The following is a 144,179-nucleotide window of genomic DNA, read 5'->3' on the forward strand; positions in this document are numbered from 1 at the left end:
GAGAGAGAAAAGCATGTCATAACACACATTTGTTAAAGTTATACCTCTCTGTGTCATAATTGGTCGAAAGTTTTGGCCTATCTTGTTGATTTTTACTAAACGCAAATTCAAGTAATTTTGACAATGCTGCCAAAAATTCCATTTGAGTTCGCAAAGAATCCTATATCAATTCCTCTAATCAGCACTTTGCAGTGAGAACAAGCCTAACACGAGCTTGGTGATAGCTTAATAAACCAGACAGTTTTTGGTGGTAAATTTCATTTCACCAAATTGATTACGCCTGCATATCAATAAAAGTAGAAAGGGAGAATTAAAATATATTGATTCTATTGTTCAAAAAAATCAAAAGCAGTCTGAAAAGTGAATCACGTTTTAGCATCAACATTATTTGAAGCACGTGTCCAAGTTTAAATGTCATTCAGATTTACAGCAAAAAGATTTTAATTTCCGGTAAATATAATTTCATATTTTATTTCATAAGGACTATTTTAGAATGATATAATGCAGTGCTTTAGGGTTACATGAGTCTACTCTACCTGCGTTTGAAACGGGTTTTGCGGCGGTATATTTTCGTGATTTCCAATTGCCCTGACAATACACGAAATTAAATCGCGGGAAAAATAAGTTGTACAGTATATACAATTAATATCAAGCAGGTTTAGGTGCTGAAAGCGCCAAATGGAACACGAAATTCCACTGGCACTAACCGGCTCATATGGCAAGCCCGCTTGAGTGTTTCAAGTTGAAACCAATACGGCTTGAAAAAGAGTTTCGAATTCCAATATATATTCCATATTCGAACTGAAAACTAAAACGACCCGGGCACAATCATGTTGATATCTGCCATTTTGGATGATGCACGCTTAAAATCTGATTGGTTCGCAATCTTTTTTTTTTCAATTTAGTGATCTCGTCGTTCGCATAACCAAGAACGTCCCGTAATATGAAATTTCCAAATAAACAAACACTGACTTATCCCATGCAGCGTTTCACGGGGAGACCTCATGAATTTCTCTAATCATGTAGCTTTTAATTAGACAATTAAAATGAAAATTCTATATATTAGATAATTAATTGCAATTAATTCATGTTCAGAGAAAGTCGTTGGGCCATGCGATGATATTTCTTCTGATTTGGGACATCGTACAAGTATGGCCTTCTGTGGAGTGATACATCTAAAATTGTCTTCCTGAAATGAGTTATCTTCTCAAGGTCGATGACAATATATCTTCCACTTCACATCTAAAAAGAACATACCTACGCTTGGTTTTTTTAGATAACACCTTATAAACAGCCAGGGTCATGAAAGGGTGTGCCAGGATTGATGGTGGATGGAAACCAGAGAACCTGAAGAAAATAGCCACCCACCAGCAATCAGTTCCTTCGCAACTGCCCCACATGGGTTTCGAACTCGCGACCCAGAGGTGGAGGGCTTGTGGTAATATATATTGGGAGATCTTAACCACTCAGCCACCGCGGCCCCTATATACCTACATTATGCCAAAAATATAGCGAAACAGTGGACCGTTAAAAATATTGCAACGTTTCTTGATTAAACAGAATCAAACCTGCGAGAGGTGATGGATTGATTTAGCATATGCTTGGTTTAAACATGATGTAAAAAACAAATAACATCAACATCGCACCAGTAATCAAATGAGCAAAATCGATTAACTGCCGAAAAAGATCTTAATGACGAGAAAAAATGTCTGCTGTGTAAATAAATGCCACATCGTCAGGGCACACACGGATAGCCAGTAGAACACAAATAAGTCTGACATCCTATAAAAACCCATTTTACCTCGATTTTATTATGTTGACCTTGAACAACTTCACTATTTTCATTCGCCTTCGTTTCTAAAAATCTTGATTTTTTTTCTTTTGAAGTTGGGGTTGCTGAATATTGATTCACGTAGAAGAAAATCAATAGAATTTCTCAAATTTCCTCCAGAGTTATTTTATCAGTATGTAATGAGGCGGAAGCAAGTGCCTTATTAAAATAGAAGCGTGAGATAAGAATTCGACAATCTTTACAAGTAACAATGCTCCTTTTGCTTCAATTGTTTAATAAGTTGAAGATTTAATTTCGCGTTATCATTATTGGTAACTTTTTTTCGCAGCGATTGAATTTCTAACTAATTAGCAAACGTAGTTTAATTACACGTTTGCTTGACATATTGTCTTTCATATAAACTGTAGTCACCATAAACAGGTCAAAGGTCATGACACATATATTGTGACGTACCATTTCTTGTGATCCACGTCACTCTGTTCTGCTTGCCTGTGAAATATGCGAAAGCACGAACACCTGATGCTGTATCAAAGGATAAAGTCATTTGTTATCGAATAGCTGTAAATCATCTGATTTTCTCGGCCAATTTATTTCGCTTTTTCATATATTTTTTAAAACTGAACACATAATTAACTTTAACATGAGAGCGCAAAATAATTTTGCGCTATCGTGTTTTAGCATCACTTAATGATATAATGTTTTGAATTGTTGGAGATCATTATTGCAGAAAACAATTTCAGAAGCATGTGTAAAACATTGAAAATACAATTAGATAGAAGACAAACATAGCATAATCCATGGAATGAAAAAAATAATTTTAAGCAAATCAAGTACCATTCTACATTCTCCTATAGAGAAAGGTGAAAAAAAATCATCAAATTGTGCCTTTATTGAACGAGCCTGTCAAATTTATTGTAGGTGACATAATAGATAATGCAAAAAGTCATTAAATTTGAAATTATCTAAAGGTTTTTCATTTCACTTTTGTGTCGTCTGCAAAAAAAAAAAAAAAAAAATGTTTAACGATTTTTCAAAATTATCTACATTCTACCATAGTTGACTTCAACCAGACAAAAAACGTTCCTTAACCAGAATGGTGATCAAATGACTCACATTAACCTCATAGAATGCGGTAAGAGAAAGGTGGGGTTTGTAAATTCCGCCCACGCTTGGATTTCTTTCAAATTTTGCAGTTTTAAAGGTCTAGATACATTAGTACTTTATGTGTGCTTTTCCAATCTCTTTTTGTCTCTTTTAAAAAGCCATAAAGGGTCTGAATGATGTTTTCTAACACTTATCTTGGTATATGGCAAGGATACCCCCTTGAGTCCATTTTTCGAACATAATGTTGATTGTTGTCAATGAAAAAATCTTCATTCTTTATTTCATATTCATTTATAATGGTATTCACTAATTGGTTTGACTTCAAATTGATTTTTCAAGCGAAGAAATTCTAATTTGTGGCATGCTAAAAGTTTTGATTTTTAGTTTCATCCAAGTATTTTCCATGGTATCGATATGTCAACAATTTAAGATCAATTTAAAAGCATGCTATTGGTATAATCTTGAAACTTTTTCGAGAAAAAAAAACAACATAACTTAAAAGTTACTTCCTTTTGTTCCATCCCGTCAGTACTGATTTAAGTAACGCCTTTTGCCAGAATGATCTCGCCAGTCGTAACATACAGACAACAAAAAACTACAGTTTCGGCAGAGGGGTTCAATTTCAAGCTTCTTTTCTATAGTATCATTTCCTTCAATACATTTAAAGTAACGGTATATCTATTAGATACTTGTTTTTTCTGAATAACTTATAACTTGGCTTATTGCCCTCGTGTCTTTGGTGTTTCATTCATTTGCTAATGAATACTTCATTATGAGGAAAAAATTGAATACATTTAGTTTGGTAGAGCCAGTTCTTCTTTCCTTTTCACAGTATATTGCACGTGCAAATGTAGAAGTTTAATGACGGTGAGAAATATACATGTATTGCCTAATGAAAAGTTTTAATACATAAATATTTCATTAATTAATATAAATGGTCGATGAAAAATATTTCATAATTAGAATTTACCTTTGCGACAAAGCCATCATAAGGAGCTTGTTGTTGGTCTAGGTATACTTATTTATTCCTTTCCCGGTTAAGGTAATTGTTCCGACTTAATACAACAAGCCGTCCACTTCTGAGCCGCGTGTTCGAATTCCGTGTGGGAAAGTTGATATATGCGAACCGCTGGTCGGTGGTTTTTCTCAAGTTACTCCGACTTCCCTCCAACTCTATACCTGGCACGTCTTTAAATGACGATGGCCGTTAATAGGACGTTAAACTAATCAAAGCAAACCACTTGTAAGGGAAGTAACTCTGACATATCAGATCAGTTGATAAAGACTAGGGAAAGCAATCGGATTCAAGTTCACGATCTTATAGATCGATAGTCAGCTTGCATTTGCAATATGACGTGCGGCTTCCTAATTTATTTTTTTTCTGTAATGTTTTCTCTGTTTTAATCCCGAATCTCATTTATGATTATAAAAATGTCTCAATGTTGTCTAATTAGCAAAATGTTAAGTAAGAGACGTCTCCCCTTTCCACACCCGTCTCTCTGTTACGCATATCCGGAACGGCGCCGTCTTTATTATTTGTTGTCATGGTAACGAGTGTTGTTAGAGTCATTAATAGTTCAAGTGTTATGGACCTTACTTCGCTTTTGTTATATCAACCATTCAAAACATGTTTGTGTAAAGAAACATTCTTTTTTATGTAAACAGTGCATGTTTACTGTACTAAAACGTATTTACGTACCTGAACCACATAAATTTTGTCATCAATATCAGTTTATCATTTCAAAAAAAATAAAAATTACGTCAAACTACTTAGATACATTTATATGTCTAATCTTTACCAAATATACAACCAACGACATGACATAGACAACACATATAATCATCAATTATCCACCATAGCACTACATCAAATAAAACTCAAAATGGTAAATACAACGACCCATTTACGATAGTCGTGAACTGTCGCAAACTGTCAATGTCGTTATTTGTAACTACATATATGTTTCCCTTGATCTTCAGCGGTTACTATCACTATCGTTCTCCCCAGGCATGAACTTTAAAGCTTTATATGCGATAACTTGAATAAAGGACGATAGAGGATAATCTGAGGATAAACTAGTTCGAATTGTTAGTATGACGTTGCAAAATTGGCAACGCTTGAATGACAAAATCAAATTTGAATTTAAAAGACATCATTTTGTAGCGTATGAGGTTAATAAATAAAAATATGACCGAAGGATTGAAGACATACTGTTACTTTATTGAGCATTGCAATATTGACATAAATTCCGAATTGTGTCATCACTCTCGACCTCGATTAAGCCTTGTTTCGTCATGATTAAATACAAAAAATCCCTTTGATAACATTTTTATTATATCACGCAGATCCATAATTGGACCTTTATTGTAGCGTGTAGCACTGAATACTGGTTCGTTTGATTTGATTGTTTACACATGTCGCAATACCCGTAAAACGATAAAAATGCAGATCTTATGAATGATGTATTTAGTGAAATCGTTCGTGAAGCAACATGAATCATATTAAACACAAATAAATCTTAATAGGAAAGATAGAAACTCATTTGATTTTTTCATCAATGTCGTGGAGAGTACATGCTTGATTTATTTTGACAAGATACGCGGTTCTATGACACAGAAAACTGTGATCTTTGTATATTGATTTGTTGTCCACATTTACATAAACTGTATCTAATGTCACGCTCTCAATCAAAGTATCGTTGTTAGATGGATAAGATATATATCTGTTATAAAACAGTTGGTCATAACATGTATCGGTCGATTTTCGATTTTATTTAAAAAATAAATCAAAATTATAGTCTATTAGTATACTATGTTTGCGTTTTAACGAACTATATCAGTATGATATCGAAATAATATTCTGAAACAACAGAAAAAAACGTAGTTGTTATGATATCGGTAATACAATCTACATTCTATCTCAATATACATGTACCTCACGCAAAAAAAGTTGTCCGTATATTTAATCCTCTCTCTTACCAGGGCAAATCCTGGATCTGCAGTACATATTCGCGTGCTTAACCGGAAGTTGTAAAACTTCATATGCAAATAAACATTTATTTAAGGAGTTCAATTGAAAATCCATGTCACCTTTGATCTCGAGCTCGTGCTGAACTTAGACCTAATGATCAGCGCAATCGGAAGTCCACATGCCTTCACATTTTTCGTTGGTGGTTACCCGGTTAAAAGACTATTTCTAAATCATTTTGATACAATTTGTGTTAACATGTCTTTGACTTTGAATATTTCAAAATGAATTAGATTTTTTTTATCACAGTGCAACGAGTTAACAAAATTTGTGACAAAGTAAAATAAAAAAAATCTCCAATTTGATAGAGTTAGTAAATAAATATTTCTCTTCTATTTTTTGAAATCGAGTAGACTATTAGTAGTTTCAACATTTATTATCGTTTTGGTTGGGATTACAGGGACAGAAAAAGTTAAGGGAAAATCCTTTTATTCTCGACTATGCCCCTATATATTATAAAAGCCAGGATAGCTCAAACTGTATTCAGAACTCCCGAATATTACATGACGGATGTATTGTGTTATATTTTTGCCATCGTGTTATTTTAGGTCGAGTTATGCAACGCAACTTTGTCGAGAAATATTATGTCGACATGTCGAGTTATAACATGACTTGTTGAGATATTTATGTCGAAAAGTCGACTTACATCATGGAAATTCGACTTATATCCTGGAAAATTAACTTACCTTATAACGACGAGATCCATAATAGTCAGACGCGATAGTGTATCTCGACTTTCCGATATGATTATGTTGATATGTGATGTTAAAATTTAACTGGTCGTCATAATTATTTGAACAAGTCATGTTATAACTCGACTGGTCGTTATAACTATCTCAACAAGTCATGTTATAACTCGACTGGTCGTTATAACTATCTCAACACGTCATGTTATAACTCGACTGGTCGTCATAACTATCTCAACACGTCATGTTATAACTCGACTGGTCGTCATAACTATCTCAACACGTCATGTTATAACTCGACTGGTCGTCAATACTATCTCAACAGTCAGTTATAACTCGACTGGTCGTCAAACTATCTCAACACGTCATGTTATAACTCGACTGGTCGTCATAACTATCTCAACACGTCATGTTATAACTCGACTGGTCGTCATAACTATCTCAACACGTCATGTTATAACTCGACTGGTCGTCAATACTATCTCAACACGTCATGTTATAACTCGACTGGTCGTCATAACTATCTCAACACGTCATGTTATAACTCGACTGGTCGTCAATACTATCTCAACACGTCATGTTATAACTCGACTGGTCGTCATAACTATCTCAACACGTCATGTTATAACTCGACTGGTCGTCATAACTATCTCAACACGTCATGTTATAACTCGACTGGTCGTCATAACTATCTCAACACGTCATGTTATAACTCGACTGGTCGTCAATACTATCTCAACACGTCATGTTATAACTCGACTGGTCGTCATAACTATCTCAACACGTCATGTTATAACTCGACTGGTCGTCATAACTATCTCAACACGTCATGTTATAACTCGACTGGTCGTCATAACTATCTCAACACGTCATGTTATAACTCGACTGGTCGTCATAACTATCTCAACACGTCATGTTATAACTCGACTGGTCGTCATAACTATCTCAACAAGTCATGTTATAACTCGACTGGTCGTCATAACTATCTCAACAAGTCACGTTATAACTCGACTTGTCGTCATAACTATCTGGTGAAAGTCAAATTCTTAAATAACTCGATGGCAGAGATATGCCACCATAGTAATAAGATCAACAGTCAACAACATAAACGCTTATTGATATATACGGGCAGCATACACCAAAGGTAGCACATCTTGGCCAATCTAATTAATTAAGGACAGTGACGTTTGATATGTCTGAAAGATTTTTGAAAAAAACATATTTGTTGTACTTTTTCATCGAGGCATCATATTAGGAAAGAAATGAAAAATTTCATCAAAAAACAGGGTATAGTTACCAGTCAGAGGAATATTGTTGTTTTCCCCTATTTTCCTTGACCTCTGACTTCAAAGAATTATTCCCAGACAACAATACCTGATAAACATCAATCGACATATTTTGGTTCTTATCCTATACATAATTATATCTTCGATTGGCAAATGCGTAATTCTAATCTCTTTTCCTCTATTATCTTTTTGTTTTGTGTCGCTGTTTCAAAAACAAATGGGATTATATAGAATTCTAAGGATTCCAATCTGGACGAGTGGGTCTAAGAATGTAAATATTCGTCTGGTTCATTTCGTTCTCTATTTTTTTTTTTTTTGAAAATACTTTCCCCATTATTTGATAGTCACGTTCATGTTCACATTAAATCCTCATCATACGATTTCAAAATTGAAGTCTCGAGCTGTAAAACTTAAGGTTTAAAGCGATTGCAATTTTCACACATTACGCTCTGTAATCAGGATACCAATTTCACATTCTGAAGCTTATTTCCAATCACGTTAAAATGTTTGCACTCTTTACCTTTTATTTAAATCAATATAAGTACAGATGTATAGCATGGATAAGAAAATTGTCAAAATAAAATAGTTTTTCTTTTTTCTTAAGATAGACTTCTTTAAATAACAACGTCATCACAGCAGTTCATCTATTTATTGATATTTGTTTTGTTGTTTCATTTTGAATGACTTTAACTTCGCCCAAAAATAAAAAAAATAAGATAATGATTGGGTTTTTTACAGCTAAATTTGTTGATGAAATTTGTTAGTTCGTATCCCGTTCAAAGTTGAACTAATAAAAAAACTGAACAAATAATAATAACTATGAAATTATGCTATATGTATAACTATAATACTATGCAGTAGAGTTACACAATCACAATGAGACACAAAACTGTATCGCAGACCACACACACATGCATAACATACTGGAAAGCCGTCAATAAATGTCTTTGTTTATTGATATAATCTCAGAAAAGTAAAACTCAAACAAAAAAACAAAAAAAACTAGATATTTTGCGTAAACTCCTAATTTCAAGATATGAAGAGTGCTTAACAGCTAAACATGATATTGTAAACGAGAATGAGTTATTTTGTGAATGGAAAAGTCAGCAAATTGCTTAAATATAAACACAACTCCAGGCAAAATAATATTAGAGTTCCTTATTTCGTTGGGGTTAAATAGCACCTGGTGCCGATGTAATTCACCGCACACTCGTAAATAGGATTACTCCAGCACTAAATAACAGAGGAATACATCTGATTAGAGGAGGATGCCACTGAGTCTGTGTCAGTCAGGGTCGTAATTGAATGACTATCTATCACACAGAGGTCAAAGGTGATTGGAGAAAAGACCAAAGGCTTACTCCCGACCTTCTGGTCGACATAGTCAGTTTAGATCACATAGTGAAGGATTTCAAGCGAGATATGTAGTTCCACTGTTATTCTCACAATTTCATTAGATATATCACCGATCCGGATATTACCTAGATTTGTTAGGAATTATAAAAGGCACGGTTAATCTTTCGAACCATCTGGTTCCAATTATCGTCCTGTTGTTCTCTTGAATTTGGCGTATAAACCTATCTTTTATTAACATTTACAAAATTGATATCATTTCCATTAGTCCCCCGTTGACGAAATCGCATGGGACCTTATTGTATTTTTACGTCTGTCCATCTCTCCGGAAGTAGGTCTCCAGATCAAGCCGAATGTCAAAAGTGCTTTAATAGTACGCCTGTATATAATCCGGATATTATTGACAAGTTCGACTTCAAGGTATTCACGTCAATGTCAAGGTCCCTGTTGTTATTCTACGAAAAACATTGTCAACATTTCTTTATTGGCTTTTCGCCATATGACACTTAAAGATGCTTCGCCGCCGACAGTTCATAAACAGTACTTATCAACAAAGAGCTAATGTTTAATTATATTTATATGTCTAATTAACACAAAAATAATATGAAATAATTTATTTTGCCTTTGGTGCATGTGTAATCAGTACTTCATTCCGTATATGACATAGTACAGGGATTTTTTTTGGGACTCAATTAATTATTCTTAATATTTTTTATATATTGAGGTAACATTAGAAGCTCAAACTTTCCAATGGTGGTAATGGTGTTAATAAGATACTTTTGTTATTGAATAAAAATACTAATTCGTCTGCTCCAGTTTTTATTTTTTTTCAAGTGACTATCACGTGAATTTCGTGTAGAACAAAACTCCACGTGAACTCATATTGCCTGTGTAAATTAAAAATTCTAAAATTACAAGTATAAATAACAAGTTCGAAATTTTACAGTTTTCACTATAAGGTTACTAGGCCTAAATTTAATTTTCCCCATTTGTAGAAATCTTGTCAGTCCTGTTGCAGATTATGTCTTCATGTATTTAAATAAAAAAATAATAATTGTGCAAAAAAACAGCATCACAATAACTGTATTATTTATACAGAAACACAATTGACGCTTATCATATTTAGCGGAACAATGTTAGTGCGAAAAGGCGCTACATTGCCATGAAAATATGTACGTAAACATTATGTATAATAAATACTCACTGATCAAGCAACATTTAATATAAGTAAAAGGGGAAAACGAAACTCACTTAATTATTCTAAGACTTTATTTAGAAAAAAAATGTTTCATTATAACCCAAATTGAGACGAGTCGCAATTTGTGTAAACAACAGGGCTCTTGATAAGTTGATCCATACCTAAATTTCGACTCGTCCCAGCTTTCTTTATTATGAAACTTTTTTTCTCTAAATACATTCTTAGAATAATCAAGAGACTCTAAGTGTCTTTATACCCTTTTACTTACATTTAATATTAACAACAGGGGTATTGGAATGTTGATTACTACCTAATTTCTATTTTATCAAATGTTTGCAGCTTTTTAAGTGCAATTTATTCAGTATGTGCAATATGATCAGAAAATGCGTTTAGAACGTGAATCAGGATACTCTACCGTTAGACATTGACGACTGGTGAACATTTCTCCCCTCAAATTAGTAACATCTATCAGGATGCAATGAGAGAGAGAGGACAAGGTATGTATATGGCATACTATTTTATATCACTCTACAACATCGATGATATGCCACATGTTCTTGTCAAACGTATACGATGTGGTTTTTACTGTATACCAGATGACCCAAGACACAGCATCCGAGGAAAAAGAAGGGGGCTTTTGTATGACTATATCTGAGCGTTACAACACTAACATTTGGCATTAGACTTAAAACATCATATATTAACACATCAATGGTAATGTCACTATATATATATATATGAGGCAATTTAGTCACCTCCATTGTCAAATTTAAATCATTTTAATGTAACTATTTGTTTGATTTTTACGTCCTGTTCACAACCATGGTCATAGTATCATTTAAGGATGTGCCATGATGGGGAGGTTGAGAAAAGACAGAGGACCAGGATAAAAAACGTCGACCTACGGTAAGCACCTACCAACTGCTACACGTGGGATTTAAACTCCCAACCCCAGAGGTAAATGACTAGTAATTATAAGTCGAAGTCGAACACATTTACCACTTGACTACAGCCTTACTAGAAATTACGAATTGATATACCTTTTTGCAATAGATGGCCTATTTATCCATTATTTCATTCATAGTGGGTTTTTTTCTCTAACCTTACTAATAACGTTGTCATCATTTATGATTGCTTTAATTTCCAAACGTTTCTTTTATAAAGATTTGTGTTATGATGAAAAAACAATCAGAAGAAACACATAATTTTGTTAATAATTGACCTGGCCGAAATAATCGCCCAAACTTTCGACATTTTCTGTATAATAAATGTAGCAGAAAATTTATTTGTTACCTTTCGCCTACATATTTATGGTCATAATATGTGATTATTATACTTTGGAGAAAATAATACAATTTGACGACATAAAACCTGATTTGATACCGTTTTGGAACAGAAAGGGAAAACTGTCATACACCTCTACTGGGCAACTTTAATTTGGCCATTATTCAGGCCCCTGGAACCTTTTGGTAGTTTTAACGTATTTCAAGGGATTGCATTAAGGTTACTGCTACATGTAACATTTAATTTTAATAAAATTTTATCGTGGGCAAATAATTCCATTGTTTGCGAAACAGGTCCTTTCAAATGTTTCTAAAACAATGAAGGTGTTCTGAGAGATAATGTGTGCTGACAGTAGAGTATTATAAATGAGGAATGTAATTAAGTGGCTCATACAGAGCGCGTTCATCATAATTACTTGCCTCAACACTTAATCATCTTTACAGAAATGCATTTGGATTGTACTTTTAAGTGAAATCAAATTATAAAGGAGATGTATGGATAATTTTCTTAAGAAGCGCCTCGTAGTAAAATAAATATATTGCATCGAATTGTCGATTTAGATCTTACTAGCTAAACACATCTAGATGATTAGATAGTTTAAGATCTAGCTAGAATAATATCAGTTTCATCATAAATTTTAGACTGGTAATTTTCAAGTGTAGCAAACACAGGTAGAGTGTCACGATTTGTTTGTTTTGTCCACTGTAAATGTGAGTATGAACGATTTCGTCTCAATATCAATAGACCAGGAAAAGGAAAAGGTCACAGATATAAATTGAGTGAAATATATCGATCAAAACCGTATCCAGTAACTTTAAATAAAAGAAATCAAATGGATCATCTTGCATTCCAAAATTTGACACAGTTTATACCTTTGATAAATCCTAACCCTGTGCTTTTGAATTTTAATATATGATCACTATGGCGATCGATTGAAAATATATTAAATATTAAATATTATAAAATCAAAAGCATTTTTCTTTCCCCAACTTAACAATAACCTATTCAATTGTAAAAATATGTTTTCAAAATAAGAAATGTTGTAAGGACCTATCAAATAAGACTAACACAAATTATACCATTTGATAGGCTATATTAATTTTATTTAAAAATGTCCCTAAGATGTTTCGGGGTTTATTAGTTTAACGTCCTATTAACAGACAGGGTCATGTAAGGACGTGCTAGGTTTGATGGTGGAGGAAAACCGGAGGATCCGGTGAAAAAACATCGATCACCGGTCAATACCTGGCAACTGCCTCACATGGGATTCGAACTCGCGACCCAGATGTGGAGGGCTTGTGGCAATATGTCGAGACATTAACCTCTCGGCCACCGCGGCCTCAACGAGAAAAAATAAAACAACCATTGTTTTATCAAAAGCATTGTTGACTCGGTGATATTAAGTATATTACGTATCAATACAATAGAAATAAACACTCTTTCAATTAGTGTAACGAATGAGGTATAGAATATGCCATTCCAAATACAGTTTAAATCATAATACCACTAATGGAAATTAAGAGTCAGGCTTAAAAGCATTGCTGCTGCACACACCCTTGATATGATGCATATTGCGTTTTAATATGATACCCAATATCATAAGCTCTTTCAATTATTGTAAACGCTCTTTGAATAATCCTATTCCTAGTACAGTATTACATGATTACGTCTGTACTTGAAACCCTGTGTCAGCCTCAGAACCATTGCTATATACATGTGCAATATTAAACATATTAAGCATCAATATCGAATTAAAAGATAAACATGATATCAGAAGTATATTAAACTCCACCTACCTATCTAAGTCCATCTTGCATCGTCTGTTACTGTATGCAGCCTGTCTAAGTCTAACTCGATAGATCTTAGAAGCAATGGAGAGTCTGGGACGCCGGGGACCACTATATACTACCACGCAATCTGGTGAAGCACGTGTTGGATGCACATATGTAACTGTCAATGGAAGCGTCTAAACAGGACACGCTACCAATTTGACTGCTGACCATCGGAACGACTATATTTCTGCACGTCTATAACGTAAACTACCCTAGGGGTTACACAACGTATGATTGTTGGATATTGAATCTATTTCATATTATTGAATTATTTTTTGTAAAGGTCCAAAGACATGAAATGTTTAATGTGTGGGTTGGGCTATACATGTAGATGTAAAATATGTAAAGAAATTTTAAAATTCTGTCAAGAGTGTGTCTGACGGGGGGAGGTAATCAATAGCGGTCATGACTTTACTTTTGGTGGGAACAAATAAATGACTCGGTTCCAATCAGCTGTTCAATCAAATTCGTTGACGATGACGGGAGAGTTAAAATATGGGTATTTTAATAAAAAAATACGTGAAAAACTGTTATTATAAGGAAAAAAATACGTGAAAAACTGTTATTATAAGGAATACATTTTTTTTGTTTTGTTGAGGTTATGAGGGTATAATGAAAATGGAGCCCGTGTAAATTTTATTTAACCCGGCTCCGCCGGGGTTATATAATTTACACGTGCTCCATTGTCATTATACCTTCATAACCATAACAAAATAAAAATCCATTTCTTAAATAGAATCAATAAAACCCGACATAGGTGCCATAAATCTTTACCAAATCATCTTCGTATGACAAGACAATACTTATCAATATCACAATCATAAATATGAGTCGTTAATTTATACTACGGGTGGCAAATCGTGAAGGATTCCGACACTGCCACACATCCAGTTTCAACAGCAAGCCGTACACGTACTTCAATCAGCGGTCTGATAACAGCAGTACGACGTCATTCTATTATTGATGGATTAAACAATTTGAGATGCGGCACTCCGATAAAAATAAAATAGTTCAGGGCGAAGTTTTATAAAATTTCGATCACTCAAACGACCGAAAGGTTATATTTCTCTAGTGGAATATCAATTTATTTATCTGACAGTCAGCACATTTATACAATGAACTTAAAGTGGAGTAATATGACGTATAGTGGTAGAATTCCAATTTTGTTTTCCAGTTTCCGTCATCTACAAATGAAGTTTTTTTTCTAAAGATTGTTTTAGTGACAAATCAGGTACCGTTGCACATCATCTTTGTAACAAAAATATTTGAATTATAAATTAGGGCGTAGACCAATTGGAAAATTTCTATTTTATTTGATTTTAAATTCACTAAGATAGTTGGTTGGTCGGTTGGACGGTTCAAAAGTAAATGCACGTCCTATTAACAGTTAGAGTCAATTAACGACGGCGTCCCATATATGCATTGGTTGCTTTGTGAAGTGTGTACGTGTTTTGGGAGACTGCAGTATGTTCGTGTTATGACTCTTTGCAATGGTTGAACTCTTGCGAATTAATAGCGTTATCTTCCTGGATCATTACAGCAGAGACACGAAACAAGCATACCAACTAGGTCCTATTTTACTGACAACAAGCAAATCAGTCGTTCCACTTCCATTGCTGTTGAATTAATATATTTGCTGAAACAGAACTGATCAATTTCATTGACAAAAAGCTAGCTGACCCAATAATGGAGTATAGTCTGTCCTACATATATCTGTTTGCTTTGTAGTATAATTGTGTTAATATCTTTTTATCATTTTTTTTATAATCTATTTAAATAGTTCGATTCATGCAAGATTTAACAATTTGATTACATCACGTGATAGCGAAATCTCGCTGTTCGCATTATCTGCACAAATAAACTTGTCATACAATGCTTAAAGATGCTCCACCTCCGACAGAGCATAAATGACACTGATCATTTGAACAATAATTGGTGTTTAATTGTGTATGTATATGTGTAATTAAAACAAAATATAATATATAATTATTCATTTTGCTTTAAGTGCATGCGCAATCAGTATTTCATTCCATATAGGACATAGTGCCAATGGGATTTTTTCGGGATGCAATCAATTATTTTTAATATTTTTATCTTGACGTAAAATTAGAAGCTCAAACATCTCAGTGGTAATAATGGTGTAAAGTAAGTAGCTTTTTATAACAGAAGAAAATTACTCAATCGTCTGCTGCTGTTTTTGATAGAGGAACAATACCATACGTCAACGGTGGGGCATCTTTAATCTTTGAAACCCTCGGGAAAAAAATCCAAAAAATCACTACTCTCTATATAACGTTATATGGTTGTTTTATGACTTTGTATGTTCATTTCTTTGTATACTAAATATGTCATCATGAGTGCATTAATACAAATATTAAGATCTTGAACGATTGAAACTCTATTAATCGGCAACGAATTGATGTAGCAGTCAAAATTCATTATTGCTATATATGCTTTCTGATCGATCCAAAACAAAGATTTGCACATCTAGGGAACAAGAGGAATGTACATACATGTATGGTATATATGTGATGTTATTAAAATTAAAGAGAACTCGACATTTTCTTTTAACGTTTTCACCGTGTCTCGACGTCTGTAAAGAGCATTTTAGATTTATTATCATTATAATATTAATATTATATACATGTATATGCATGTGTATTTGGTGTGGATGAAGAAAGACACCAGTAGCTGGACATCCACCATCGACGCGCAGTGACTGATCATGACTGTGGACCCCCATCCTGAGAGTGAAAGGGGTTGAAACACACGATGAGGAATGGCCCCACCTCAGGACATCGGCGGTTCTGCATCATAACACCACAGCTGTGTTTATATAGGTAAAATATATGTACAACAAAATTGCGTCAGGTCAGTTCTTGTGACCGACATTAAATCCCAATTATGAAATTGAGAATCCTTAATATATTTATACACCCCATGAACCGTCTGTATTGTGGGTGGAAATTCGAGCATTTGATAACCCGCCGCCTGTAAGTGTATCATATACTCATATTAACAGACATTAGTGAGAAAAACGACCGATTTCATGAAACATAGACAAAGATACCGAAGCTGCTACATTTATAATTTCTTTCCGTTCGCACATTGCCTGACTTATTAGAAAACCTCGTCCGTATCGCACTGGAAACCTCGGCTATATATAGCGGATGACCCACTTACCAGGATGGCAATACAAAATGGCCGACTTTCCACTCAAGCTGATTGGTGACGAAGATTGGTGTCACTGAATAAGAATCATAAAAACGTTTAGGATCATGAAAATAATTGCTCCAGCAAATGAACAAATTTGAATAATAAAAAAGAATCGATTGCAACGGAAGCCATCACTAGGAACATTAACAAGACTGAAAAAGGAGTTCTGTTTAGATATCATTAGAAACTGTTTTCGAAAGAGCATGGGTTTAACCTAACGTGTTCTTTTATAGTTTCACTGTCAAAACACTTTCTAAAAATGTCAGTAGATGAACGTTTTTTTTACCATAACTGTCCAATTGAGTCTGGAGACCATGTTCTTGTGCGTGAAGTAGTAAATAGTGTTTTGGTGTGTGCTCTCCGTTTGTGTGTTTCTGGTTATTTGCTTCATGTGGAAACAGAATTGATCCGTTTTACTGAATAACTATCTAGCGGACTGAATAATAAGGTTATAGCACGTGTATCAGTATTTACATTGGCTTTGTGATATAACTGCATATTTATGTAAATATCCTTTCGCCAGGTTTCTAAAATCTATTCAAATAGTTCGATGCTCGCAAGGTTCTACAATTGGATTAAATTATGTGGTAAAGAAATCTTGTTGTACAAATTATTTGCACAAATACAATATTCCTACACTGCATAACATAGGGGTATTTTGACTGTGTTGAAAAATACAGGAAATATAAGAGCGAGCTGTGAACCCAACATTTAACTTGATATCACTATATCATGCAACAACTCATCTCTTCGCTCTTCTTTATGAATCGGCAACATCTTCAGCTGAAAAATTTCAATGTATTACTTGTAGACTGTAGAACAAAAAGATCGAAATCAAATAACCCAGACACATATACCGAAGCTACGTGTCATCTTATTTTGCTTACGCCGTTTATGCAGTACTTGTACCTGAGTTAAAGAGAATCTCAATCACATCGCACATGTGAACACCGCTATATATAGCAGATGACACACATAACAGCTATACAAAATGGCCGAATTTCTGGCCAAAGTACAGCCGAATGATGACGTAGTATTGTACCCCTAGATATAAAGGAAGACAAATGAAATCGTTTAGGATTACAATAAAAATAAAAATATAAATATAATAACAAGACTGACATCTCTAAAGGAATTCAGATTAAAACATCATTAGACTTTTTTCAAATGCGTGGGTTTAGCCAACCTGTGTCATTTTGCAGCTTCCCCATCAAAACACTTTAAAAATCGGTCAATGCATTAACGTTGTCGCTTACCATTAAAGTCAAAATCAAAATGAATCTAAAGGCCATGGCATGCATGCGCAGTTCGAAATGCAGTTTTGGTGTTTACGTTCCACTTGTGTGTTTCTGCGTATTTGTTTTTTATTTCTATTTTGTTTTGTTGCTTTCTGAGTAATATACTTCTCTTTTTTGTGGTATAATAGCCACGTTTATGTAAGCATCTTTTTCATCATTTATCAATATTATGCTCTTCTGTGTTATGTTTCAGTTCTGTTTTTTTATTTATTCATTTCTATTTTTATTTTTCCGTTCCTTCAAAGCTTTTGTTCCAGCTTATGATGGAAATGCATTTCCTGAAACATATTTTATTTATCAATTTTACAGAGTAAAGATCTATATGACTGCATAGAAGGTTCTGATTATGTAAATATTTTTTATGAATGTTTAAAATTTCAAAATTCGATAGCTACACGATTTGGCATGGAATTAAATTCTTCTAACTGGAAAAGAAACCTTGTTGCACGTATTCTTTTCACAAATAAAATATTTCTGCAATTCTAGGGATATTTTGACTGTTTTATATTTGAAAAAAATCTCTTAAGTGATATCTAAAGAAACAACATTGTTGTCAATATCACATCAATGTCATGAAACTGACAACCCCTCATTAACTACGATGACGTAATAGATTGGCATTTACGTCATCAATCGTCTGTTTGTGGTTGAGAAATACGTTATTTTATATTGCATCGCCGTTACAAGTACCATGTAAATTATCTTTAGCGGACATAAGTGTGACAGAAAGATCGAGTACATGAAACCCAGACAAATATCGCGAAGCTACATATCATCTTAACCGTTTATGCAATACCTGATTTAGTAAAGAATCTCATTCATATCACACAGGTGAACACAGCTATATATAACGGCTGGCACACTTATAAGGGAGAGGATAAAAAATGGCCGGCTTTCTTTCCAAACCACCGCCGATTGATAACGTAGTTTGGTGCCCCTGGGTATGAACGTAGAATCATAAAGCCGCTTAAGATCATACAAATACGTTATCCAGAATAAGATGAACAAATTAAAATAATGGGCAAGTATCAGCTTCATAAATGAAAGACATTACAAGGTGTATTAACAAAGAATGACATCTGAACAGTAATTCAGTTTCATTATTATTGAAACTGTTTTCCAAAATGCGTAGATTTAAGCCCATGCATGTCTTTTTGTCGCTTCCCTGTCAAAACACTTTCTACATCGGTCACTGCATTAACACTGCGGCTTACCATTACTGTTGAATTGAGTCTGAATGTCAGTTTCATGCACATGCACTTTTATCAACTATACAGCGTTGTGGTGTTTGATTTCAACGTGTTTTCTGCGTATTTGTCTAGGATTTTTCCGTTTACATGCAAGCATGTATTCCGGTTTAGGTTGGATTTGTAACATATCTGATTACGTTTACAATAGTGATATCTAACTGACTTTCCGCATGTGTGTTTATGTTTTTCTCCGACCCTTGTAAGCAAGTATATCGGTTTATGTCGGAAATACATTTGCTAGAACAGAACTTATCAGTTTTACTGAATAAATATCTAACTGACGCAATAATAAGGTTAAAATATTTTTGTTGATTTTGAGGTATAACTGCCATGTTTATGTAAAAGACGCTTTTCACCAATGTTCTAAAATCTTTTCAAATAGTTCGATGCTCGCAAGATTTGACAATTTAAATTAAAATTAAACTTTGTGGTTTTGCAATTCCGTTTTTCACATTATCTGCATAAATAAAATGTTTTGACTGTTTTCGTTCATTTTTATGATACTTTTGATTCTATAGAATCTTTAAGGTTTTAAAACCTTGAATTGGAGAGATCTCATATCGACAAATTATAATATCAAATGAAAAAGTATCTTGTTTTTTCAAATCCCTTTAAATCGGCAAGAATTTCAACAGTCAAAATTCAATATTTTCACTAGTAAGCGTTGATGCTTTCCGATCGATTATAAAAAATGAATACGCACATCTATGAATCAAAAGAAACATACACACGTGTATAGAAAAATCACATATGTACTAAGTGAATATAGAATTCGTGTTACCACTATAACATCAAAATTATAAATTAAAAAAACTAATTTGATTAGGTTAGGTACAAATTTACGTAACCAATCGTCTTTACTTTGAATGAAAAATCAGCCATTTTATATCGCATTGCCGGTACGAGTGCTACATTTATCATCTTTAGTGATCTTTAGTTTGATAAAGATCGAGATCACGGAACCCAGATTAATATACTGAAGCTAAGTATCATCTTATTTCGTTAACGCGATCCGTATGTATTCATCAAAGCAATATATATATATATATAGGATGACACCTACCAATGAAGCTATACCAAACGGTCGACTTCTGTGAAAATACTGCCAATTGATTACGTAGGCTGGTATCCCTGGTATGCCCACATGTTTCAATTACAACAATGAAAGACGTCAAAAGGTACATTAACAAAACTGACATCTTTATACGGAATTCAGATTAGAATTGAATAGAAACAGTTTTTAAAAGTGCGTGTGTTTAAGCCAACGTGTATCCCTTTGGAGCTTCACTGCCAAACCTGTAAAAACACTTACAATAACTGTCAATATTCTGGATTATAACATGAAAGCTTTTATAAAATAAATTCCATATCCAACAGCCACTCATTGTGTAACCTCTATAGATTTGCAACAAAACATTTTAGTGAAGTTATTAAGGTTTGTTGATACCAATATTACAGCAAAATCATGACCGAAGCTGGAAATTCTTAACGAAATTTAGATGCGCACAAAAAAATTAGGATCATGAAAATAAGAGCTCCAGGGAAAGAAATAAAAAACAGGAATCAGTAACAGCAATGAAAGCATCACAAGCAACATTAACAAGACTGACATCTGAAAAAATAAAAATAGTTCAGTTTAGAAATTATTAAAAACTGATTTCAAAAATGCGTTGGTTTTTGTCAATTATGTCCTTTGTTGCTTCCCTGTCAAAACACTTTCAAAATCTGTCAATAAATGAACTTTGTTGTCATTATTACTCTCATAAATGGTCATGTTCCTGCAAGTTCGATTCTAAATGTTATTTGATGTTTACTTTCCGATTTGTAAGTTTCTGGGTATTAGCTGGTTTATTTGTTTTATTTTTTTATTTACATTTTACAACCCAGACACCTATGTGTTTCGATTTATGTTAATGCATTTGTGTTTATGAGTATTGTGAGTAAAGCCGGTGTGTCCGGAGAAAAACCATCGACCTACATGGGGAGCTAGTGGTAGATGAGTTAGACGCTTTCAACACTCTTTCTTTACGGTTTCAACACTTAGTCACAATGGTATGGTTGGCTAAAGATGGATTTTATTGACTCAGTTATCGGTGCTTATGTAAGAACATTTTCCAACCAAACAACACAAAAAAGAGATTTCACCAATTCAATTTAGATCATGTATTTCTGCCATGGAGATCCATGGCTATATGGTATATATTATTACTAACGTAATGGTGAGAATCAATTGTATAGAATTGTCAGAGAAAAGAAAGATTTTTTGTCATGGAAAAATGATCCGTGGTCATATGGTATAGAATTGTTGGAGAGAAGAAAGATTTTTTTGTCATGGAAAAATGATCAGTTGTCGTATGGTAGATACATTTTTGTATTACTACTTACTTCATGTAGAGAATCTATTGTATAGAATTGTCAGAGAGACGAAAGAAATTCTGTCATGGAAAAATGATTTGCCGTTATATGGTAGATATTACTACTAATTTCATATAAAGAATCTATTGTATAGAATTGTCTGAGATGAGAAAGATGTTTTTTGTAATGGAAAAATGATCCGTCGTCATATTATTGCTACTAACTTCATGTGGAGAATATATTGTATAGAATCGTCAGAGAGAGAAGAAAGAAAACAAAGTTATATATTCTATATAAAGAAGCACACAATATCAACGGTCGCCCAGTGATTCACTGTTTGTAAACAACATGTTATTGCTGTGAAAACAATCGTAAACTATTGATTTACTTTTAAACCTTCGTCCTATAGTTTATTGGGAAAACTGATTTAGGTGGATGCTTTATCCTAGCCTAATAGGAATTACTGTGTACTTTTTTTTATTTGCGATGGATTGAGTTTCATTATTTTCGCGGTCAATTTAATTGCAGCGAAACAAAAATACCCAAAAATGAAATAGAAAGAATGATATTAAGTTAAAAAAAAAACTTGAATAGCTTGTTTCTGTTTGAAAAAAGCATTTCTTTCCGCCATTTAGTATAAATGATTATATCGCGAATTTTTCTCCTCCCAAAAATAAACAACTATACAGTATACAAACGTCGGTCTGTATCGCTAGCTACGAAATATAAAAATTTGTATAAATCCTCCAACCCATGATAGATTGATAACCCAAGAAATATCTAACCTATCAGGGCTTAAAAGTTGTTACAATATATTTCTATCAATCAAAGCAATTAAATTTTTATCATTTTCAGAAATGGAAAAAAATAGACAAAAAATTAAACATATAAAAGTATTGAATAAATACAAAGCTATTAATTGCTGCAAAATAACATGGTTATAGGTTTACATAGGTGTCTGACACTTGTTCCTATTTCTAATTGATTTTATATTCGTTGTATAATGTATGCATATATCGAAATAAACTTATAAATACTAATAAATACTTTGAATATTATTTTCATATGTTGCCTTCACGGTGACGAATAGTTAACGAATAGTTAACTGTTGTTGTCGTTTTTTGTTGTTGTTGTTGTGTTGTTGTTGTTGTTGCTGTTGTTGTTGTTGTGACTGTTGTGGGGTTGTTGTTTTCGTCGTTGGTGTTGTTGTTGTTGGTGTTGTTGTTGTTGTTGTTGGTGTTGTTACTGTTGTTGTTGTTGTTGTTGTTGTTGTTGTTGTTGTTGTTGTTGTTGTTGTTGTTGTTGTTGTTGTTGTTGTTGTTGTTGTTGTTGTTGTTGTTGTTGTTGTTGTTGTTGTTGTTGTTGTTGTTGTTGTTGTTGTTGTTGTTGTTGTTGTTGTTGTTGTTACTGTTGTTGTTGTTGTTGTTGTTGTTGTTGTTGTTGTTGTTGTTGTTGTTGTTACTGTTGTTGTTGTTGTTGTTGTTGTTGTTGTTGTTGTTGTTACTGTTTGTTGTTGTTGTTGTTGTTGTTGTTGTTACTGTTGTTGTTGTTGTTGTTGTTGTTGTTGTTGTTGTTGTTGTTGTTGTTGTTACTGTTGTTGTTGTTGTTGTTGTTGTTGTTGTTGTTGTTGTTGTTATTGTTGTCGTTGTTGTTGTTGTTTTTGTTGTTGTTGTTGTTGTTGTTGTTGTTGTTGTTAGTGCTGCTGCCGCCGTTTCTGGTGGTGGTAGTGCTACTAAGGAAACGTTGTAGTATCTTCCAAGGTAGATACGAAAGTTAGGTTGGAAATTAAGGCTAAAATAGGTACCGACTGAATGATACAAAATGTGGATATGAAGTTCTATTCAGCATCTGGAAATTGCAAATTATTACAATGTAGCAAGGACATCGAAAACTTCAAATATGAATAAGTACCTACGTTGCGGTTGTCGTTTGAGCGGAGATCCTTTGAAACATACCTTGAACCATTTTGTCCGAATGGCTCTCCGATCTCGAGCTAAATCAATCGTCATCTGTGAAGATGACATCGCCTGTTACACTCAATGTCAGAATATATAAGCAATATCATTCAATGGAATGGGTGTTACGTTCAGTACAAAACCACGGGGAATAGGTAAATGGAAACGAAACATTCTGCGGCAACTGGCGAGGGGCAGCAAAGAAATTTAACGATGTTCCAAGTTTAGAAGGTGGAGGAAAGCCGGAGTATCCGGACAAAAACACCGACCTACGGTCAGTACCTGCAACTGCCTCACATGGAATTCGACCTGGAAAACCAAAGTTCTTGTGGTAATAAGTCGGGACATGTTAACTACTCGACAAGTAAGGAGGGTGGAGATATTGTGTGTTACACGATGCGTAAATGCGATGTGTAAATACATTCAATTGTGCATTTACTGTAATTTTACGTATTCTTCTGTCTGATTACACAAGAGCAAAACTGATAAAGTAAAAAATAAAAAGAATGTATGGAGAATTATAGAATATAAGACACTCGTCAAACAACACTCTAAGTTATTGACTGGGTTTGGGATTAAGATTGACACTGTGTTATGTTGAATCAAGGAAAGGGATATTTCATATAGTTTGACTTTCCAAAACGCAATAGCAATATGGTACGGTCATGTTATTTATTCAAGATATGATTAAAACGCGCGTCATTTAAAATATCTGTCCAACAAATGCAGTTAACACACAAGTAAACAACAAAAAATCAAAATCATTCCTTATATTTACATTTCAACCGACTTTATTTTAAACTTAATGATCCGATAAAACAAAACTTCGTTTATTCAACGTTATATGATTGATGTAACAGCCGGTCAATTGATGGAATAACGGAACAGCTGGCTCCAGTTTGGCAGGAAACGTTGTCGAGCTCAGAAAGTACACAAAATATAGTTCCACAATAACATTATCTTTTTCATTCTATTGATGCAATATTTCGGAAACATTTTCGTTTCTGAAGTAAAATATTTTTATTGAAGAATTAAAAAATACAGAAACAATAGGCCAAATCTGATGCGCATTCACACTACTTGTGTAAGTTAGTGATACGGTGTATGTATTCTTGCGTGACAACCGACTGCATTTACGCAAGTGAAAACGATTTCCCACTTGAAAGGTTAAATAACAAAGAAGAAACGGCAATGTAAATATATACAAATAAATTTGTCATTTGGTGTAAAAAAATTATAAACTCTTGACAATTTCCACAGTGATCATGTCAGTGTAGCGAACTGAAAATCACTTCGTCATAGAAACGTCATTTTTGGGACGTGAATGTGGCGCAGTGGTAGAAGGCGCCGGTATGTTTGGCTAGGCGATTGGGTGCCGTATATCGTGAGTTCGAGGCCTGGATAGGGCACGAGTCAATAAATTGTCATGCTTTGTTAAATTGTGTTTCCTTGAAATTTATATCTATAAATACAAATACATGTATATTTGCTAGCATCACCTCATTACAATTCATCATTTGATAAGGCGTATTAATTTTCAACATTAATATTCTGAAAAAATTGGCACGCAGTTGTAAATTTATATCATGAAGTATAACAGGTTTCCCATCGAAAAATTTCACCGTGCTTATTGATTGAGTTCGTGATGAACGCGGTCACGGTTTACAAATCAACATCGCTACGTTCATGCTAACAGAAACAAATATTTGTAATGGCGTATTTTCAAATCTAAATGAACTTTCTACACGTAGACTAACACTAGTATGGCATCATGACAAAATACACGTAAAACTTTTGTTCTTTGATGATGTAGAAACTTGAGTCTTGGACGTCGTCGTCTGTTCTTTGTTTGTCTTCCGTTCGTCACTGGCGTCAGTCACGATTTGAACGGTGGAGTGATTGGCATTGTTTCCATTAATTGGGGCTTCATCATCAGGTGTTCTTACTAATGGCAGTTGTGTGTATTCGTCCTTCGGTTCAATCATTAAATTGTCATGCGTTCCAAGCAAGAAAAATGTGTTCATTGGTCCCTTGCCCTTCACCTCTATATGACCCCTGTCACGAAACTGGTAACGACTTCCTTCTAAAAATCTGAAATATCAAACAGTAAAAATTGTAGCATTATATTATGATGGGTCACTATGGAAACAAGAAACGAAGTTTGTATGATGAACGAATGCAAATCGGAATACAAAATATGCATGATCTATTTGTACCTTGAAAAACAATATTTGGACAAAGTTATATGTTCCATAACTAAATCTTTATATATTTTATTTTCTTCAGTATTGCAAACCATAAGATTGTTACATTAAGTTGTGAAATCATTCACAGGCTTCGACAAATATGTATGATGCCTTATAAACATTAATACATAATTTTTAACCGTAAAAGTTTTATGCATGTTTAGATGAAAACATATTTGCATTTACAACTACACTGTGGAGATGTGAAATGAAATTGAAGACCACAGTTTTGCTTTATATCCACGCATTACACAGCATTGTAGACTTATTTTGAGCTTTTATTTGTCTGTGTAAAATAAAAACCTATGTATTTGAAGTATTGTTATTCTAAAATATGTGTATCTTAAGGTGCTGAATAACATATTAAAAGCTCTTCTGAGTCCGTCAGTATGAAATTAATGTTTGCATGATGCACGATCAGGATGAGGATAATAGACATTTAGTGTGCAGTAATTCTTCGACCATGGTAAACATCCATGGTTCAAACATATTAATCGTGTACAATAATTTAATAGTTTAAGAGTTTTTGTTATTAAACATCACCGTCAACTTTAAAAAAAATCTATATGAGCACATACACGTTTCATAAATCTTTATCTGTTTCTTCAAATTCCATAGGAGAACTGTCTTTGATAAATTCCCAAATGACACCATCTGACATTTACTTGAACGCCTGGTGTGCGTCTTGGTCACGGAATCGATAGACCAAAGTGCTTTTAGATATTTTGTCGCGGGCCGTAAATGCTCTTAGATGTGTATTTCATTTCTGATATCACAGCACGGATACTTGCAGGAGATGACCAAATGTTGTAGTGCTATTAGTGTCACAGCAATTAAAGGTTATACAAATGTACTTAATCGTCACATGGACATCACAAACCATTTTCAGCTTTCTTATCCGCCAATGGGGATATTGTTGAACAGGAGCGAAGAAAAATATTGAGATGCTAATTCGATTTGCTTTTGTTTAACAAAAAAAGTTTATCTTCGAAGAATTGTTCAAACCACCAAATATGTTTGTACAAATGTTTGTGATTGGGATTCTTGCAATAGGAAGGCCTCTCCATGTGAATATTCTTGTTCCCATGCCATAAGATAAGTGTAAACGCATGGAAATAATTCTATGTCTATTGCATTCTGCAATGTGTCTCGTTGCGATAGAAATGTCTCCCGATACTTGTCTGTTTTACATGCCATAAATCAGGTTGGTTCGGGTGTCTGTATTACATGTCTGTGTTTGGTCTCTTTGTGATAGCGAAATTGCCTTTTACTTAAAGTGTACAATCAAAACAGTGATCAATAAAGCCGAATGTTCGTTTATTCTTTAAAAAATAGTGAATCAACATTCTTACTGTTTTACATCAGCAAACAAAACAATACCAATGTGAAAACTATATATTACCAAGAAATACAACATATTGGATCATAAAACTTCTTTTTCCATATACCAATGGCAAAAATGAAGAAAATAATGTTACAATAAAAAATCAAAGTCGCGGGATTATTTGTCTATTAGAGAACATACAAATTTAAAGAGAAAAAAAGGTTTTATCGCTGATCTCATTTTTTAAATCAATGTTCGTCTATTTTTTGTTGTTGTCTTTTGTGTTAATTTTGTGTGACGCTACAACCGCTGATAGCCCACATATGTAATTACCATAGCACCATTGTTAGTGACAGACGTAACCGTTTCTCCTAAAACAGACAATTATCATTCTGTTCCGGCTTTTCTGTTTTGAGATATGTCCTTGTTTGTCAATGCGTGTTGACATACTTCAGAAAGATATCGACTTAAGGCAAGTGCATGTCTAGACATATATAGTTCATTCCGATGCACCCTGCTGTGCCTCGCATTTCCTTGATGGCAAATGACAGGCTAAATATGCCGGGTTTTTCCTGACCATGCCAGAACTCTCACTTATCAAGAAGTAAGTGGGCTGTTCTCTTGCAAGAAAAGAAGGTCTGAAAAGACATTGATGTTCGATAGATAGAAGAAAGCTTATCAAAAGTGACATCGCCATGGAGATGTTGCTAAGGGACATCTTGATAAACTATAAGAAGCTTCGTTAAGGAATACCAGGAAATACTTCAAGAGACCTATAAGTTCATATTGACATCTAACAACCCCTGAAAACCAGTATTTGGCATTTGATGGAGCAATTGACATTCTGTTCTATTTTAACATGTAACAAGTGTTGAGAATAGTGATTGGACACAATTTTTTTTCAACTTAATGACGCCTCTATCACATTCAAAAGGATCTATATTATATGGGATATTTATTATGTTATAGACAAAATTTGCAATTGTCAGCTCACGTTTTGGTGACATACCAATCACTTGATTAAGAAGGTGGCATTTATGTGCCTATGAAACTCTGAGAGGGAAAGTACAGCAGCTTTATTTGATAAAAATACATGCTGCATATACAACTCAAATATATTTATATCTTTAAATTTCCTGCAAACGCTAACAATAAGAAGTACAAATCGCTGCAATATATTTGTCTCGCCCATACAGTTATTGCCAATATCTCATTCTGAATGCAGTCTTCTTGCGATAGCCTAATAAAATCCGGTAGTGGCAAACAAACTAATGTGTAATAACGGTGTTACTTTCTCATTGATTGTAGCAACTGAAATTTCTAAATGCATCAAACACAGATTAGTTGAGGCCATAATTGCTATCTTTCGGCTAAGATAAAAGTTTGCTGCATATAAATCTGATCATTTTTTTTATCTTTAGTCCCTTTTCTCAGAAACTATTGGTTCAAACTTATCTAATCGTGGAACATAGTTCGAGGACATCATCAGGGATTCAACAAACAAATCTTTTCGCATTTAAAAAAAACTCTTTATAGTTCTGATTTCCAAAGTTTCTTAGCCTCGCGCAGTTCATAGATGTGTTAAAAGTGCTGATGATGTCCTCCAACTATATTCTAAGATAGAGTTAGATAGGTTCAATATCTTTTACAAGACCGATCTTACACCATGAAACTTTAAAATGAAAATTAATGTTGACGACATCGGTGCCAAAGGAAAGGTAATACCAAACTCTCATTCTTTTGTCGCGGGCCAGACAAAATAAATCATGGTTACCTAAGATAACATCCCCTTTCCTGTTTAAAGATTTGATTTTCTTTTGAAATTACTTTCACAAATTCTGTATCAATGTGCTGATTGCACGACTGGTCGTATTTCGGTTACAGGTTTTTATTATGTATCAGGCCAAGATTTCGCGAAACAAAAGTGCTCACATTTAAGTCAAAATTTATAGATTCTTACCTTATGTTACATGGCTTAAGTCAGTTTTGACTGAAGTCCGTTTCGAGAAAGCGGTGCTAGTTAAGTCTGCACTTTTGTTTCGAGAAATCGGGGCCTGAACTCGTCTAATTAAATTGTAATATCGATCCAGTAGTTTAGGAATTATTGTTTGGACATTTTTTTCTTCTGACAGATTGACAGGCAGACCAACTTGTTTCAGTGTAAACGGACAACATACCTTCTAACTTCATTGCGGGATATATAGATATAGAACAGTCGGTGACTTACTTGTACGTAGTTGGGCTAACATGAACTCGTCCTGGGATACCATGACTTTCCATCCGTGACGCTGTATTGACTGTGTCCCCGAATAAACAATACCTCGGCATCTTCAAGCCCACAACCCCTGCCACTACAGGCCCTGAATGGATTCCAACTCTGATCTGTAAGAACAATATATCAAAAGAATGAAAACGATTAAAATCGAGAGATTCCTTATGGATATTTTCATCCACTCTTTGAATGAAATTGATTAAGGATTGAATCTTGGTTTGGTCGATTTCATGGGGTGATGAATTGAGTTGCTCTTGAAACAAATTGAATGAACTGCGAAGCAGTTCATGTTGAATTTGTTTCAAGAGCAACTCAATCTATCACCCCATGAAATCGACCAAACCAAGATTCAATCCTTATATTTCAATTCAATCGTATTAGTCTATAGATTTTTTTTAAATTGCGAGTTTCTGGGCTTGTACAAGTTTAAGTGTACAACGAGAGTCGTAAGAAAATAGTACGTCATTAGAATACAGCTAATTATGAAAAAATAGCGCAAACATTACACTTTGTCATACATTTAATTAGAAACAACTTTATTATCAATGTAATCCAGATGAAACATTAAACATTTCCAATAGATTTAGATTTGATTGCAAAAATGGTCCGCCGAAGTTGCGGAAGAATAATGTCTAGACTCGTGATACGGTTGTCTCCCGCTTCGATTCAAAATGGAGTCACCGTAACGTGATGGCAACGGAAAGGTTCTAGTGGTTTATGTAGACTTTAGCCTTGATACAAGTTACTGATTAATACTTGATACTGATTAAAGGTAAAGCAACTCTCATTGACTTTTATATAGTATTTCTTATCGCCGTTTAGGCTTCATCATGTGTTTGTAACTGAGACTTTCTAACGTAGTTTCGACACACGTCACACAGGGACATGGCACATTTTATTTTTCTTCGGTAGGCAATGTTGCTGACTCGAACGATACACAAGAGACAGTAAAACGAGAGTTCAAAAAATACTTTTAAAAATGCAGAAATCTGTCCGTAATATTTGCACTTAAAAAAATCCCGCTTTCTAGATATATGCCTAGGCCTAGTAGGAAGCTATATGTATGCCTTCTTAGGCAAACGTAGGTCTAGATAAAATATTTTCTTGCGCGAAAACCGATGTTGAGATACCCAAGTTCATGAGCAAATGAAACCGGATTTTTTAAGTAGTTTCATTGAGTCCAACTTCAGTGAAAATTGAAATATATGACGTTGAATCTTTTCCACCCTCTATTCTAATTTGTGTACAAACTTATTACGGCTTGGAAACTACACATAGAATTATAACCAACTTTCCAATATTGTTGATGAACTATTAAAAGTAAGGTTAGTTGGTTGGTGTCTTGAGTTTAAAGTTCTATGAACAGTTAAGGTAATTTAAGGAAAACCTCCCCTGTTTGCAATATGTCACGTGTGTGAAAGTTATTATTTTGGGAAGCTGCGGTATATTCGTGCTATATCTCTTTGTTACTTTGTTAATAGAGGACAATTTGAAAGGACCCAGATAATGTTCATATACGGTGTTAGGGAGACCCTACATTATTACTTTTTTTAATTTTCAACAATCAATTCACAATGCGCTAGCGAGCATTATGAAGAGTGTCCGAAAAGTTCTGACCACAGATTCCACAAGATAGTTAAATGCTCAAATAGTGGTACATGTATTTAAAAGATTTCACATAATAACAAATATACGTTACTTGATATTGAAATTTGGTGTGGCAATATTGTTTTGTTATTAATCCATGCAAATTATAAAAAATTATATATATTTTCATTTTCAGTTTTAACCCGAAGAAGACATTATGTGTTCATGGCAACGTGTTTTTGCTTTGTTTTCAAGTCTGAACATTCTTTTTCATGATAATTATATTTTGCGATTTACAATCGTATAAAACATGTTCCTATCGGATGCGAAATACATGAAGCATAATGAAGAGAAAAAGTTCATTTATAGGATTACAGGTATTCTGACATTTCTGGCGATTTTGGTTAGGAATCTTAATTAGGCAGCTGTAATCGTGTTCAGACATAGTATATGTTTACTTGATGTATCTTACAGGTTCACTACCTTTCCAAAATGGCTTTTAATTCTTAAAAAATGGGTATGTAAAACGAGATAGATAACTTTTAGAGCCGCAACAGTTATTACATCATGCACCTTACCATTAATACTATATTTATCATCACATTTTGAAAAATTCACTTAAAATGAATAAAATATTAATTCTTATAACGCGGGTCGTCTTACGTTTTTCGCCTTCCTCCTAATTACCACCGCTTTAGTTGACAACCACTACGCCATACGGCAAAACAACGAAATGAATCTTGTATTTGTTTGGTATTGTAACCTCATCTTAGGCCATCGATATCAATGTTCTTTTGTTGTTATTGTTTTTAATGTTTTCATATTAATAATTAAAACGTACTGAAGAGGTCATCGCCCTATCTTAATAGCTATTACGGGTTTTTCAGAAAGTCATGTGAGTAAAGCGTATACTATACTTAACGAAAAGTGCTGTCATAAGCACGTTAATATGTTGTATTTCTCGCAATCATTTCTAGGCTTAAAGATCATTAGCGTTGAATACGCCTCGAAATGTCTTGTATTCGCTTTGGGAAAAATATTCAGACAGATTTAGACGCCATAGAATATATGTGACTAGTGGTTCAGGTTATATATTGGGATTGGAATTAACACTGAAGACACTTTAAACGACAGTTGAGTAACGTCATTTCTGTGTCAACTATACAGATAAATTTGAAAATTACCTCAGGCTAAAACGATATAGCGTACGCGAAATTAAACTAAATATCCACGTGGCCTCATCTTAAAATACAAGGATCTATATAGATTTTTACTCACTTGTTAATTGTAAGATTTCTGATTTAGATAGTGTATTAAGTGTAGTTATTGCAAGATGGTTTTTTAATTATCGCTTAAAGGATGACTAAAAATGGAGGTCGTACTGAAGCCAAATTCTATCTTAAGCAGTACTGATAGACAGATATATAAATGCTTTGTTGATAAACGTTTGATCATGCCGCTTCATACAAAAAAAAAATGATTTGTTACGTAATTCGTAATATGAAACATCTTCTATTTAGTCAGATAAAGAGATAAATATATAGGCAAAGACAAAAAAAATAGAAAATTGTATCATTGCATTTGAGTCAATGCGGGTTTGTTGGTAGTGAAATCACATAAGGATTACACATTACCGATGTCGAACTTCATTATGACAGATTATTACCTTAATTATAATACAATCCCAACATCTTGCTTTCATAGACAAAATATCAAATAAAATGAAGCCTTAAAACGGGAGCGGAAATATCAAGACTTATAAGGTCGTCGTCTCATCCATTAGAACAATGATAGGCGAGACACAATTGATTTAGACCAACTGATTAACCTAATACGACTGACAACAGTCGTTATATCTATTCTGTAGAGCGGTCAGTTCTCAAGTTAGGTCATCTATTAGAAGCGATAGATCCCACTTTTACAGCTGCCGGCTGTAGGCAAAAATGGCAAGGTTCACAATAGCAGAACGGAAGACGAAAAATGCACTAATACGGGAATTTCGAAATCCCAAAACGACGTGGGTTTTCCGTGATTATGACGTCACAAATATCACGCCAAATGATGACGTCATAATCTCGAAACCCCCGTATTAAACTCTGTGTTTTGTGTGACGTCTTATTAATGGCCATGATCATTTAGGGACAATTTAGGTTAATGAGGTAAATGAAAGCCGGAATACATTGAGAACAAACACCGACCAGCGATCAATACATGGCAACCGCCTAATTTGGGATTCGAACTCACGATCCAGAGGTGGGTTGAGGACTTCACTAAGGTGATGTATCGGGACTTGTTAACAACTTGGAAAACGTGGCCCCTTTGTAATAAATAGCGGTTTCAAAGTAGTTAGTAGGGCCTTCGTAAAAGTAGTCTTCCTAATACCCGAAATTGTTTTTCAAACTATAAGTAATTAATATGCATCGTGTTGGTAATAATTCTTCTGTTACTCTGTCAGAATTCTGATCAATTGATAAAAAAAATTGACATCACTTTTTTAAAGATGCTCTATCGCCGACAGAGCATAAATGATACTCATCGTTCGAACAATAATTGCTGTTTAATCGTGTATACATATGAAATAATAAAAAAATAATTTATTTTGCTTTTGGTGTAAGCGCAATCAGTACTTTAATATATATAGGACATAGTGCGACGGATTTTTTCGGGATGCAATTAATTGTCTTTAATATTTTTATCTTGAAGTAAAATTAGAACCTCAAACTTTTTAATGATGGTAATGGTATAAAGTAAGTAACTATAGTAACTGAAGAAAAATACTAAATTGTCTGCTCCTGCTTTTGACAACACTTTCAGAATAATGTGGAATTGCATGAACAGTGACATTGTCAATTAACTGCTTTAGGGTTGACGAGGTTAACATTTCGTACGAACGGTTAAACTTAGCCTCGGGTATAGGTACAGGTACCTTCAGCGCTCTTCGTACAAAGTGATACTTTGTAAATAACGACTTTGTCGATTAAAGAAATAAAGTACGTATTATTATAGAAAACGAGGTGAGAGATTTTGAAGATTTCTTTCAAAATGAATTCGTTCGTATATCGTTGAGACTCTGTGAAATGCGCCATTCACTTTATCTAATTCTCATATCACTATAACCGTTCAATTGCTCAAGTCAGAACTCTACGACGATGTAAACCTAGACCTATATCACGAAATATAAAAACAGCATTTTCCCCCATGCAAAACAAATTATGCATTTTCTTGAAGCTGGCCTGATAATTGGTAGTTGCATGTATTTCCTAATTTGAGTTTCAAAGCATGCATGTTCATTTTAATTGATTTCCCTTGATTCAATTCCATACATCAGAATACACTATCAGTGGGTGATCCGATACATCAACGGATGACACTGCTTCATTAAACATTATTCTCAATATCTTATGGGTTTATGAAGTGACATACAAAAAATGGAAGGCCATTCTTGAAAAAGAATGCCCGTCAGTTTTTTGTCTATGACATTATAAACCAAAAGATATTGAGGATCATGATTATAATTTAATTTAGAGGTAATAAATAGGCATATTATAATTTTATGAATAAATAGGCATATTCATGATTTTACTTATTTTTACAATCAGACAAATTGAGTCGAGGCGCATTGATATTTTATCCAAAAATTTAGTTTGGCCAATGACTGTGCCGCTTTTTAACTGTCCGTCGAAAAGATCTAACCAATAGAAATAAGTGTAACTTACTAACATATGAAATTAAATTATTTAAATATACACATATTCCATCGAGATTCCAATGGTTGTTTTCTTTCTTTACAATGACGATTTAATAGAGCCCATGATGTAATTAGTTGAATTTCAATGATTTCTCAAGGGATCGAACTCGGGACTTCTGGCTTATTATTCACAACCTATCGAGCTAAATAGAAGAAATATATGTATCTAGTGGAGAGGTTCTGTAAACATTAACATTTTCACAAGGGGGGATTTCCCCTACGCGTTATATTTTGTACATGGATGAACTTTGTTGCTAAAAGTCTATAAGTGTATCTATCGCGAAAATAACAACACCGCGAAAGTTGTTTACATGAAAATCGTGAAATTAAGCACTCGCGAAAATATTAACGTTTATAGTATTATTGCGAGTTGTACTCCTCAGGGCTACACTATTATTGGACAAAATACTCTAAATTTTTTATTACAATATAAGCAAGTTCTGGCGAACAGGGGTTACTATATATATACAAACACATTTTCGCGTGCGGTTAAATATAAAATCGCAAAAATATGTCACCGTGAAAAACGTATAAACAAAGGTATACTGTTTAGTTGCTAATATTCGTGGGGTTTTTAATTTCGTTAAATTCACGGATCCATCCTAATTTTTGAATTTCGGTACCTCGCGAAATTGATCAAATCATAGTTTACATATTATAGACTGTCGTATAAATGAGGGACTATTCCGTATTTGCATATTACAAAGCTTTCTGTCTTTGCGGGTAGGTATTGATTGTGACGTCATGTGTTTGCGAACGTAACGTTATACTTTTCGGATAAAAAGGCGTGAATTGCGCTCACAAAATAATGACGTAACAATCGATACCTACCCGTAAGGGAGCTAACTCTGTAATATGCAAAGACGGAATAGAGATGATTCCCGAAATTAAACCCCGGGGATAAGTTCCAGAGAGTGAATCGCGAAATTTTACAGCCGCTTAATTTAACAACTACACAGAATTATTAGACTTAGTACCCAGATTTAACTGTAGGTAAATATTGATAAATCTAAACAAATTTAGAATTTTATTGTCTCCCCCTAAACCACATTCATGATATAACCAGTTAACTCATAGTCTAAGTGACATACATAACAATGAATGCAGGCGAAAACATTATCCCACAAGCTCCGATATCTATTCCGCGCACTCAAACTTCATTCCCAGGACTCAGTGATTGGATTGGTCAATAAAGAAGGCTTGTAGAAAATGGTTCTTAAGAACCTCTTGACGAAATGACGATAGCCAATGTAACATATTTTACACGGCCCAGCCGAACTCTTGTCCAATAATGTAGAGTTGCTTTTGTCTACATTTCGCTATTTTCGCGGTTAAATGAATTTCGTAACAGTAGAAACCTGGAAATATAACGGAACGAAAATGGAGAGAAACCTAACCTGTGTTGCTTCTTACTGTGTGAATTTGATTATGCACGAAGATTTCTCCCCGTATGAAGCAGTAGACTTAGTAAAGAAAAGAATGTGAGAAAAAATGAGAAATTGTCTGCAGGCGAAACTTAAAAACTGAAGTACTATTTTTCTATTTCTTTTCTAAGTTTCTTTGTAATAACTTCACACATGTTGCAATGATTGGAATTTTATAAAAAAAAATCTTTTCGTCGTACTTAAAGTGACATGACGTGAAATTTTGAAAAGAGCATAGGTTATTCTGGCGCTTGTGATGCATCGATAATAATTTTAATATTTTTTATGGAGTGAAACTGGAACTTTATATTCTTCACATGATTGATCACGTGACCAACAAAAAGCATACCCCGTCAGTCTTTGTGATACATTTGATAAATTGCCAGAGGAGTGTGGTACTCAAGTGTAATCAACACGTTTGTTAATCCCGTTAGGTTTGTCTCGCTTCTAGTGAAAATCATCGATTAAATGTGACAGCTGATCATTAAAAGGAGAGACAATCGAAACATAAATGACATTTGCCGTTTTTGCAAGTTGCCTTTCATGGCCTGAAACTTTGCAATGTTCGGCTTTTATGTTTCTACGAATGAGGAACAGACAAAAAACTTGTAGTGCACTGTAGAGAATAACTTTACCCTCAAAATAGATTAACACTGGTTAACTGGTATATTGCGTCTGGGATTTGTTTGAGTTTTTTTCACAAAAAGGATGTTAAGGAAACCTCTATGAATTTATCTTCGGTTTAATTTGTTTTTTTTTCTCTTTTTCTTTCTTTTTCTAAGCTACCCCCACCAGCAGATTCTATCGACTTTTACTATCGTGATTACCCTTCTTATCATCCTCGAAATCCAAGGGGTTACTAACACTGTCGAAACATCCATCTCTGGAATACGTATGAAGGCTCTGTGTACGTCAGTAGATGAGACAGGTAGTTTAATTGTTTGATGTACATCAACGGAATCGAATAAATTCACTGTGGTTGGCTTGGAAGTTGGGCAGCGCTTTCTTCAAAATCTTCAAATCAACTCCGTTGGCCTATGATTTGTCAGGTTTTTCTCCTGAAATGCTTTCATTTTTGCTATGACATATTCCAGGGCCGGATATTACGATAGTGATAGTAACCATATCGAGGGTGTTTATACAAGAGTATAGCCATTCATCATAGAAATGATTCAATATTTAAGAGTGCACTGTGAAACCACTCGATGACCAATACATAAACTACACACAAATATCTATCCTGATAGCCATTTCATTTTTGCGGCGACTTGTTTGTTTTCGTGTTTTCGTACTTACGGGCATTTCACGGCTATACTGTACATCGTCGCAATTTATAGTTCGCAAAGGTCTAACTTGTAATTGAGACGTTTTCTTTGTGATTAATTTCTGCGGATATTAATCACACGCGGAAATTAGTCGGTTTAAATGTCTCATAAGATTGATGTAACCATGACAATACATAAAGTTTAAGTCACAATATACGTAACTAGTTCCAAACAGCTACAATCTTTTCCAGATATTGATACCATTTTTAGATGTTGTTAAAATTCAGTTATATAAAGAATGTTCTATCGCGACCTTTAGTAATATCTTTTGATAGGACGCCAAACAATTACCAACCATAACACTAGTGTGATAATGATTATTCTTTCATACCCAATGGTGTAATACTGGCTGGTCCAAGGCAATGCACTCATGTCGCCTGCGGCCGTATTGCATTGCTACCCATACAATAAAGCCTCGTGACGTCACGGCGTCAACAAAATCTCTTTTTTCTTCGGTAAAATTTTCACATTTTTTGTCACAAATAAGACTGGTTTTACTATAAAAGATGAAAATAACGGAATTTGTGTTGAAAATTGTAGTTGTAAAATTGCATTAAAACGTCGAGCTATGAAAGTAAAATACTCTTTCAAAAGTAGATATGACGGATAAGGATATTCTACCCTCGGGATCACAAATTGTTGCCAAAACCTCGGCGAGCCTCGGGTTTTACTACATTTTGTGACCCTGGGGTAGAATATCCCTATCCTTCATATCCACTTATGAAATAGTCTAATCTTATTTTCCCCCTACAGTGCTATTATACCCAATCTCTTGAATTACATTGTAGAGCATGAACATTTAAGAAATGTTTTGTTGAAATCTATATTCTAACCACGAATAAACAATCAAAACAAAGTCGAAAGAGACAACAGATGATGTAATGCATTTCAGTAATGATTTTATTTAAATCTATGATTTGATTGGTATATTAAATATAGAAACTGTGACTTGCAATACAGAAACAATTAGTTTGTAGTATAAAAAGAACGATCTTGCTATCGTAACCAGTAATAAGATCGGAGTATTTTTTTCCTTTAAATCTTGGTGATTTCAACTGGTAACTGCAATCTGAATGTACGAAAAACATTTTAAAAGACCCTGAAGCGCCATATAAGGACGTGCAACGATATGACAGAACCACTAGTCAACTGAAAATCATCAGTATCCAATAATTTCCCTAGAAAGCCGTAAACGCGTGGCTCAGCAGTTTCAGTAGTAAAATGAGCGACCTTTTAACTACTCGGTAATCCTAGTGTTATAAAACTGTCAAAACTGACAGATTAAAAAAGTAGTAAGAAAACCCAGAACTTGAGTGTAGGTGTACGTCATCGAAATGTAGTCAAATGAGCGGAGATGTTCAAGCATTTTACGAGCCGGAAGAATCTCAGAACGATAGTTTTGCTGACATATAAGTAAGCGGCTTATCAAGTGATATATACACCATTACCTGAAGAGGGTTATTGTTGACGGGTGAATGTACATTCGAGGCCTCTCGGATCATATCCATGGAGAAATGGGCTACTTCTCTCGCGTGGTTCTCATTTTCCTCCGGAACTCCACTTACGATCATATATGCATCTCCTATCGTTTCTACCTGCCAAAAATCAATGGAAAAATGGAAATAAATGGGTGCTAGAAATGTGTAACGAGGTCATCTGGATTTGCGCTCTTCTCAGAGGATCTTCCAAATTATAGACGGAAGAGCTCCAAGAAGTAGAAAAGCGCTATAAATCGGGTGATAATAAGTTCTAATTTAAAAGATGGCAAATCCACTAAGGCTTTATGATATGAAAATTTCAGCGTCCAATATAAAGATTATGAAACTCGAAGGAACCCTTACATTAAACCTCAATGAAAAGTTATTATACGGCTTTCGGGAATAACTAGTGCATGAAGGTTATATAAATATATAAAGTAATTTAATAATATATCAAATAATGCATTTAAAATGAAAGATGTTGTACGATGTGTTATAAAGACGTAAACTATACTAGAAATGTACGCTAAGGACTAACTAATACTCTCGCTATCCCTTATCGGAGACCATGGCAACCACATGTTCCTCCTTTACGTTTCCTTGATAACCGGTTTTGAAGCATGTGATGTTTCAAATTTTAGGCATCTGTATGTTATAATAATTGATTAAGATTAAAAAATATCCAAAACAAATGAATTATTGACCATGTTTATAGTGGCCTGGTTACCATGACAACCAAATATTCAAAAAATATAAAACATGCATGCACATCAACACATGGTTGCCATGTTTTATTGAAATTGACGAAAAAGTTGAGGAAGAGTTTTCCTGCAATTTTTAACGGACAGACAAACAACCGGACATAAAAGTTGATTTCACTATACCCCGCTATTTTCGTTTTGTGCTGACTATCACCAACGATAACAAAATTGTTTTTTCATTATTATGTGTTTTTCTATTTGACTATTGTTCCCATAGCAACTGTTAGTTATGTATATCACCAGCGGTATGTGAGTTTGGTCATCTGAGATAATGAGGTTTGATTTATCTTCTAGTGTATTTATGTCACATAATATTTTGGTAACATAATCAAAAGATATCGATTGATGTCATACTGCCTTATAAATAGAAAAGTAGATATGCTACAAGCCAAACAAAATCTAACCTTTGTATACCGGATATTACATCTTTATAGAATATTGAATATCGATCATCTCCTGGTTGGAATTCACAAAAACATCATGGTTGGATCAAGTAATTTATGGGGTTTTATCTTCATTTCATTTCTTATTGGGAAAACACCCGTGTCGCTTGGTACATTTGAGGGCGATGTATCATGTTCTTTGTATTTTTCATATGCTGGAACTGAAGTTGTTTTTGTCTAACATCTTGTTCTTTAAAGGTCTCTATTGAGTTGAAATAATATTACGAGTTTACTATTACCTAGTATGATCTTATATTTCATAGTACAGTAGTTTTAAATCTACTCTGTAGTTTTATTGGCACTTCGAAGCCTATTATACTCAGGCAACTCCGATTATAAATGATTGTGATAATGTACAGCGGAGAACTGCTAAAGTCTTACCATGGTTCAAAGAATTTTCATATCATAAGAAATTACAAAAACTGAATCTCCCCAGGTTTCAATGCTACAGAAAGAAGCCCCTCCTAGGCGGGAGAGGTCAAATATATGAATTCAGAAGACATTTGAAGTTTTAGCCTATTTGACCCCTTTTGGCCCCTTCCCTAAGGCCCCTGGGGGTCAGTCGTGAAAAACTTCTGGCTACAGATAATATTACGCTATTTACCTTATAGACGTCGTGCTTGTTAGTGCATTGGTCAAACCGTTGATAAAGGTTGTTCAGCATGCTCACAATTTGTAGAGGAGTACTTGCGGCAGCGATGTTGGTAAACGTTACAATATCACTGAACAAGATCGTCACAGAGGAAAACTTTTCTATAAATACGAGAGAGTTTTAGGCACACAAATATATTACTCTCCTTTAAGTAATTATTAGGTTCAACATTTTTTAATTTTACATTTTACCATCAAATCTGGGCAGATTAAAGAATAATTTCTCGAAATATCTACTCAGGTTGTCAGTGTTCTTTCTTCAATTTTTACAAGTAAATATCATTTCTTCAATTGTTTCTGTTAAATTTTATAGGGAATACTTATACCTAATCATCACATTTAATAATAAAATATATATATTGATTTATATGAGATACATAACAAAATTGAGTCCATTTCTTTAGATACATACATATAAATAATAAAATTTCCTCAATTATTAATATGATCAGTATTCATCGTACATCAAATAAAATATTAAATTGCTTTAGTATTTTTAAGATTCAGTGCTTCCATGGAACCGTAAAAATAATATGTACGAGAAAATGGTCAAAGTTGAATGACATTTTCATATTAATTACACATTTCTCTTCTTTTGTAGTACCTGCTTCAACCGTCTTTCCGTTCTTCAGCTCATTAGCCACTTTTTGTGGAAGCATCTGGTAAAGTAACGTTTCGGTTTTTTTCTTCTCGTACTGTAAAGCTTCAGATGTTTTTTTCAACTCGGCGGTTGTTTCGTCCAGCTTCTTCCTGTCATGAGTTATTTATCAATTTAATGATTACAGCATTAAGGGGAGATACAGAACTCACTCGTTAGAGCTAACCATTCAAACGGGTGCCAATTCCGAGCGCAATGAGTTCCCTATCACACTGACTACTAGTTTCATTCATCAACAAAGAAATTTAAAACACATATATTTATTACTTCTTTCCAAAAAGGATAAAAAGCAAAATTTAGTAAAACTCTGGTTGCATAGAGAAACGTAAATGTTGTAGATCTCTCTTAATAACATTAACTTGGGTATCAGACCCCTGCCAGTGACACCGAAGGGGACTATAGTGTCTGTCTGTCTGTTTAGTGCCTGTCTGTGTCTGTCTTTACTGTTACTAAAATAGATTATTGATGAACTAAAGAAAATCATTATCAGAACTACTGCATCATTTCTTCATTGTGTTCCATCATATCGCGCATAGTTTCATAATAAATCAAATATTTTAATGAATTTCATTTTTTGTTTTGTTTTTAATTTGTTTTTTTTTTGGTGTTTTTTTAATTACTCAATGGACTCTTTGGCTTCCAATGATGACTAATTTTTCACGGCACAGCTTGTACTCGCAATCTGAATGTTTAGAGGTTAGTTGTTGGTTTGTTATTGTCGAGTAAAGGTTAAGGCCAGTGAAACAGCTTACGTGGATCACCAGGGGATTATTGATTCAATAATACTCAGAATACTTGTTTTCGAGGCGAATTTCCTTCACCTTTTCACGTGAAATTATTCCACGTAATACATTGAAGTCACGTATCTGGTTACTGATGAGATATAGTAAATATATATAAAATTTAAGATCTGTCAATGAAATTAATTAAGAGCGAGAGAGGGAGGTGAAGAGGGAAGAGGGATATGTACCTCCCGTATGAGAGAGAGAGAGAGAGAGAGAGAGAGGGGGATATGGGTCTCCGGAGAGAGAAAGGGAGAGAGCGGGAGGGACGTGAAGAGTGAGGGGGATATGTGCCTCGCGAGAGAGAGGGGGAGGTGAAGAGAACGTTTTGGGGACATAATAAAACTAGTTGTAATCTTAAACGCAAATAGCGAATTTCAATTCAACAATCGTACGCGTTACGGAAGAATATAAATTTGGAAAGTATGAAACAATACATTGGTGTAATATCATCGCCAGTATAAACACAAACCTGTAATTTTGCTGAAAATTAATGAAACGATATACACATTACGGAAACTTCGAGAGAAAAACTTAAATAAGAGTCGAATGATAACTGGACCAACTGAACATGTTAATGAGCATACAGCGGCACAAGCCGGAAATCCGGTCGGGAAAAGATCAATATAGTCCCCCAAACGCATCCCCAATTGCAACAAATCAAAAATGCAGTTGCATAGTGTATATGAACATCTTGAGAGAATTTTTATGTACTTTTATATAGGAATTCAGGTTCTCCTAAAATGTACATAACTACATAAGTCGGTGATCATGACCCAGGACCTGGCCATGCCTTGTACCTGCGTATATTGCGCACCCCAACTTTTCACTTGATAATTTATGAAAAAAAGTGCGCACTATACGCGCAAAAATACGGTAATACAAGGCTATTTTCAGAGGAATTGATTTGGCAGTTATCATGACTGTATGGCATCCCTTAAAATTTTAAGTTAAAATCCCCGTTTACCAATTTTCAATGAATTGCTTACAAAAAATTGAAAACAGGAAGTTGGCCTAGCGACAATCTTTTAAATTTTAAAATCATATTGATCAGTATCCCTTAATACAGTGTACCCCTATATTCTAATTTTTATTGAAATCAGACCAAAATAAAAACACGAAGTTAGCCAAGCGGCCATCTTGGAATATCGAAAATATTTACGAAAATGTTTTTATGTTGATCGCCATCCCTTAAAACCCCTGTAGACCAATTTTCATTAGGATCGGAGATCGAAACCTGATGAACAGGAAATGAGCCAGCGGCCATTTTGGAATAGTAAAATCTTTATCAAAATGTTTGCATTGTGTTCGCCATCCCTAAATAATCTTATAGACCAATTTTCATTGAGATCGGAGATCGAAACCTGATGAACAGGAAATGAGCCAGCGGCCATTTTGGAATAGTAAAATCTTTATCAAAACGTTTGCATGTTGTTCGCCATACCTAAATAATCCTATAGACCAATTTTCATTGAGATCGGGGACCGAAACCTGAAAACAGGAAGTGGGCCAGCGGCCATGTTGGAATAGTAAAATCTTTATCAAAACGTTTGCATGTTGTTCGCCATACCTAAATAATCCTATAGACCAATTTTCATTGAGATCGGGGACCGAAACCTGAAAACAGGAAGTGGGCCAGCGGCCATGTTGGAATACCAAAATTTTTACAAAAATGTTTGCATGTTGTTCGCCATCCCTTAAAACCCTTATAAACCAATTTTCATTGAGATAGAAGACCGAAACCTGAAAAAGGAAGTGGGTCAGCGGCCATCTTAAACTACTGAAATCTTTACGAAAATATTTGCATGTTGTTCACCATCCCTTAAAACCCCTACATACCAATATACTTTGAGATCAGAGTCCGAAACCTGAAAACAGGAAGTGGGCCAGCAGCCATCTTGGAATACCAAAAATCTTAACAAAAATGTTTGCATGTTGTTCGCCATCCCTTTAAACCCCTACATACCAATTTTCTTTGAGATCAGAGACCGAAACATTGTAACATCTAACATTTCATCGACAATTTGATCCAGATATATCTGTCTTCGACAGTTATATTTAGAATTATGAATATGTTGAAGGAACGCGTGTACAAGATAAAAACAACCCATCTCTCTATTCCTGGACCGTGAAATGTAATATTGGTCACCTCAGCCCAAGCACAGAGGCACGCAAGTTATACGTCTTGTCCATATGACCGAAAATTGCGAAAAATTAATTATATATTAAGTAAATATCGGTTAGCTTGTAATAATAATAATAATAAGAAACGGAGCAATAACAATATGTCCCCCCACTTCGTTTGGGGGACATGATAACCACTTTAAAAAGATTTTCTGGGTTCAACCGCGGACAAAACTGGAATATGAACATCATACTAGATTAATGCTTTATTCGGCTTGTTAGGAGTTTTGTTATTCTAATAATACGGATGCGGGCATGTTATCTAATTAATGCAAAAAATACAACAGTGATGGTATGGATTAGAACGCATCAAAATCGCCCACTCATTAAGCTCAACGCCGTTATACAATTTTGAATAGCTTTTAAAATTGTATATCACTTTACTCTCTTCATACAGTGAGACTTTTTGTGACACCAAATGGTTGAGCATTTTTGCAACACATAATTACTTCTACAGTATCTTCGATATTGAAAGTGGAACCATTATACTTCCCCGCTAATGTCGATCCCGAGGGCGCTTGGTTCGCGTCTCATGTCGTTGAAATTATGTAACCACCGTCTTTAGCGATATAAACTATTTCGACTGACATTTTCGAGTGTAGAGTTAAGCTAATTGGACGTGTATGTCGTTGACATTTGCCAGGAATGAGAATTAAAAGGAAAAACATTTTTTAAAAAAGTAAAAGTAACATTTTCATCTAGAAAACGGAAATGTATATGTTGTACTTACGCCACGTCAATTTCCGCAATACGTTGTTGATTCAGCAAGACGAGTTCTCTTGTGACGTCATAAATTGGAATGTCAGACATAAAGACATTCATCTCTACTAGTTCAGTAAGGCTAGTTAGCCGGGGAGAGCATAAGAAGATCATGTGTGACACATCGTCCAACCATAGCATTTGTCCTGTGGAGAAATTCAGAAAATCCAGTTTCAAGAACATTCCATTACTTTAGTTTACTTAACATTTCTGTTACATAGATTAAAGTTATGTTTGTTATACCTTGTCAAACATGTATTTTGTCTTCAGTTAGCTAGCTATTGAAATGGTTCTTAAACATTTCTGTAATAAAACGCTTAATGAAGTTATATTTGTAATAACTTATTGAAAATGTTTACCTGTTATTTTGTCTTCAGTAAGTTAGCTATTGAAACTCATATATTTCTATCTTACACTTCTGTAGTAAAACGCTAAACACACCAAAGTTCTATTTGAAATAACTTGTTGAATTTTTTACCAGTTATTTTTTCTTCAGTTAGCTAGCTTTTGAAACCCACATATTTTGAATCTTAAACATTTCTATAATAAAACGCTAAATAAAGTTCTATTTTGGTAATAACTTGAGAATTTCGACCAGTTATTTTTTTCTTCAGACATCAATTAAAACACATTTTTGAGTTGTTAGCATTCCTGTAGGAAAACGCTAAATGAATAAAAATTGTATTTGTCATATTTTGTTGGATTTTTTTAGTTAGCTGTTGAATACGCTATTGAAAACAAGTTTTGATTCTGAAATAAGCTGAAGAAATAATGAAAAACCACGGACAGATATTTAAGATGCTTTATAAATATATGTAATAATACAGATGTGGTAAAATTTTGTTTCTGATGATCGATGCACGCGAATATGGAAACATGCTAGAAGAAATTAAAAATAATAATGTAAAAAAATATATAATAAAGCTGAAGGCCACCGTTTGGAGTTTTCGTTTGTACTTTTTGACCTTTTGTACGCATTTCACTGCACAACAGCTATAAAAATCACGTTTTATAAACAATATTACGATCTTTTTTGTCTTTGTAAAATTCAAACCCTTGCATTACAAAACATGCAATTCTCAAAATGGTGATATATTTTGGTTCCCAGTAATATATTATATATTCTTTCTGCAATGTAAGTATGATATTTTCGACACAATGAAGTTTAAGTAAGGCTCTACTTATTTCTAAACTATTTAGTTTATTAATGTCCTTGAAACTGGAATCTGATTTAAACATCCCTGAGCTGTGTATTTCTAACCGGCAAAAATCCTCCACTCCTAATTTCCTTTTTTCCAGTAAAATTTATTTGCTATTTTTTTCATCAATCCATATATGTGTACCTTTTATCTAAGTATATTCCTCGATATATCATACTAAGTATTTTCCCATGCATTAACGCGTCAACTAATTTATGTAAAATTTCTGATCGCTTATTTCTTAAGGTAATTCAAACTATAATAAAAGTCCCTTAAGTTAATGTCTTTTCGGATTATCTATTTTAGATAGTATACTTTAACTCTAGATAACATATTTTTCTTACGCTCACGCTTGTCGGTGGTTTTTCTCCGGGTACTCCTGCTTTCCCCACTAACAAATCTGGCATGTATATACATGACCCTGGCTGTTAATAGGATGTTAAACTAATAAAACACAAATCCCTTACATTTTTTTTGTTTGTGAAGTAAACAGAACTGAAAGACCCCACCATCTCCGTACCCCCGAATCCAATCCTCAATATCCCACCACCGCCACCACTATATCCGGTAGTTCATTCTGTCTAAACTGTCATGAAAGATAGCTATTGGACTCCGTAGCGATATCCAGGACCGTCGCGGTAGCGTGAGCATACGCAGATAAACCAAAATCTTCGTGTCTATATCTTAGTTAGTGATTGCTATGTTTTACCAGCTGTGTACTTGTAACATCATAAGATGAAGACAAATCCTAGATAATTCAATTTTCTATCGCTATATATCAACGCCACCGGATCTAATAAGATTATTGGTAAAGTATTATGTTGTCTAGATTGCTATAACCTAGACCGCTTTGTTATTATGTAGACAATACATGATAATAAAATATATACCCTTTAAAACAAGTTTGCAATTTCCTCTCGCTGCCTTTCTTACTTCAAGCATGAACACTGCGTTGATAAACATCCGTATATTGTCAATGCTAAAGTTCATATGTGGATGAATGACATCAAAGATGGCGCTGACTTTGGTTCCAGGTTTGATTCTATTTTCTACGAATCTTTGTATCATTGTCCCACATTGCATTATTTGGAGGTTTTTATCAAATATAATATGATACGGCAGAGCTGCACAAAATTGGTTTGCACTGATCTGTAACAGACCGGAAGTACATGGTTTTTGTTTGTTATTTTCCACTCGCATTACTACAGATGTACGTTTATTGGCCGCTAATGTCACTTTGAATATCACGTGTTCTTGAGGTTTTCCTTCTCCCACTTTTTCTGTGGATTTCTTGTACATTTCTACATTTGCATGTTGTTGATAGAGATCCCTGGCTACTGCTCGGACCAAACCTGAAACGAATGTAAAACTTGTTAGAGCATTATTGTCAAATTTCGCGTAACTCGTAATTTTTCAATTAGTTTTGTTCAATTTAGTTAATTTTCAAATGAAATTTTGAAAAAACACGAGCTTTAGAGAGTGTCATTTAAAAATTTGAAAATTAACTAACGAGAGTTTAGATAAACATGATAAACAACAGTCACGCGTTGGGGAACTTGTTTATCTCATAACTTTAACTCCATATTTATACCGTGGTGACCATTTTCTCGTCTTCATTTGGGGAAACTTACAACCATACAGTGTGTAGTGATATTTTTCCGCCATAAAATATAGTGCCTTGATAGAGAGCCAATATTCTATTTTTTAATACTTTGAATAAGCAACTACCTGTTAAACAGTTAATACAATGCTATTTAAAAGAAAACGCTCGATGAAAAGTAGCCCGAAGTTGAGAGCCAATCGGAATCAAGAGATCTTGGAGTTGACCAATCAGAGTCAGCGTAGGTGTTTACACACTGGAGTGTGTAAACGTACACACTGGAGTGTGTAAACATAAATGATAACCAACTGCCATGGAATTTATCACATGGGTTTTCCATCATAAAACATCCATAGTTATGGGATAAACAAGTTCCCCAACGCGTGACTGATGATTATCATGTTTATCTAAACTCTCGTTAGTTAATTTTCAAATTTAACAGACACTCGCTTAAGCTAGTGTCTTTTCAAAATTTGAAAAAAAACTAACTCGAGTTTGAAAAACATGTATACAACAGTCACTTGTAGGGGAACCTCTATTTTAATGATTTCCACTTGAACAAATGGTCAATTTTTTCATGAATGTTTTGACGTGGCTGTTTACATCATTATTTTAATGTTAACATTCCGAAACAATTTGATATATATTATATTGTCTAATTAAAACCAAATTAAAAAAAAAAAAACAAAAAAAAACAACAACAACAGAAAAACAGACTATCATCTTCGCTAGCCTATGGCTACGTTCCGCCTACTCTTCAAGTGTAGGCGGAAAGTACGAATCATAACCCTTGGCGAGCAACATGATCATGTCACGGGCCCAAAGACTTCATACGACATTACGGAAGACATTATAAATCTACATAACATAGCTTCCATTATGAGATTATGTTAATCACTCCATCCGAACCCACGTACCTATAACAATAGGATAAAGGCCCGGTCTAATAGTGTAATAGTGTAACCATAGCTGACCATTCTCGTCCGTTTCACATCTGAAACAAACAAACTATTTTTATCAAACAACCGTGGGCCTGACATTTTGAAAAGCAATAATGAAAAACACTAAATCAATGAAATGGCCTATCATTTTCCAGAAAACGTGGTCATAAAGAAACAAGAATCACATTAACAACGGTTACTGGCGTGGTATGACTTGCTGTTTTTCTATTTCTTCAACAGAGACGTTTTCTAAATTTAGGTGTAGTAATATTCGGCAAGAACAAATACCACGGGCATAAATATGATGTACACTAATGAGTAAGCTAGAAATTATTGATTTCATTAAGGCACCAGAAAACACCATTTTTACTAAAGATATGATGAATCTAAAGCGTCTTAATCAGTACTTTCAACTCAAAATAACTGTTAATACTGGTGATTTTCTTGCTGCGTATTGCCATTGAATGCTTTGAAAGGCTTATTTTATCTTAAAACGAGGGAGTGTTTTGTATATATAGAATCAAAGTGCAAATAGGTCAAACTTATAAATGAATCGATATAAATAGCAGTGAACTTTATTAAAAGGTTTATTATAGACATTTTAATAATATTAACCTTGAAGTTTAATGTCTGTAATTGTAATTGATATATTTGTGCAAAGGTAGGAAATCAATAAAATGGCAATAACTGCTGTAGGCGATTTGTCTGTAGACGACAAAGCTTTGAACTGCTTCAATAAAGAGCCCCTTCTAATGTGTGTGAAAATCTGGAGCCACGCTAGAAGGGGATAAATATATGGGATCGTTGCCATAGCTGACGGTAAGACATTAATTTTCTCTGGAAACTTCCAACATCAAGTAAAATCTGGTGACGGCAAACGTAAAAAAAAATGTTTAAATGTCTCAAATTGAAGCTACAGTGAAATAGTTGTGTGGGTGTTAGAACTATTTAAAAAATGAAATTAGTTACCTTCTGGTTTAAGCACGATCATTACAGACTTAAATAGATCAGTCTGTCCTACAGGTAGGGCGTTAGACTTGTACCTGCTGTTCACATTGCATGATAGTAAAAGGCTACTAAATTTGGGATCTTTTCTCTTTTTGAAATTCTTCCAAATTGACTTTCTTTTCATTAACCTCAACCCTAATACTTTTACTATCCTTATTTTGGCATGGAATTGAGCCCTTTCTCCTGTGAAGAAGACACTGGACTAGGAACACCTCGCCTTTCTATGTTTGTTATTGATGAAAAGAAATATTGTTACTTAGATAGAATCTGATCTGACAAATATGTTATTCTACCATCCATTGAAATAAATATATTTTATTATACATACCGACTAGATTCGCGATTTCAAAAATAAACCTAGAGATATTGATTTAAGAAAAAAAGGTAACAATGTTTGCTGGTTTTGGATGATCAGGCAAAATAATAGGTTTGCACAAGAACTATTACTAGCCAACAGCACTATCATGGTCCTATGGGGGTACATATGCTATTATGATCTTCAGTCTTCAGCTGTCGTTCGAAGATATTTCAAATCATTTCGGTAAGATAACGTTTATTGCAATTACAAAGTGGCCAATTAGTGAGCGATACTTGCGAGTTTTTTGGTCATTTTTTTCTGGTGGGTGATTTTTCCATTTTCGAAGGCACTGTACACAAGTTATATCTCACTGTAGCATTCTATTGAAAGCGATGATTCAAATACTCGGCCAAATGTCAAATGATGCAGATAGTATAGTGCTATCTCTCTGAAGCAAACTGCGAAAGGCAGCTTGATACAACAGCCAGGCACCTTGAGAGTATAAACGGTTAAATATTGTCGCGGGATTGATGATACTTGCTATGATCGCAAAAAATAATCGGATGAATTATACATACCAGTACAGTCAAGTTCTGAAATTTTAAATCCGATAAAATGACCGTTTTCAATACAAGCCGCTAAAAGTTTGTCCCTCAAAAATAGTCCGTTTTACGTAACGTACAGTACCTGAATGAGGGCGCTGCGATCTGTTTATAACTCATGGCCAGCAGCGCGTGCAGTGAGTCCAAATTCTGGATAAATGACTCAAAATCACTTCCCAGTGTCCGTAACATTTTGTCGTATCCATGGCGAAGGCAGTAGGTAAGAAAATACTCTCCGAACACTTCAAGTACAGCAGGTAGAGCCAAACCTAAACAAACAAAAAATACAGGTATATGTATATTTATCTCATTAGAGAAGGTCATTATATAACTGTTCACTCTTCCCTAAAACATCCGGTACGTGAACTTTCATTTTCATTTTTTATTTATTTATCTTTCTTTTTTTAATTTTTTTTTTTTGTGGGTACCTAATTTTCTCTTCAATGCCAAAGTTATTTCCCGCAAACTACAATACTTACGAGTGGGAAGAAGATATTCTGTATTGTATATTACTGTTAGAAAATGACAAAGCATGATGAATATTAACATATCACAAACTAAATTTAGAAAGACTATCGGGAAATTTACTCTCCGCGAATAGATAGATATATCATAGTTATGCTTTGTTATTTATTACTTCCAAAAAACGTGAATAATGAGTCTAAATAAAGATCCTGTTTGAAAGAAATGAAATAAAATATTTATTTCATCGATAAATTACGACAGCAAATGAAGGATTGGTTGATAAACTGTTGACATGCATAGGCGTGTAATAGTGAATAAAGAGAATCTTTTTGAAAAAAAAAGAAGATTAAATAATATGTCTATTTCATTGATAAATAACCAGTGGAAGTAACAGATTGGTCGATAAACTGTTGACATGCAGGGGGTGTTATATACCTTCATAGTAGTTCGAATTGTTTATCTATCTTTTAATGTTACTGTAGATCAAAAAAATGAGCAAGCACTACTTGACAATCATGATGCATAGGATGTCTTGATAAACAGTTATTAATAACTAACTCAACTGATTCAGACATGACCTTGGTGATGTAGTATCGTTGCATTACATAACAAACATGTAAACATAATAACCATACTAATATATTTATTAATATTTAATCATTTTCACAGCAGTCCCATACAAGCATAGCTGATAGTTATCAGACAATAACAACCCGCTAGGTGCAGTTATATAGTGTAATTTCTGAGTAAATGTAAATATATCACAATATTTATGTTTTCACGGCAGTCTGGTTGTTTCCCACAGTTGATAATTATAAAAACATGACAACCCAGTGTTTAGTATACGGTTATGAAATATAATCACTAAGGAGCCATAATCGTCACGCTGGCGATCGCGGAATATTGCACTCAAAATGGCGGCCTCGTCCTTAACGTAAATAACATGTTTCTCACATAATGCATCACAATCCCTTGAGATATTCGGGATAAATCGTTATCGAATGTTAATGAATATATTAAAATGCTATCAGATAGCATTTAAGAGATAATCAATGGTAATGGGAATAATTAACGTACCACGTGATACCTGATAACGTTTGTGTTTTACTAGTATCAACGTCACTCTGTTATCTTCTCGCTGAAACAACGATAGCGCGGGACGTCTTCGTACAACGTTATTCCATCACAAATAGATATAATAGCCTCGCATAAACGTTATCGAGTATTGCATGAGGACACAAATACGCTTTTTGAAGCCTACATACAGTACAGAAGTAATAGATTCAAAGTTTTAAAAAGTCAACACTCTCAAGCATCTGAAACCCTTGAAAAATTCTAAAAAATATATATATATCGTTTTTATAGGTTCCAAAATTCAAAATATTACAATTATTATTAAGAAATCTACTTTTTAAATTAGGTTTTTTAGTTTAAAGGTATCATTGTGTTATTCTCAAATGAATAGCTATCCGCATATATGCGTACAAACAATATTTTCTGTAAAGTCGGAGACGCGCAATACATCATACATTATCAGTTCTAACGACATGTATTAATTGCAGTGATACGAATTATACAACTAAACATCAGCAAGTGATTCCACTTTGACAAAATAACAAAGACATTGCTTTCAAATCCAGCTCTTCATCACTATTAGGCCATTGATGAATTCTTGCTACCTTTAATCGCCCTCGTTAAATTTTATCGAGTGTAGCAAAAACATTACAAATTACTGAAATGTATGAATGATATTTTCAAGACGATATCTTAAAAAACCCTCTAGATTGTTATCTACTTGTTTTTTAACCCTTGTCCGTATAAGGATTGAAGAGCTTCTTCCACTCTTACGTCACTTCCGGTTGTAAAACGAATTGTCGTTTCATGGTTCTGACAACGACTTATTATTCGAACTTTTTGTAACGTCTGCTCCTCCCGAATGGCGGGAATCGATCGTCATCTCATCAACGACATCTGCAGTTATCTAATTAGCTTATCATTTCCGCCATCCTGTGGTCAGTGGGCGAAACTTGACCTGTCGAAGAACCGTGATGGACCGTCCAATTGTGATATTATCAATATCACTGACATCTTTATCCATTTTGTTCATCATTTCTCCACTTGCGATAATTGCGAGAGTTTTGGTCCTGACGTATGACTGTGCTAGACCAATCCGTTGAGTTTCCATTTATGCCACAAATTTTTATCTATTTCGGCCATCACCTATGCCATCGATTGGTCATTGAACGAGGTTTGACCCTGCCGTAATGGAGCAATGAATCGCCGCATTAGCTATAAAACGTCAGCTACCTGATCAAAATTCTATGTCATCACTTGTTTTTGTCATGAAAATACGACAGCTACCAAACCTTAAAACAAACCCAGATTTTTCACCAAAATGATAAGGTTTATTAGATTTTCTATGCGAATAAGCAAACAGAACGAAAAATTAAAAGTTGCCTAATCCGTTCCGAATAGAATAAAAGACGTCAATTTCAACAAAAAATGGCGAGAGTTAAGGAATTTTTTTTACGTGCATCACGGTCGCCTTTTCGAGTTCGAGTTTTCGTACACGAGAAATAAGATTTAGTAAAATAAGCCCTTTTCGGGGGCGGAAATATGAAATAATGATATGTCACCGATCAGCCATCTTATAATGTGCGGAAAGAATGTTATCCGATGAATTGAACTGTAGGCACTCGTTCTTACTTCTCTTAATCAATACTGTTATTTAGGTCCTATAAATGGAATGATAATCTTGTGTATGACGGTGCGATTATCGATTATTTTTAGACATGTCATGTGCACATTTCCGTCCGATTGTAAGTTTCACAAATGACTGCATCATTCGGATAAGTAATCAACTTTCGTTTATGTAACAAAAGACACTTGGGGCTTTAAGAACGACTTGAACTTTAATCGAAGGATATCAGTTAAAATGAGTAGGCGTCTTCACGATTGATTAAAACATGTTAAGTTGAATTAACACTCCATGCAGGAGACGTGATAATGTCACATTGTTGTCACTTTGTAAGTCATTATCAAGTTGATTTCTTTTTAATTCTGTTTTATATGTCGATTAACATTTTTCTTAATTTAATTCTTGACCTTTGACATTTGCTCTTGTATCATAATTCTGGATACTCCAAAGGTTGTCGTCATATCCTTAATACTCTAGGGGTAACTATTACACTGTCTTTATATTCTTGATAGTATATGGGTTACTATCACTGTCGTTATATCCTTGATACTCTAGGGGTTACTATCACTGTCGTTATATCCTTGATACTCTAGGGGTTACTATCACTGTCGTTATATCCTTGATACTCTAGGGGTTACTATCACTGTCGTTATATCCTCTATACTCCAGGGGTTACTATCACTGTCGTTATATCCTTGATACTCTAGGGGTTACTATCACACTGTCGTTATATCCTTAATACTCCAGGGGTTACTATCACTGTCGTTATATCCTTGATACTCTAGAGGTTACTATCACTGTCGTTATATCCCTATACTCCAGGGGTTACTATCACTGCCGTTATATCCTTGATACTCTAGGGTGTTACTCTCACTGTCGTTATATCCTCTATACTCCAGGGGTTACTTACACTGCCGTTATATCCTTGATACTCTAGGGGTTACTATCACTGTCGTTATATCTATACTCAGGTTACTATCCTGATACTCTAGGGGTTACTATCACTGTCGTTATATCCTTGATACTCTAGGGGTTACTATCACTGTCGTTATATCCTTGATACTCTAGGGGTTACTATCACTGTCGTTATATCCTTGATACTCTAGGGGTTACTATCACTGTCGTTATATCCTTGATACTCTAGGGGTTACTATCACTGTCGTTATATCCTTGATACTCTAGGGGTTACTATCACTGTCGTTATATCCTTGATACTCTAGGGGTTACTATCACTGTCGTTATATCCTTGATATTCTAGGGGTTACTATCACTGTCGTTATATCCTTGATACTCTAGGGGTTACTATCACTGTCGTTATATCTTCTATACTCTAGGGGTTACTATCTCTGTCGTTATATCCTTGATATTCTAGGGGTTACTATCACTGCCGTGATATCTTCCTTTTCCCTATTTATATGAAAACTATTTTCTGTGTGAAACAACACATATATGAGATGAGACGGTGTACTTGGTCATTTGATATGCTCAACATAGCATAAAATGTCGAAATGATAAGGGGCGTTAAATAGGCACTACTTACATTTGACCGATCGCCAGGTGTAATATAGCCACGCCTCGTGCTCGCAAACGAACGTGTACCTATTCAATGTCAGAGCATCATAGCAGCATACACAACACAAAATGCAAAGTTACGTGCAGTTTGATTGACAGCTGGCGATCTGTCAATACCGATGCATGGGCTGTATTCTTTCCATTTCTGTAATTTACACTTTATAGATGATCAGGCAATCTTTGTGAAGTCGTTTTTTATTGTCTTTTAGCACGCGTTATTCAATTTGTCTGCAGCTCTCTTTCGTGCTATAGGATCGCAACAAAATTGTTTTAAATCCATAAATAGGCATACCTGATACTTCACACACGGCCCCTATAAGGACAAACGTCTTCTCGTCAAGGTATTTGTGGAACACCATAAAATCCACCCTTTCGTCGAATCCACTTTTCTCTCTGAAACAATGGAGTATTAGTAAAACAATAACAACACAAGATCACACTGTGTTAATCAATAAATTTCACCTGTCAACATGAAAGGCATGTTCTCTCTTTTTTTCATCAAAATTACGCAAATGTATGCTTTATTATTCAGAAATTATGCATTTTTCTACAGCACTAATTACAGTTCAAAATTTTCTCAAGCCGAAAAATATTTTAATTAAAATGTAAAATATTTACACATATGGATAAGTCAATTATTATTACACCCTAAGCATGTATATATCAATATCTCTTAGGCTAAAAAAAATCAAAACTGAAACAATGTGATGGACAAAATGTGATAATATGATGTATTTTGTAACTAGTCTTTTTACAAATAATGCATTAAATTTTACAGTCAAACCTCGATGTATCGAAGTTCAAGGGACCGTCAGAAAAACTTCGATACATCGAGACTTCGAATTATTCGTGGTTGAAATTAGACCGATGTTTTTTTTTTACCATGACCAACTGTGGTAGTTGTGTACATGTCGTCTCCGTTCCGTAAACTTTATAATCATTGTACCACAAGCAAAACAAAATAAAAACGAAGTATGCAATTAATCACGTGTATTGCTATCGTTAGCAATACATACGTATATTATAAACAAGACTTACGTGTACTAGGCCTAACCCATGTACAAGTGTTCGTTTGGTGACTATTTAAGCGATGGTTAATATTACGGAATGAATATAAAAACGAAAACATGTTGTAAAAACGAAACTAAAAAGGAGGAACCGAAAGCGCTACAACACCTACAAAATACTTCGATTTAGAATGATCGATTTGCTCCAGTATTTATGCCAAAGTTGTGCAATGTAACAGTTTTGAGTATGAGTTACTAATAATGTGGCTCGCTATTTACCGTTCCGTAAATTCTACAAACCGCTATCAATGGCGGCGGCGAACATCAAAAACGACTAACTGGATCTTTGCCGCGCTAATGATTTAATAACGCAGCTTGTAAAAACAAAGCACCGGGTATCGGCCTGATTAGTGATATTAATCATCTTGATGATATCAAGCTAGCAACACAAGCTGTCATATGTCCGGCGAAGGGCCGTCGCGAGACAGCTAGGTGTGACGGCATGCCGCGGGGTATCGGCGAACACCTGATTTGTACAGGTAAATTTTTATTCGAATCATCGAGTGTCAGTTACCTATGATTCTATAACAAATGGTCCATGAAAAAAGTTCGACACATCGAGAACTTCGATTCATAAAACTTCGATTCATACATGGGTTAGTTAGTAATGTTATATAGTGAAGAAATTCGGGACCAGACAAAAAGTTCGATACAGCGAGAAATTCGATTCATCGAAGTTCGAATCATCGAGGTTTTACAAATAATGCATTAAATTTTGCCTGTCATGCCTTATACTTAAATTCTATATGTATGACCTTTTTTATACACAATGTGTAATAAAAGAAGTGAATTGACAAATGTAACTCAATTTGCTTCAATTTGAAAACATCATTTAAATTGACATTTTCATTATCTTCCTTTGTTGCCAATTTAAGAGCAAATGGGGAGCTAATTTGCATACGATCAGGAAAATTACGGACTTTAATCAAATGCAAGTATCTCATTATATCATCAGATTGTTCATTATACCGCATCACACTGCAGAAGGTAATGGGGTGTAATAACAGTGTCGATTTTAATTGGATTGCTAAAAATTGGAATAGGTCGGTCGAACAAGATTGCATAGGCTAAAACATGTAGTGGATTTTACGGAGCGTTACAATTTTTTTACAGAAACACCAACACGGCTTCAGGTCAGGAACTCATGTACAACAAATACTTTTGATAGAGGTATAGGCCAAAGCTATTGATAAGAATGAAACAGTTGATACTATCTATCTAGATTTCAGTAAAGCATTCGAAAACGACAAATTAGACGCGATGAGATATGGACCGCAACTATTGTGATAAAGGATAAAACTGTCTATCTCTATCTAGATTTCACTAAAACCTTTGACAAAATACCAACAATCGCGTGTTTGGAATCACTGGAGTACTGGAGTGGACTTTCTAGCAGACTTAAGCAATGTGTAGTCATACAGGGTGACAAATCCCACCTGGTTATATGGAACTAGTGGCGTATTTCAAGGTACCGTTCTGGGTCCTTTTCTATTCTTTATAAAATGTATATATTAAAGTTGTATGGTCTATCACTTTCGCTTTTTTTATCATAGTGAAAACTGTTTAAGTGTTATACACATTTTTCCCCGTCTGTCCGAGGTTTAAACTTTCTACTTTTACCACTTTTTATAAAGTTGCAGCACTGGAAGTATTTTTAATTATAAAAGTGAAAAATCTTTTTAACGTGTACACGTCAAAAATAAACTCGAAAGATGCCGAATCATTCCGAACTCTTCCGAACATCGTCGCGACAATCTCGAAGTAAAACGAGAGTTGTGAAACCAAATGTCAACAAATTTTTTCATAAACAAAACATGCGGTCGACCTCAGCAGACTGGATCTACAAAGAAAATAATGCTTGCACATTACAATATTTGAAACACACAATATTGAATTACGGCAATGTGTGAATTAGATGTTTCAAATACTCGCTCTGTGGACATATACCAGCACGATTTGCTCATATTAGCCAGAAGGAAAACGTAAACAAACACATGTGCGCTTACGCTAGTTACCTGGATCACCACGTGCAGGACGTGTAGATATAAGTCACGTGGTACGATTCGGAATGCCGACAAAAGCCGAAGGTACTGAACATGGCGGTGATTGAAGGCGCTGTATTCAAAACCAGGAATATATGATCCCTAGATTTCGGCGCTCTTATAGGCCGACATATTCTTTTGGGGAGCTTAATCAAGAAGTTACACGTGCATGTTCAAATATAAAATGTTTAAGTAATATATCGTTACAGTGAAAATTACCAGAAATACAACTTTAAACATGCCAATCTTAGTGTTATGAAAGATTTTCTTTTACTTTTGGCTGTTAACTACATGTATTCTGAAAATAACAATGAATTGTCTAAATTTCAGTATGATATTCATCATATAGTCGAAAAAACTGTATACTGGAAAATGTCACGGAACGTCAAAACATTTATCAATATTGGCAATTAACCCCAAATTGCACTAATCATTTTCTGTCAGATGAACAAATATAATACTAAGTTAGTACATGTAACAGCATTAAAAAATAGGTTTGAAACTTGATAAATATTTATTTAGTCGGCATGTAAGCCAATCTGTCGAAGCGCATTATCATCCCAGAAGGACTTTCAGTACATCTCTACACAATCATCTAGATAAATCAAATAGCTAATGAAAATGTTCAGAGAAGACCTATTAAAAGAGTACATACTATACACGATATACTATACCACCGAAGACTTAAAGGCCCATTACCTTTCCGAAACGGCTTTTGATTTTTAAAATGGGAATGTAAAATTTTGTAAAGCCGCAAACATTATTAACTTACCGTTAATACTGCACTTATCAAATACCTTCTGAACAATTCAATTGAAATAAAATAAATGAAATGTACGCGGATTTTTTTATGTCTCCCGCCGTGGTACTAATTACCGCGCGTTAGTTGCGCCAGACGGCAAAACAGAGATATGAATCTATACCGTTAACATAGACTACGAAGACAATTTTTCATTTGTTTGGTGCTGAAACTTCATCTACTGCTTTTGATGTATATTATCTTACAAATGTATGTTATTGTTAAGTTAAGAGTTTTGTGTGTGTGTGTTTCGGGAAGGTAGTGGACCTTTAAAAGCTTTACTTCGCGGGTTCATCCAAACTCTCGAAATTTAATACCTCGCGAAATTTATCAAAATCATTGTTTCACGTATTACAGCCTGTCATAAGAATATTCGCAAAAAAAAACCCGTGCAGATAAGTCCAAAATAATAAATCGCGAAAGTTTTCACCACGAAATATAACAAAACTATACAGAAGGACGTTGTGGAGGTCTATAAAATGATATGACAAAACTAGATATACTATCTACACATACAGTCACTAGGAGTAGATGAAACACTCGGAAATTACCCGAGCAGGGCAAATATCACATGGGAGATTTAGTTGGATAGTTGTGGATATTGCTTCCTTATTCAGTAGTCGAAGCCCCAACTTTTAATATCTTTTAAAAATCGTTTAAAAATCATTGCCGTTAAGGTTTAACCCTCTTTTATGCTGCGCAATCGGATAACAGGGAGTTATGAACACCAAACGAGCTAGAATTAGCTGATCGGCTAATTATAGACATTTAAGAAGGGATACCAGGTGCATTAGTGTGCGCATGACGGGAAATAATCGAATTCAATCTGCAGTGAAAAATCATTGGATTGAAACCAACTATCCTGATTCAGCAAGAATAGAAAAATTGAGCTAGGGAAACCTTGGTTTCTGCTGAGAATAGCAGTAAAAGGTGATTAAGATCGATGTCATCAGGTGAAATCGGAAGCTACATAAGCTGACTTTGTGTCAACAGGAGAAAGAGGCTGACTAGGTATGTTTTGGGGGAGTTTTGCAGTATTTTACATTCCCGAAGTGGCTTAAACAGTCATTGATACTGATTAATACATACTTATTCTCCACTAAAAAAAACCTACAGCCACTTCAAACTGAATACTTACAGAACACTGACCTTCAACCAAAAGTTGAAACAGAACGATATTTTCTTTTTCATCTTGTTCTACTTTGGGACTATGGCAAGGGCAGCACAAAAGAGAAGGTATTCATGGAAAACTGCATTTTTCGACATATTTGGCGGCAATTGAAAATAAAACATTATGAAATATTATGATATTGCTTGCACAATCCACATATGAATGAGTATTTTTCTCTAATACCCCGACGTTTTATTGTAATTTTACAACTATGATATTTCGCTATTTGGAATATATATATATAAAAACCGCAAATGCAAGTCGATTCTACATACATGACAAATACGTGATATTTTCAACGCAAATCTCGTCCTTTGGTTCTATTTAAACAAAACAAGACTATTTTCTTTAAAAAATGTTAAAACTGTACCAAGAAAGTAGTAACTTCGTTGACGCTGTGGCATTAAGAGGCTGTATTGCATAGGTAGACATTTAATAAGCCTCTGGCGACATGAGTGTATTGGCTTGCCCAAGACCAGCCAGAGACGACATGGATGTATTGCCTGAGACCAGTCAGAGGCGACATGAGTGTATTGCCAGAGACCAGCCAGAGACGACATGATTGTATTCCCCGACACCAGCCAGAGACGACATGGGTGTATTGCCCGAGACTAGCCAGAGACGACATGGGTGTATTTCCCGAGACCAGTCAGAAACGACATGGGTGAATTGCCCGAGACCAACCAGAGACGACATGGGTGTATTGCCCGAGACTAGCCAGAGACGACATGGGTGTATTGCCAGAGACCAGCCAGAGACGACATGATTGTATTCCCCGACACCAGCCAGAGACGACATTGGTGTATTGCCCGAGACCAGTCAGAGGCGACATGGGTGAATTGCCCGAGACCAGTCAGAGGCGACATGAGTGTATTGCCCGAGACCAGTCAGAGACGACATGAGTGTATTGCCCGAGACCAGTCAGAGGCGACATGGGTGAATTGCCCGAGACCAGTCAGAGACGACATGGGTGTATTGCCCGAGACCAGTCAGAGGCGACATGGGTGTATTGCCCGAGACCAGTCAGAGACGACATGGGTGTATTGCCCGAGACCAGTCAGAGGCGACATGAGTGTATTGCCCGAGACCAGCCAGAGACGACATGGGTGTATTGCCCGAGACCAGCCAGAGACGACATGGGTGTATTGCAGGAGACCGGCCAGAGGCGACATGGGTGAATTGCCCGAGACCAGTCAGAGACGACATTGGTGTATTGCCCGAGACCAGTCAGAGGCGACATGGGTGTATTTCCCGAGACCAGTCAGAAACGACATGGGTGTATTGCAGGAGACCGGCCAGAGGCGACATGGGTGAATTGCCCGAGACCAGTCAGAGACGACATGGGTGTATTGCCCGAGACCAGTCAGAGGCGACATGGGTGAATTGCCCGAGACCAGTCAGAGACGACATGGGTGAATTGCCCGAGACCAACCAAAGGCGACATGAGTGTATTGCCAGTCAGTATTAGACCTGTGGGTATGAGAGAATATAAATATCTATAATCCGGGGTATCATCATTATCCTTATCACTCTTGATGTCAATGTACATGTAACACCAATGACATTCCAAGAGGGAACAAACTGACCTATCACACGCCTCCACAGATTTCATTGGAAAATGCAAAGAAGCGGCGCTTTACTTCCAAAAGACAGTACAGAGTATCGTTATTCGATAAACCGTTTCCAAAGCACAATAATTACGCTTTGTCATCACATAATGACAGTTGATGCCATAAAAACGTTCTCTGGTTGACAATAATCGTAGCTTTGGAAGTCTTGAGACATGTCTTCTCATCGTGTGTTGAGAAATAGTACCAAATAAGCTTCCGTGGTTTAAAAAGTGATGGTACTTGTCGGCCATATTTTTTATGAACTAAGGCAACACCAATTAGGATATATAGAAAAATTCAGAAAAGTTGTTTCGGGAAAATTTGTTAGGTCTTTAATGAAATCCAGAGAAATAATGATTGCGACATGTTTACGGAAAAAGTAACGGAACATTATAGTCGGAAAACGAACTTAAGTAAACAAAAAAAATCTGTTGATGGATCAATAAGTCTCTCTTAAAAACAAAGCTCTATTATCCCATTTAATCTAGATAACTTGTGTCAAATTTTGATTTATTTTCTTAGTCATGTAACTGATGGCTGAAAGGAATATATGGCACACTGCTAGAAAGTGTTATCGACATTTTTCTAACACAGTTGTCAATAACCCATTCTAATTTTTTTAATGATTTATTTCATTTTGTGAAGAACACTAAATGCTAAACTGTCGAAAAACATTATATTACCTGCTACAAACCTTAAAGGGACAATTCACTTACACTAATTCTTTTACATAACCAAAAAAGCAAACTATGGCATAAATGTATTGTTCTACATTTCTTATGAAACATATAACACAAAATATTGACAAATTCCACGGCATTGTTAAGTATTATAATTAATACCGTTGTTATTATAAATCGTTGATCAATACGCTTAAGCAGGTACAATATGTACGCTGTACCTATATCCGAGCCAAAGTCATACACTTTAAACGAATGAACTACATAACCACAGTGAAGGTGATAAAATGATTTTTTAGACAATACAATTCACCTAATAAGGTAAACACACTACTGTCAGAGCGATTTGATCTATTCTAGACAAAAGTAGCATTACTCTACGAGCAAGAGACAGGGTTCGACATACAAGATGTTTGACCACAATATGTAATGGCGGACAGCGAGCGTGTTTGAACATTTCATACGCATTTCACCACCATGGGTTTTTTGGCATATCACAGTAAAACCGACTGATTTAATTTCCATTAGAACTGGATTTTTTTCTGATATATGTACAAATTTTAATGTTTTCTTGGAGTGAATTGTCCCCTTAAATAGCGTTCATAAAAGTCACATTCAAGTTCAAAAATACAATCAGTCTTAAATCATCTCTAAAACATGGAGTAAATCGGTCAATGGATGACAATGCGTATTAAAGTGGAAACTTTTAATTTCCGGAACGGCGACATTTGTTTTTATCAAAAACAATCCTATTTCAATTTTTACTCTAATGTTTTGCTCGTGCTAACAATTAAAATTCTAAAACGGCCGTTGTTTTAACACAAAAGACAATTTTATTGTGTTCCCTACTATAATTTCTCTGTTTGCCCTTTTATGTTCATCTCTTCGTACTAGTTAATTGCTGTCTCTATGGTGTAATAGGAACATTTATTCTAAAAACGGAAGCTACTATAAAATACCTCACAGTACATGTCGACAGGTAGCGATGTTGTTGTTGCCAAGCTATGACATTACTGACGGACCCTTTTATAACTGAACCATCCGTCAATATCACTCCTGGCAATGATGTTAAGGTGCTATTGACGAGTTCACGTAGTGTGTTTGCCTGGCTTGGTTTTATAGGTTTATTGTTCCGGGAAAGGCTATTCCGACAACTTCCGGCGTCTTGTGTTGCCGTAATGAAGTCCATGAGCTCTGAGACAGAACTAGCAATGTCACCGATAGTCTACGTACACTATTACTAAATGACATCCACATGCATATCTTGACATCTCGTAACATTAATAATTTATCATAGTTAAAACGTCAATTTTCAAATCCTGATTACTTAGTTACTACACCCTTTTCATGCTCCGATTTCTGGAAGCAAATGTAAGCAAAAACTGTCTAAAGTCAAATTTGTTTCGCACAAAAATTTAGGTTTTGACGTAAATAAGTTTCCACATTTGTTTTGAATAATCAGAACCAGATTAACTTGCCAAAATTTTACTTACATAACTCTCTTTTACATAGACTTGGTTTTAGCAAGAACATAAATAAAAGTAAAGCGTCATCAAGGCAGCCAATCAATTAATTTTACCTGAACAGGTGTAGCAAAGAGCTAAGGGCCTTTTCACTAAGCAAGTGATTAAGCTAATTATACAAACAATTGAGCCCAGGTCCCAGGATCATGAAACAATCTTAGACTGAAGTCTTGCTTAGCCAATCAAAAATGACGTAACTTTTTGTAATGTCATTTGTGATTGCCTAAATCTAAAATTAAGACTATTTTAAATTGTTTCAGAATCTTGGGGTCAGTACTTCTTATAAGCTTACATTTCAAAATAATTGAAATAATAATTGCTTTCATTGATTTTTTTTTAAATTCTAATGACATCAACTGATTTCAATTATATTCGAACCGGTTTGTAAAAATACTCGAATCTGTATAACTTGAAATCCCTATCTAATTATTGTATTGGTCATGTCCCCGATTTCTTGAAACAAAAAATACAGATTTAAGTCAAAACTTCAGTTAAAATAGAAGCGGCATAAATTCATTTTTGATTTATTCTTGTTTCAATAAACCCGGTCTTGTCCTTTCTCACGGTTTAAATGTATCAAAAGAATGTCATTTCGGATATTGAAATAAGTCGAACTATTTTCATGGTATTTTCTACTTCGATTAATGAATATTTTGGAATTAATGAATTGCTGGACCGTATATACTGGCGAATTGTAAGAGTTGCATAGAATGGACATTTACTTAATGTTGGTGAGGTTCTTAGGGACGTTTCCCAGTCACCGGTCGATACTCCTAATGAGCCTTAGGTTCTCTGTACTCTGTCACATGACAAAACATCGTCGCGTGTTTACATACCAGACGTAAATACATTTGTGGATTGGAGTGTCAGCACGTTGATAAAGAATTAGTTGGATGGTTTTTTTTTGGTCCCCAAAGGTTGTTATCATGTACTACGACGTTTACTATAAGTTCCATGAATCTTTAAAATTCTTGTGGGATACTTAAAGATGCTGCACCGTTAACGAATGGTATTTTTTCGCTATCAAAAACAGGGGCAGACGAATTTGTACTACTCTTCCGTTACAAACGTTCCTTACTTTACAACATTACCACCATTAAAAAGTTTGAGCTTGAAAATTTTTAATTCAAGATAAAAATATGAAAAATAATTCATTGTGTCCCGCGAAATTCCCATGATACTATTCCATGTATTTTTGTGTTTGCTATACACACGTTTAGTTTATGCTCTTTCGGCGGTAGTCCATTAAATATATTTGTAGACTAGAGTGTCAGAATGTTGATAAAGAAATCGCTTTGTTGGTCCCCAAAGGTTTGTTATAATGTACCATAATGTTTACTTTTACTTTTATGACTCAAATTCTTGTGAGAATTTTAAGATCCATCAAATATAGAACTTGTGCATTTCGTTTTGTTTTATTAGTTTAACGTCCTACTAAAAGCCAGGGTCATGTAAGGACGTGCTAGGTTTGCTGGTGGAAAAAAAGTCCGGAATACCCGGAGAAAAAAAATCACCGAACAGCGGTCAGTACCTGGCAACTGTCCCACATCGGATTGGACTTGTGACCCGGGGTGGAGGTCTGGTGGTAATATGACACCTTAACCATTCGGCCCCAGAAAATTTGAATTTGTGTAAACTGTATGGTCAATACATCCACGATTTCCAGGGTAAACGGTCACTTACAATCTCGTAAGTAACATTAACCCTTGGAAATCGAGGATATGGTCTTGAAGTAAAATAAGAAGCTCAAACTTTTCAATGGTGGTAACGGCGTAGTGTAAGTAATTTCTGTATCTGAAGTAAAATACTAATTCGTCTGCTCCTGGTTTTGATAGAGGAAACATACTATTAGTCGGCGATGGGGAATCTTTAACTATAATGAATACATGTATATCTTGCAAAAGAGTATGAAAACTGATATAAAAGCTACTAAAAAGCATGCAATTTAGATTGAAAACAAAAAAAAACAGAAATCAATAACTCTTTGATATTCGAATTCATTGGTAAGGTGTTTTTTTTTTTATATATCAGTCCTGCATTCCAACACAAATATATAACGTTGTTATTTGATTCCATCTCAATTGCGTGTTTTTCTTTAATGTGCAATATCACCTTAAAAAACCAAAAATGGAACATTAATGTGAAAACAATTATCTTTTTACTATATGTGCTCATTTTATAAACAAATATTGATTATCTTACAACCAAACAAGTGCAAATAATTTGTTCGTCGTACTGCTATCTTCAACAGTCGTATGAATGGCTTCTTAAAAAATTTTCTCGAAAATTTGACACCGAGTTGCGCTAAAGTGCAGTGCAATTATTTATGAAATATGCGATTTTAATGACGTTGTGGTGATTATTTTGCAATTACGTTGTTTTATATTTATCAATATAATGATATATTGAGCAGCAATCTAACAAATTATTGACCGAAGCTTGAGGTCGTTATTGGCTATCCGAAACCTACTAGTGATCAATCACAATGATAGAAACAAAATTCTACATTTTTACATTTTCTATTAATATTTTTTTTTATTTTTGTATATTTTTAAAGGGGAGGGGTGGGTATCGGAATAGAAGGCCAAGATGCACATTGAGTAACCCAATATTATATACAAATCGATAGCATCTTATAGCACATTATAAAATCACAGCGTCATAATATCATGGTATCTTACATAAACTGGCAGAAATATGATGGGATTGCATGGAACTGATATTATGAGAATGAATAAGGCAAATTTCAATATCCTTATTGATAAATGTCTTATTCGTATTCGTAATTTCTCATTATTATCATCATCATCATCATTATTATCATTATCATCATCATCATCATCATCATTATCATTATCATCATCATCATTATTATCATTATCATCATCATCATTATTATCATTATCATCATCATCATTATTATCATTATCATCGTCGTCATCTTTATCATTTTCATCATCGTCGTCATCATCATTATCATCATCATCATCATCATCATCATCATCATCATCATCATCATCATCATCATCATCATCATCATCATCATCATCATCATCATCATCATCATCATCATCATTATCATCATCATCATTATTATCATTATCATCGTCGTCATCTTTATCATTTTCATCATCGTCGTCATCATCATCATCATCATCATCATCACCACCACCATTATCGTCATTATCATTATTATCAACATCCTCATCATTCCTTTCACCATCATCCTCATTATCATCGACGTTGTCATCATCATCATCGTGACTAATCATATTGGATTCTCGTGCAACTCGGGTAATATTTGTCCGACAAGATGAATGATGATGATATGACAGTTGTAGTCTCCGATCTCTTCAAGCATATTCACATATCACGGACGAGATCTGAGAGTTGAGACCCAATGCCCAAGAAAGACAACGCGTCCCATGTCCTTCCAACACACTGGTGGAGATGATCGTTGACTACACTAACAAACACAGTGGCATGGAAGCTATCAGAGCTACCTTAATCTAGAGACCGGATCTCATTTTTGGAATATTCGAAATTCAGGGAATTGCCAACTCGGATTCCAAATGCTATATTAACGGACATTTTGACACGCATATAATCATGATAAAATACAATAAAGACAATGGTTTTATGCTTGCTATAGTTGCTGCACGCTGCCTCAAGCATTGCCTTTATAATTACGAATATCTCTTTCACCTCAACGTAATGGTCACTCCAAAATTAAATCTCTAGTTATGTTAGTATTTACAAAATTAAGAGTGGTTTATTTTGCATGAGCCTTCATCTTTATACATTTTTACATACACCTGTGAAATAATTTGAAAAAAAAAATATAAAAAATTGAGTTCGTCACCTTTGCTTGCCAAAGGTCAATCTAATTAAAATTCAATGTTCATTTTCCACTCCGTAAACTCCATATAAACATACGAAGTTTACTTGAGTATATACTGAACATAGAATTTTAATTAGATTGACCAAAGGTGTTCCTAAATTGTAAGTGAAGATGACATTTAGCAAGTGATATAAAGATTCATAAAGCTACATGAATCCGATATTGTTTAGTTTCATTTGTGTATTATCAGCTATACCATGTCATGAAAGATGACTTTCAAAAATAAAAAATAAATAAAATTACAATTATGAATAGCTACATTGCGTGTGTATTTAATAGCGACGAGACAAACGGAGACCAAATGTCGCTAAACTGCTTATTAAACTACACTTCTGCATAAGTTCGTCATTGAGACATATATTTGTAGCTCAATTTTAACTAACGAGTGCAAGAAAACTCAATCCAGACAACAGCCGAGACTACCGTTAAAAGTCTATAGCAATATACACACGGAAAAAAGTACTCAATGAATCAATGGTGGTTTACCACGCAATCCCATTTTAAATTGGAGTCATCTCCCTTCTATTGCACGCGACAGTTGGCGGTAGGATTTATCAACTCGTTCAGTCGTTTCCGTAATGAAACAGCTTAATTCAAATTACAAATATCTCATTGATTAATTGGATAAAAACCGGTAGCAGTTTCAGTTTTCCTTATCTGGATGATAAATCATACAATTATTCATATTCACCGACAAAATTATTCTCGTAAACTAGATCATTTTTTTTATATTTATTTTACTTAGAAATGTAGAAATGTGACAGAAACTAAGACTAGAGAAATGCCCTACATTCTTCTCTGTCATATTCAAATTGAAATAAATTCAAAATGTTGTTTCTACTCATGTCAGTAAATTATTAATTTCGAAGTGGAAAATTGTTTAAATTATATTTTCTATTTTGTTTACCACTCTACTTTGTACGATTATGATATGTTCTATGCACATTAAAGTCCCAATGTCGTCAGAAAAGTCTTAAAGAAGGACATTGAATCCCTCATTGACTGATTCCTAATTTAATTCATTGAAAGCCAACCATGATAAGTCCAGGTCTTATGCCTTGGACCAATGGCTAACAAACAAATCTTATCTTTCAACATACATAATAACAAGAATTCTACGTTACTAGGCATAGCTTATGACATTTTTACTCATGTTAGATGACCTTGTCACATATAATTGTAAAAGGACATTCACTTACAGAGTATGAGACTGTTGTTGTGACGTCAAACTATTGTTGAGCACGTGCAAAGATCTCGCGAAGCTTGTCTTTACCCTAGGGTGAGATAAAAAAAATCTCACACCGGTAAAGCTGTGGATATCCCTGTCTGGGGTAAGAGAAATCCCTGTCCACCTGACAGGCCCATGTAAGATCGTAAACAGTACTTGCTGTAAATCAGCTCAATTTCCCGGCGACTTAATATTGCTTTATCATACCTAACGATTCTTTCGTGGATATCTATTCTCGCGATTTACCTAAAAAATCTTTTCTTGTTTAGAGCTGTAACGTTTTCGCGGTGATTGATTTTCGCGAACCCTATACGATCGAAAATACGCGAAAATTAAGTTGGCTTGCAGTATCTGTTGCTTATGCTTTTATTTCCGCATATTCTGTTCAACTTACAGCGTTGTGCATGTTGGTTATAGTAAATCTTTAATTATGTATGACTGTGATTACTATTTTATTTGTAACAGTAGCTCTTAAATTTTATGCATATACATGTAAAGTGCAAATTGTTTGTCAAAATAAGGCTCGTCTGGGCTAATGTTTCAGGTTTATCATATTCTACACTATAGATAAAAGGTCTATACCTGTATATGAATTAAACTTACATGATTTTGTCCCATGCCTCCTGACTAAACTTCTCTAGCACCAACTCACGGACGCAAACATGGATTTGGCCATACTGTAAACAGATATAAACAAATCATTCAATTAAGAATTTGAGTATCCATTAAAACTCGAATTTGACTACTCTGAAAATAAAATTAATTAACAATTTATTTAGTTAAAAATATAACTTTCATAGTTTATCTCGAATTTAACCATCCTGAAAAAACTATGACTTTAGTTTTACCTTCTTCAAGAACAATGAACAAACTATACAATTTAAAGGTAACTACCCAACGTACACGGAACGGAAAATTTGACCATGACAAAATTAGATAAAACGATTAATTCAATATAAAATATAAACATCAAATAAATTATGAATTTCATCCAGCTGAAAATTAAAAAAAAAAACAAAAATTGATTCAAAGTTAATTCTCAATCCAATCATATAAATTTCCTTCTGTATAAACATCGACATAATAGATGTCGAGCTATTGACAAAATGGATAGTATGTCGATTGTACGGGATATTGTGGAGATGATATGTTGGACACTCGAAGTGTCATGTCAAACGATCAAGACAATTGATATATCATACATAGGAAAATTACAGACTTTACTTCAAACTTATTATAAAAAAAATTATATAATATAAATACTCAAAATAAACACACCATCAATAACCATCGTATATAAGGAATATTACTTACCTATATGTCAAATGGATTTTATTAAAATATATTTTCCATAAAGTCGTAGGAGTTATTGCCCTTTTCCCGATATTGTTTTACACTGGACCTAGCTGCACTCACGCACCATAAATATCAGGATATACATTAATACAATCTTTCAACCCCGTGATGTTAATATCGATAAGGAAATCTATTTCGTTTCATTTTTAATTTTTCTTTGTGATATAATCACGTCTACAAAGAAGATAACAGAGTTCGGTCTTCAGACGGTTAATCATTTCTTTGTAAGCATTTTCGTATACCAACAATATATCATTACTTTGTATGCATTTCTTATTACCATTGAACATCGTAACTTAATTACCAAGAAATGTCTATTTGCTAATCTATTAACAGATGTCTCTCATTGATGATGGAATTATTTATCAAACAGGATTGAGCTTGAAAAAAGGACCGTCTAGAATTATCTTATGGTTGGAGTTCATTGTGGTCAGTATTCTATAAATACTTAATGTAAATGTGAATTGTTTCATCCCTAATATGCACCGAGCACGTGCTTGAGTGCGTGACCGAGATACTTATCCGTTTCTTATTGCTATCACTGTGATCGTACTATTCCGAATTTGCTTATTACAGAGTATACTTGGGGGTAGGTATTGATTGTGACGTCATGTGTTCGGGAGCGCAACGTCATACGTTTCGGAGAAAACGACGCGAATTGCTCTCACAAAATAATGACGTAACAATCGATACCTACCCGCAAGGGAGCTAACATTGTAATATGCAAATACGGAATACCAATCGCGATATCTCGAGTAATTCCGTCAATGTTCGGAAATATATCACCTCGAAGTGTTCAGTATTGCCAACATCTGGTGAAGTCAAATCGGGTGATCACCCTTGAAAAAACGGGTGAAAGGGTCAAAACAAGGGTCATGTGCGAAACCACATTTTATGTTTTTTTAACACTTTTTAAAAGCCTTAAATATGCGTATATTTTTATTATTTTCAAATTACAATTCAATTGATTTTTATGATATATTTATGTTATAATATAATTTAAAGATGCTCCACCGCCGACAAAAAGTATTCTTTCACTATCAAAAACAGGAGGAGACGATTTAGTATTTTTCTTCAGTTACAAAAATTACTTACCACCATTGAAAAGTTTGAGCTTTTAATTCTATGTCAAGTTAAAAATATGAAAAATAATTAATTGCATCCCGAAAAAATTCCGACGCACTATATCCTATATGGAATGAAGTACTGATTGCGCATGCACCAAAGGCAAAATGAAAATATATATATTATTTTTGTGTTAATTAGACATACATACACACGATTGAACACCAATTATTGTTCAAATGATGAATATCATTCATGCTCTGTCGGCGGTGGAGCATCTTTAAATCTGATAATTGATAAAGATATTTTATTAAACAAGAGGCCCATGGGCCTTAACGGTCATCTGACTATTAGTACAATACAACAAAGTCGTTTAAAGATTTTGCCTATTTGACCCCTATGACCTTGAATGAAGGTCAAGGTCATTTATTTGAACAAACTTGGTAGCCCTTCATCCAAGCATCCTACAGGCCCAATATCAGTACCCTAGGCCTTCTGGTTCTTGAGAAGAAGTCGTTTAAAGATTTTAGCCTATTTGACCCCTGTGACCTTGAATGAAGGTCAAGGTCATTTATTTGAACAAACTTGGTAGCCCTTCATCCAAGCATCCTACAGGCCCAATATCAGTACCCTAGGCCTTCTGGTTCTTGAGAAGAAATCATTTAAAAGATTTTAGTAATTTTGACCCCTCTGACCTTGAATGAAGGTCAAGGTCATTCATTTGAACAAACTTGGTAGCCCTTCATCCCAGCATGTCACAGGCCCAATATCAGTACCCTGAGCCTTCTGGTTCTTGAGAAGAAGTCGTTTTAAAGATTTTAGCCTTTTTACCCCTTTGACCTTTATTGAAGGTCAAGGTCATTCACTTGAACAAACTTGGTAGCCCTTCATCCAGCATGTCACAGGCCAAATATCAGTACTTTGGGCCTTCTGGTTCTTGAGAAGAAGTTGTTTTAAAGATTTTAGCCTTTTTGACCCCTGTGACCTTGTTGACTGTGTTATATTTCCGAAGATTACCGGAAATTTCTCCGAGGGGATCCCATTGTGCACTATACCATACAACATTACTGCTAAAGGCACAGAGCGGCACACATATATCTAGAACAGTTAATTCTATTGTTTTCAACGTTTGTATGTCTAGGCCATCAACCTCGATCGCCTGTTGTTATGACCACTTACGATCTCTAAAAATCTTGAATATATCATAGAAAAATTGAAACGACATCGTATAACAGGCAGTTAAGTCCTTTGAGATACATCAAAAGAATCGAATATCGGTCTGTATGGCATGGAAGGCGAACATCGCACTCTGTAAAACTTCAAGGAAAGTCTCTGCATCTCTGCGGTTGGTCAGATTTGTTTCTCCTGAACTGCCTTCAGTTTTGCTATGACATAGTCCAGGGGTTAAGAAATCGTAAGTGATCGTAACCCCTGGAACTCGAGGATGGTCGACCATGGTAGATAATCCATACCCCTTTAACCACAAGGACAAACACCAAGTAAAAAAACTGAATTGGTGTCATGGGAGGCGCCAGAAAGAATAAAAATCCAATATTCAGGTTAATTTTACAATTTTAGCATAAAGACAGTATGTGCAATTCTAATATCGCATCACAATGGTATTTTATTCAAATTAAGAAATCTACAGGTACCACTCGTCTAACCTCGGCTGAATCCGACAAAGGACGGAATCTGCCGAGATGTGACAAGTGATTTGTGCCAGCGAAATTTTTTTGGGGGTCAAAGGTCCAAAACAAGAATTGACAGGTTATAAATATGTTGTTTGAAATAGCTGAACATCTATATCGATAACCTTATCACCAAACAAATAAAAAAATCCCTTGTGTAAAATTATGTAAAAGATGAATGTGTACTTTGCTATTTTGCCGAGTAAATAATAAGTGATGTGATAGTTAAGTACACAGCGATAATTACGACAACGCCGGCGAATCAAACTAAACCTTCTAGAATCAAATACTGTTAACCAACTTTCTTTCGCGTGCGATGTATTTTCGCAAATTTCGCGATTAAGGTAAATTCGCGAAAGTTTATCTCCGCAAATTAATTTTAAAACGGAAATCGCGAAATTAAGTCGCCGCGAAATACAGTTGGTTCACCTCTGCTTCCATATTGTTTCATTATTTTTAATGCAGTATGAGAAATGTGTATACCAAATTAATATAGGGCAAAGAAGTAATTCTAACAGTGTGGACAAAAGATTGTCGAATTTTCGAGGCGATCTGCCCCTTTGTCAAGACACAAGAAGAAATAAAATTAGATGTTAAGGACGGTCTCGGACGTACACAAAAACATAAACAATGAACACACAGATAAAATATACAGATAAACTAAAGGGACAATATCTATGTGTATTGTCTGAATGATCCCTTCGGTCAGTCGCTATAATTGGTTGCGATCGCCGAAGAATGTTAGAATTACTTCTTTGCCCTATCCTACAGACATATGTCTATAAGGACCAAGTGTTATATGGAAAATAACTGTTGATATTACTTCATTGACCCATACCAAATTAATATAGTTATAGAATAGAAATCCTAGTGTTATGAAAATAAAAGGCTAATTTATTATTTAACATAGCTGTTCTGACAAATGTAAACAATTTATATTCAAACTATTGATTGAGCATATATATATTATAATGCACTTTCACACGCTATGTGCTCTTTATAAAGCATGACTATATTATGTATTATATTGACCTCCTGTTACATACTTGTATGCCTAAGGGTGAAATATAATCTTATTTTAATCAAATTTAGTTTTATTGACATTGAACGGATTGGGCATAAGGCTACGCCTATTTAAGTACTTTCCAAATAGTCTATTTACATACAAATATGTATACACTGTATATCCATAATTAATTCAAATGCTACTTCTTCAAGTTTTTTATAAAGAAAAATAAAAGACAATAGGTTACAAAAAACATGTTATCTAGACCAATGTAACACTAAACTTTGTCTAATCGGAGACAAAACAATGTAAGTTTACAAAGCAATCTCTATCCTTGTCATGACCTTATCTAAATACCTCATGACACAATCCCGATGATAAACGTTATCGAATTGCTAAATGTACAAGGAAATCCACTTCAGAACGGCAATAGATCGCCAATGGCAGGCGCGACGGTGGTCAGATTGAACCCAGGTGACCGAGTTTGTTTGCGCTTGGTCAATACATTGTGTTTCCAGTAGAATGATTATCCGGACTTTAGTCTTTCCAAGCGAGAGAGGAGAATGGTAGACCAAACGCGTCAGAGTTCAAGGGAACTGGTGTTTGATTTCGTCGACATTACATCATATATCTTAGCAATCCATTTAAAGATCCGGTAAATTACGCTTAGTTTTGGTTCCCCGCAAAAACTTTCTCTTACTTTGTTTTTTATGTATGTATTATTATATTTTGGATGTTACTTTGATTGTTTAATATTATGAGCTCAGCTTGACGATACACACTACCCTCCAAAAGTTTTTTTTAGATATGTTAAATTTTGCTGCCAATTTATCTATTTAAGAAATCTCTCAAAAATGCATTTATTGAGTTAAAGAAGGTGTATAAGTTGATAAATGAAATATACTGATGTCTGTAATTACAAGGTTTAGATATGTCCACACTTTGTGTACATTTGTAAAAGTACACGTGTACAAACTTTTGGAGGGCAGTGTAAAATATAACGATAACTTGGAGTGTACTGTAAACTGTAATATAGGCAAGCGTTGATTTTATTTTAACTTTGTGTCGCAACTATAAAAGGGAAGGGCAACAGATTCTATAGCATAAATCACTAATGATAGGCTGGATTTGATAACATTTAAAATCATCAGAATATCTACTGCAAGTTTTTCGGTAATAGGATCGGAGTGTATTATTTCAAGAGGAAAATATGCTTCGTAGAATATCGAAAAAATCAAATAAGTGATTCCATTACTACATTTTCTTTTCTTTATTGGCTTTTTAGGAGTATATGTTTGTTATCCTTCAGTTGAAAGATTTATAAAAGATAACTTTGAATGTATTTGAGAAATAAGAGTTTGAAATAAATGTTAAATTTGTAGGAATACGTGCGTGATTGTTGATGTTATATCTAAGGATCATGTATGTTTTGAAAATCTTTGAAAAATAATTTAAAAAAAAAAGTTAGTTATTTGAATATTGCAATCAAAAATTTGTTTCATTTTAGTTCCTTTTTGAAGCAATGTGCTACCTTTGAAACCAAAGTCACCCAATATGTCATACCAGGCTGCATTGATATATCGATGGGAAATAGGAGTACAGCTTCAGCGAGGAGGAACATAATACCAACGTTCGTTATAGTCACTGTCAAATCAATACAAAGTGTTTGTCTGATTTTGTTATCGTTCAGATCAGCGTATATGAATAAAAGATTAATTAATAACCTCTCATATGCATTTAAAGTCAAGCTTCAATCAATTTTTCTCTTTTGCAGGTATTTGTAAAGCTCAATTTATTTAGTTCTCGACGGGAAATTATCAAATACTAGTATCTATTTCACGTCATTCTAAAAATATCTTCAGATGTTAAATTGAGTGTGAAAAAACGTAATATAAGCTACATTAATATGAGATTGCGTAAGTCGACTGATGAAAACCACTAGTAAAGTATGCTTTGGTATAGAAATCGAGCGTGGCAACTATAGGAGTGAACATGTAAAATGAATTGTAGGTTTGTAAATTAACATGTAAATAAGTAAAATCGAGTAAATCATCAATGATATCAAAAGATTTGAAAATATTTTGTCTGTGTTTTTTACGTCAACAAGGGTCATTTAAGAACAAACTAAATAATCGGAGAGTCACAACAATCCGAGAAAAAACATCACCTACATTGTACGTCTTAATTAACACACAATTAATTATTTTAATCAAATATCTTTATCTTGAATTAAAATAAGAAGTTCATTCTTTTCAATAGTAGTAATGGTAAGTAAGTCACTTTTGTACTGAATAAAATACTAAATTCATCTGCAGCTGTTTTTGATAGAGAAAAATACCATTCGTAAGTGGTGTAGCATCGTTAAGGACGTTTCAGGCTTAGATGATGATGGAGTACGAGTACCTGGAGAAAACCACCGCCAATCGCCAGAATCTGGCAACTGCCTTATATGGAATTCCAACTCGCGACCCAGTTACGTCATTACGACAGAAGGTTTTGTTACGTTTATAAACATAAATTTCGATTGAATGCAACATAAACAAAACATTAACACATTCTAGTTTAATCAATGCAAAAAGAGCAAAAGGTATAATTGTTAGCAGTTTACTATTTTGTTCGTCCGTGTACATAAAGTGAAGGCAAATAGACTATTTAAAAGCATCCGAGTGCGTTTAAATTACTTTTCTGTGATGGGGATCAATACTATTCTCGCTTTAAATAGGAAATTCATATCTGATGCCGGTATCCCCTTCCTGATTAATGTGTGTTCATTAACCTTGAAGGGGGAAGGGGAGGGGTATCATTGGTAAATAATGAAATGAATTGTTAGTTCCTCTAGCGAAACCAGAATTGACAAAGTATAAAAGATTGATTGATGTGGACCACATTATTTCATGTATCGATAATTTTTTTTAAAAACTAACAGCCTTCAGACACTCTGTATTGTTAATTTTATCAATAACCATCGGAGATCTGATTCCCTGAAACGATCCGACTCCCATCAACACATCAGTATAGTCGGATAGGAGCGGTTAGCGATGGTATGAGGTGCTCACAGGGACCTGGTACGAATTTCTAACCAACAGTCTATGTATATATTTATTAGATTATCGTGTTTCTTTGATATGCTCTAATTTCTAAACACAATGTATCATATGCACTATTTGTTAATCCAAAGGTTTAATTTGACAGTTTCCTCAGTGATCATGTCAGCATATCGTACCTACTATCACTTCGTCATTAAAACATCCTTTTTTGGGAACGTTGATGTGGCGCGGTGGTAGAAGGCGCAGGTATGTTTGGCTAGGCGACTGGATGCCGTAGATCGTGAGTTCGAGGCCCGGATATATATGTATATAAATACTGTTGGTAAGAACTTCGTACTAGGTCCCTGTGCACGTGCTTAATACCTCTGTGAACTGCAATATTTCCAGATATTTTTTGTAAGTGTTAATTTATTGTATTGTTAGTCATAATTATATTGTATTAAGGCGTACAAACTTGCAAACTCTCTGAAATCAGCAAGTAATTAAAGAATGGAGATCTTCGGAATCTTACATGTGTCAAATCTGCCAGAAATCGCCAGAAATTATTTTATGTTGATTTGAAATTTGTCGTTTAACTGTGATTATCCTAATCATCTTTTAAACAAATGGGCCCAGATTTGTTAAGAAATCTCATGAGACCTATATTTAGACCAGCTACTCATCAAATTATTGTCTTCGAAATCATGAAAAAACAATATCATAGGTTGAATTAGAAATTCTTTCAAATGATTGTAATCTTTTGCATTATTTATTTTGTTATTCGATTTTTTTAAATTATTTATTTATTTGTTTTATTGTTTGCCTATAAATGTAGTTAGTTATTTTGTCTCCACGTCTTAGGGAATGAAAAAGCCTAAAATGTTTCATTAAATCTCAACCTCATATGAAATGAAAACCTCTTTAAAGTCTCATCGAAGATCGTGCCAATGAATTTCACAAACATTCGTATATCGCTTATTCGAGTTATAAGTGTAGTAAAAGAGAATTTATTTTTTTATCAACCAGTATAATAGAAATGTCAGTATTTATCATATTTGGCAATTGAAAATCTATTTTCTACATATCGGGAATAAGTTTTTAAATCCCTTATAGTAAAACGGTTCTATAAATCAACTAGCAGCATATATAACATTGGAATATATGTGTCATCACATTATATTTTATTTAGAACTATTTTACTTAGGTTCACGTGAAATGTCCATCTGGAAAAACGAATGTTAAGTTGCTTATACAAATCTGTCATATCTTTAGACGGTTCATAGGTTTCCCTAATTTTACTCTTTATAATGACGTTAAGGCATAATGAAAGCTGATACCGATTACGAGAAAAAGATAAAATGCACTTTATTCAAACATATTGGTATGTTGTCAGATCCAAAGTAAAAATAAAAAGGCAATATCACTGGCGCAACTTATTATTGAAACGTTTTATAAAACACGATTTCAGTGTAAGCTGTTCCATCCATCATTTAATTCGAATAAACGTTTACAGTGTGGAGGGAGACAACGGAAGAAATAGATACCATCCAGCATAATACCACAGAATGAAACTATTCCGAATTTGCATATTACAGAGTTATCTGCATTTGCGGGTAGTTATTGATTGTGATGTCATGTGTTTCGGAGAAAACGACGTGAATTGTGCTCACAAAATAATGACGTAACAATCAATACCTACCCGCAAGGGAGCTAACTCTGTAATATGCAAAGACGGAATAGACATCAACGTGTTATTGATATGATAAATTACACATAGACTAAACAAGTAAGTCAAGAATCGCACTGGAAGTAAATTCGTTTTCAAGTGCGATAACATTTACGCATTTTGCGTTTGATAAAAAATCGCGATATTTAAATCGTCTTGAAAATTTTTCAAAGTAGATCATAGAAGTATAGGTTGAGATATTGAGTCGCCATAAAAGAGCAATTAGACTTGAAAACATGTTAAATCTTAAAACAAGTTGATGTACGCAAAACACTTGACGGATAATATATCAAACAGAGATGAACAGAAATACACTTGAATAACTTAACACCTCACTCATGCAACGTAACTGTCTTCAAACTAAGAAGACATTCGTGTAATCGAATATATTTTATTTGCTGGCCCTACCTGATATCATCCTCGATACTCCAGGGTTTACTATCACTGACGTTATATCCACCTCTAAACTATCTCATAGTAAAACTGGATGCAGTTCAGGAGAAAATAACTGACCAATCACAGACCTGCAGAGACTTCCTTGAAGATCACAAAGAGAACGAAGCCCAACTTCAAAGGAACACAGTCAACCACAGTGTACCGTTATACAATTATTTGATTGTACATCAAAAGATCAACTTACCTGTGTCTTCTGGTGCCTTCAATTTTACTAAGAGATAGTCCAGGGGGAGATGTAATGTCAGTGATAATAACCTCTGGAGTATCGAGGATGACCTGATATATGAACACTCAGTATGTGTTAGCTGGTTTATTGTTATTATTATATGTTACCGGCTTGTTTTGAAGCGTTGTCTCTTTGTAAACAACCTGTTACGAAATCACTAGACGGAACAAACACTGCGGGGCAGCCAAAGGAATTCAGACACGGCAACACGGATAATTTGATGCTAGCAGAAAGGAGGATTTGTAAACATTGTGAGTTTTATGATAATTTACGATGGCCACTTTTAGATGATGATGATGATGATGTTCAAAAATATGTGGATTTTGACAGTTTGAACGTGTACACAATTTTAACCAATTCAAATTCCTGATAGATATTTCTCCTCTAAATTTTTAATCAAATCAACTTGATGTCATGTGCAGGAGGAGAGGTATTTTGTATTTTGTAACTTTTAAATTTACTATTTGATACCTTTAGCATCGAACATTTTAGATTATCCTGTTTTTTTGTTTTGTTTTCTTTCCTGTGTGTTTTTTAATAACATACAGATTGTATATATGCACGGTGCCTAAATAAGCCATTTTTGTCTGAACAAAGTTTACGTTTAATGAAAATATTACTTTTATAAAATGTTTTATACGATGTAAGGTGTTTGACACTTAAATAAAACCATTAATTGATTGATTGTGTATTGCGTATTGATAGGTTTATTTCAATATACTTGTGTGATATACAAGTTAAAGGTCTGAACGAGCAAAATATAACCCATAGTCATATCAACATTTAGTTACAGTTCGTATTATATGTAATGAAAATAATTCTAACGATTCTCTTTGGAGAATAATACTGAGCTTCGCGTGAATCCCGCCATGTTTGTATAAAGGATTAAGATAAGATTATTGCATTTGTAACAACATGTTGTACTTACCATAATTTGATGGCTGCTCTTCGTTCGTTCGTCCTCTTAAAGGAACTCTGTGTAATCTTTCAGGACCAGCAACCTAGTTGAATAATGAAACACACTAAACACTCAGGTGCCTCCAGCTGTAAACAAAACGTCACAAACGTACAACGGATACGATATACAACCTGGCCAAATAGCTAATTAAATATATCTGGCCAGGTAAGGTGTTGTCGAAAAGTAGTAATCGCGTTTTATGTTTGATTTAACGACAAAGGACGATGTGTCAATACATTCGTACGTCCATAGTAAACATATACAATAACATTTATAATAACCCTTTTAACGATGAGCTTTGGAGTAAATGTACAAAACTTCCAACAAAACATTATGATGGACGTCACATTAAGGGTATGAATACTACAAAATATTTGTTTCTGTTGAAGCTACCAATTGCATTGATATATTTATTGTAAAAGGTTATTTAACGAATCCATTCATGATAAAATTAAGAAATACATCTGATGAACGGCCACATTAAACTTAATACATAACGAAACATAAGTAATTAAAATTGTTTAATACTTAACATGTAAGATAGTTTGTCAACGTTTGCAATAAAGGAGAAGTATTAAAGATTTTAATTATTTAAAAAGTTTTTTTTTATAATTTTGTACTTCAATGTTTGGCTTTCTCGGTATTTTCAATGAGTTCTAAAGTTAAAATAAGGTTCAAATTTACTATGTCACTAACATGAAACATAACAGGAAAGGTAATGAGAAAAAAAATAAATATAAAGACAAGTGGAAAATAATAATCTGAACAATATATTGATTATATAATATTATGATATATATAAACAAACAATGGAAAGTACAGTCTGGGGAATAATAAAAAATAGTCGTATCATGAATAACCCATTAAGGCTCATAAAATGTTTAGAATCTGTAGAGATATCATTATATGCCATTTTCCGCAAAGTATTATAAGAGGTCCATCAGACACCAATGGCTAAACTATGTTATCAATCAAACAGTAGCACTATAACATGGTCAGAACGAGAATAGTCCATATCTATAATTCATAACTTTGAAACAGGAATGCGTGACACAAATACTTTCACTTTCATCTAATGGTTCAAATAAGTGTCAAATATGATTTGCTCTCGATAGAGATAAAATTTTATAAGTATTACGTACCTTGAAAGTGTCCGAGATGTCTACTTAGGACCTAGTCGTAGTTGGGATGACCACTGAAGCGCGCGCGTCGCAGACAGTTACCTGGATATTTGATTATTCATAACACCCTGAGAATAAATCCATAGAACAATTAGCGAACATCCATATCCGAAATGCCCTTAGTACATCTTCGTTGAACAAATGGTATTTTAATCGAATTTTGTCAATGAAATCTGATCAGCCGATTTCACCAACCGTTTAGACGTTAGTGCTATATTCTGTATTGAATTTTTAATCAAAACAACAGAAAGATTGCTCGATTGTCCTTATGTCAACAAATATGGAAGCGCCGTTATGGAAACTGATCAGTGGTTGAGCACGGGTACACTCATTGTTTAAAGATCTCGTCTTCCCACGTCACAGTTCTAAACGATTAGTAGTGACATGTTGTCGATAACTTATGACGATAGGTTTTACTCATTCGTTAATAAATAAATGACCTAAATACAAGATTGTGTATCATAATTACTGCATTAAAATATATATGAGAGTAACAAATACAGGTCGTTGCGAATTTTGATCTTTGTGGGAAATATATCTTTTTAAACTACGTTTAATGTTCGAACTTGTCGTTCATCGAAAGGGCATCCCTTAAAGATGCTCCACCGTCGACAGTGCAAATCCGATGCACATTATTTGTACAAAAACTAGTGTTTTATCGTGTACATATGTGTCTAATTAATACAAAAAAAAACCATGTAAAATAATTCATTTTGCTTTTGGTACATGCACAATAAGTACTTCATTTCATATAGGGCATAGTGCCATAGATTTTTTTTCGGACGCAAGTAATTATTTTCAATAATTTTCTTTTGAAGTAAAATAAGAAGCTTAAACTATTCATTGATGCTAATGGTGTAAAGTAAGTAGCTTTTGTAACCGAAGAAAAATTCTCATTTGTGTGCTCCTTTTTATGATAAAAAAAAACCATAATCAGACGTTGGGCATCGTTAAGAACAGCCACAAATACAATATCTGTAGAAACCTACGGCCATTTATCCTAAAGGTATGATTTAATTATTAAGGTCAATTCAATACACACGTTAATTATTGATTAATAAGGGAGAGCTTATGCTCGCTCCATTACATGATGAAAGCTATTTCTCTTTATCATTCTACTTAAAAGACAATTTGCTTTCAATTATCTCTTGACAACGACATAATTTTGGTCTTTAATTGAGTGTTCGCCACTGAAGAGGGAAGTGTTTTGGTATATCCCCTGGTTACGATACACTATCATTCATGGATCGGGGAGAATTTTGATCATTATTAGTATAATTTCATTAGGCAGTATGTGGGTTTGCATAACGTCAGAATATGGGACAGCCATAATAGTAAATTTTCGATGTAGACTGATATATGATATTTCAGTATGGAAAAGTGTCATATTGAAGTTGAATCTAGAACATAGGTCAAAATATACTTTAAAAACAAAGGCATTCAGAGAATTAAAAATGTAATACTGAATTCCTCGCTGTTTCTTCTTCTCAATATTACGTCATACGAAAAACGCAAATATTTCTATTTTTCGAAGATTAATTGAATATTGTTCGCCTCTGTACATCAAAACTTTATGTGGCTTAATTAGTACCACATTTCCCCCTTTGACATATTATATAGGCTTCATATCCCCCTTCATCTATCCCCCCTTTCCTTTGTCACAGAGGGGTCGTTTACAGATTATAAGAATCTTTCATATGTGGATATGAAGGATAGGGATATTCTACCCAAGGGTCACAAAATGGTAGTAAAACCCGAGGCTTACCTCGACGTTTTATTGCAATTTTACTACTAAAATTTTTCCTACATTTTGAAATTAATTAAAAAAAAATCCGTGATTGCAAGTCAATTCTTCATACATAAAAATATGCGTGATGATTTCAACGCAAATCCCGTTGTTTGTATCTTTTAAAGTAAATCTAAAAAATAATGTTAAAATTGTACCAAGAAAATAGCAATTTTGTTGACGCAGTGACGTCACGAGGCTTTATTGCATAGGTAGCCATGCAATACAGCTTCAGGCGACATGAGTGTATTGCCCAATACCAACCAGTATTACGTGTGTAGGTATGAAGGAAAAATGTATCTTACTGTGGATCTTCTATCTCATTTGTACGGCGAGGAACAACTTCTGTTTGTCATTTACTCATTAAGTTTTGTTGATGCGTGGATATGAAGACACCACAACATTGACAATTACATTTCATTTTTTTTATTTTATTTAAGTGTACTGATCTCCCAGAATAATCCCAACAATAAACTTTAATGAAAAATTAGGTACAAATCGTAACAGTGTAATTAAAGAAAATTAACATCGACTAAATAACACATTTTTTTTTTTTAGGTTTAATGAGACTATCAACTGTTGCATTATTGGCATTTTATGCCATTTAGCAATGATATTAGCAAACACTGTACCTAATGCGGGTTTTAATGGAAAATATCAACGTATTGTCGTTTGAATACCTTATCACTTAAACAAATACACGTAATGTTTCGTTCTTTTCATTGGCATGTCACAATATGTAATTAAATTTCTCGTAAAATCAGCAAAATATTTTGGTTTTATCATGCGTTCGATTAACGTTTTCTTGAAAGGATTAATTTATTAGTGTTTTAATATACAAGAATGAAATAAGTTTAAATTTAGCATAATCACATGAAAATGGGAATCTTTGTGTTTAATCCGTCAAAATTGCAAATTTCAGTGCTAACTAACAAGACTAATTTTGCACAAATTAAGCAGTTAAAGATGCTCTACCGCCGACAGAGCATATATGATATTCATCATTTGAACAATTATTGGTGTTTAATCGTGTATATATATGCCTAATTAACACAAAAAATAACATAAAATAATTTATTTCGCCTTTGGTGCATGCGCAATCACTCGTTCATTCCATATAAGATATAGTGCCACGGAATTTTTTCGGGATGCAATTAATTATTTTTCATATTTTTAACTTGAAGTAAAATTAGAATCTCAAACTTTTCAATGGTGGTAATGGTGTAAAGTAAATAACCTTTGTAACTGAAGAATAATACTAAATCGTCTGCTCCTCTTTTTGATAGTGAAAAATATCATTTGTCAGCGGTGGAGCTTCTTTAATGTTTATATGAAATAGTAGGCATTATTTGGTTTTATATTGCGTAATGTCTTATCAACAGAGAAGCAAATTAAATTGCGACTTCCTCTGTTTATGTGTGTTGCGTGAGGAATAAATAATGTTTATGGTATTTTCATATTGTCTCTCTTCTACTTCTTGAAATGCAACAAAAGAAATAAATTGTCAATTTTATAGTAGGCCTACTATCTCACTGAAGTACTTCATTCGGCCATACTATACTGACAAACCAGTCGTTCCATTCTCTTTATTCTGAGCACTAAACAGAAGCAGATGCTGGTTTTGGTAGTGGAAGATATAACCCCCCTATTATAAACATCTAGTGCCATTTTACATTGGATTCCTGTGTATGCAGTGTGTTGAGTGTATGGATTACGAGTGTATTTTTGCAGACTGCGGTATGTTGGTGTAGTGCCTTTTTGAAATGGGGGATTTTTTTATCTTTTCTAGTGTTATCTCACTGAAACATGTAACGTAACCAGAGACACATAAACAAGCGTACCCAACCAGGTCACATTCTGTTTACAAAAGGCAAACCAGTCGTCCCACTTCCTTAATGAGTATATAGACTTAAGGTGTGTCTCGACAATGAGACATAACCAAGAAAATTTATTACATGTTTGAGCGCTCAACTGACGACCAAAAATGAGGTAATTTGAAAAGAAAGTCAGTTATGATGAATAGAAGAAATGATATCCCAAATTCAGACGCCTTTTACGAGCGAACGCTTAACTCAATATGAGTGGAGCAATAGCAAAAGAAAACATTAATAAAAATGAAGTCGTTCAGGATGAATAGAAAATATTATCAATGATAATTTTTTTTAAGACGTGTGTGGTCATGCAGTGGTAGAAACAGATTCAACTGGTGAGGCTACCTGTAAAGCACTGCGTAATTATCGAATATCGATACATCTAGTTAAATTGAATCAACAGCATCAATAGACAGCTTCAATTCGATCTAATTTCAGACATCACTTGCTTTGATATCCACTTGACGTTTTGTTTTGGTCGGGGATTTGTATGTTTGTGCTCATTGATTATTACAAGGACAACAAACTATTTTTTAGTATAGCTGTTAGCAATAAAATCAGTTTTGTTCTTACAAAAGGATCGAGACTTCTATATTTTCGGACAGGCTTATAACTCGCCGCCAATTAACGAAAACAAGGATATACAAAAGATCTAAAAAGGACATATTTCCAAGTTTCACAAAAATTCCGTAACTTTAAGAAATGTATCAACATGAAATTCTCCAATGGAAAACATTACATTAGTAATGGGAAAATCTTAATTTAAGGAATTTTCCTTAGCTTCTGCCATGCTTTCTTATGGAAAATTTCAAGTTCAAGAATTTTCTTGAAACAAAGAACAAAAACAGGTATAAATGAGTTTGTCAATAACAAATTTCCTGAATCCATGTACTTTTTAGTAGTATTTTGGCCGTAAATATGCGAGACCGTTTTGAAGAAGAGGTCTGTACTATACATTATTTAATAATAAGGTGTAAGACAAGGTTCATCTTTTAAACCAAAACTATATCGAAACACTGATCCGTGCCGTCAATGGGTGTAGCATTAACTCTCAATAGTATGATTTACTGCCAAGACTGTAAATACAAAATGTATGTAGCAAAATATTAAATTAACGAGTTTTATCAACGAAAAAGATCTTAATTTTGAGACAAAGTGTTTGTGACGTCATTTTTTATGCACACGTGATATCTGAAAAAAATGATGATTTTTTTTTCAGAGAAAAAATGAAACCGATATAGTTGTCTTGAAATAAAAATTATTTGTAGATTTATTTTAGAGAGTTTTCTATTAACACAATGGTTTTCTAGCTTCTAGATCCTAACTCCCAGTTCTGCAGGAACGTAAAAATTCTTAAAATGAATAAACATTCAATATGAGTTTATCGCTGTGTTTACCTAACATTCTACGACTATCCAAGACTGATGTTTTAATATTTTTACATGAAAAGCTTTAAGTAATTTTTAGAACATTCATAAATTAATTTCCAAAGTTTTATTTTATTTATTTCTTCACAAATGCAATCACGATAGCACTGATTTCTCCCTGCCATACTAACTGGTTGAACTACAACATGTAATTATGTGGACAATTTACAGCTAATGCCCTTACCAGTGATTACTACTACTGTTATTATCACCACCGATAGCTCAAAACCCCACAAAAGACTGATGGCTTGTTAAAATGATGTCTTTATGTCTAATATTTCCTTGTACTTATACATATACCTCACTCAAAAATAATTTAATGATATAGAGAATTCGTCAAGAGGTCGTACTTATTCTATTCTTAAAAGTAATTTTGAATTTGAAAAGTATCTTGTGAAATTAAAGCCAATAGATAGACAAATCATCATAAAATTCAGAACCTTGAACATGCACTTACCTATAGAAACGGGAAGATGGACTGGGACCCCTGAAGTAAAGAGAACTTGTAATCTATGTTTTATTGATATTGGAAACGAATATCATTATTTGTTTCAATGCAGTAATGAAATGGTGAAACGTTTACGAGAAATGTTTATACCAAGTTACTATTATAGAAACCATAGTGTTATCAAAATGAAAGGCCTGTTTACTATAAGTAACATAACTGTTCTGACAAATATATGTAAGTTTTTGAAAAAAATATGAAAACTATTGATTGAGCATGTACACCACTAATACATATTGTAATATACTTGCATGTTTATATTATGTATAGTGACCTCCTGTTACATACTTTTATGTCTGAGAGTGAAATAAAATCTGAACTCTGAAATCTGAAAACATTGATTTATCACAAAATGCAATGAATAGAGAAGGTATCGATACGAATTCTTATCGATATCAAAAAAGATTATTTCTACATACATGAAAAATCAGTTTGTTCAAAATTCATGGAAACAACTTTTCTATTTAGAAAAAAGTGGCTGATTTATTTTTATATTTCATAAGTTGAATACAATTTCTAACACTATGTAAATTTTGCGTGGTTATTGATCGGAAAGTTCAAACAAAATTGGTACAGAAGATGCGAATTAAGCCTACCTCCATGATTCTTCTGATTAACGAAAACAATCGCAAAAAAATATCGCGGAAAAAATTACATTACACAGAAATAATCGTTGTTATATTTTCGAAGATTGCTGGATATTTATCCGAGGTTGCGATTGAAACGATAATGAAGATTATTCTGCAATAAAATATTATATGAATTGGTGATCGTCAGATTGTAGTGATAGGGACATGTACATAAATCCTCGATTTCCAGGGGTTACGGTTACCTGCGATCTCTACAGCCCCGGACTATGTCATAGCAAAACTGAAGACAGTTCAGGAGAAACAAACTGACCAATCACGGGCCTGTGGTGACTTTCTTTTAAACTTTACAGAGATCGACGTTCAACTTCAAATCTTTGATGTACATCAAAGGGCCAAACTATATTCATACCTGCTTATCCGATATCGCTTCAATTTCAGTATGACATAGTCACGGATTGTAGAGATCGTAAGTGATAGTAACCCCTGGAAATCGAGGGTGGGAGACTTGATAATCGGCTGCTTTTACGTGTTATGTTTGGGACTATACAAGTGTTGATACGGTTGTGTGAACGCACAACGTGACACAATGTGCGGTGTGCATGAAGTTTGCACGATGTGCGTGCGAAGACAGCACGATGCGCAATGTGGGTAATATGGATCGTGCGTGCAGGGTATGCGATGGAAACGGTGTCTATGCGAGAACGATCATGGTTGATATATGAATAACAAGTCAATGCATTATTGACTAATATTTATCTGTTCTTTGGTCTAATTTAAGCTATTATGTTTCTAGACCACATTGACTTTCTCCTCATTAGTGTCATACCCGGTTGCCCATTTCCGTTTAGATTTTCACACTTATCTTTACGAATCATTGACGCCTATATTGATTGTAGATTGATCCGTCTTCGTGAAAAATGTGTTAGGTAAAAGTTATTTAAAAGACATGTGCAGTGTCATCATCGATGCTCCAGGGGTTACTATCACTGACGTTATATCCCCTCCCTGGAGTATCGAGGATGGCAAGATTTGTGGGGTGAAAGTTATTTACAATATATGTACAGTGTCAGTTTTCATTAAAGCTACTTTTCCACACTTTGGAAATGAATCTGTACGTAGCTACACCTGCCGCATGATTAACGCAAACGTGTGTAAATTGTACACACATACTTATACATGTAAAACTAAAAACATAAGCATATTTTAGTTGGATTTTAACTCAAAGTTTACAAAATATCATGTAGATACAATATTTTATCCGTGCAGGCCGCATACGTACACACGGGGAACTGAGAATTAGTTACAGCTCCCCTAAACCCTGATTGGCCTTCCCCCTATGTTTGCCATGATGCAAAAGTGGAGTGTTACAGTGTACTAATACTACACTCACATCTACTTTTGTCTATTTCCTTCGTTGGTAGGTGGATCGGAGGTCCCTAAACTGTTAGGAAAACTGTTATGGCTAGGTGACTCTTCATAGGATACACCTATACTACAACTGATTTTCTTTGGAGTCCGGTTTCCGTTGTTGTATTAGTAACTAGTCGGCGATGAGCTGACGAGTGAGTTTGATATATGAGGCTGAATTGGTAAGCGAGCTGAGGAAAGGGGAGTAATACTTGTGACATCGAAAGCAACGTCCTAGTTAAGAGCGACTAGATCTAGAGTGACTTCCCCTGCAGTGTAATTCAATGGGTTTAATCAGAGATATTCCGATACGTTTGTTTTCGCGGAAAATTTGAATATTAATACGTATCGGAATACCTCTGACTAAACCCATTGAATTACATTGCAGGGGAAGTCACTCTAATCGCTCTTCACTTGATCGTTGCTTTCGATGTCACAAGTCAGAAAGCGCCGGTAATTTTGGATTAAAATATTGCGTTTGACTATATAGACATCGTTTATATGCTTTTGCATGGTATGTGTGTGATTATGGATTATCGGAGGACTGATGCGTGACTATGACTCTAGGAAAAAAGGTATACTATTGTGAAAAATTAACTTTAATCGAGGTGGGGGTGGCCCTGCAGGTAGGGCGTTAGAATTGTACCTGCTGCCCCTATTGCATGATCGTAAAAGGCGACTAAATTTAGGATCTTATCTTTTCTATTCTTCCTAACTGACTTTATCCTTCCTAATGCCTCCCTTGGCACCGCCTCATTTTTGGCCTTGAGTTGAGCGTTCGCCCCTGTGAGGAAGGCTCTGGGTTCTGTCCCCTGGCCGAGACACACCAAAGTCTGTAAAAGTGGTAGTTTCTGCTCCTGCTTAGCGCTCAGCAAAAAGGGAGTGGGACGACTGGTTCGCCCGTTGTCAGTATAATGTGACCGGGTGGGGTGTGTTGCTTGGTGTCTTCGGCGGCATGCTTCAGTGATATAGCACTATAAAAAGGGCAAAAGTTCCACTATACAAGAAGACACAACATGAATATACCGCAGTCTCCCGAAACACGCACCTCGCACAACATACACGCAACACACCACATACATGGGAGGCCGTCCTTACATGACCATTGCTGTTAATAGGACGTAAATTAATCAAACAAAAGGTGGGGGTAAAAAATCCAATATGGCGACTGTCGTCCCTTTCTCTGTTTTATAGTAAATATCCCGATTTTTAAATAATTTTTCAAATCTCGTATTTTTTGGAAAGGCGTTGAGATACGTCGGAAAGGACCGAGTGGTTTTCCGAGTGTCGGTTAATACTAACGGAGCGAAACGAAGTGAAGTATTACGTTAACTTCAATAAAAAAAACGATAGACGGTTTCGTCTCCCGAGTGATACCTATCTGTATCTATGTTGTTATCATATCGATTGTGCACCTGATTATTGACGGAATCCAGAAAAATTAAATTGAAGCAAAATGTAAAATCCATTTCCTTTATGCCAAACTATTGCACAAATGGCCTTTGTTCGGCGTGGAAACAAAACAAACAACAAAACCAAACATTGATGACATCATGTATTTATTTGAAACATAGAATGAAAGACTTCATAAATAAATAATAACAATGATATTGCGCGACAGTGACAACTCTACTGTAACAATATTTATTATGCATGGGAACATATTGATCATTGATGTTTGTAATAACATTATGGAAAACCACAAGCTAATTCAAAAGGACCTATAGAAAAAATAGAAATTTTATAAATGATAGAATAACAAAAAATTACTGCGCAATGAGTAGGTATTATTTGGATTAAAGATTATTTTTAAAGCCGCTCCTGCTTCAATGGTCAAAGTTATTTAGACAGCATATATTCACCTTTGAATGATGACATGATATTAAAGTAGTATTCATTTTTTCCAATATACAATTGTTCTAGACTGCTCTTTGATGATTTTGATATATTTTAAGTAACAAAATCGTAGCTCTAAAGACTTCTAGACATATAATGGTGCAAACGTGTAGTAGACCAGGTTTGTATAGTAGTTCTTATTTTAAAAAAAAACACCAAGAAATCAATGAAACTTATTTAACTTATTGAGTTAAAGAAGTCTAATTTAACTAAATGCCGTCTGCTTGTAACTTGATTCAAACATGTATGAATTGTCAAAGCAAATGGATATGTTTGCAAAATACAAAGAAAAATGTGGACAGACAATTAGCAACTCTCTCTTGACATGTACAAGTATACGTGGGATCAAGTCTTTTTTAATTATCATGACTCAAAATTCCACACGATATGTATAAAAAGAAATCAGGCTTGTTTAAAACATCACGCAATCGCAACATCTCGGAATTTTCCGGAAATTTTCGGTAATTATCGGTCATATATCCGAAGGTTGCCGGAAATTTCTTCGAGATGTTGCGATTGATAGCACTCTCAACAAACAACTATACTAGCTTATAGCATGTTCAAGAATCGATGATGTAAAATTATTTCATACATGTAGATTTTTTCAGCAAATGTTCAGATATATCAATATCATGTATTGCAGATCAACAGGCATGTGCCATATCTTTTTAAAGATCTTATGAAAGAAAATCAGAACTGGTGATATAATGTTTTGGATTGTTATTGAAATAGTGACATCTGCAACATCTAACGCTGAATGAAGGGAAGTAACTCTAAAACAATAGTGAACAAAATGGCGGATTGGGAATCAATCTGTGTATTGATGTAAAACAATCTGTGTATTGATGTAAAACATATTTAATCTTCTAAACTCTAATACTTCTTAAACTCCTTAAACTTTAAGAGAATATATCGTTATCTAAAGCATCTGCATGTTTTATTGTATGTATACCATTCTCCCATTCATTCATATATTACTTACAATTATGTACATCTTCATTGTGAACAATGCCAGTCATTTAAAAGATCAAAGATCTATGTAATAAAATATTTGTTTTGTAAATATCGCTATATACCAGATAATCGATGATTTATGATGGTAAGATAATATTATTTCACAAAAGCTAAAATAATCTGTAAATTGCTTCAACAATTTTTTTCATGATATTGCTGATAGATAATATAGCAAAACTGCATTCGGTCAACTCTCAACATTCATACGTAAACTCAAATTTATTGATTTCAGAATTAATGATGTTTTGACAGCTTCGTGATCGTTCCATAATAAATCAATCATCCGTCGACACAATTGCAAAACGCAAGGGACAGTTTACTACAATCTATCTTTGTCGGAATCTCTTATACAACTATGCAGCTTTGCTAAATTATATCATTTTCGTTTACACAAGGAATATGACATACAAATCTTTTATATCCTTGATATCCCGAATTCCATGGTCAACCAAAATGTTTTGGTTTGAGAAAAAGTACTCACTTACATAAAGTAGCAATAAAAAGATAATATGAAAATTTAAAAAAAAATATCACAGAACATCAACAAGCCATTTGTGTACATAAACAAATACAACTATGACGACTTCAACTTATTTCATAATTCTGCAACTCAGGCGGAGGGAACTTGGGTATATTTCAGTTAATCATATCACTATGTCACAGTTACTTTTTGGTTACTTGGTCTTGAGCAGCTGGCCGATGGTTTTACCTCCGTGGAATGTTTCATCCAGACGGAGCTACCGTTCGGCACATAACAATGCACTACATTTACCTAATGCCGTACAGCAAATAACACTATCACAACTATTGCACATCACGTGTAGCTAATTAAACCGTCACTTGACATCTTATTAGAGTTACTTCCCTTCAATTATCTCCGTGAGTTCTAATCCAATCGGGAACCTTCGGCACTTTCCGTAAACAAGAAAATACTCGTTTACGGAAAGTGCCGAAGTTCCCCGATTGAGTTCTAACCGAATGAAACGAAGGGAAGTAACTCTGATACATCGGAATGTCTCAACATTTGCCAACATTATACAAATAGTAAACATTTTTAACAGCAACTCGCAGTAACCTCCATAATATCTTCTAATAATATTCCATAATATAATCTAATTAACATTCATTTCAAGATTTAAATGCAATTTGTAACTACATGTATTAAAACTAAAATCACTTCAATATCACGTTTTGTATGTTTGTGATAAAAGAATATTGCCCATATCTGTTTACTCCATATTATAAAGTCATCCCAGTTCAATGACTTCAAATAGCGGTTTAAAGCGGTTTTATTGTGTTCCGTATGATTCCACGAAAAATACAAATATAGCATAATACATCAGATAAAATTGTGATTTAAAAGCAGTTACTTGTAGATATATGCAAAGTGTTTTTTGACAAATGATTTTATACTCAGTTGAGGAAGCAAAATAAACTTGTCACATCAAATATCTAAACAGAAATATCAATTGATAAAAATCTTCATGCAATAACTCAAGAAAGGATTGAAGACAACGTAATACAATATGCTTGGTACTTGTAAAGTGCTGGTTTCGTTTCGTTTTGCTTTCATTTCGCACTTTATTTGTACCCTACGATATGCTCGATTCATGAGTTTAACTCGATTTGCCCTCTTCTACTTATAAAATATAACTTTCGATCACTCGATTTATAGCTATTCTAATCTGGAAATCTATATACTATATATATATCCATCTATATACTGAAAGATCTTCTGAGAAGACGTATCTTCTTAGAAGAGCGCAAATCGAGTTGAGCTCTGTAACGTGTGCGTTTCGATCCATACATTTCGTTTAATTTTGCCTTCGTATTGCAATTTTATATATACCCTACAGTATGATTGGTAACTGCAATGTGTTCGTGTCTATCCATCCTTTTCGTTTCGTTTTGCTTTCGTTTCACACTTTATATGTACCCTACAATATGCTTAGTACGTTTCGTTTCGTTCCTTTGCTTTCGTCTCGCACTTTACATGTACCATACAATATAATTGGTATATGTGAAGTTTTTGTTTCGTTCCGTTTCATTTCCCTTGCTTTTGTTTCACACTTTATATGTACCCTACAATATGCTTGGTACATGTCAAGTGTTTGTTTCGTTTCGTTCCCTTGCTTTCGTCTCGCACTTTACATGCACCATATAGTATACTTGGTATATGTAAAGTTTTTGTTTCGTTCCGTTTCATTTCCCTTGCTTTTGTTACATACTTTATATGCTTGGTACCTATAAAGTGTCTGTTTCGTTTCGTTCCCTTACTTCCGTTTCCCAATATACATATCATATAATTTGATTGGTACCTGTAAAGTGTTCGTTTCGCTTTGTTTTCGTTTTGCACTTTACATGTACCCATAATATGCTAAACATGGAATGTTTCTCAAAAACAATTTCTGCTACAAAGAGTATCAGTGAGCATTGTGTGTGGAAGCTTCAGGGAAATAACTGCTGTCGTAATCCGTGTTTAGTCTTGTATCAGGAAAATTAGTCTTTGAGTCGTAGTCTGTCGGTGGCCTCTTGACTGGGTCCAACTCCATCTTATCGTTTCCGTCGGCTATCCCATCCTCCGCCATTTTGGTGTAATATTTAACAGCGGCGGGTTTGATGTGAGTATTCTCCCCTCCCTTGCGTTTCTTATATCCCGGCATCCAAAGGAACGACTCCATACCATGTTCTTGAAATATATAAAATATGCAATTTCAGGACCCACTTTCACGAATATTTTCTAAATTAACGATTCTCTTTAACATGAAATTCCCATTAGGAAAGATTACAGAAGTATAGGAAGATTTATATACTGACAATTTTCCTTTTTTTCTTAACGTTTGTAATACTTTCCTGTGGACACAAATGAAAAAGTCCCATTGGAGCCATCCATAAAAGAAATTTACAAATGATAAATTTAAAAGTGTTTTCTTCAAAAAATGAATTTATATACAGTATACCAAACAAGTACACGTATGCTGTAACTTTTTGTCGAAAAACAATATAAAATGCCAATTTCCATTTTGAACGAATAATGGTATTCGAAAAACTTCTTCAAACTATCTTATACCAATCAAAGCTAACAAATTCTTCGCGTGTGCATGACTTTTCTGGGCCTTAAGATGTCGTGAAAATGAAATGTCGCCAATATGTTTCAAATATTGGGAAACGTAGATCCTTATGCGACCAAATCCAAATAATAAATTGTCATGAAAAAGACTTTATGCATAACAACGCGAAATGAAGTCGTCGCGAAAATAGGCATTTACTCCCAGGGTTCATTGCGGTCCCAGAGAATGTCAAATGCAATGAATTCTGGGAGATATTTGAAAAGTTGATTGGTGTAGAGAACTTACCCTGATATTTGTGTGTGCCCCGTCCGATCACGTATAGTCCCCAGTAGAACAGCATGGCGATTACAACAATGACCAAACAAAATACGAGGAAACTAGGAGGTCCGAACGATACAAACAGCTACAAAAAAAGACAAAATTGGTAAACTATTGATACATATTTTAGCGTCGTATCTAGGTTATTGTTTCGTTTGTATGTCACATCTGTAAAACGTATATACCGGAAGTGAAGATGTAACTAACATGACTGATTAATTAATTTTGACCACCATATTCACCCATTTGTTATCAGGTATAGATAGTAATATTTATCATACTATCATACTACATATATCATGTACTGTTGTAACAGTCAATACTGTACCAAAATTATATTGTTTAGAATAAAGCAGAACTTTATCATTTAATAGCATTCGAGATACAAAATCGATGTTTACATTCATTTGAAAAACTTAAGTTGTTTGTCACAACAGGCTTGCAGAGACATGCGAAGATCAAAATGAAAGCGACGTCAAACTTCAAACCAACAGTCAACAGCAGTGTACCGTCATTTGATTCTTTTGATGTACATCAAAGGACCAAACTACCTGCTCATTTTGTATCAAATACATACCTTCACTTTTGCTATAATATAGTCCAGAGGATGATATATTGGCGGAAATATGTATTACAGAGGATGTCCTAAACCGGCTAAATTCATATGTTAATCATATTGTAGTGCCAATATTGAGTGTCAATGAACTGTGGTTGCTGCTGTGGTTTTTTGTTTTTTTGTTTTTTGGGTTTTTTTTAGCATTATCAATTTATTATCCAAAAAACAGTCTAAATTCTCTGTCCGGATACAAAGGGATCATTAGATGTTGTAAGAATACTTACGTTACCAACAATGACCGGACATAGAGTTTCACCCAAGGCAGCGCAAACCACAAGACAAGAGGCGACAGATGCTGGAAAGTAACAAAGACAACAACTTAGCAACCACACTCATATCCGCGGTCCTCAGAGTAATACACTGTCCTGTATTTTTCACTCAAGTCAATTTTCAAACAGTTTTAGCGATTGACATTCATAACGAATTCATTCATACATGAAATTCCAATCTATCAATATATATGAGCGTGGATGTATTCTCGAATATTTTTAACAATTCGTATTAAGCCAAAATGTCTACACAAATAATAACCCCACATTTCAGTATGTTAAACGCATGATTTTATGTTAATGTTTTTTTCTTTCTTTCTTTCTTTCTTTCATTCCGTCTTTTTGTTTGTATTTTTTTTTATTTCAATTAAAATATCAACCACTACAATATTTCGTTTTGAAGAGTAAATATTACTTATGGCATTTCAAAATACCATGAAATGTAAAAGAAATTTTGAATAGACTGTATTTCCAAAATAAATAATATACTAATTTTAACTAAAATGTTCTGGTGCATTATTGACTTTTTTCTTTTTAGATTTGGAATGGATGCTTATGCAATGAAGGCAAACTGCTGAAGTCATATCTATTTTCTTTTTAAGAGCTGTATGCATTTGACCCGACTCATTGAAGGGAAGGGAAAAACAAATTTGATAATTATTTATTTCATCCAGACAATTTCTATTCTCAGCTAAATGCACTATTGTTTGGCCCACAGATTCACAACAATATTCCAGCAGGCTGTCCTGGTATTTTGTGTCCTATGACCGACCACCCTAACAGACAGTCTGTGTCAATGCGTGGTAAGCTTCGTGACTTGGCATGCTCAGATCGGATCAAACCTTTTCGTAATCAAAGGTCGTTCATATTGTATTACTAACACTGCTCTGTCGTAGAACTGATCTAATGTAAATCTTGAAGATTGAAAAAGCCATCATCGTCGGAAACCGACCTATTGGTTTCATTGCATGTATCGTCAGTTTTCAAAACTTCTTGAATTATGACTAAATCTTCCCCAGACATCGTTCGATAAAATGTAAACCCATCGTATTCCGATTATTTGGCTCCAGTGAAATAATACAGTATTTATTCTATGAAAAAAGACCAAACGGTGCGGGTTATTTTGTACCAGCAAATTATTTTTGTCGCGAAAATTGTTTATATAGGAAAAAATGGGCCTAGTGATTTGGTACTCATCGATTCATTTCGGCTGTACCCAAAGGTGTGACGAATGTTGTCGATAGTCGTTTTTATTCCAATTTAAAAACTCAATTCTTTATTTGTTTTAAATTTAACCCTCGATGGAGCTTGTTTTTCTTTGTATTTTGGTCACGAGCTATGTCTTCATTTTGTTAATTCTTTTTTATTTTTTGAAATCATCCTCAAAGTATTCAGTTTTTTTGTTTGTTTGGTTTTTTTTATATTATTATTATTTTCCGGTAAGGTTTAATGCCTTTGTTTATTTATCCTTTATTTATTTTAAATTTGTCCCCCAGTGGATCTAGCTTTAATTGACAATTCTGGCACGATAGAGTGCTTTATTAAATATATTATGTTTATATGCACTGTCAATTCTAAACAATGACGCAGTGATAATGGTGTAAGGCTGAGGCCGCTGTCTGGTGGTATCTGACCAGACTGATCTGGAGACCCGACATCCGCTACGGAGATGAAAGTATTACAATTTCGCACTAGGATGGTGTTATCAAATGTCACTGTTGATATTTTGACGCACAAATATTGAAGACGGTGTCCGGGAGGAAAATTGGAACATTGGCTACCAAAAATCTAATCAATATCATCACAACATGCAGACCAAATCTCCCTAAATCCTTTAAACCACAGGGAATAGAAGCCGTGGATTTTACAGCGGAAAAACAACCCTTGGGGGCAAGCACCGACTTCCTTACCAATTTTTATATTGCATATTAGCAAAAATTTGGAAATCTCACTAAATGAATCAAAGGATTTGAAGGATTATTTTTTTTATTTTATTATTTTGATCAGTCAATTGTACGCAAGTTACTCGAAAAGAAATATTCTTTGTAACCGACTTTTAAGTAAAACGAGATAAAAAAAAAACCATTGTTAAATAATGTATGAAACTGAACTTTCGAAAATCATACTAAAGACATAGGACGAGAGGATAAATCCGACGGATTACAAGCATCGAACTAAAATGAGGTCATTGTAACGTGGAAATTGCAACAAACAGTTGGTTTTCAACACTGGTATGAACTGCATCTTTTCTATGTGTGAATAAGGCTTATTTGTATAAGTAAGGTTATTTTATGTACTGCGAATAAGGTCATTTTTTTAAGTAAGGTTATTTTATATAATGTGAATATGGCTTATTTGTATATATACGGGTAATCCTTATACCCGTATACCGGGACAAGGCTTATTAATATGCTCACGATTTATTCGATTTATTTTGATATACTATGAATATTTGAATATACTGTGAATAAGGTTTATTTGTATTCTTACATATTTTTTTATATACTGTGAATAAGGCTTATTTGTATAATTACATGGGTTTATATATACTGTGAATAAGGCTTATTTGTATATAGGGATTGGATTTCGTTTTTATGTTAACCATGCTTGTGTGGAGCAATTCCTCTAAGAATATATTCTATGGGGCGCGTTAATATTTACACCCACACGACTTTTTATTTATATTTTATGCAATAAAATCGTCATTTGAAAGTGACGTAATTATTCAATAAAAGTCGGTCAAAAGTGGGAGGAGCTTACTCAATTGAACAGCGAATGATGACGCTTCACGTAAGGTAGAATTATTCATCCGCGACGACAAAAAAGTTCAATATTTTAGTGTAAAATAAACATGACAAAGAAAATTTTAGAGATAATTTTATTTAATTAGATCAGAACTTTAAATAGGTATTCAATTTTGCTAAAAGTTCATATATAGCGTAATAACATAAAGTATTTGTTTTCGGCCACATGAGTGAACTCGGTGACCGTTATTTTGCAGCGAGGCGAGGCTGGCGCACGCTTACACACTGGAGTTTTCCGAAGTTGTCAAAACACCAGTGTTCAAGTAGCTAAATTTGTTTGAGATTGTCGTCTGACTTGACGATATTACATCCTTCGGAGCCATGTGCTTATATAATCTACGCTTAGATCCATCGCCATCTATAGATGGAACAACTTCACTTGTGTTCGATGGATAGCCTACAATGTATTTGTGGTGAAGCGGAACTGTCAACACATGGATTACTAGCGGTGCATGTTTTATAATACACATGATTAAATTCTCAAAGAACAAAGACAAGAGAATATGTTTATAACTGACCTAGCTCTGTCAGAGGGTCGATCGTAGGACACAGATACAGAGGTAATGTTTACATTTGACAGCCATAATTTTTAACAAAAATGAAAACACTGCACGTCGCCCCGGTCGGGATATTTTTTCCCGTTTCTTTATACAATTGTTAATTTTAAATATGTTTGTATCATATATAGATATAAAACATATATATACATATTGTTATCATTTTTCCATACTATGAAAAACAACAATATACACGTATTGCGTAATGTTGCGTCAAAATGTAAATAAAAAAGTAGCCCCTGTACGTTGCATAGAACATTTCTATACGCAAGTTCAAAGTTCAATGTTACCATGCAGTTATGGTAAACAAAATCGGCTAGTACTTACGTATAGTGATCAAGCCTAGCAAGCGTAAATATAATTACATGGTTTTGTATACTTATAGGTAGTTAATATATTTAATAATGTTTATTTGAATACTGCATGTTTTTGTATATACTGTGAATAAGACTTTTTTGTACACTCACAGGTATGTTCATATACTGCGAAGAAGGCTTATTTGTATACTTACGAGTAATTTTTATGTACTGTTCCGCCATTGACATACAGGAGGGGGACATGCTACTAATGAATAAGCCTATAATACAGGTTCCAATATAAACCACGGTATGGTCCGTCCGGCATATCAACGTCAGTATTAAGGCAATACCAGTTCCTATCTGTAACGTGTTCATAAAAACAATATTTACATTTTGTGTTAAGAATTCAAGGTAAGCAAAAAAAAACAGCTAAATCCATGATAACAGGTTCCACGAGATAATCGATAAAAGAGCATATTTGTCATATCATAACCTGTAATATTTCCATCCAAAATTACTTCCCTCAGTTTTTCCAAGCCAATTCAAAGTACGCCTTTTTCTCCCTCACCTTATGTAAATATGCATAATCGACCTGATCAACAGACAGAAAACGTACAATGTGCTTTTCTGATCTATAACGGCTATCCATTCAAAATTTTATTATGGAAAGAGAGATTGTGGTATACATTGTATATTAACGTATTCCTTGTTTTCGCTGAATAGTAAGAATGTCAAGATGTATAAATAGTAGATACAGGTTAGTAATTGTACTTACTATATTACAAAGCAGCATGAATGCAGGTGTAAAGCGTGTGGCTATTCCAATGGACAATAGTCGACCCAACGCAAACAGGCCCTGTAAATGAGACGGCGAATAAGGCACTAGATGCATTATCATACATAGTTTCACTTTCCATATATTTTGTCTGCTTCGTGCATTGACAGAATTTGACATAAAAGATTTCCATGAGTTGATAAAATTGTACGTTTCCATTTTTTCTGTAGAGACAGCTTTCTACAATGGTACATTGTATATGTTATTATCATTTTTTCTTTTTGTTTCAGTAGGTTTACGTCATTCAACAAAACTTTGAATGTTTGAGTATGTATGTTAAAGCTACTCCACACATGTCTATATCAGTTTGTAATCTGAAGCACTCTCACCTGTAGTTAAATAAAATCTTACCCAGAAACATGCATTTAAAACAGCGCCTTCTCCTTTCTTAAGACCATTCACATTCTTTTCTGAATATGAATAAATGTAGTCTGCATATGATGACTGAAACAAAATAATCAATTCATATTAATTAAATTTATCAAACAATAGACGCATTTCATATAACTCCGTATTTTGCGAAATAATATTCACTTTCCTTTTTGCTAATGTCTAAACAAATCAATGAGTTCTTGTTTTTATCATACTTAACATATAGAGTTTTTAGGGTTCATTATATATGCTTAGAACCAAACCAATTCATAATTCGAAATGACTTAGATATCGCATTTTTAAAACTAAAGATCAACTACTATAAAAGCATAAATCCCTCTTTTAGCACTTTTCTGGGGGAATTAAAATATGTTGCTTAGAACTTTGATGGCAGTATAAGATAAATAAATATGCCTACGGTGGAAACAAGAATGGCTGTCTTGAATAAAACTGACTTTTGAAATTTCAACTAACAATTGTTTTTAACTTTTATTTCTAGCTTTGAATACGATGTTAGGACATCTGAAATATTTTGACACAAACAAATGTCATTTTACCTGCAAACCGTCGAATATAAATAACATGATGGAAGTGATTGATGTGACTAGTAACATCTCCCGTGTGCCACAATAGAAACATCTCTCTATCACACCCTCTCCGGATATGTCATTAAGGTCTGGAAGAAAAAAAATACATTACATCATGATATTCTGTTATAAAATAGCTGAAACTTAACACCTTACAACCGGGCAATCCAGAGTGATTGCATAAGTTGTATAACTTGTTTCGTAATCGATTAAAAGAAAAAAAGTTTATTTTTTTAAACCGAACACCTTATTATCTCAACGTCGTTGTTGAAATGATCGACATACAAGGATGATCAGGCTCCATGATCATAAAGCAATCTTAGACTTCAGTTTAGACTTAGCCAATCATTTATTATGTAATATTTTGTAACGTCACCTTTGATTGGCTTAGTCTAAACTTCTACCAGTTTTGGACTTAAGATTGTTCAATGATCCTGTGGCCAGATGTTACAGGATCTCGACACACTGCTTTCTCAACGGCGTCAATGGAATAATCACGATATGATAATTGTAACATATAACAGGGCCCAGGGCACGAATATCCGTTAGGCTAAGATGGATACCTTACATTAGATTCCACACATGAATGTTAAGAACAGCAGCACATTAACTGAAGATTTTCCAATAAGCAATACTCATTACTTGGCGAAAGGAAATTTCCAAGGGAAATGAAAAAAACGATGGGTGTTGCAAACAAAATTTGAATACCTATTCGCGACTATTCATCATTAAAGGAGTTACCTACCTTTGTCTGAAGATACTGAGTGTAGGGACCTGGCGCTGTTTGACTGTGAGAGGGCAGCACCAGTCCCGATATATCTCTGTTTCTCTAACACAACAACCAGTACCACGATAATTGTAATAACTAGCTATAAATAAAGGAAATATATATTGATAAATCATCTTAATCGTACATGTACGGTGTATAAATTTAAATTTTATTTCATTTATCGGTTTATTCGCTCTAACACCATTTCTTTACGGTTGACTGCACATTTATTCTAAGTGTAACCTATCGCAGAATGAAACTTCATACAAAATCATCCAACCAAAACAGACTCTGATGTCATCATACAGAGAATAATATGACGTCATAAAATTGAGAGGCACAACGTAAGGGTTTTCCTCTCGAGGTATCACTCTTCACGCATCCTCGGTAATCGAGGGGTTACTATCACTGCCGTTATCTCCATCCCTGAACTATTGAGGATGATCATCATCATGTGATCTTAAACCTTTTAAAAATACAAGTTTTGAAATAAATATTATTAAAATGAGCTTTTCTCTTCTGTATGTGTTATTGCACTTCTTTCTTTTTTGAATAGCTTACCTGTATTGAACCTAAAATCAGGAACGCTGTTTGTGAATTACTTAGATTGATGGCTCTTGATAAACGTGGGGGATTTGGAGGAATTGACGTCACATTTTCGACTGTCCCTGTCACCGGAGGCTTCATCGTCACGCCATCAATATATTTAGAACAATCTTCATTCAGTATGAAAGGAGCTGCTATCATAGGACTTACAAACGCACCTAGTCCATAAAAGAAATGCATAGCCTGAAAATAGAGATACAACACAAAGATAAAATAGACATTTTCTGAAAACACGAATAGGAAAGTATTATATAACGATTTTTCGAAAGATATCAATGATTTTGCATAGAATGGACGACTCTTGCTCCTTCATTTTACTATATAGCCGGATATTTTCGCTGTCAAAAATTTTAAGCGTATCAAAAGTTCGCGATATGAGTTTGAATGTATCGATAAGTACAGAAGATCATATATCTTTTAAACACTGTTAATTTGTTAAAATTGTATTCACATCCTTGTCCACAGCCAACAACCACCCGCACCGCCACAATCTAAATTATTATGGCTCAACTCTTAACTCCACGAACTCTCAATAAATAATTTGAGTGTTCTAGTCTGTGCGTTATACGACTTTTTGCCTATGAAAATAATAATCAATTATTACCTGTAGAAATGGTGCCACGTTTGTCTCAAATCGTCTGATCATTCTCAAATTGGCCACGCAGTCTATACACCCCATACACCAGCCCATTAGCATTAGGTCTATCAACAAAGCGGCGAACTGAGAACAGGCGGGGATAGCAAACATGGTGATGGGTAGTCCAGCCATTCCGACCAACATCAGCACATGCACGGGGACAGCCCTGGTAAAAACAAACAGATTATCTTTCAAAGTAATGAGTAAGTGAATATTGACAGAATTTATTTATTCTACAATTTAAGAACGTTGAATTGAACATTTTAAAGAGTGGGAGCAAGTTATAACATGATAACCAGGTAAACATAAGGTGTACTTTATTACATTAAGTTCAGTAAAAGATTTTTATTTGATGAAAAAAGTTATTTTTGTATTCATGAAGTTAATTCATCGATAACATGAAGGTCCATTGTCTCTTTTGTTTGTCATTGTATGCTAGAAGAGGGCGAGGGCTTTTCATAAGTTGAAATAATTTTACCTGATCCCTTTGTCTTTTGTTTTGGCAACAAAATATGTTTAAAATTTAAAAAAAAATATCGTTTGATGCTTTGGGTGTTACATCCATTGTGGATAACACATTCACCATTGGGCCTAAACATGTACACATAGCATTCCTTTTTACTATTACAAAGCCCAGGAGAGATATAGCGGCAATCATTATAGTAATCCGTGGAGATGTGTTTTCAGAGAAGTATATTCTATTCTCGGATTAGTTAATATTCTAGTAAAATAACTCGATTTGGTATATATGTATTTTACTCATATAAGGCTTAAATATACCTTGCCATATCAAGACACAAAGGCAGAATGGTAAACGTCAACAAAGGGACGAAGTTTGGCTTAAAATGGGAAAATGCAAAAACTATTAGTCACTCTACATCTCAAATACATGAACATGTAATGACCCAACATCTCTGTTGTACTGATTTATCTATTATTTTCCTGATAGTACATAAGATGTATAACAAGGTACCCATACACACACAGAGCTGTTGTACATCAGTGTTATCCACTATGTGGTCTCAATGAATGTGTATTACCTTGGCATTCAGTCACCATTTATAATTATTCATAATTAATAATGACTTATTAAGATAATATCACTATCAATAAGGCACCATCATTCGCAACAGCAGCTGCACCATCAATATCACTATGCATCTATTTCATAAATGTTATCATCAAATCTCCAAGTTATCGTACATGATTAGCACCGTCTGCAGAAAATAAAGTGATTATCACTTATTCAGCATTTAATAAACAATAAGATAACAACTAATACTATAATTGTCTTTACCGTAATTATCAATGACATTTCTTAATCTTGTTTCATACTTTACATCCTCGATACTTCAGGGGTTACTATTACAGACGTTATTTCCACCCCAGGACTATCACGTAGTAAAACCGAAGGCAGTTCAGAAGAAAAAATCTGACCGATCACAGTCCTGCAAAGACTTCCTTTGAAGACAGCAAAGAGAGACGCCCAACTTCAAAGCCACACAGTCAACCACAGTGTACCGTTATACGATTCTTTTGATGTATACGTCAAAGGACTAAATTACTTGATCTGTTCTGTTGCCCCCATTTTCACCATGAGATAATTCCACGGGTGGATATACCGACAGTAATAGCAACCCCTGGAGTGTCTAGGATGCTATCTTTGATGACATAACATATATACAGCTCAGAGAAAAACATGACTTTTGCTTACTAGAAAGACTCTTTAACTTTCCCAAACGATCTAAGATTTCTATAGTCTATCATAAAGATTTTATTGTTATACAAGACAAAAATGTAAATCAAGAGCAAAAATAACCTAAATCACAATAATTAACCTACATCTCGAATAATCGACCTCCGCGATCGTAAAAACTGTGGATTAACATGACCTACGAAACTGCAGGAATGCGGCTTCATTGATTCCATCTCCTTTAAGTAATTGCGTCACATGTCTGTTTCGATTTCTTTATTGTATGAATAAAAGCATATTAGAATTCACAGCACGACCGCGTGGTGGTTTTCATTCTATTCATATTATTCAAAATAGTGATCAAGATTCAAGAGATATTAGCAGCTTAAAGTGAAGATTCCAAACATTAATACGATTTATCATGAAGCAGTTTGGTGTTTCAAGAGGTTGTGTAAGGTATACCGTATTATCAGACGCTTTCATATGTGGATATCAAGGACAGAGATACTTTAAACCAATTCCTTTTCGCGTGCGATTTACTTTCACAAATTTTACGATCCGTATAAATAAGCGAAAATTTATCCCCTCGAATTAACATTTATATAATTGATTCTGATAGTAAATTTTAAATCCGCGAATGTTAATCTTCGCAAACTTGTTTTAAAATTGAAATCGTGAAATTTAGTAGACGCAAAAGAAAGGGATTTTGAAATCCGCGCGACGTTTTTTGTTTTTATGTTGTTGTTTTTATTTGCAATTTTACAATTATAATATCCCGCCATTTTGAAATAAGTTTGAAAATTTCCCATGCATGAAACATTGCGTGATATTTCAGTAAAACCCTGATGTTTACATATTTTAGTAAAACCTGCCAAATTTCTGGAAAAAATCTTAATGGAATTGTTTTATGCAATAATATACAGAAAAGAGAATACTTAAAACAATGGTCCAGATATTATGATGTTATATTGAGGCCATATATTCAATTGGTATTGGTATAAATGTACTATTGTTTTTCTTGAAATACATTACTTTCATTTGGACTTCGTACTTCTTGAGACAAAGCATACCCTTTTTAAACAGTAAAACATGACGTTTTTAGTTCTCTATTGAAAAAGCTACTATTCACATGGAAATAAGTGAAAAAAGATAAAGTCATATTTCCTATAAAATTTCGTAAAAACTGATGTTTAAGGCGAAATCTTCAAATGTTGTCTAATATTCTAAGATTCAATTGATTTGTTTATGTGTCTATTATAAAACTTATTGAAGATAAAATATTCCCAGCCAGAAAAGGCGTATTAGAGATCGCCAAATGTGTTGGACCACACATTACCGGAGATGAAACTGAAGCCCACATTCCTTGCGAACGCCATAGACAAATTTCACAATTTCTAGAAAGCCACACCAACAGTATAATGTTATCTCGCTACATTTAATTAAGATACCGTATTTGCGGACAATAACTTTTAATTTCGAGGTAAAAGCATAATTATGTTAAGAATACGCTTCCGCACGTATGTCCAGAAGTCAATCTTTTTTTTATTTTTACATTCTACGTGATTAATTGTTTTATTCGTTAAGTTAGAGATATCGATTTGCTAAGGATGTAGCGGTATAGTTGTCATTGATCTTAGTTTTAATGCTGTTAATGTATTTCGTCTAATTGTATTATATCTGAGTAAGAAATGCTGTGTTTCCGGACCCGACATCCGTCGACTTCCATCGCATTTAAAAACCGGCCATTGTATCTCTGACGAGACGGAACTGAACAGTATGAACCTCCAACTAAATGATAATGAACAGACTTAAATTTAATATTCTCTTTAGGAATAACTATTATTGACTTTCAAGACCGACTAATATAATTGTCGACAGCTCGCTGTTATTCAAAGTTACATGATCTTCAGGGTTTATATGAAAATCTGTCGATCGATTTCTTGTCCTTTCGTTCGAATTTAATTTCTTGCATAATGTGGGATTCAATTGGTTGATGTTTCATGATGTTAAGAATGGTATTGAACAGATCAGACAACGCGTGAGAAGAGGGGAATATGAAACATTCTTAGATAGACTGATAATGATCACTTATTCAAGCAATTTTGATATCAGAATCATTTAAACATTCCTCATGGATATTCATTGATAGGAAATAAATTGATCTTGTTAATGAAGTATTATGATATAAATTTATTCTTGAATAGCTACGGCAATGTTACTTATTTACATAATCTTGAAACCACGATTCGCTTTTAAAATGAATATCGACACTAATTGAAGTTTTAAGGAAATACTCGAGACTGCGTTTTACTGTAAACCATCCTATTTGCGTGGTGATCAAATGTCTTTTTTCATGACGATTTTATTTCGTAATTTAGACATAAAGCGGAAAAATTAAATATTAGCTATTCAAAATTTCATGATATGGCTATGATAGTCCATTCGCTTTATCTGTTCATTCTTATTACTTCGCAGAAAAGTTTTTCGCGACCACGCCATTGTCCCGCGAAGTTGCGAAACATACTGACTGTAAGTTATCGCGTTGATCGTCGTGCCTGCTGGCAAATCGTTTCCGATATACAACCAACGTTATTGACATTGTTGAAAGTTTATCTTCGGTTATAAATATCAATTTTAGGTTTGCATCATAACATATTGCACGGCTATTGTCTGCAGCTGTAGTTGTAAAAGCAATATAAGTATATTCCTTTTGTCTCTATTTGATATGGTAAATGCAAACCGTTTGGATAATCAATATCAACTTCTCGGTACCAGAATTCCCTAGAGAGAGAAAGCCGGATATATATTCACCAGCCGTATTACACTTTATATATCGTAACGAACGCTCCCGGCGTTATTTATGCATTAAAACCGATATCAAATTTTGATCTGTTTTCTGTTGTCATCAACAATTGGGGAGATTGAATCACTGACGGGTCATAAGGAAACAAATGTAGGTTGGGGGTAATATTCGTGTTTGCATTGTCAGTTATAAAAGTACTGATACCTTTTGTATTGGGTATAATCAGTGTACCGTATTGTTATTAATTCTTCGTTATTTATGTATCAAATTGCTATAATCAATATTGGATAAATATCCGAAACAAATTGGAGAGATGGACCAATAATCTTTAAGATAAATACCAAAGCCGAAACGGATTTTAATTTTTAAAATAAGAATGTCTTTCAATAATTTAATAGGGTTGCAAAAATCGTTTGCCGTTAATATTAGATGCTTTATCACCTTCTGAAAATTTAATAAGGATAACTTAAAGAAGATTTTCATAACACGGGTCGTCTTATACGTTTCCCGCCGTCGTCCTAATTACCGCGTTAGTTGACCATCACTTCACCAGACGGCAGAACAGCGAAATGAATCTTCATTGTTATCATAGATTACACAAACAATTTGTAACATCATCGTTGGCCATAGATATATATATTTCCCTACGATAATTTTGTTTTTATGAACGAACCTTTCGTTTTTGTTTCTGAAACGAAGCGAGATCTTTAAGAACACAGCAAATTGTTTTGATTGAAAAACTAAGGTTGTTTTTTTTTTACTTATGTTACTACTGTTTTATTGTATGTATTTATTAGTAGGTAGCTTAAAATAGAAATATATTCGGGAAATTTTATTTAATTATTGTTTCCTCTAAGTACATGATGGCTACCAATGCATCATTCCCTCAATTCGGATTTCAAATTAAAGAACTATATACTTCATACTTATTTTGCGAATATTTCGCGCTTCTCAAGATGAATCAGAAATCGAGAAAATCTATCAACGCAAAATCGAGAAAATTTATCCTCGCAAAATTGTTTCAAGAGTAGGAACAGTTGAACAGTATGAGTATTAGTCTTGTAAGTTAAATCACCAAGAATGATATGTTAGGTTACAATCACAAAAATAGGTCATCGCAATAATAAATTGGGTGACAGTAAGTCCAATTTAGAAAACAAGAGGCCCAGCGGGTTTGTGTTGGCCACCTGATTTGGTATACTGTGTAATGTTCTGAATACGGGGTCCAGTGTTTATTTCTATCTCTAATATTTCTATTGGGCCCGCCTCTCCTGCCCTCAGAGCCAAGAGTCATATAAACTCTGTTTTCCCTTCCCCAAACGATGTTTCTGGCTATATTTGATTAAAATCAAAATTAATTCTTATATGAAATGTTACAGGTAATTCACATTATCACACAGTCGGACATGATGTGAATTATGCCTCTCTAAAAATGATGGAATGTGTATCATACCATGAAAGAGAAAATATTTATCATTGGCCCACCTGTCTACAATTGATCAACACATATAAATTAACGATGAAGTGTGATAGCTATTACAGCTAGCATTAATATAAATTATATACCTATAGATTCGCTGTCGCAATAAAAATGTTTCCTGCGGGTATAAACTCGTCCTAGTAATTTATGTTGATGTAGCATGTTGTATTGTAGCTTTACTGATACATCGTGCACGTATTGCTGAAGCAGTTTTACCATTTACTGCGACCAAAATTATTTTGGGTGCGATAAAATTTGGTGGGTAATGTGAAATCGCTAAAAAAAACACCGCCAAATTATTTTAAACATATGTAAAGAAGGTCATGTAAATAGATGTGTATATCGAAAAAGTAAATCGCCGTTTGAAGTCTTAAAGTGCCAACAGGCGAAATTAAAAACTCACACAAATAGCTGATTTACAGTGCCCTGCTGTACGTGTAAACGTTTCTGCGGTTGCTCCCTTTTTGTGAGCATGTCCGATAAAACCATCGTATGATGAAGTGAATATTGTTAACTGCTGTTTACATTTGAGTATTAATTGGTCTAGCACAACAATAAAAGATCAGGATAAATCGATGTTGCGTCATTAAAATCATCACCGTACTTTTAATTGTCCCGCCTATTAAACGAAGTTTAATTTTAATGGCTGTCATAACAAATCGTATTCTAAGTAAATATCATCAGGCCTACGCAAATACATTCATATTCATCAACAACTCGGCCTAAACAAATAACTAGAATTAGCATAAACTTCTGTTTCACTTTTTGATATTAGGTTGATAAAGTTTATGTGTATTATCCTTATGGGGTTTAGAACAATGTCAACATTCTTTATTAGTTGTAAAAGGATCGGAGATATTAATGTGTTATACTTCAATTTGTTGGTACAATAAAGCCCACTCGGCCTCGCGCTATCGCAATAAGACACACTGAAACATTTACGAAAGCCTCCTAAGATACATTTGCAATGCACTTGTTCTTAGGGTGATAAATAAAAGCCAACCATTGAGTGCAAAAGGAAGACAATTCTTCAGTTATACCATCCAGACGAGATGTTATTACAAATTGGCGTCATATCATTTAACATTCCGGAAAGAACGCAGAACGTAAATGATTACATTACAATAAATACGGGTGATATTGGAGTGTATAAGTGATAACTTACACCGGATAAACACCATAGGATGCTCGTTAAGGGAGTTATTTGGTTTAAGACAATGGAGGAGATCTTTGATGGATTACTCCTGTCAACGACAAAGATTAAAAACCCTACACCCACATCAATCCGAGATGCGGCGATGTGATGAAGCTTGTCTATCGACTGCTCAAACCACTGATGTATTTAATACTTTAAATTCCCGTATACAGTTAACAAAATGACTATTTATATACATATTCAGCTGAAAGTCATGTTCGTCGGTCCTATTATACTGTATGATAGTATTATATTGTGTTTGTTTGTACTGTAATGCATAGTTTGCATTGTATTTTTTCATGTATTTTTTGTGTCTTATTGTTTTATTTATTATAGTCATTGTGTTGAACTAGTTCTATTGTATTGAATTGCATATTTTGTATTGTATTGTAATATTTTCTTGTATTTTTGTGTTGTATAGCTTTTATTGTATTGTATTTATTGTGTTATAATTTTACTGCATTTTATTATTAAATTAAATTGTTTTACATTACATTGTATTGTATTGTATTGTATTGTATTGTAACGGGCTGTACAGCACTTACAATGGATTCCGTTAAAATAAGTGCATGATATATTTTATTGCACCGAAAGCTGTGCTTTACCACACTTCACGCAATGATATATCGTTATGTGTTTTACATTGAATAATGTTGTTTTGTTTACCTGACCATCGACCGTTCGAGGACAAAGCTGAACGGCTGAAAAGAAAAGTTGTCGGATTATACATTTAGTACAATGAAGCACTACTTCAACACACAAACCAGAGCAACAATGCAAGTTTCGCATAAAGTGTTTGCTTTTTCTTTGTTCGAACAAATAGTGAATTAATGTCATGTTTCATATCAATCCATTGTTATAATATAGATGTTTGAGACTTGAACATTTTCTCTCCGTTGATTTAAAATCAATTTCGACGAACGGGCAACATATGGCTATCGTTTTTGTGATGTGGGGAGCCAGAAGGGATGGCCATTTATAGTATACCATGTAATATATCGTCCCTCAGACCACTAATGTTAAGTTCAGATAAGATACGTTCAATTTAATTTCCTGTATAGGATCTGAATAGAGATTGTTATTACTGGAATCAAAACAAAAACAATAACACATTACATGTAAAGAATAAATCAAAGTGACATTACATTTTCAAAGTCCAAGGTTTATATAACACAACGATAGTTTTCCTGGCACGACTTCAAAAGCAAAACAAATTAGAAATTTTTGGTGGGGTTGGGTTCAGAAAAATTTCAATATTGATTAATGATGTACATATGTAAAATCGTTGTCTAAACAGAATTGCATGTTTCGACATGTATACTGCTCTGTCTTACATATTGCTTAGGCATGTAACACATTCACATTTGTAACGACGTATGTCGGTTCTATTGTATTGCTGAAACAATTAAAAGCAGAGTTTATAATGAAAGTCAATTCTTCTGAGCATTACCGAATGGATTATTCATTTAGTGTTATAGAGTAGAAAGAACGGGTCGGTTGATTGTTGCCAGTATGTGCCGTAATGGTGTGTTATGTTTGGTGTTTCCGGAAGTATGTGTCAGTGAGATAGCACTATGACAAACACTATATCCTCTACTACAAATGCAATAACAAGTGAATGTCAGCAACAGTAAAATCATTTGATGTTTTCCGACATTGTGGTTAAAATGAAACTTTTTTATTGACACTTTGAAATTTCCATATATATGCGAGGAAAATGATTGAGAAAGATTACCGATAACAAAAGTATGAACGGGAAGAAAACCACATGTATGTATGAATGGTATCACATTTCTAAGAACGAAAAAAAACCAAGCGTTTGGACGATAGTAGTATGTTTATGGTCATCTGCCACTTTAGGTTCTGAGATTAATTGAAGAATGAAAGCAATCTGTGCCATTGATGTCCAAAATTGGTTTGTCCAAAACAATGGAGAAACCCAAATCGATGTTTTATAATACAAATATACAGCAAAACAAAACTCGACGATGTGAAAGGTCAGATGAATATAGCGCTGACAGAGCACGTCTCGTCACGAACGGGAATGCTGATGTGGACTCCATGATAAATATTAGTGGTAGTTTGCCGCGCTGTCGTGATGAAAATGACCTCGGGTCCCGACCATCTGCCTCAAACTGACTGATTAATGCTCTATTAACAATTGGATGGTATACCCAGAGCACAGGAGCGCGCCATACTGCCTGACGAGTGGAAGTGGATGGCGATATTCTCGTATCGTGATACAAAGTAATTGAACATTTTTTTATACAAAACATAAAACAATATTCCCTCGTCAACACTACAGTATAATCTATACTAGATTTTTCTTATTATTTTTTCCTGTTCCCACGTGTGTAATAATACGAAAATAAGGAATTAGCGATACGAAACTAAGGCTTGGTACTTTAATGCTTGTGTTGGTCGGTTAGTAAACGAAAGCTGTCCAAAGATGGCTATAAATGAATGCATTCCGACGCTGATAATATCAAGCGATTCGTTTTTCTCACGATCGTGGCCTAAATAATTTCACTGACCAATATTCATTTAGTCATTTAACATCCCTTTCCAAACTGATGAATGTGTTTTAGGTAAAACATGAAATGTTACATAAGGGACAAAAATACAATATAATCAAGTTGTATCATTGTGATAGAGAATTAATGCCGGGTTATATTACTGCCTCGCTTAAGCATATACAGAGAAATGCCTTGCGTTTGAATTTCCATAGTACCTAAACTTGGCCAGTCAATACACCTGAAAATGAAGTCAAAACTTCATGCCAATTTCATGTGAAAGTAAGGTCAAATTGAATTGAAAGCATTTTCAAGCACATTCAAGTCATCATTTTTCATTTGGAAGCTCACTTCTGATCAGAATGTTTCCATTTGAATCGTCATTTCCTGTTATGTTTCGCCTCGTCACAATTTAAAAGTACGTTTCATGTGAAAAAATGCCGTATTATCTAGACAATACAAAGACAAAAAGTAAAAAAAAAAGACGGAGACTCTTAATCCTGCCATGACGAAAGTCGAATACATTTGCACACTACTTTGCAAAAACGAGTGCAACCGGTACACTGTCGATGTCCTACCTGCGGAATTGAACCGCGCAACTCGGCATCATACCATGCATGGAATTATCGCTCTATCTCCAATAATCGATAGAAGTCTTCCGATTGTTTAGCTACCCCATATCCGGTTCCTTTTGCCATGCTCCATAGAAATATAAGGCTATGACGGTTAACATGACTGAAGCTGTGTACGGTCGAAGACCATTTACTAAATATTTTATGTAAACATTGGAAGTTTTAATAACATGTGTCACTTTCGTGAAATTTATTCCGAACTCCATCATGTTGTGTTAATTAAGAAATGCTTTCGCTTCAGGAAACTCTCGTCAGGTAATAGGAGTGTAAAAGCTGATATTTATAGCCGTATTGTCAGTGGCGGTGATACGCATGATTCCAATATGGTATTCATTGATTTTTCATTCTAACACATCTCTAAATTGACCCAGAGCTCACCGATAAAATTTGTTGATGGGAATTGATGAGGCCTATCATGTGATGGACTGTCAGCTTCATTCAAAACTCTAATCAAAACATCAAAGGAGAAAATTAGAGATATCTATTTCAATAACGTTTTTTAGTATTCATAAACAACTCTAATGTTGGATATTTTCTAGTAACCAGATATGATGTATGTTCCCGTCAGCTAGTTACATAATATAAGGATGCAGTTTGATAATTCGCTGATGCTATCTGATATCGTCATAAAGTCCATCCTTAGTTATCAGTGATATCCATTGTATGATTTGGTATATTGTTTTATGATAGGGTCTATAAATATTTTGTTGACTTTAGTGATATCGTGTTTGAAAGTGTAATCAATATATTTTTTCTGCTAAAAATGTATAATGTATTTTTTCGTTTTTTTTTTTTTTTTTTTTTTTTTTTTTTGTGGGGGCACAAATTAGGCGATAAAATGAAACGCATCGAAATATCTTTATTGTTCTTCAGTCAATATAAAGAAGTGCTATTATCTATATATATATTCGTTCTCCTGCGATTTATATTCGACTTTGCGTTCAATGTAAAATGTTGTTTTATGAATATATTTGCACCTGACGTTATCTTGCAACAATTCAATGACAAAAATGATTTTTTTTTTTCAAAATTTCTATAAATTTAAAAAGGAATTACCCTTACTGTAATCAATATTAAATTACTAACAATGACTCGTCATGTTTTACGTCGTTTGGTGGTATGATATTGTAATTCAATATAACCGATGACGTCATATCGTGCGATTCTTTTCTTTAGCCAATGCAGTAAAACAATGGTGAAAAATTGAGACACCATTTCAATACAATTTAATAATGATCTTGGTACAAGCATTCCAACACGATTGCTAAAAGTACTTTGATAGATGCCAACATGTTATAGAATGCTGATGCCAATAAAGATTAAAATTGATTGAATTGAAAAATATTTCTAAAAATCATTTTGACCATATTTGACTGTTGAGGCACCATGTTGCTGGATTACGGTAAAAATCATTGCGTTGACGTCACATTTAACAATCCCATCTTTCACTGCAAAAGTTAATCATTTTCGACATAAGGTAATTTTTGCGGTCAGTTAGCCTTAATCTTACGTTTTAGACCAATTACTGGCCAGCCTTAGGTGTAGCTAGCGATGTCAGAATTTATCAACAAAACAATCTCGAAAGCCGGTGCCAAACTATCCAATATGAAAGTGTGATATGGAAGTCATTTACGGCGAAGATGGCGGATTCCGTGTGCTCTTGCGTTTTCATAATAAAAATTCTTTCATCAAGAATACAGATGAGATAAATCATTCCTAGTCTATCTTATTGCGGTAGACAGAGTTGCCATCGAATTTGGTTCTCATTGCAAAAATCATCCATCAACGTTATTCGTTTTCCCCATGGGTAGCAATATCGCCAGCCGAAGTTAGAGCCAATGTTAGCCAAAGGCGTTACCATGGACTGTATAGCAGTTAACAGACCACAAGAGGCAGCAAGCAAGCTACAAAATATAACATATTCCAAAAAATACCGCGAATAAATTTAATTTGGTAAAATCGAAAATTTCCCATCCAAATAGCTGATGCCTTAGTGTGATCTTCCGCCATGTTTATCTAGGCCAAAACGAGTCAGGAGAGAAAAATATTGTAACACTAGTACATCAAAGCATGTTTTACTAAGACTGGGGCCTTTAGTGTCTGTAAAACAACTTATTTTCGCGGAAACTAAATACGGGGGTTTCGAGATCCCAAAACGACGTGGGTAAAGTAATTGACCATCGAGTAGTCCCACCGTCTGGTGATTATGACGTCATCATTTGACGTGATTTTTGACGTCATCATCACCTGAAGGTGGGACTTATCGAATTAAATTGTACTTTACTCACGTCCTTTTTGGATCTCGAAACCCAAGTATTTCGCAGTGTTTTCCTAACTCATTTTTGGTGATTCCTTCTCGCAATTTTGACCCGAGTTGGTCTACTTGCCCTTGCGATTGAAATGGTGGCGATTAATTTTTGTGATTGTTAATAGCGCGCATAATACTCCATATTTAACTAAACACAAAAACAACATAGTTTACGATAAACGGGTAGCGAAAGGGAAACCGAGATTCAGTTTTTCTAGCCAATGGTTAGTTCAAGTTTGTAGCAGAGTCAATTTGGCACTGATTAAACTCGGAAAAAAAGTTAAGAATTCGGAGCTGTAGCTTACCCATGTGTCCTTGACGGTATATTTTAGTGAAATAGCAATTTATAATGAGCAAGAGTTTCATAAGTGCAAGACAAATGCATACCACAGTCCTCCAAAAAAATAAAGCTATTCACATTCGCAACACATTGCAGACATGAAATGCCTCATAAACAAGATAAAACTAATTATTTCGAACCAAACATTATCAATACCGATATGTGTATTTGTAATTGTTATTCTTTTCTTATTTAATAACTCTAGACCTACAAAGTTCCTGTTACGCAAAAGTGCATAGTTTCGATTTCCGTGAGAAATCATGGGAGACCACGATTTCGTTTATTAGAGAATGACGACACCACGAATGGTGTAACATTTTTATCGAATATAAATACAGTGTACAACATATTTGTGTTGCCTGATCCATGATGTAACATCTACAATTTTTCCCCATAAATTGATCCCGCCAAAAAAACGAGGCGCGAACATTATCTTTCTTTTTTCTCTTCTATTTAATAAAATGTCGGTGCGAACATATAACTATGAAATAATCCCAGATATTCCACCATTACGTGCTACGACTCTTTGATCAGTATGAATTTTAATAAAAAAAATGTCGCTTTGTATAAGACGAGAGATATGTTATGTTTAAGCTACAGACAAAGTCAATTAAGGATCTGTATTTGATGCATCAGAACTGCTACCTGTCCGTGGGCGACGGCGGCAGAAAATTGAGAGAACTTTCGTAATTACGTGGAAAGATCAGCTTTAGGCATAGCTAAAAGTCGGTCTTTTCGAAATTGTAAATTGATTGTCAAGAAATGAACAACTTTCTCCCAGAAAGTGTTACAGTGAATCAAAGTTGTACATGCTAGAAGGGACTATCGCCTTACTTGCTGTGACTATGGGCTAATTACAACAGAAACAAATGCCTTTACACAGGCTGCATATTATGCGTCTCTGAACAGCCACGAAATATCAGGAAAATATTTCTATACGGCAACAGCTTATTCAGCGATTTTCTTTGACACATTGATAGAAACTAGAGTTCAACTACCTCTACAACCAGCCATGTCTAAATTTCCATTTCAAGAAAAAAATATTAAAATAGAATTGGAAATGGATCCTACTGCAGACAAGGCTTATGTAAGTAATCCTCAGGGATGCTACTTCTAAAGGTTAATTACCTTCCGACGATTTAACATTCGTACTGTTAATCAGGATAGAGTCCCATGTGTTGTGTTCGTCTGGTGAAGTATTTAAACGCCAGGACTAGCAAAACGTATCAACGAACACCATGGTAAAATACATATCAAGGACTCGACACATGACACGAAAAATGACGGATTAAACGTACTGCTTCCCCGTGTATCATATTTCCATAATGAAGTATTTAAATCGCGACTGTAATAAATAAAACAGAAATTCACCAATTCACTGTCATGAAAATAACGCCTACGCTACCACTTGGTTTGGTAGTTATGATCATATTAAATTTTCGCTGGGAATCGGCAGGCGATTTCCGGAGTGTCCAAAATTCGACTAGTGAATACCGTCTTCAATGTCTTTGCTGATAGCAATATAGGGAACATTGGTGTTTTACAAATGGTACAAATGACACGCTTTACTCTCTTGTATGAATTGTAAGTAGTTACTAAGAACAGATATATAGAATAATTAAACTTAAATGAAACTTGAAGTATGGCACAATGAATCAAAGTGTTACTTCATGTCAAAATAATGTAAAAATATAAACGTAATTTGATTAGAGTTATCTCCCTTGCGGAAGGCATGAATTATGACGTCATTAATTTTTGAGCAATAATAAAAGCTATATTTTTTTTCAATAAAGCATGCAAATATATTTTTTAAATACCAAGCCATATTTTGACTCCTGAGATAGTTCATTTTGACCGAGGTAAGCCACAGGTTGAAGGCGAGTTCCCTATTCGTTCATGAGAAGGATATACACATGTATTTCTTGGCCATGCTTTCAAAATTTCAAATTCTTTATTCACATAAACTCACCTACTACCTATGACGTATACATACAGAGTATTAGTTCTACATAACCTCGGCTTCTATCTAAACAATGATTTCGTTTGGAGTAATATGAGAGATATCTTCATATTTGTTTTTCTGTAAAGCATTCCATGATATTTATTTACATGTTTTGTAAGAACCAGAATAATCTTTTCCAGAGGTAAGCTGGTATGAATTCTTACAACTAAGCAAAAAGTCCATAGAGATTTATAAAATATTTTATTTTGTGACTTCGGGTAATATGGAAGCATTCTTCTTTTTTTCTATACAACGTACAAAGAAGTGTAGTCATATTTCTAGGACATCACCATTGTCCTTATATATGTAGTAAATATGTCATTCAATTTGTTGTTTATTTGCCTTGACAAAAAGGCAGATCGTCTCGAAAATTCGACAATATTTTGTCCACATTTTTGGTATATTTCTCTGCCCGATATTTTTTAGGTATAAAGCTGACTCCTCCTATATCTTCAGTATTATTTTGTCAGATGTAAGAATTGTACACATTCCACGTATATGAGTCCAATGATTTCTATCAAACATGTTATTTTGATGCTTTGACTAACATGAAAGCTACCTTCATTTTTTTCTATACAACATACAAATATATAAACATATTTACTTATTTATCTGAGAATAACTGACTACTGGGATAGCTTTGTCCGAAGTCAGCATTGTACGATTCTTTACACCACCGAGTTGAGCGCACGTCCATCTATTATGCATGTGACTTCTTCACGTTGTGATCTCCCTTCGTGCTCGGCTTACGTTCACTGGGGATTCGGTTATTGAATGGAAATGAATACTTAAGCGATGAGCCGCGATATTATCGCCCGGTCATACCTATACAGGAGCGATCCGTCCGCTTCCTGAAAGTCTTATACAGCTGACACGTATGAAACAGTAACATAAGTGGATGTTGATTAGAGAGCGGGAGATGGAAGGAGCGGGTTAGAAGGGGCATATCATGGTGCAAGAATGCGACACTACCACGTATAAACTTAGGTGCCACGCGGATTTGCCCTGATAATCAGCATATATGGTGACATAAAGCCCACACTGTAATGCACAAAAGAACACACTATACGGTATATCGCGTTATATTGATATTTGTGCTGCAATATATCTAAATATAAAAACAAATTATCCCGGGTTCATATAGCTACTTTAACACCTTCCTCCAAAGAAACCATTTTCAAGATGCAGTTGCCATAATCCGCTTTTAACACTTTAAAATGCGGACGTAGTGTTGCATGCATTAAGTTTTTTTGTCTATTTGACGTCATTGCTCTGACGTCAATTATCCGTTATGGCGTCCATTGTTTCTAATAAACCTATTGCTACTCGCAAAATATAGCATATTGTTTAATATATTATTTTTATATTATTCAAAAGTTGTGATGGTTGTGGCTGTTGTTGCATTCTTCTCATCCTATTGTTAACATCTATTTGTAATTAGTAGTACTGTGAGTTTCATAAATTCGCTTCATATTTGAAAATATATTTTTTTTCTGTCTAAAACCGTTTCTGATAAAGGTGATATTTTCCACTCAGTACTCATAAATATAATGTTATTGGCAAGAATATAATCCGAAGCTAACAGGTAACGACAAACGAATAAAATTGGAACAGCAGATAACGACTAACAGAAGAGTATAACATAAAATCTCGCTTTGGACGGAATGTACTTTGGAACGCCTGGAACGCTTTGGTTAGTCATGCTACTGCTGGAGCTTGTCAGGCTGTTACATATATAGCTTAGGACGGAACGTATTGTAGGACGTCCTAGCTTTGTTTCATAGGACTGCTGGAGTAATTATATATAAAGTTTAGGATAGAATGTTAAATAAAACGTCATACTTTTGTTTATTCGGCTGTTGCTTGAGTTTGCTAGACTGTTGTACATGCTTTAATTATATATAGAGTTTACGTCGAAAGGTTTTATTTGCACTATTGCTGGAGTTTGCCAGACTGTATACATAGTTCAGGACGTCCAAGCTTTGTTTAAAAGGACTGTTGATGGAGTAATTATATATAAAGTTTAGGACGGGACGTTTTATAGAACGTCATAGTTTTGTCTATTCGGCTATTGCTTGAGTTTGTCAGCCTGTTGTACATGTTTTAATTATATATAGAGTTTAAGTCGAAAGGTTTTATTTGCACTATTGCTTGAGTTTGCCAGACTGTATTCATAGTTCAGGACGTCCAGGCTTTGTTTAATAGGACTGTTACTGGAGTAATCATATATAAAGTCTAGGACGGGACGTTTTATAGAACGTCAAAGTTTTGTTTATTCGGCTGTTGCTTTAGTTTGCTAGACTGTTATGTATAGCAGATGTATCGAAGTGTTGCTGCATGCTCATTTAAGCACTCAAGAGAATGTGCAGAATGAATACGCTCTCCAGAGACCTCAGAGTACACGAGTACATAGATCGACTCTTCTGATACGAAACAGATGCAAGTTGATTCGGTTGCTAGACATTTAAAGCTACATCTTCATGAATTATTGACGGCACACCTTTTCGACAAGAGAGGATGGTTAGCATTTTATTTACAACTGTTTCGTCATTCTGTCAATAATTATCGAAATTAGAAACACTAGCACCATCAGTATTCGCGGAAAATGTAAATGTGTATAGTCATCTGACTTAAAATTCGAAAAACAACCGCTTTACGAAGTCGATTGCTTGAATTTTGATTGCGCTAAAGAGAACAAAACTTGATTCTTTATGTAACATTTCACTACCTAATTAGTTTCGTCTAATTGTATCCTGCGCAACGTCGTAGGTCATATGACATCTTAACGTTCAAAATCGTTAAAATGTGCAAAACCAATTCTGTGAATGAGACTTTTACGAAGAGAAGTTACCATATACTGAAATTGATTGTGAGCTTTGTGAGTTGCAATAAAACACAGTTCGACGTTCCATGTCCTTCCCAGCAAGTGTCTTCACACGACGTAATGGCATCCATCCTAGTTACTGTTGTTTAACTCGTTTGTCATCGTTTAAAATAGTATATTTCCGGTATTTAAGATGAAACATACAGCGTACACCCCCAGCCCACCTACCCCCACCCCACCTTCATTTGAAAATATACATCATTGCTTTACTGTATACATGACATTATAACTATTATCTTCAATATTTGAATTATTCATGAGGAGGATTGGTTCGAGTTATCGTTTTATTTTAAAGATATTATCATACACTACTAGTATGAGATATCATCAAGAATTCGGAAATATCGAAAATCGAAATAGGCATTCTTATTTACAATGTAAAAGACTGTGAAAATGAGCAAATTCAAGAAAATGGCATGCACCAAAGAAATACCTCGACCTTCAATGATTCGTAAATTATTATGAAAACAAGGATATGTTGAAAATGAGAGACTACGGACGGTAAACAAAGGTCAAAAGGTCGATTTGGTTTGTTTAGTTTTATGTCCTATTAACACCCATGGTAATATAAGTAAGTGCCAGGTTTGATAATGGAGGGAAACTGGAGTACCCAGAATAAAACCATCGACCAGCGGTCAGTACCTGGCAACCGCCCCACATGGAATTCGAACACGCGACCCAGATGTGGAAAATTTGGGTAATATATCGAGAAATCTTAACCACTCGACCCCTACAAAATGTCAAAAGCATGGACTGGGATGCATAAATGGTTCAAACATCAGGACGTTAGAACGTTTTGGTAAATTTTATACTTTATAACAAGTAATATTTGTGGGAACTTTCTTTCGTGGTTTTCAGATAGCAACCACGGAAACTTCTACACATAGAATTTTTGAATGTTTTAAATAATACACTATTGCAAGGAACGATTAATACAAAAAAGCAGTGCAATAATGAAAAACAAACTGAATATAGACTGATCAAGCTAAAAGCGCTGTTATTTTGAATGGAATTGATTATCAAACAAAGAAGGCCTCTTCATGTATACTGTATAGTTGCTTTTATTGGTGGTTGGTTTAATTTCGGTACATTCATGATCAAGTTCATTTTCACGAATTTAAGAACTAACGAATAAAAAGGAAAGAAAGTTAAGAAAAGGAATCATTATAGCTTATTACTGTTACAAATTGAGAAATACGCTAACATATCTTCTCATGATTCAGTATAACAGAGATTCGCGAACAGTCATTAGCATTCGGCTATTTCGTTTGATTCACATCTGCATTTTATCTCATGCCATATCAAAACATCGCGATTGGGAGTGTTTTTCAATTTGGCATCATATTTTCGCCAATGGAGCGTTGAAGCTGTTTGCAATTAGATTAATATGATTAAACATTCAAGAGCGTTAAAAACTGCAATTTGCAGAAAAATTAGGTGATGATATTGTTATTTTTTGTCTTACAAGACATGATTAATTGAAATCATGACACAGAAAAAAAAACATATTGCAGAAATTCCAGATGACGTTGATAAGGGAATTAATTTTTGCTTAAAAATAAACTTAAATTGAAATTAAGAAACAGAAGAACAAATGATAGGAGGCTTGTATAAAATGACATGTGTTGTGTTACGATGTAGAAAGGAGATGTCAGTCAAACAAAAAAAAACAAAAACAAAAAACGCGACAACGAGGTAACAAGACTCGTGGCAGGAGAGCTTCCCAGGGAACAGTTAGACAGATTCATTTAGGGACTTCATTCAAATTGTTATTCCAGAAGGCACGTGTGTTTGTGTCGACTCCGAAAAGGTTTCTATTAGAACTCAATAACAGTTCCGAACAGTCAATAGCACATGTCAGTCTTGTTGCTGGAAGCTGCATCAAGTGTCGAAAGCAGATCGCGACAGGCGTTATCCAGCTATATGACCTTAACATCGAACCCACGACCTTTAACTCACAGAAATATCGGTATATCTTATTCGGAATGAAAAATTTACGTAGAAAATGTAATTCAAAAATATTTATGTAAATATTGGCTTAGATTTTCATTTAATTCATTATTGATTCTTTAGACAATGAAAACTGTTCTTAAACAAATTATTTATCATTATTTAGGTTATTTTATATATTAAAAAAAAAAATAAAGTAATAACAATGCCTGTGAATGATTGTTTGATCATATTATATGCTGACCTCCTAAATATGGTTTTGGCGATAAATTGAATGAAATAGAATGACAAATCTATATCCATTATTCGCAATATGTTTTGGGTTTATGAAGACATAGACAAAAATGGAAGGATATTTTTCATGTTCGCGAAGTGTAATAAATGAAATCAAATTATTTGATATCTGAAGTGACGGAATATTGATATTTTGCTTCATCGGGGGAAAGTAAAGATCAAAAATGAAATATTGTTATATAGGAAAGTGAGAAATGTATCATATAATTGTTTGGTATAAAAGGGAGCATAGTGTTTGTTATTGGAATGCTTCCTGGTACGAAGTGATATTTTTAGATAATTAAGATAAAATTATATCGTAATATGTAGCTATTTAAATGTCGGGTAATGTTCAGTACATGATCTATCCAGTTGAGTAATTGAATAACATGCATGTGGTAATACTAAACTATCATAAAATATAATCTATATTATAACGTTTGTCTATCGCTCTTAATAAGTAGTTAATATTTCAATGTTCTTATGAAACACCATAACTCGACTTATTGAAAATTCGTTGGGGTTTTTTCCCTGTCGAGTACAAAGTCGTTTATTGCGCCGTTAGAAAATGCAATTACGTATAAAAGACAGGTTTTAGTATCAAGAAATGATAAGATATTGATGTTATACGAATAGAGCTTGTACTCCCGTGTGTAATTCACCTCAAAGCAGCCTTATGAAGGTAATTTTCAATAAATATCGATTTCAGGGTCGGAAAGAAAAGGCGGCATTCTAATTTCTTTCCTGAAACTAGCATTAACTTTTCGTTTCGTGCCATTACACGTCTTTGTCTATAATTGAGGTATTGCGCCGGCCAATTTACATGCACAAAATGAGTAAATGGCTATTTTTGCCATCATTTTCAACAAGGAGAAAGCAATGGCTGTACATTTTGAAACATAGATGGTTTCATCTCTGGGATGACATTGAAAAAATATTTGATGCTCGTTCTAAATTTTGACATTAAATGTATTATTTATTTATTATTTCTTTTACAGAAAAATAGACGTCGTGTAAATTGTATTAACTGTATTTGACAATTATAGGAGTATGAATGCCAACTGGACAGCGGCAAAGTTAATGAAGCGCTTCAAGTTCAAAAAAAAAATTGCCGGGAAATACTTTTAGTAATTAAGATATTAACATTACGAAAGGATAAACACAATGTGCAAAGTGAATCGACTTCATTTCAAATTAAGCTTTATTGCAATATTACGGAGCTCAAATAAAGTGGGTCCCACTAAAATTCATTAACAAGGAATTTATTATTCCATAGATAAACATTAAAATTGTAAGCTAATATTTCATCTCTAACTATCATTTTAATCGGCATAGAGATTTTAATGACAAACACGATAAACCAAAATTATAAAACTTTGCTCTATCATCCGGAAAATCATTAGTTTCAACTTTAATGAAACGTCAGCGTTTCCGTAATAATATTGTCGGACATTAATCCGGTTTTTACCTCAGTTGATACCACGCTGTTGTTGTCCCAGAGGATGTTTACTGATAAAAGCAATAAGTGTGTAATCAATATCTACTGTAAATCCGTCCTTACATCACTGATCTGACAATGATAAAAGTACAGTATATACCAGTATAAAAATACCTGGGGGAAAGTACAGAAAGTACATCTGATATATAATGGTTTCATATTGATAATTACGATGATGAAACCTGCCTGAGGCTATTAATTCATAGATTTTTTTTATTTGTTTATCTATCTATATTTATTTTAAGCTATATCTCCTGACGAAAGCTAGCAGAATATATTTTTCTTTCAGCTAACGCATACGAGTGTCCTTGTGATAACGTACAGAAGATGTGTCTTCTTGTGATAACACACAGAAGATGTGTCTTCTTGTGATAACACACAGAAGATGTGTCTCGTTGTAATAACACACAGAATATATATGATAACACACAGAAGACGTGTCTTCTTGTGATTACAATGATGATGTGTCTCCTTGTGATAGCACACAGAAGATATGTCTCCTTGTGATAACACACAGAAGGTGTGTCTTCTTGTGATAACACACACAGAAGGTGTGTCTTCTTATGATAACACACAAAAAATGTGGCTTCTTGTGATAACACACAGAAGGTGTGTCTTCTTGTGACAACACAAAAAAGATGTGTCTCCTTGTGATAACACATAAAACATGTGTCTCCTTTTGATAATACAAAGAAGATATGTGTCTTCTTAGGAAACCACAAAGGAGATGTGTCTCCTTGTGATAACACACACACAATATGTGTCTCATTGTTATGACACACAACAGATGTGTCTTGTTGTGATAACATACAGAAGATGTGTTTCCTTATGATAACACACTCTCACAGAAGATATGTCTCCTTAAGATAACACACAGCAGATGTGTCTACTTTTGATAACACCCAGAACATGTGTCTCCTTGTGATAACACCCAGAACATGTGTCTCCTTGTGATAGCACACAGAAATACTACATGTATCCTCTCTATAGTGTTGCCTGACTGAATTTACTGACATTAACACCGAATAAGGTACTCCGATCTTTCACATTATACAGATGGTTAGAAAAATTGTAATCAGCTTTTGCTGATCGGCTATCCCTGCCAATTTATAGGTCTTTAGAATACAATATGTGTCTCATTTTTGGAAAGAGACCCAAGGCAAATTAAGTTTATACTTAAAAGTAGTGATAATTATAGTAGGCACAAGGATGAAAAATTCTTTATATTTCTAATACATGTACGCTGATCAAAATGAAAGTATAAGAACAACTTTCAAGCATAAATCGCAAAGTTAATATCCTAGAGTAGGGACGGGGGATCATGAGTTGTCCCCTGATAGATATAAACAACATTCTTAAATGCTGTATGTAATGTTTGAGTTGGTCTAGTAGGTTTTCCACATATGTAACCGACACAGGTTTTCTGATCAGCTTTAGTCAGAAAAAAATAACCGTTTAGATCATTTTTGGCGTTCTCCCAAGCAGACAAATATCCTTGCACGCACTACAGCTTCCAAAATAAACAAACAAGAATCTAAGACAAGCATGCAGGGATGCACGCACTCTATCATACTGTAAGGGTACGTATATAGTCTTTATCTTAGATAGAAAATTCGGACAGATGTAAACAGCATGGGGCGTTTAACAATACGACGTAATACAACATTGTGGCACAAGAATACCATACAACCTGTTCAATATTTACTATATAGAAATGTTATATATACGTATGTGTGCATTTGGGCACCTGTATATCGCTCTACGTTCACAGACTTGTCAGACCCATATTATGCGAACCACTCAGCTAAAACGGGTTAATTGAGATGTTGGCTTGATAAATTGAACTGTTCCGATTCAATGGTTTTCTTTAAAGCAGATTTTAAAATATCTTTTTTTAATGTAAACATGTTGTTATATTGTCAAAATACTTCGGGCGATACATGCATGTTTTCTAACTGATAAATCAATATATTCATAAAACTTATGAGATATATATGATTTTATGTAGATATTTCTATATCAAGGTGAAAGTCACTTACCTGTCGGCTAAGCATCCGGCCGATATAGAACCTACTAATGTCATTAAAAGTTGAACAAAAAACACCCAGTTCATTTCCTTAAGGTCCGACTTCGTTTGGCATCCTAGATCAAACAAGGTAGGTCCAAGAAAAGCCACACCCATTCCAAAACTTCCAAATACTAGACAGTCGGTTAAAACAGAAATCCAATTTTCCTTGAAGAGGTCCCAGAATCGTATCTTTTCCCCCTCCTCCGGAATATACAACGGGGGGACTTCCGAGGACACTCCATTCCGTTTTTCCTTGTCCTTTACGGAAACTCTTTGTATGATATCAGCTCGGTCTTCCATCTCGGACATATTGTCTCACAGTTTTAAAACCCGTAAGATTGAAAGCTCGTCATATTTTATTTCAACTGGAAAGTGATTATCCTCTGAACAATGGAGAGTGTCAATTATTCAACACGCAGTGACTTTTGTTGAGCTCATTTTAAAATTCCAACACTGCACTTAAGTTACATATGAACATTCTTATATATAAATAGATATATAGTTTTGCTCGTGTCTATAACTTATTTTTGACAGTAAGTGAGTTCGTGAGTGTTTCTTTACAAAATTCTCCGATATGACACAACACTACCGACGCTCGAATTGTTTGTAAACACAAAACACATGTGAAGAATGGTAGCCTTAGTCCCTTAGCGGCAAATTAACGGATGTGTATTGCTAATTGTGATATCCACTTGTAACGGGACTTATTGTACACCGCTAGCACCGTCCCAATACCAGTAGGAGATATTAATACACCACGCTGGCCGTACTACCCCGGTTCAGAGTAGCGTGGAGAATGAGCTCGGATCGATAGAGTATGCCCATAGTGCAGTGCTCCATGGTTCAGCGACGCGCGGTGGGATTTTTCTCTGTATGCTCACCTAACAGTGATGTGTACATAATTCATAAATCTTCGTTTAGTATCCAACTACACAACCAATTCCAATATCAGTTAATAATACAGTGGCATTTCTGACTGCGATCCAGCTCCTATTCAGATAAGCGAGTGCGACTCCTGATGCCATAGAAACAATAACAGTTGCATCACTGAAAAACACGCATGACTATTGTTTTTTGTATCAATTTCCAAAGCACATGAAGGATGAAATGATGTGCTCTTCCAATAGATGTATATGCATTGTACCTGTGTACGTAATAACAACACACACTATCTGTAGTTACAGACCATGAGTGGATGCGGAAGATCGAATGCAGATGTGACTAAGGTAGATAGTGTATGCATCTGTCTAGCTATATCGACCGATAATGTCAACAGGCGACCAGCGAGAATATACATTAAAGAAACCTTAAGAATTTCTTTTTAATCATCAAATCTAAAACTTGAGAGGTCCTCAAAGCGTAATAATGAAATATGTCGCCTTCGGCGTTTCCGACTTGAAGAGGTTATCTCAATGCTATGTATGAGATTGACAAAAACTATTGGCAAGATTGATGTCAGAAACAGAAACAGCATAGATTGGGGGTACACAAGAATGAGCGTCTTCTAAATCAAAACTTGCAAAAAATATAGGTGACAGCGACAGCCGTAATGTAAATCTAGACCATGTTGCAGTGACAGGCATTATACAAATGTACGTCTACGTCTAATATGGGTTTGTTAATAACCTCAGAAGAGGTAATTAGGGACATCATTTTCAAATCAAAATCATACTGTTGTTCAAGTATCAACTCAGTTTACATGTCCAGACGAAAAAGGCAAGTGTGATGTGAGTGTTCTAGTTTCTGTCTTTAATCAATAGTTAAGCTGTGTAATTTCTTCTAAAATACATAACATTGAGAACTTTGTCTTATAAAAAACAAACATCTGTCGCCGAATTAGAAACAGGCCTTTTTACTTCACTGATGTATTTTGTTTATATATAAATATACTAAATTATTTTCCGTTAACAATTTGATTACCGTTTTTTTTTTTTTTTTTTTTTTTTTTTTAATGTTTGTCAAACAGTTATCTTAATGAATCTTAACCCGTTGGAAACTTCCATCATCTATCGGCTATCAGAATGTATCTGATATAAGAAAAGGCTGAATCTGGGTGTTTCCGTAATGATGACACTTAAACAAATCTCCCAACAAGCAAATTTACTCTTGGGTAGCTTTCGATAGTAACCTTATTGTCTTATTGAACCCTAGCTTTGGTCGTTTAGGAGCTACAGAATAATTTGGAGTCGGATTCAGTCACATGATGAATGAATTAGTATCGTGTCTTCAAAATCAGTCTCAAAATCACCTAAAATATGTCAAGATTATCATTCCTAAACACTTAAGACTCATATTCATTTGCAAAATATTTTTTGTCATAAACACCTATATATCGCTGGAAAAAATGAATTTGACTTTTTTGCACGAATTGAAAATTCGCGATCTGGTGATAAGGAAACTTTTCTTATTTTTTGTGTATTGAATTTCATGCGTATTTTTAAGTCTTGGGAAGACTAATTTATTCATAAATCATTGTGAATAACGAGTTGAAAATTCGCCATCTTGTGTCAAGGACACATTCAACTTTTATATATTTTTGCGTATTGAATTTCATGCGTATTTTTAAGTCTAGGGAAGACTTACTTTTATTCATTAGTCATTGTGAATATTATTATCTCTCATTATAAATACTATCATCTACCTGTTGGTGACAATTTTATTGCCGCCGTAAGGTGATTTTCAGAACTTCACAGCTGTTCCCGTATATACGCTTTGTTACGTAATATGGTAATCATATATCTGTATGTAAGTTGAGCCCGTATCCACAACTTTACATTAATTTGCATGCATAACTTCTGTAATCGCAGGACAGGTCTATCGAGCTAGTATGTACATTTACAGTTAAAAATCCAATGGGATAAACAACACAAATAGAAAGTACAGAATACCATTTTACAGCGACAGAAGGCACTACAGCTGATGATTAACGCGTCTATCCATGGCCAGCTAGTATATGTACAGTTAAGTCTTAGCGACCACCTCTGTAAAAAGAACACCTGTCTACTACGACCACTTTTCTAGGTTCCAAAATGAGTAATTTCAACACGATTCAGCCTCTGTATAAAGACCATCTACTTAAAAAGATCACTTTTCTAGGTCGCAAATGACCAATCAACACAATGTCCACCTCTGTATAAAGGCCATCTACTTTATACGACTACTTTTCTGGGTCACAAATGATTAATGTAACACAAATCATCCTGTGTAAAAAGATCAACTTGTTATAAAGACCTTTTCCCTCTGTCTGTATAGACAGGTTTAACGTTACATTAGTTTGTCTTCATGACCTTCCCTATACAAGTTGAGGAACTGAACACTTTATTCTTATTGCTTTTAAGCTGAAGTTTACCAAAATCTTGTATTATCTACAAATGACTTCAAACCACTCTATTTTGCGAGATAAAATTTTGCGAGATAAAATTTTTGCGTAATTTCCGTATATATATCAAACGCGAATTCAAATGTGTCGCGAATATTTGTATAAAACGATATGAAAAATTACACTTAATAACCTTTCATAGCGAATTAATGTATTAGCGAATATGTTAGAATAAATAAAGACGCGACAAAATAAAGTATACGCAACAATAAAATGGTTTACAACGCTTAAAATGTATCACTTGACACCTTATCACTGTAGTAATTATTCCTCGTGAAGAAGGATTTTGGTGACCACCAACTTTTATGGCTGTGAATGAACGTTTTAATCATTACTTCTGTTTAGCGCTCACTGCAATAGACCATTTGCATTTCTCAGTGATGTAAGCGGCATTTTTTGTAATGACGTAAGGAACACCTGACAAAAACGGCACTTCCTGTCTATTACCTGACACTGGACACGACGAAACGCATTGTTTTTGGTGTAAGTATCGGCGTGACAACTCATGATAAGATAATAAGTGCTTGAATAAGGCATCTTTTTACTATTTTCTTATTTCTGAAACAGTCACAGATGAAACGACTTTACCTATTGATACCTATTGGTGTTTCGGTTTCTGACCTAGATTTTTATTACAGATAGCTATTACAGATAGCATCATCTGAAACACCTTCAGCAGTAGAGAGAGTTTCAATCAATATCCTTTAATAATTAAGTGCACATGATTTTGGAGTTTCAATAATACCGTACAGCCGGTTATTTCCGCTTGGATGATATTTTCGCGATTTCGCGGCACATTGCTAGGATCGCGAAAATTTGATCCGAGAATTAATAAGAGGTGGTTGAATGATATCTACCCTTAAATCCGAATGGGGCAAATTTAAAATCGCTAACATATGATTTTCTCGTTTTTAGATCAAATCGCGAAAATTTGATCCGCGAAAATAACCAGCTATACGTTAGCACGTAATATAGATAGGGTTAGCACATAAAATTTATATTGATGTATCTCTTTTTCTATTTTTCTTTTTTTTTCATTCAGAAATCATTTTTTCTGGAAATTTTGTTTTCGTGAAATAAGCATTACGTGAAAATTACACATTACAAAACTTCGTAGTGATTTTCAGTAAGTCTGTAAATTTTTCCACGACTATTAAGTTCTATGACACTTTATACTTTTTTTGCTTTATTTCTTCTTTAGAGCCTGAATTATTGCGCTCCGAATAAGTCCCCAAAGAAGTCACGAGGGACGCGTTAAAACTTTCAAAATTGATGTTGTAGCTCAATGTACGCCAAAGACTGCGTTTGATCGAAACCATTTGCTGCCATGTTTCCCAAGTCCATCGTTAAATACATTTCATTCTTGAAGCCGGTTAAGGAAAAAATGCAACCAAACAGTCTGTGCATCCCTTTATGGCCAAATCAAAAGAGAGGGATAGATGGTTTGTATTAGTTTAAGGTGATAGAGAATGGTAGGAAAACGTTCAATGATCGTATACAGAATTTTGCTGGCCCCAAACAAAGCAATTACATGTAATATGAAATAACAAATATCATGTCACCAAATATTTTTCCTGTAAGTAAAATCTAAGCGATACAAAAGCGAAAATGTCTTTGTGTAGAAACTAAAGGAGATTTTTTTTTAAACTTTAAAAAACAATGCTTTGCTATGGAGGTGGGGAATTTCTAATAGACACATCGATAATGTAATTACATTTTATCTCAATTGCAATATCATCAAAGTAAAAAACTTTTCTTTTCTTTTTTTTTTAAATATTACACAAATTAATTTCTTACTTTTTAAATTGATCTTATCATCAAAAAAGCCATTACCCAACCTGTTCAATTTAATTACATGTTATGTTTGCATGAAAAACTCTTACCAGATTCACTTGCACTAAAGAAATACACATGCAACTTGCTTCACCCAATTACATTAAATACGAAGGATATATTAATTAAACACTTTGACTTGATTATTTTACAACGGTATTTAGCAGCGGGTTGTTTCTAACAAAAGAAAAAAAAAAGATTTACATTCCAATTTCGATCATGAAAAGAACGATGGTTGGTAGGTGAGTGGATCGGATGCTTAATCCTATTACCATTTAGACCATTTATGAACTGTCTTTTCTGTATGTTATGTATTTCGTGTGGTGCTTGCATATATGTTTTGAGAGATTACGGTATATTCTAAGTGTGTCTCCATGCGATATTAAAAACCCTTGACTTCAGACTATTCTGCGTCTCTTCCATAGGACAGAACAAGAGAAAACTTAAAAGTTAAAAAACGTATGTTGATAAAGACCTCACAAATCATAAAACAAAATTAATCTTAATATTTAAAGAATAACTTTATATGCTTTCATTATAAGTCGATGTATTATATTTTTGGTTAAGATGCCTTGAGATATTACCACAATCCCTCCACCTCTGGGTCGCGAGTTCGAATCCCATATAGGGCAGTTGCCAGATACTGACCGCTAATCTGTTCGGTGGGGTTTTTCCCGGGTACTGCGTCTTTCCTCCACCAACAAACCTTGCAATTCCTTACATGACCCTAGCTGTTAATATGGCGTTAATCTAATAAAATCAAACTTATTTGCACTACACGATTGGCATATTCTTCATTTCATGGTTTACATAGTTGCTTGATGAAAGACCCATGATGTATTAGATTTGATTTGTTCTGGTTGTATTGGCATGTGTAAATAAAGAATATGAAACTATGTGTTTTGTCGTTGGATATTCAGAATGAAACCCCTCTTGAAGGATCCGAAATTTGTTCAAATACTATTTCCATCGATATTTGATATGGTGTTTTATTTTTGAATTGTACAAAATCTCTATTAAAGCTCTTACAGAGATTGCACATCTCAATTTACTATACAAACATACGATATTCGTCCTTAAGTATTGTTTCAAATTCGTCGAGTCCCAGGAGAAAGCGACTTTGTCTCCAATACACAGAACGATCATTAAACACACCTTGCAGATCCATTAGGCCGATTAAACTCCCCCGCTCAAACAAAGAGCAAAACTCAGCGGCCTTATCTCTATCGGGCACCTCAAACAGATGTAGCATTGATTGGACATACGAGGCCTGATTACGATATGAAATATATGGATTGAAGTGTTCGAGATTTATGTTTATCAATACGAGTCGTTTTGTGTTGTAAGAAGTACCAGGTACGCACTGTAATGAACAGATTCTGACTTCCTGTGAAGGCTTCCGGGAATTTGTAATGACGCCGATTTCAAAGAAGACCCGTCAATAACCATACGAACGCACGATACACCGGAAGGCATGGAGTGTGCAAGAGACAAAGTGCATTTAATCACATCGGATTCACAAGTAGTCGATATTACTTTCTTACGTCTATAAAAAAAATTTCATGATTTCATATTTTCACGAAATTTGAAGGAACCCGATAGGTCATAAATAGGTCATAAACCACTCAGACTCGTTCACAGGTGGAGCAGTTGTTTTATATTTATTTATTTTTAATCTACTTATTTAATCAATTTTTGATGGAAAATGTTTTGTTTTTTAATTCGATATGAATTTCCTTAACACAAAAATATATGACCCTTAAACTATTTGCAATAATTAGGGAGATGAAAAAAGTGAATTTTTGAGCCTTGACTTATGGCGTTATCTGATGTAAGACGAACGCAAATTAATCATAAATGTCTATTTCAGAGACTGTAAATTCTTTGTTTATAATAATACGATAGTACTCATAAGGATTTGTAGATATTTCGTATTGCGTTCATACTTCAATGCATTGTAAACATATTTCGTAAGTTCATATTCGCGAACGTCAGTCGAGATATGGTTGCAAGTCAGAAGGGAATAGGATATAACTTGATAAAGCTACTTAATTTCATCATTCTTCTATTTCCTGACGCCTTTTTTCTTTTGACAGATGTAGCTTCCTTAACGCAAAATTAAGTTACCCTCAATACATTGGTAGGGGAAGTTTGTTTGTTTGTTTAATTATTTTAATGTCCTATTAACAGCCAGGGTCATGTAAGTACGGCCTCCCATGTATGCAGTGTGTAGCGTGTGTGAAGTGCGAGGTGCGAGTTTTGGGAGTTTTGCGGTATATTCGTGTTGTGTCTTCTTGTGTAGTGGAACTGTTGCCCTTTTTATAGTGCTATATCACTGAAGCATGCCGCCGAAGACACCAAGCAACACACCCCACCCGGTCACCTTATACTGACAACGGGCGAACCAGACGTCCTACTCCCTGTATGCTGAGCGCTAAGCAGGAGCAGAAACTATCACTTTTATAGACTTTAGTGTGTCTCGGCCAGGAGACAGAACCCAGAGCCTTCTACACAGTGGCGAATGGTAGGGAAAGTTAAGTGTACTGTATAGAAAATTACATCGTTGATTTTTTATTTTTTATTTTTGCAGTTGCTATGGAACCACAAAAATAAAAACAACGAAACATGTCTACACAAAAGTATACTATTGTTATAATTGGGTCATCGCTTAATCACGTCTATTTATAGCCATGGAATCATTTGAGAGCTTCAAACCGCGAAAGAAAGTGCCCGCAAATATTTTTTGTTGTACGGTAATGTAAGATGTACGCATACTGTACGTGTTTGTCTTTTTGAGAGGCTGTGGAAATTCATGCTAATGATGATGCTACATCAGCACTCGTATGGAACTAATGTTTAGTATTGTATCTTGTTGTAAAAGCATGATAATAAAAGGTGACTTATTCTATTAAGACGTTTCTTTGCTCTATATCATTGTTCTTTAAATAATGTTCTATTGACTTTACCTCACGTTTGGCTTTTGTCTAATTAACATTAGAGGAAGGATTTGTATGATTTCTATACTCGTGATCAGCACTGAGCATTTCGGTAAGTGAATTACCTTGGATTGATATTGTAGCATGTCTTGAGTGGCATGTTTTTGTGGGGTAGCACTTGAACATAAAATGCTTTTCACTATCAAATAGTCATATCAACAAATTATGTATTCATATCACGCAAATGGGTAGCAAACATAGACGAGGTCGTCTTTGAATGGGAAAATCAAATCGCTTATTTCCTGTTTTCCAGATTTATAAAAGCAGAATTCTGAGGTTCATCGGTTCAAGGCTATCTGTTGAATGATATAACTCGTGCCCAATCCTTTTGGTATTTAACAATAAAATGTGTTTCAATCCAAGACTATAATGTAAAAAGACAAAAGAACGACAGTAGAAGCCAGACTCTGCTCCTCATACAACCTGTACAGCGGCAGACACCTGTCAGCACGTACCACAACATTAATTTACTAAGTCATTGAAAAGATGAAGTAATGAAAAAGAAAGACATGACATATCGCCCTTAAGTAAGTTCTGGTAATGAATTGAACCGGTGGTATTTGATGAGCCTGTGTTCGTTTGACTCAAACTCCTTTGAGGTAATTACCTTAGACAAAAATTGGAAATTGCCATCCCATCCTTAAGTACTTTACGCACGGAGTGCAGACAGATGAACGCAGACGACACCTTCCTTCCGCTAAATCAGTGATGATGTTGACACCTTGGAGAATTAGGCAGCCAATGATGCTAAAATGGACTCTACGATTTGTTTTCGGAAGATAATTCGTTAAGTTAATTACATCCGCTCATTAAAAGAGGAAAAACATTAAAATAAGAATGCCTTGGGAAGACCTAGCAAGCTAATTAAAACGTTAATTAAGCAATTTATAGTTTTTTCCACTTGGATATCTTGAGTTAGGATAATGTCAAATATTGGGTTTTGGGATTATTACTTTAAAATTCGACCAAAGGAAAACTTTATAAATGATTTTTACTGTCCTATTAACCGACCATAGTAATTAAATGACGTACCATGTTTTGGAGGTGGAGGAAAGGCGGAGTATCCAAAGAAAAAACAAACGACCTACCTTCTGTCTGTAACTAACAAATGGTCACCACTCTTTAATCAATTAAGATTACACTAAACGGACATCTGTTAAGCATTTTACAATATATGTTTTTTTTACAATTCTTTAAGGATGGATGGATTTGCAATGACGACGAATTTTTATACACCGCGCTTAACCTAGTTACTGCTTCAGCGGAATGCATACGATGCTTCGGACGACTTTTCCGCAGAAGTGCCACATTCTTTCCACAGCAACACTGGCTACACTTAACCCTGATTAAATTATTTGAATCAAGTCAAGAGCATTGTCTGTGCTTTAGAACCATAATAAAAAACCCAGCGAGTTCGTGTTTTATTTCCAATTAAGTAACTAAGTCTCGATGAACAGGCATCAACGCGTAACTTAACACGCAACCAAGTGTTGTGTCCACAGTAGTAATTGTATTTATAATTAGTATTTCCTGGTGAGAAGTATTTCCTAAACTTATATAACTTATATGCATTTTCGAGAAGACTTTCGTTAATTCTACTGATGTTATCGGCGTCTTTGTTTTGACACTATTCTCGTTCTTGGGTTGTTGGGGCCACTACTGTTTTGTTGTTGTTGTGTTGATATTGTTGTAGGTCGGTAAGAGTCAATTTTGGTGCTAATGTAGGTTCTTTTGATAATATTTACAAATGTCATTATGCTGGTTGTTGCTATATTATTGTACCTTTAGCACTACAGTTTTTGTTTTTACATGGTCGGTGATAACCTCTTCTGGTGGTGTTCTTAATATTATTTCGAACTAATTTTAACATAGATTTCTACATATTGCCATCACTGCTGCATATTGATGCAGCTGTTTTGAGTTTTGACACTGCCGGTTGTTTGTCACTATTGTTTTTGGAAGTTGTTTTTACATTCTTGTTGGTCAGTTACAACCTATTTTACTACCACTGTTAGTGTTTTTGACATTACTTTCAAATTGTCATCCTTCTGACTGTTGCCACTGGAACCAGTTTTGCTACATTTTGATGTTGTTGTTTTGACACAGTCATCCTGGTTGTCACCGCAACTTGTACTAATCATTGCTGCATTTTGCTGTTGTTTTGTTATTATCGATGTCCTGGTGTCATAACCACCATCGGCCTTCCTGTTGATGTTTTTTTCCCATATCCTCGCAGCAACTTGAATGAATTAACGATATCGAGGAACCCCATTCCATCTCCATTCGTGACCGAGTGCTGACATTTCCCAGTCTCCTCCCGTCACTGTCTTCCCATGCCCATCACCCGCCACTGTAATACGCTAGCGTTAAAACGATCAATGTGGGAACTTCCTAATGGCTAATGGAGATTTAGGGACCCGACTAGGAGATGCTGTGCTTGTCGATAGAGTGATTAAAATGACATTTATTTGTTTGTGTCGGGCTACTAATGGATATATTGATAAGTTTTTTTAGTATGAATACAATCTCAAGACCCTGACCTTACACGGATATATACATTAATAAAAACCAAGAATGTCTTGTTTCTCTTTCGTGTTTTCTCTCCCAAAAAGTATTGCAGGTAATAGCACAATTATACATGTAACCCCAAAGGACAAATGTTATAATGAATTATATGCTCTGCTTCGTTGTAGAAACCTGCCATAACTAGAATTGACTTGTAACCAAAAATTAAGACTACAAGAGAAAGGTAAAATTCACTTCGTAAGTATTATAAGAGTACACAATTTGCCTCTATGATATTTTAGCGCAATATATATTTTGATCATGAAAGCACATACTTAATTCGTAAAACATTAAATATGAAATTTACAATATAAGGAACAACCTAACTAGGACGTATTTTTTGGGAAAAGTACATATAGTACAGTACACATATAATAAGTAATGATTATTAGTGTAGTGGGATTGGACTGGGTCGATCATTGGTGACCAGGTAGCTCAGTCGGTAGAGCACTCGGCTAGTGTTTGGAGGGTCCCGGGTTCGAATCCCGGTCTGGCCGCTACATTTTCTCCTCTCCTGTTACAAAATTGGCGCCCAACTAAATAACCCACGGTGGTGGTATTTGGAAGGGTCTCGTATGTCTTCGAGGGCGAAGACTTCGAAAAAGGAGAGAGGAGTGTAGCGGGATTGGACTGGGTCGATCATCGGTGACCAGGTAGCTCAGTCGGTAGAGCACTCGGCTAGTGTTCGGGGGGTCCCGGGTTCGAATCCCGGTCTGGCCGCTAAATGTTCTCCTCTCCTGTTATATTAGCACTGACATTGAACATTGAATAACGTTATGATACCTGCCATGTACCAAACGAAAAGTGGTAGACATTTGAAAACTTAACCCAAGATCAACAAGTTTAAATTTTATTGATGTTTTATCAAACTGTTTGAATGCAATATCATGATATTATTAATTATCGATTACATAAACGTCAAATTTCAATTCACATATACATTTTTTGAATAAATTTAATTGTAAATATAGGAATCAAATCTGTCACAGCTGCTAAAATTGGATATTAATAAAACAAAACTTCATGATAGATTATAATTGTAAAACCACAGCATTCAGTTCTCACTAGTTCGCATGGAAGTGTAACGATTTTCAAAATGACTTATTTAAAACAAATTAAATTTAACAATACCAAACATATCATAAACAATTGTGATCAATATCTTAAAAGCATTATTATTCGGGGCGGTTAGCTTGCTCCTACAGTAAAATCACTAACAACGTTTCATTTCTTTACTTTTACTTGCCAAACTAATCAAAATTTGCAATAATAAGTAGTTAAGGAATCTATTGGCCTTCTGAATTACTAAAACATACTCATAATAATAATTTTGCTCTTTAAGGATAAAATAACACCTATAGTTCAAGATGAACAAGTTTAAGTTATTTTCATTTTAATGAAAATGCATTTGTATGAAAGAAATTGAGTTGCAATGTACACTAGAATGTAACGAATTATACCACCAATGACAAAAGTGTTGTGACAATATCTTAATCTTTATTTCTGACGTGAATACCAGTGAAGATCATTATTTTAATAATAATGATATATTATTGAGTTTACGTTACATCACAACCAGACATTGTAATTGTGTTTATTTAGACAAACGAAGATATACACAAAACACTTTTTAAAAACCACATAATTATGCTTTGTATCAGCAGTCAACACAATAGAAGTATTTGATAAAACTTGAGAAAATGAAAACACAATTTTTTAGAATATGAAATCATTTTAAGAATTTGATAAACATTTTTTATTCTGATTTTTTTCCCACAGGTATGCTTAACAATGATGAATCCGTAAATGGAGCAATTTTTTCATGATTATTCAATCAAACCAACACAAAATGAAAATTTGTCATATGCGTAATGTGCATGAAAATATATCATCAAAACATGTAAGAAACATCATTATGGACATCAAATTATCATATCAATATCCATTGACAGACTTGGGCAGAAAATCACAAGAAATTTCTTGTCCAAGATTGGCACTTAAGAAGCTTTGATGTTTTAGCTATGCAGACACTGGAAACCAACTTATTTTCGCAGCGATATAATTTCGCCTTTTCACGCCTAAAGATTTTTACGCTGAGATTTGATTAAGACTCATGATGTTCTAATGTATCTATATTTTATGCATTTTCGCAGAGGTTTGATTTTGCGATTCACACTTATGATATTCTATTGTTTCTATTTTTCATGCATTTTTGCGGATATTAATTTTCGCAATTTTTAATTATTTGCGAAATACGCAAAATTAAATCGCATGCGAAAATAAGATGTGTTTGCAGTAATAGATCCTGCATCAATCAACATTAAACTATTTGTTTTACTTAGCCTTCATAATTAAAATATTGTTGTTTATCACCCACTCATTTGTTTAGGAGCGCATACACTATACTAATGTATTAAATTTAACCAGAAGTATAGAGCATGCAGGTGCATATATTTACATTTTGCATATAAACAAATGCTTTGGACCTTGCAATTGCAAACGCTAGAAACACAATCAACTATAATTAGAGACTCTTGGTTCTTATATATAAACAAATGTGATGTTTGAAATATCAAGTTCAAAAAATGTCCGACATATTAAGTCTTAATCAATGGTTATAAATTTAATTTAATTGAGATAAATTTTGTGTCAAAATATTATGATTATTCTTTTTTCTAGTGATATTGCATGATTTAAGCAAGACTAACAAAATGTTTGCTCAGGCAGATAGCATGAATGGTTTTAGGAATGGAAATATGTTAAGGACGTTGCTTTATTTTACTATTGGACAGCCAAAAGGTGGTGGCCATGTTTACCATAACCAACTGTTCATTTCCTGGTGTACGCGTGACCACGCTAGAACTTCATTTCTTAGCACTCCTAGATTCAGGACCTTTTTTGACAATTGTGGTCTAGTAGTAGGATGGCTAACATAACAGTTCAATCACCAGCATCGTACATAGGCTCAATGTGTGGGTACATGTGAAAGTGTGAAGATAAAAGATATCAGACGTCAATGAGTCACTCATAAATAAATTTATGTATCACTTTGTTAAAAGATTGAGCATCTATGTCCAAATACCAAAGCCTTTGTATAGAAAAGCTAGAATTCGTACAGAGCTTTTCCTTCCTGACACAAAATGAGATCATGTTGGTCTGCAGGGCTTCAAAAACAGACTTATCTTGTTCTCTACAAAGATACAAACACATTGGTCATGTATTGAAGTGTATTATGGAATATCTCCGACATAACAACTCTTTGACAATACATAAAGGTAATATTACTTTTTAAGTATGTTCTATTTCAGTTTTGAATATCATCTTTACTTCTTCTATAAAGTATTAATATGTCTTCTATATAGTACATTGGCTTAATGTAATGTCTATCGTGGTCCATCTCCGGTAAAAATTACAACACAATGAGGTAGTATTGCTCTCTATGCCCCAGTTTTGAACATTATCTTTACTTCTGCTATGAAGTAAAGTAGGTCTTCTATAAATTACAATAGACCTTCTATTAAGTACATTGGCTATCCAAAAATGTGTGAGGTCACAATGAGGAAAAAGTCAAAGTTTAAAATCTTGACCAATCAAAAGACCGGAAGGTGTTATTCCACTAGTGGAATATGAATATATTTATCCAACACCCAGCAAATTTATACAATGCCCTGTTAGAGGAATAACACGACGTATTGTGGTAGAATGTAGCACATCTCAGATAAAATCATAAGTCTTTGAAAATACAATGCGGTAATAGTGTTCTCTTAGATATACCCCATTTTGTTTTTAACAATCTTTCTAAAACGATTTTTCAATTCTTTAGCATATATGTTTTTAAGACTGCACAAGGTCTGTTCTAACTCAGGACAGATATAATGACACTGGCATTGATTCGGAGTTATGCTGTTGCCTATATCTTAGTGGGAGAGAAACCTATGATGAATTGTCTATTACAACACCTTGAACAGATACAAATGTTTCAGTTACGAAGTAAAACCAGATGATAAAAACACAATGTGAGCAGGGAAACAGATGGTATACAATGGGTTTTAACAAAAGACGAAAGTCTGCTGGTAAAACGATACAAAGGAGGACTTAAGACAGACATATCCTTTTTTGTGTGGTTACAATAAATCTAAGAATCAACATTTCACTAACGATGTAAAGATAAACATGTATGTGAACAGATTAAAAAAGAGAATAGAAAAGAAAGTTACATGTCATACTGAAAAGATAAATAGTTATCTCAAATGGATATGAAAAGATTGTTAAAATGGCATTGATGTCTTCATTTCATGGTGTAGACAACACAACTCAAGTTTGAGATATCCCTGGCCATGGGGCTATGATATACACTCTCCCATCATGAAAACAGCCTCTCAAATGACATTTCCAGTATTCCTTTGTCACTTCGAAGTAATACCTGGTGTACGTCAATACTTTTTACGAGCAGGAACAAAAGACGTGCAATTACGTAGCTTCCTTGCTGTACAGCTAATTACCTGTCTACTGTCTGACGTACCTGTTTTACTGGCCATATTCCACTGTCACTGCCTTCGTCTTCAGGTACTCAGTCAGAGCCTCTTGTCCTGTGAATACAATTTTTTTATTACAACATACGATCCGACTCAAATACAATGTTTGACCATACTTTCTGTATTAGACTATACAATGATTGATCCCATCATTCAAACACATCAACTGTACCATATTCAACCACAATGTTTGATCACACAATTTGTATCAGAGTCAATACAATGTCTGATAACACCATCTGAATCGGACTCAATACAATGTTTGATCACACTATTTATATCAGAGTCAATACAGTGTTTGATCACACAATTTGTATCAGAGTCAATACAATGTTTGATCACACCATCTGAATCAGAGTCAATCCAATGTTTGATCACACCATCTGAATCAGACTCAATACAATGTTTGATTACACCATCTGAATCAGATTCAATACAATGTTTGATCACACCATCTGAATCAGAGTCAATCCAATGTTTGATCACATCATCTTAATCAGACTCAATAAAATGTTTGATCACATCATCTGAATCAGAGTCAATCCAATGTTTGATCACATCATCTGAATCAGAGTCAATCCAATGTTTGATCACATCATCTGAATCAGACTCAATCCAATGTTTG

The 144,179-nt window shown here is 34.4% G+C and overlaps 3 protein-coding genes and 1 non-coding gene across 6 annotated transcripts in view; 1 reads left to right on the forward strand and 3 right to left on the reverse strand.

The window, feature by feature from the left end:
• Positions 1–24,336: 24,336 nt before the first annotated feature.
• Positions 24,337–82,396, reverse strand: LOC138336697 (guanylate cyclase soluble subunit beta-2-like). Its single transcript, XM_069286245.1, has 13 exons — positions 82,333–82,396; positions 81,161–81,233; positions 70,287–70,360; positions 55,955–56,055; positions 51,013–51,196; positions 48,996–49,072; positions 47,369–47,830; positions 45,251–45,425; positions 41,501–41,646; positions 40,850–40,998; positions 39,012–39,158; positions 29,435–29,589; positions 24,337–25,728 (listed from the first exon to the last, which is right to left on the reverse strand). Exons 2-13 carry the CDS (start codon positions 81,161–81,163, stop codon positions 25,407–25,409), a joined length of 1,995 nt encoding a protein of 664 aa, XP_069142346.1. The 5' UTR covers positions 81,164–81,233; positions 82,333–82,396; the 3' UTR covers positions 24,337–25,406.
• Positions 82,397–91,499: 9,103 nt separating this feature from the next.
• Positions 91,500–129,425, reverse strand: LOC138336022 (major facilitator superfamily domain-containing protein 4A-like). Its single transcript, XM_069285282.1, has 11 exons — positions 128,218–129,425; positions 104,575–104,773; positions 103,926–104,153; positions 103,341–103,464; positions 102,566–102,684; positions 101,988–102,080; positions 101,577–101,657; positions 101,014–101,161; positions 97,097–97,167; positions 96,224–96,341; positions 91,500–95,556 (listed from the first exon to the last, which is right to left on the reverse strand). The coding sequence occupies exons 1-11, from the start codon at positions 128,553–128,555 to the stop codon at positions 95,291–95,293; spliced, it is 1,785 nt and encodes a 594-aa protein (XP_069141383.1). The 5' UTR covers positions 128,556–129,425; the 3' UTR covers positions 91,500–95,290.
• A 10,241-nt stretch (positions 129,426–139,666) lies between these two features.
• Trnat-agu (transfer RNA threonine (anticodon AGU)) lies at positions 139,667–139,739 on the forward strand. Its single transcript has one exon. It is a non-coding gene; the product is annotated as a tRNA-Thr (tRNA).
• A 116-nt stretch (positions 139,740–139,855) lies between these two features.
• Positions 139,856–144,179, reverse strand: part of LOC138336975 (cytosolic 10-formyltetrahydrofolate dehydrogenase-like) — a 30,999-nt gene continuing 26,675 nt past the window's right edge. For 2 of the 3 annotated variants that reach the window (XM_069286624.1, XM_069286626.1), the window contains exons 23-24: positions 143,542–143,608; positions 139,856–142,209 (exon numbers count right to left, since the gene is read on the reverse strand). In XM_069286624.1, coding sequence (XP_069142725.1) covers positions 143,547–143,608 — 62 coding nt within the window. In that variant the 3' untranslated portion in view covers positions 139,856–142,209; positions 143,542–143,546. Of the gene's footprint in view, positions 142,210–143,521; positions 143,609–144,179 lie in introns of all 3 variants that reach the window. The other variant, XM_069286625.1, reaches the window with a different exon arrangement.

The sequence above is a fragment of the Argopecten irradians genome, chromosome 12, assembly GCF_041381155.1.
Source record: "Argopecten irradians isolate NY chromosome 12, Ai_NY, whole genome shotgun sequence".
NCBI classification, from domain to species: Eukaryota; Metazoa; Mollusca; class Bivalvia; order Pectinida; family Pectinidae; genus Argopecten; species Argopecten irradians.

What these genes read in the sequence shown, in the direction of transcription:
- LOC138336697 (XM_069286245.1), bottom strand. An exon ending in TTGCAAACTTGTTTTAAAGG is followed by an intron (nt 45,426 to 47,368) that starts GTATATATTTTA and finishes ATTTCTCCACAG; the next exon opens with GACAAATGCTATGGTTGGAC. An exon ending in TCAACAATAACCCTCTTCAG is followed by an intron (nt 29,590 to 39,011) that starts GTAATGGTGTAT and finishes TTGTTCTTACAG; the next exon opens with ATCAGAGTTGGAATCCATTC.
- LOC138336022 (XM_069285282.1), bottom strand. Translation starts at nt 128,555, where the DNA reads ATGTCCGAGATGGAAGACCGAGCTGATATCATACAAAGAGTTTCCGTA. An exon ending in TGATTTTAGGTTCAATACAG is followed by an intron (nt 103,465 to 103,925) that starts GTAAGCTATTCA and finishes CTTTATTTATAG; the next exon opens with CTAGTTATTACAATTATCGT. An exon ending in TTTTAAATGCATGTTTCTGG is followed by an intron (nt 101,658 to 101,987) that starts GTAAGATTTTAT and finishes TCTCATTTACAG; the next exon opens with GGCCTGTTTGCGTTGGGTCG.